We start from the raw sequence: 144,179 nt of genomic DNA on the forward strand, positions 1-144,179 counted from the left end.
AAATAATAAATAGAAACATTATTTTCACTAAAGAAATGCACAGGAAGAAACATTGGAATGTTTGAAAAGCTCAGTGGTGGTTGCCTTTGTAAACCAAAGTTAACAGTAGGAGATGTGACCACAGACATATTCTCTCTGGTTTCATTGGAATTAATACATTTCTAAAATTTCAGAAACACAGGGGTTCCCAATTAACTGACAAAAGAAGGAGGATGTAATTACCTTAATGGGCGACAAGGCTAAAGTGGCAGTCGGGGTGTCTTGACCTGCAGGGATCACTAGCAATGCTGAAAGACCACAGTCTTCCTAGGGGCAACATACTTCTGCTGGTTCTTGACTTATTTATGGAGAAATAAAAAATTGAGAGCTGAGAGCAGAAGGCTGACATCAAGTGCTACATTCACATTCTGTTATTAATTTCCAAATCTAAGCCAGTCTTAGACACAGAGCTAAGGAGAGGATATATTCTTTGAGCAAAAACCCTGAAATGCTGCAGTAAACATATAAGACAAGAATTTTTCCAATCTTTCCCTAAAGGGTTTTATTGCCATTAATCAAAAGGAAAAAATAAATAACTTCATCTTTCAGGACTATTAGTACTAGGTAGGTTCTGAGGTCTCAATGGTACCAGGGGACCCACAATACACTGTAATGGTCCTCCACGTAAAACTGAAGTTTAAGGAGTTTAAGTGATAAGTAGAATCATGGTTCATGTCTATCTCTAATGGTTTCAACTGCAATGTGAACCCACCCTCTGTTTATTTTCTTGTCCCATAATGCATAATTAGAATTAATATAGTTAGCTGCCAACACTAAAAGGCATAAGGTAAGAAGAACCAAGTGTAACCCCCTGTCACACACAAACACACACACACACACATACACACACACAAAGATAGAAAGCAGTACGAAAACTGTACCCAAATGAACCTGTGGAGATTAGCAATAGCATCAAATACCTAAACATTAAGAGATGATGATCTCTATGATTCTCACAATCATGGCTCCTAAAATAAGCCTTGGGGGATGACAAAAATCTATTATAAATTTAACCGTGTATTTCAATGCCAGCCATTATGCAAGACGTGGTATCTTCACGGATCAAAAGAATCAAATGCATTTTATTTTATGTGTGGAAGACAGAAGTACATATGTCTTTTCTCAGAGCTTTTAATTGCACACTTTTTTATATTATAGTCCTAAAGGGCCTTGACATTCTTGATGTTTCTACATTCTGCCTCATTGTATTGAACACATTATAATAAATGAACCTTGTGAAGAAATAGCAGGTACCCTGGATACCCTAGTTAGACAAGTGCATGCTAAAAGTGTGAAATAAACCCCACAGAAATTCTGGTTATTCTATATAGATAAACTGTTTAGGAGTCCATTTACTTACAGTGTATTAGACATGTACTCTAAGATTAAGGACCGATTGATGGCAGTTCTCAACCCTCCAAATAAAAGAATAGTCACAGCATTCAGTGGACCTCTTTGTATTCTGAAGATGGAATATACTACCACACTTGAAGACTGTGCTTTTCTATTAATCAGATGATTCAGATGATGGCCAGTTTTCAGTGGGGCTCAGAGCAAAGGAGAGCTCTAAAACAGATCCTGGGTGTGATTTCTGGCTAAAATTCCAGAAATTTCTAAGTAATTAGATATAACCATAATGGATAAAATTAACATGAGGTATCTATGACAGGACCACAAAAACTGATTCTATTTGTTGACAGGGGGTCTTTCATCAATACAAAACAATAAATCCATTTTGCAGTGGACGGTGCTTAAAAATAACTTATGACCTGGGAATATAGCAGAGATTTGCCTAATACATTCTCAGGCAAAGTGCTAGCTGAGAGAAAAGATGATGCGTGACCGAGATTCTGTCGACCAAGATGTGGCAACTGCAATGAACTAACTGCTGATTTGTGGTGAGGAGTAATTAGAATAGGTGTGTCTGAAAATCAAAGGCAGAAAATAACATTGTACATTTTCACCATCACTCCCAGCAACTAATTTGTGGACGATGTATTTCCCATTCCCTCAATCTTAAATGTTCAAGACTGGAAGCCCTGAATCTCAAGGAAGAAAGAAATGGTGGTGCACCTATTAAGGGACACAGTAAATATTTTACTTGATCTGAGGCTTTGACTACCCCTCATCTTTTGGATCTTATGTTAGTGGATTGAAAATTAAAAATATTTATATTTACTATATGGGTGGGGGTCACTGATCTTCATAATAAAGAGGAGATTTGTCTGCTGTTACAAAATGAAAAGAGGAACACATAGTGGAAGATAAGAGATTGCATGAGGTCTCTCTTGGTGATTCCATGTTCATTAGCAGTCATGAATGGGCAATTCCTGTAACTCTAACCTTACAAGAATAAAATGACTCAAACTTCTAATCTTTTGAGACAAAAATTTAGTCACTGAGCCAAAAGGAAAGGGAATCTAAAATGAATAGAGGAGAAGGGAGAAGATAAATGATCAGTTACAGCCTTGGGACAAATTTCTTTAATTGGAAATGTAGCCAGAACTTTTACCCTTTCTGTTGAATTTTTTTTATAAAACAACACAATGGAGGCTCCGTGATTTACTATATTCACTGAAAATCACAAGCTTATTTTAGTGTGCAAGGGGTGTTTCAAACACCACTTATCTATCCCACATCCTCTAGACCTAACGTTTTACTTTAGCCATTGCTGTGACAACTGGCTGAATGCAGTTTTTAACTGAGAGCGCTTCACCTCAATTTACAATATATCGTACTCATCTCTTGTCTTCTACTTTGAGTCTTAGCTGTACCCACTGCATGATTTGCCTGCAGGAAGCATTTTAGCGATACCGAAGCATCCCCAAATATAGAAGTTATGGTTATTTGTTGTACTATGTTAACTAAATACTATACAAATTCAACATCAATGGGGCAGGTGAAAATACTGCATACATAGTGGAAATTACATGACACAGCTTGTGGATGTATTTCTCTATTAAACAATATTGAATAATTGAGAAAATAACCCATCCTACCAACAGTAGAAATCAATATTCTCTTTATTTATCTATCTATCTATCTATCTATCTATCTATCTATCTATCTATCTATCTATCTATCTATCTATCTATCTATCTATCTATCTATCTATTTAATCAACATACAATGTAGTTGCTTTTCATGGCCCTTTATCAATGTCTCACTCCCCCCCCACTTCCATCAACATCATATCTGTTCACTTATCTTAACAAGTTCAAGGAATTATTGTGATTGTTGTGTCTTTTTTTTCCCCCCATTGATTTGTTTATTTATTTTTATTAGCTCCCACATATAAGCAAGAACATGTGGTATATCTCTTTCTGTGCCTGGCTTATTTCACTTAATATAATTTTTTTCTACGTTTGTCTATTGGCTGTGAATGGTAGTATATTACTCTTTTTTACAGCAGAGTAGTATTCCATTGTGTAGATATACCATATTTTCCTTATCCACTCATCCGATGATGGGCATTTAGCCTGGTTCCTACACTTGGCTATTGTAAATAGTGCTGCAATAAACATGAGAGTACAAGTATCCCTTCGATATGATGATTTCCATTTTTTGAGGTACATACCCAGCAGTGGAATACCTGGATCATATGGTAGATCTCTCTGTAGTTGTTTGAGGAAACTCCATACCATTTTCCATAATGGCTGCACCATTTTGCAGTTCCATCATCAGTGTAGGAGGGTTCCCTATAAGACAACCAACAGAGTGGGAGAAAATATTTGCAAAATATGCATCTGGTGAAGGATTAATTTTGAGAATATACAAGGAACTCCAACAGCTTAACAGCAAAACAAAAACAAACAAAAAAAAAACCAAAAAAAACAAGTAACTCAATTAAAAAATGGGCAAAGGAGCTGAATAAGCATTTCTTAAAGAAAGATAAATGAATGGCCAATAGACACATGAAAAAAATGCTCAACATCACTCAGCATTCAGGAAATGCAAATCAAAACAACATTGAGATATCCTCCCACTCCAGTTAAGATGCCTAATATCCAAAAGACAGACAATAATAAATGCTGTTGAGGATGCAGAGAAATCAGTATTCTTTAAAACACTTATTTGCCATTTTATCAGGAATTATGATGAAAAGTGAACACATTTTATTAACATTTTGTCCTGAGCATTGAGTACCAAGCTAAAAATATTTTTGTAAGATGAAATTTCTAAATTTAAGTCTGATGAATAAAATTCTTCATTTGTAAGGTTTCTCTGTTTTTTGCATCAGATCTCCTAATATTATTCAATTTATAGTCACAAAATATATTATTTTCTAAAAATGTAAATGTTTACAAAGATATACATTAAAATAGTATTTATTAATGTGTTTTACTTCAGAACATATAAATGACATGGATGCATGTAAATATATATAAATTATATATATTTATAAAATGTATTATATATAAATTATAATTTATTACATAAATCATAGTAAAGTAATAAATGATTTCAGAATGCAAGAATAGAATGCATGGAAGCAAGAAGCTTTTTTGTGCTATAGTGCACATATTAAAAGTAGTGTAATAAAATATTATGAGATCCTTTTAGCTGTCTGAGTGGACAGAGTTGAGCTCCTGAGAGGTGCCCTTGGGTGGAGTTATAGATTTTTAGGCTTCATTATGAGCTCTAGATTTTGACCTATTGTGGACTGTATCAATCGTCTGTATAGGGTCCTTTAAACAAATGATATAATAGTGTTTGAGGCCATTACTCTAACTTACCCTGCCACTTTAAAGAGAGTAGATGAGGCAATTACCCATAAACAGAGAGCAGAGTGTTATCAGCCATGGGTGGGTCAATAAGTGTTAGTCTAAGCACACATTAGCCAATGACACATTAAAAACAATTTAGAAGGCAAAGCAGAGTGAATTCATATTGCCAAAATATGAATTAAGTTCTACTTTAAAACTTCACTTGGTATTTAAGCTTTTTTAAAAATTTATTCAAACCTAGGATGAAAGTTGCAAATTATATTTATGATTTTAAAATTCTTAAACAATTCTTAAATTCTTATCCTATGTTAGGACAGAAAAAAAAAGAAGACTCCATTTTAAAGTTAGTCAAAGTAAAACTAAAGTGGTTAAGTTACTCTTGCAAGTACTTACCTTGTTTTAAGTTGTATCCCCAATGTCTTTCACAATGAGATAAAATTCAATAATTGTTGTAAACTGATTCTTGATATTACATGCCTAAATACGTATATTCTTGAGTCATTCAACTCAGGTTCCTTGGTTTTAAATCCAGTATTTTATACACTAAGTTGTGCTGTCTCTCATGGGGCATAGAAAACTGAAAAATGTCACAAAGGAAATAGTCTACATATGGGTAAGAGTGTCTTTTTTGAGTAAATAATGTGCTCTTTTTTTCTTCTTCTTCTTTTTTCCTATATTGTAATGTTTGGCTTATCAGTGGAATGTTGGTGGGCCAAAGGAGTGAAGAAATATGCAAAGAAATGAAGAATAAACCTGAAATAAAGACAAAGAATTTTTATGTCAGATATTACCAAGTAATATTGACAAATGTATCTTATATGAGCCTGTATACACAACCTATAAAAGCGTAGTATTAATAATTTTTCCCATAATTTAAGTAAGTTGGGGAAACAGCCTATGTAACTCTGTACATTGCCACACTTCCATTAGTACTATGTGTATTTAAAACACATACACAAACACATTCGCTTATAGTAGATTCTTTTTTTTTTTTTTTTTTGTCTTTTTCGTGACCGGCACTCAGCCAGTGAGTGCACCGGCCATTCCTATATAGGATCCGAACCCGCGGCGGGAGCGTCGCCGCGCTGCTAGCGCAGCACGCTACCAAGTGCGCCACGGGCTCGGCCCATAGTAGATTCTTAATATAGAGATTCTATAATGAAAATTTCATTATGAAATTTCTGCCCTTGACCAGTGATCATATTTCTAACTAAACACTTTACACAATTAGAGCATGATAAATCTGAGAGCAAGTGCCATGTGGTTGTGGAGGCAGCAGTGATTGTACAGATGTGTGTCTACATATAGAAATGTTTTATCATATTAGATAAGAAAAAGATTATATTAAGAACTTAACTCTCCAAACTATTAAATGATAAATAAAACAAAACAGAAAATTAAAGTAGCTTACTTGACATACTCCAATACTTAATTTACTGTACTGATATCTATATGTACCACTGTGGAAGGTCGAGTTCCCTAAATATTACTTTGTCAAAATAACTACATTAATTTTATTTAGGTTTGGTGACTATCTCATTGATGGCTTTCATCCCATTTGGTTGTGCAACAGCCACAATGCTGAGTTCTCTTCCTGCGACTATTTCATGTCTTATAAATTTTTCTCAGCAATATTTCAGATTGCTTTTTGCTGCCTTAACCTCCATTCTGTTTCTCATACCTGAACACTGACAGCATGAAGACTTACCCCAGATCTGATAAGGCTGACTTGACTAATAGTTAAAAGACAAGATGGAGGAAACAGTAGTCCTTTCTTCTGGTAACAAATATCTAAATTAAATCTTTGCTGGCACAGTGAATATTTTACTAACTCAATGCTCCAGGAAACCAGTTAAGTGATTGTTTTATTTTGGGATGATAGGAGTGAATGGAGTGTTAAGATATGTACTTAAACTTGATGCTTGATTAGACCTGATTTACTCTGCTATCTTTTTTACACCAGAGATGTATGTATATGGCAAGGGTGTTTGAAGGTAATTACTGAACTTCATTTTTTCATTCAAAGCAGATTTTCTCTGCTTCTGTCTTCCATCCTAATTGATTCTGATTTCAAGGCTGTTTAAATTTTGTCATAGACTTCAACATTTGAAATAAACTTTTAAGCTTCTTCACTATAAGTTTTCCAGCTCCTTACATGTGACCTTTATAGGATATGCATTATTGGGTATGAATTTTTGGCTTTCAAAGATCTATCTGTAAGTTTCAACTAAATAAAAGTATGTTTGTTGTGGCCCAAAAAGAGAAACAGGGCTGATAGTGCTTGTCCTATACATCAGCTAGAAAACTAACTGAAAAATAAATTGCACTTACCCAATTGAGAAGTCATAGGAATATATACCTTTCACAAGTACTTTTACTTTTAATTGTTACTTGAAACAGTATTTTCATAAATTCTAAACAGGACAATTATATACAGTTTATTTTAATCAGGTTATTCTCTAACCATTTAGTATAGTTCTGTTGACAAAAAAAAAAAAAATTATTAACCTTGTCATTTTACTGAATTGTATTGCCAAAACTAAATAGTACTTGCTGGAATGTTCTAAAGTTGTAGTCATTATGAGACTACCCAGAGGAAGAACTAAATATAGCAGAAAGGAGTAGAAGAATTTTGATATACTTAATTTTACATATATTAAATATTGTTTTTTTCAAAAAGTTTAAATTTGTACATATGCATTTTCTTACCTGAATTTGACATTAAACTTCTATCATACTTATAAAGTATCATGACAAGTCTATTGATGACATAAGCAAAATCTCTGCATCTAAGAACTTTTTATATATTTATTAACCACTTCAAATTTCGGAAGGATGGGGGTTAACCTAAGTTTAGATAAATAAATGCTTTTTAGTATTATATCATTTTTATAAATGAAGAATGTATATTAGGCATTTTACCTTAGTAAAAAAAAGGATTTATGCAAAAATATTTAAAATATATTAAACAGACCAATGGTCTGAATATACAAAAAAAAAAAAAAATCTTTCAAAATAAATGTTAGGTGGAAACAGTGGCATTTTCTTTTGTACAGAAGATTAGATCATAGATATTACATTGACATGACATTTTACATTCTGACCTGCCATGCTTTATTATTTACATAAGTTAAATTCAATAGAAGTGATTCCTTTTTGTAGCTTCTTCATGAATCATAATGCAGTTGAATATGTCCTCAGAAGCAATATTAGATTGATTGTCTGAAACTGGTTAGAGTCACTCATGTATGAGAGACCTATTGCCTTCTGGTTCCCTAGGAATTTCTAACCAAGAATTGTGGTTCTTTCATCTGAAAAGCACTTCAAAATTGTTGGCTGAGAATGGAGGTGCAAAAACCTTTAAATTACCAATGTTTACTTACTTTAATCATCAGAAATTCTGAAATCTCACAGTTTGGATGCTTTCCATTGTTTACATTGTATATAAGAAAAAATAATAAGTAATTAGAAAATTACTAGTTTGCAACCCTCAATGCAATAAATGATTCATGCAGGGAATGTGTGCTAAAATCATTGAATGACAGATTGATGGGAATTAGGATATTAATGGTGTCTAAAAGCATCTCTCCACAGACTGTTTATGTAACCACAAAAAGCAAAATATACTTGCATACTGGAAAGATCTGGCAGTTACCACCTTGATTAACTGTATAAAATTATTTTCCTTAATACCAGGACAGCAATCATTATGTGCTTCTTAATGAGAATTATTCATAATTAACTAAGATTAGTCTGAATATATTTGTCTTCTAACACTTTTATATTAAATACAGGTAATTTTTTAACAAATTAAATGACAACATGAGGAAACAATGAGATTCATCCTGTAGGTTATCTTTTTAAAAGTTGATATGACGAAGAGAGAAAAAAAAAAAAAAAAAAGAAAGAAAAGAAAATACCAGGGGTTATTGTCTCTGATTCAAAATAACCAAATTATCTAACAAAGACAATTCATAAGACTATTTAAATCTTACTAAAGACATGTTGGTAAAGAGAGAGAAATTTGAATTTAGACTGGAGACTAGATGAAAAGATGTGTTAATTGTTAAATTTTCTTAACATGATAATATTGTGTTTCTGTAAGACAATGCTTTAAACCTTACACATTTCATGATAAAGTATTGAAATGTGAAGTGTCCGTGATGCCTACAAATGCTTTTCAAGTCTTTCAGTTTAATGTGTACATGGACATATATTAAAGACAGAGACATGCAAAGTTCTAAAACTTAGTGAATATAATAAGGGATATTCAGGTGTTCCTTATATTGTCATTTTACTCCTTTTGCAAATATTTATATTTTAATTAAAATTTGGGAAAAAGAGGGAAGTTGGAATTATTTTTCAAGCAGGTGAAATTATACTTTAAATAAGCATATGATACTCCTGTATTGGACTTTGAAAATTATATTTCATTTATGATCAGCATCATGTCTTTGGTCAAAAGAGGGACTCCATTCATTGCAATAGCATCTTCCTCTGCGTATACCAGAATGAGTTTTATGTTCTCTATCCCTATCAATTTTGTGACATTGCTTAAGTCTTTCTTCAAGAAAACAGTTTTTCTCCCCTCTTGCTTGCTATCCCATTAAAATTATTTTCATCTTTGCCCAATAGCTACCTTGGCAGTGATACCATTTATTCAGACATGCTGTGCCTCCATATTGTTATGTTGTATCACATAGAAAATATGTGTCTTAATCAGTCCTCTCATTATTATTTTTCCCTTGTCTGTTATCTATTTGTGTGTATGTATGTGTAGTCCAGAGATCTTCAAAAAGTTCATGGAAAGATTAATATTATCTTTTATTCCATTTTTTTATGAACGTTTTAAAGAATCCTCATAAGTGTGTGTTTGTAGATGAGTTAGCTTAGTGTTTTTCATACAACCAGTGACAACAGATTATGAAAGAAATAAAAAGTGAGTAATTCAGAATAAATGTGTTTCAGAAAGCTATGATAAATATTTTGACTTGGTTAGTTTGTACCTGCTGATATCTATGGTAAAACACAAATCAACATTGATTTTTAAGTGAATTGGAATAAGATGGTAAATTTTAAGGGTATAAGCAGGAATGGAGCAATTCGAAGTATCATGTTCAACAGCATTTTCAGTAAAACATGAGTAACCTTACAAAAAATAAACCACACATGGTTTCATGAATTTAAAAACAGTGAATCACTGAATACTTCTCAGAAGCCTCAAGATACATAAAAATCATGGAACAAATACAGTGGTTTTTTTCAAACTTTTAAGAATGTATAGCCCTTTGTCATCTGTAAAGGATGTGTAATAGTAACTATGGGTAAAATTTATTAAGCAAGGTAAAGGCAGGGTTCTGTATACATATTTTCATTTAAGCATGACATACTTCTGATAAAATTTGCTACTGTATTGCTAGTTGAGGAAGCTGAGACTTGGGATTGGTGACAGTTCAAAGCCATGTAAGTAATAAGCTCAAGGGTCAGAATTTGAAGCCGTGTCTTTCTGACTTCAAAGTTCCTGCTATATTTTTAAGGATTTATTACCTTTAGATTTTCCCACCTAACAAGCAGACAATGGTCCTGACCCAATTCATTTATTCTGCAAATAGTCACTGAGCATTCGCTTAGGGCCAGATGCTGTTCTACTTGTGTGGGATGCAGCAGCAAACAAAACGAGGATCCAGTGAATAAACTACATGCATGAAAGTATTTTTTTTAAATGATAAAGTGTAATATATCATTATTTCCCAAATTTTCTTTTAAAAACTTACATTTTTAATTTTTAATTTTGTTATAGCATTCTTCCCTAGTGATGTCCTTTCATTAGCTGTTTTTTTCCTATTGCTGCTATAGCAATTTAACCACACACTTATTGTCTTAAAACAACACAAATTTATTGTCTTCTAGTTCTGCAGGTCAGAAGTCTGACAGGAGTCTCACTAGGCTACGATCAAGGTATCAGCAGGGCTGTGTTGCTTTCTGAAGATTCTAGGGGAGAAACTATTTTCTTGAATTTTCCAGCTTCTAGAAGCCAGCTACATTTATTCAAAACCAGCAATGGTGCATCTCAGACCATTCTTCCACAGACGCGTCTCTCTCTGACTACTACCAAATTTTAAATCCCCTTTTGATTAGATTGGGTCCACCTAGATAACCCACGATAATTTCTTCATTTCAAAGTCCTTAATTTAAATCACATCTGCAAAATCCCTCTTTCCATGTGAGGCAACATAGTCACAGTTTCTAGGCGTTAGACATTGACAGCTTGGGGAGGCATTAATTGCCCATCACAATTTGATATTTCAGCTCTATATTATCTAAATATTTCTATCCATTACCAGTCAGATATTAGACATGATTCCAGTTCGAGGATTCTAATATTTTCATTGCATTTTTAAAGGACCATCTGGTATTTATTCTTATATCACATATGAAATTAAAAATCAAATCAATTCTTGTCCCATAATTATTCATTTCACTCTAATTTATGCTTTTATGAAGGCTGATATACTTTGAAAGGATAATTTATTTTCATTTCATTGATCTTTGTGAGAATTACACTGTTTCATTGTTGTAGCATAAGAAAAAATCTTAAATTGCATAAAAATACCATATTTATCTATTTCTCTTAATTTGCATATGTCTCCCTATGCTTCAACTTTTATGTTACTGAAGTATATTACAAACACTTCTTTCAACCCTGAAAGAGGGAATATTATATGTTATAATTATTATTACATATAATATTATATATTATATATAGTCATCCCTCAGTATCTGTGGGGGATTCATTCCAGAATTCCCTACAAATACCGAAGTCCGCAAAAGCTCAAGTCCCTTATATGAAATGTCACAGTATTTGCATATAACCCATGCACATCCTCTGTATACTCTAAATCATTTCTAGATCACTTATGATACCAAACATAATATAAAAGCTTTGTAAATAGTTATTATACTGTATTGTTTTCTATATGTATTATTTTTTATTGTTGTGCTGTTATTTTAAAAATGTACTCACTTATTTTTTATTGATACATGATAATTGTACATCTTTATGGGATACGCTGTGATGTTTCAATACTTGTATACAATGTGTGATAATCAAGTTAGGAAAATTGGCATATCCATCACCTCAGACGTTTACCATTTTTGGTTGTGAGAATGTTCAAAATCCTTTATTCTTGCTTTTTGGAAAATACATTATATTGTTGCTAACTGTAGTTAGTCCACTGTGTAATGAAACACTAGAACTTATTTCTCCTAACTGTAACTTGGTGTTCGATCTGAGATTGATTGAATTGGCAGGTTCAGAACCTGCATATACAAAGGTTAACTATTTATTTACCATACATATGAATTACAATTGGAAATGTATTATGTTATGAATTAATTTGCTTAGTTCTGTGATTGTGGCATATTCAAAATGAGATACCTAATATGTAGTTGGTTCCAGATTGACTGTCTCAAATCTACTTGAATCCCATACTTCGTAATTAAGTAACTTTGGACATGTGCCTAACATATGTTAGACTCTATTATTTGAGTTATTATTAATACCAATACAGGCAATCTAAGTAAAATATATGCAAGAATGCCTGGCACATATATGTACTTAATAAATAAATATTATTTATTAGGATATAAGAATAACCACTGTAATTATTATTGCCATATCCTGGGGCTCATGTTAAGTGCTATAGTCTAAATTTAACATTTGGTAGACACAAATATCTGAAGTAGTTAAAATACATAGTATTTTCAAGAGAGAAATGATAGAATAAAAAGAGGAGATGAATAAAGTTAAATATCTGAATCACGAAAATTGTTTAAGGTGGCAGGACAATGAATTCATGAAGCTTGTAGGGTAAAACAAAATAAATTAAAATGGAAGAAATCAGGATTTAAGATTCAAAAGTCAATTAATCTAATCCATCTCATCAACAGGCTGAAGAAAAAAAATCACATGATTATACCAACAGATGCAGAAAATATAATAAAAACTCTTAGTGAACCAGGAATAGAGGGGAACTTCTTCAAAGTTCTTTATAAAGAACAAATACAAAAAAACCTACATACAGTTAACATTGTACTTAATGGTTAGAAACTAGAAGCTTAACTGTTATGATCAGGAACAAGGCAAGGAATTCCCCTCTCACTCCTCCTTTTCAACATTATACTGGAAAGTGTAGCTAATAAAATAAGACAAGTCAAGAAATTAAAAGATATACATATTGGAAAGGATGAAATTCACCTGCCTTTATTTGCAGATGGCGTAATTGTCTATGTGGAAAATTCAAAAGAATTGACAAAAAAATGACAAAAAAAAAAAGCCTTGGAACTAATAAGCAATTACAGGAAAATTTCAGGATACAAGGTTTAAGTACTAAAATCAATCACTTTTCTTATATAATAGCAATGAACAAATGGAATTTGAAATTAAAAACACAATACCATTTAAATTAGCACCCCTCAAAATGAAATGTTTAGGTACAAATCCAACAAAATATGTACAAGATCTTTTTGAGGGAAACTACAAAATTCTGGTAGAGGAAATCAAAGATGAACTAAGTCAATGGAGAGTTACTCCATGTTCATAGATAGAAAGACTAAACATTGTAAAGATATCAGTTCTTTTCAATATGATCTATAAATTCAACATAATTAAAATCAAAGTATTTTATATATATATATATATATATAAAATCAACAAATTGATTCTAAAGTTTATATTGAGAAGCAAAAGACCCAGAATAGCCAACACAATATTGCAGAACAAAGTCAAAAACTGACACTATCTGATTTCAAGACTTACTATGCAGCTGTATTATTCAAGACACGTGGTATTGGTGAAAGAATAAATAGATTAGTGAAACAGAATAGAATACCACCAAATAGACTCACATAGATACAGGGAACTGATCTTCAACAAAGAAGCAAAGACAATACGATGGAACAAAGGTAGTCTTAATAAATGATACTGAAACAACTGAGCGTGCAGAAAAATAAATCTACATGCAGATCTTGCCCGTCACAAAAACTAACTCGAAATGGATCATAGATCTAAATGTATAGAGAAAAAGTGTAAAACTCCTAGAAGATAACATGAGAGAAATTCTGGGTGAACTTAGGTATAGTAATGACTTCAGATACAACACCAAAAGCATAATTCATCAAAGATATAATTCATAAGGTGGATTTTATTAGAATTGGAAAAATAAAATTCTGTACAAAAATACTTTCAAGTGAATAAGAAGACAAGCCAACTACTAGGAGAAAATATTTGCAAAGACATATCTAAAAAAGGACTGTTATCTAAAATACACAAATAAATATTAAAACTCAGCAATAAGAAAATAAATAACCCAGTTAAAAAATGGGCAAAAGACCTGAACAAATGCCTTACCAACAGAATATAGAGAAAGCAAATAAGCATACCAAAAGATGCTCAACATCATATGTCATTAGCGAATTACATATGAAAACGACAATGAAACTCCTTTCACACCTATTAGAATGCCCCAAATCCGAAACCCTGAAAACATGTGTTGGTGAGAATGTGGAGCAACAGGAATTCTAATTAATTGCTAGTGCGAATTCAAAATTATATAGCTACTTTGAAAGACAGTTTGGTGATTTCTTACAAACTAAATATACTTCTACCATACAACCCAGAAATTATACTACTTGGTATCTCCCTAAAAGTATTGAAAACTTATGTTCACACAAAACCTGCATGGTGATGTTTACAGTAGTTGTATTTATAATTGTCAAACCCTGGAAGCAACCGAGATGTCCTTCAGTACATGACTGGATAAACTGGATAAAGTACATCCAGACAATGGAGTATTATTAAGCACTAAAAAGAAATGAGCTATTAAACCATGTTTTTCATAGAGGAAACTTATATCCATATTACCAAATGAAAAAAGTACACCTGAAAAGGCTACATACTATGTGACTCCAACTATGTGACACTCTTGAAAAGCCAAAACTCTGGAGACAGTAAAAATGGTTACAGGTTGCCAGGGGCTAGGATGGGGGAGGGATGAATAGGCAGACCACAGGATGTTTTAGGGCCATGAAACTATTCTGTATGAAACTGTATTGATTAATATATGCCATTATGAGTTTGTTAAAACACATAGAATGTACATCACCAAGAATGCACCCTAATATAAACTATGGTCTTTGGACAATAATAACATGTAAATATAGGTCTTTAATTGTAGCACATGTACCAGTGCGGGTGTTGACGGTAGGAGAGGTTGTGCATGGGTGAAGGCAGTGGGGGAAAGGGAAGTCCCTGTATTTTCTGCTCAATTTTTCTGTGAACCTAAAATTGCTCTAAAAAAACAAAGTCTATCTTTAAAACTTTTACAGAGAAATCAGAGTGATGTGAAAATTATGTAAGAGACAAGCTATAAAACTGTTTAGTTTATTTTTTAGATGGCTACATCATGGCAGATTCTATTTATGTGTATTTTCTCATTTTTCTTCTTCAAATGGTCAAGTGACTCAAATGATGCTCCAAAAGGATTGTAGTAGTTACTGTGTTAACTGTGATACTTTCCCTCACACAGTAATTTAGGATCTCAGTTTTAACTGACAGAATTTTCACTTCAACATACATAGGACCTTGTTTATTTTTGTATGTAAGAGAAATACAACATGAAACAGGTTTCCTTACATTTTCTACTTTTTAAATGTCTTAGTTGGAAAGCGACACTCTGTACTGATGATTATATTTCTTGGCAAGAACTAGTCACATGGCAACACCTGGAAGCAAGAGCAACTGGGAAATACAGTACCTACCTTTTCTATATTTTCCTAGTGACAACTATATATGAAGTAAGAGGACCTGCATTTTTGTAAATGATTATCTGTTTCTACTTCAGAGATTCTCTATCCAAATTTTGGAAGGACAGAAGCCACGGTGAGTGCTCCACAGAATCACTGTCTTTCAAGAAAGTGAGGATGTGGAGACAAAAAATTGGGATAAGTCTTCAATAACCAGGAGCACTTTCTGAAGCCTATGCAATTCAGAAGTTTCCTGTCTAATTAAAAGAACAAACAAAATAGTTTTTAAAAAGTTAACATTTATTTACAAGGAGAAAAATTCTAGACAAATTTTCAATCTTAAAAAGCTGATGAATACCAGATACTATTTTAAAAAATTAATTAATAACATGACACAACTCCATAATGCCTTTCCTCTATGCTTGTTGCTTTAATTCTTGTGGCACATAGGTGGAAGTGGAGTGCAAAATACCCCAAACTCAGATGTCTTTGGAAGTACTATCACCATTGTGATAGATTAATTGGAGTTGAGAGTCATTGCAAGAGAGGATTCAAGGACAGTAGACAACAAGGTGAGTCACAATGCCATTTATGGCCACAGGGAACCCTGGAGAAAGACCACAATGGGTAGTTCTAGTGGAGTTAGGATTAAATAAAAAATTCTAGTTTGGGAAATTTTGATTTTCAGATGCCTGAAAGATTGCCAGTAATCTCTTACATATAAGAATCAAGAGCTCTGAAAGGAGACCAGGGCTGGTAAGATATAATCACAATTTATTTAAACTTCCGTAGTCTACCCAATATCCATTTCTACAAGAAATAAATAGACTCAATGTTTTTTCCTTAGTTTTGAACCACAGTATGTGAACTGTCACAGCACCTTTGTCTTGTCAAGGAAGGTTAGAGCACAATGATGGCATATCACATTCTTCACCTTTTAGATTCACTGTCACTTATTTACCCTAAGTTCTGGCACCCAGCACCTACTTTTATTATGGAGCATAATGGAAAGTATAGAAAAATAATCTCATCTTCTTTGATTCTATTTTTGTGATAGGAAAAAAAAATAATATACTGCAGCCGCTTTGAACATCCATATTGGAGATAGATGACAATTATCCTGTCCTGCTGATATGTCAGAGAGAGATTGACAACATCTGCACGATTTCCTAAGGGTATGTATTACAATGGGTGATACATTGTATAGGGATAATCTCAATTATCCAAAAGCCCTTGCCTTCTATTAACAAATATGAACCAAGTCACACTGTCAACCCTCAATTTCCTCCTTTTATCAATCCATTCGTATGAAGAATCTTTTTTATCACAATGATTATAACTATAATTATTTATCTGAGTTAAATTTAGCTGTTCTCTGAAATACTGAATCATATATTATTTAACATATAAATCATTGTTTCTGGAGACATAATCCCTATTTCCCCAAAGTCAATAGATTATATAAAAATTGGCACTTTTTAAATCAAGTAGTTAAACCTCTTTTCTGTTCTTTCATAGACCAATATAACCTGTCCAAATTTGAAATATCTAAGATATTAAAAAAATCAGATATATTATTTGCATAGCTCCTGAATTTCATTCCAAGATATTAAAGAAAATGAATATAAGACACTCTGATAGCATCAAATATTATTAAAACCCTTTTCAAAGTCACCTAAAAATCTCACTATGTTAAAGGTGTTGTGTAGTGAAAATCCCCAGAGCTAAGGTATATGCTCATTGCCTTGTAATATGTCCATGCATTTTACAGAATTCCATTTTTATGTTTCTGATTAGAGTGAGCCATAAAAACCTTTCTTGTGGGAGATTTGGAGGATGGAAGACAAAGCTGCAGACATTTAGTGGCTCATACACATTGTCATTGGGCTGGGAACTCACCTCATGGGCATCAGGCAGCAACTGTGTCTCCACTGCTCCACCTTCCACTGGATCCTCCTTTGATTTCTCCAACTACTAAGACAGGTCTGTGTGTTTAGCTCCAGGATGAACAATCCTAATTTCCACAGGACACCCATACCACCAAGGCCAGAGGCAACAAACACTTACATGGATTTCACTCTATCTCGTGGCTCCAGCTTATATTTGTGGATTACAGCTTGTTCTTGCTTTCCTCTACATTGTTGCATACCTTCCCTAAGGATCTTAAGCTTCAGCATCAGATGTGAAGACGACAGCCTCACAGAGACTGCTCAGTCACCTCTCGTAAGGCCAAATTGCTGTAATAAATCACTTTATCATCCACAGAAAAGAATATAATTATTGGCCTTCATTTTAATAGAAACTAGACACTATCCTTGAAATTTTGCAAATACCTTTTTTAGTAATTAATAAGATTATGTAAATATTTAATCTATAAAATTAATTAGCATGAGGACATCCCTTTTATAATGAAATAATAATCTATAAATCTTGATCTAAGGAGAACCTCTATTACCAATTTACAAATGCAGGAAGAGGAATAAACTCATTACTCAATCCCTGTTTTATAACTGCAGGAAGATGGAAAAAAAGCCATACAATGAGGGAGTGAGTGCTGAATGATAATTGGAGCAAAAATGTTCTAAGCAAATATAGATGTGTACCCAGAGCACAGAGAGGTTGGTAACTTCACATAAACCATTCTTTCCACCAGCAAGAAATGAGAAAATAGAGTGAATAAAAATGTAATAATACCCTGGAATTCAAAGTCCAAGTAGTTTCAATAAAAGCCAGGACGTGGGTAGAGATGCCAATCAGGAAATTGATCAATTTTACATGTCTCATCACTGAGGTGACAGGAAGATATAACAGTAACTTATTAATGGAAAAAGATTTATACATGGTTTTTACACAACGAAATTATGCATCAGTAAAATAATATTATGTCTTTTCAACCACAAGAATGTAAAACACAATAGAAAGCAAACTCGTTTCTTTAGCATTTGGAGAATAAGAAATTATAGTGAAATAATAATACAGAAACTAAGATAATAGGAATAAGGGAAAACATACATGCTTGAAATTGAAGCAGGTTTATTGAATTTTTCTAAGAGAAACAAAAGACAATCCAATTCAAATTGATGAACAAATAAAAAAATCTACTCAGGTTCATACTGTACAGAAAATTTACTCCTAAAATGCAATATCTATGGAAGGATAAAAGTAATGGTATTTGTAAAAATTTACGACAAATCAAATTTGTGATAATATTAGTATTGTTTAAAGAAGACTTTAAGGTACAGAACATTAAATTAAACATGACTATAAAATGATAATCATTAGAAATAATGAACATTTAGGCACATCCTGCAGTATTTCACTAGTGAGATAGTTAACTCAGAAATTATTTTCTATTCCATAAATTTGTCTAAAATCTTTCCATCCAGTCATCAAATTATTATTCATATAGTTCTTCTAGGAAGACCATTGTTACAATATATAACATTGAGATCTACAATAAAAAAGAATTCAGATATATATGCATACAAAAATAGAAAGGACTCATTGTAGAAAGGCAGGGAACGAAAGAGGTCAAAAATGAAAGGAAGACAAAAGGAAAGCACATTTTGAAATATTTTCAAATTCTTATTCTAATACAATTGCTATACTTTAAAATTCATCTTGTTTAAATAATCCAGTGCTGCTTATTTGGGGTACCAACCCTCTATTTACAGGTCTATGAGAATTAGAACATTTCATAGGAACATCGTAAGGCAGAGCTTGTCTGATTAAGGTTCAACCTCTTATTATAACTGGTAAGAATCGTGCCATAAGAATATGAGTAAATGATAATAGTGACAGTCATATTTAAAGTTAGGATTTTGTTTTAATTGATCAGATATGAGCTTTTATGTGCCTTATTGTATTACACAAAAATATTTTAGTGCTTTTATGTTCATATTTTATTTTTAAACAAATTTTAGTTTTGTATCTAAATCTACTATGTGAACATTGAATTAAGTTATGTAAGACTAATACTTTTAATATGGTAAGCATCTTTATACTGAAATCAATTGCTATGAAGTCTAGAGATGGTGATTAAAATATAAAGGTTGTTCTGAATATAATGAATGCATTTTTTTAAATGATGATAATATTGAATAATTTAATAAATGGGCCTAATACACGTTTTCCCCAAAATACTTGAAATTATTGATTTTGATATTTTATCTGTGTGTATATTTCATAAATGCCACAGTTGGTTGAGAAGCTTAATTTTAAAAAAAGATGAAACCTAAAGAGTAGAGGGAGGAAGCTATAAACAGCAACATGGTGTCTTAGTTTATTCTGGTTGCTTTAACAGAATACCATAGACTAGATGGTTTATAAACAGCAGAAATTTATCATGTTATGGAGGCTGGGAAGTCCAAGATCAAGGCAGATTCATCATCTGGTGAGATCCTGCTTCTTGATTCATAGACAGCTGTGGTCTCGCTCTGTCCCTCACTAAGCAGAAGGGGTGAGGGAGATCTCCTAAGTCTCTTCTATAAGAGCTCTAATCCCATTCTTGAGGGCTGTGTTATGACTTTATCACCTACCAAAGGCCCTTCCTTATAACACAATCACATTGGGGGCTAGTAAGTTAAAATGTGAATTATGGGAGTACACAGATGTTTGGTCTCCATGATCAATAGCAGAAACAAGGACTATAAAAACAAGTCGTATTTGCTTTACTTTCATGTACACATTTGTATACATCAACCTGTTTTCCCCTTTCCTCTTTCTGGATATGTTAAACCTATAATTCAAAATTTGTGTTATAGTATATCATATTGTGGTAGGAACTGAGTTAGAGAGATATTGATCACCCAGAAACGGGTGCAGTGACTTAGGAGATTTGAGGAGAGAGCGTTAAGTGTGTTTTCTATTGTACAAGAGTTAGCTGTTCAATGGAAGCACTGTGTGGTTTATGTTGTTGTTGCTCAGAGACTGAAACACAGATTAAAGTGTGTGTAGGAACTCCGCCTTGATTGGAGTGGCACCGCACCACCACAATGCAGTGGCATGCATTACAGATTGGAAGCCGGAAACTCGCTCAGAATCCATTTCTACATGTCGCTTGTGTTAGAACTTTTCCAGGAAGTTCTCAAAAAAGAAGGGAAGGAGAAACCTTTTTCTGTAGAGGAAGTTGCAGGCAAAATATGAACAGAAGCAAGTTTTTTTAAATCAACAGCACTGGTACAACAGACAGCTAAAATTAGTAACGATGCACAATTAATTGCTGAGATTAACTGAAGCTTCCAAGAAAGTTGCCGAAAGATCTCTCTGGTGGCAGCTTCTAAGATTGCTGAGATTCACTGTGGCTTTAAGGTGTTCTCCTGTGAATCACCAATTTCTGACATCCTTTTATGATTTAAGCTCCCCAGGACTTACCAACTCTTTTATTACCTCTAATTTCCTAAGATAAATCTTCTAGGATAGGCTTAGAACATTTTCTGCTTTTCAGGCCATATCTCACTGATTAAATAACTCATCCATATTATATTTTAAAGTATTAATTTTTAGATGAATTTAACTTATTAGTTTTGAAATATATCTCAGGAAACATAAGTTAAATCACAATGAGGTGCCACTAACTACTTAAGTCTGACATTACCAAGTGTCAGGGACTATCCTGAGGAAAGCAACTTATATATTAATAGTTGGAACTAAAGAAAATAAAGAGGAAAACCTATAGGCATTATCTAGGAAATATGAAAGGGCACATAATTCTGACCCACCACTTTTACTCCTGCTTAAAAGCACTACAAAAATGCTTGCATCTGTTCACATCATATATGTACAAACTACTTGTAGCAACATTTGTCATTGTATTTAAAAACTATATGCAACCCAAGCACCTATCAGCAAACGCATAGATGGGCACATAATTGTGGTACTTAACATTTAAACCACACAATAATTAAAATGATGAATTATAGATACAGATAGCAAAAAGGGTGTAACTAAAACCTAGTAATAAGCAAAAGCTGCAAGACACAAAGAAACACTCATGATGAGTTTATTTGTATACATTTTAAAAATAGAAAACAAGATGCTCTGCTTTTTAGAGGTGCCTATATAAGAGACAAGACCACAATGAAAAGAAAATAATAACCACAAAATTTAGAGAAACAATGGTTGCATCAAGGACAGAGAGAAGAATCTGATTAGTGAAAGTCAAGATGGGGACGGGCAAAGAATATGTTATCCCTTGGCATGTGTGTGATTACATTGGTGTGTGATTTATAATTTTTTTCTTAAGTGTGTGTGTGTGTGTGTGTGTGTGTGTGTGTGAGAATGTATGTTTCTGGCAGCCTCTGTTCATATAAAATACAATAGTTTTTTTAAAAAGTTTCCCATAAAAAATAGAACTAATGAAAAGAAACAAAGAAACAGACAAAGCAAATACAATAAACAAAAAAGCAAGGTTAGCAAAATTGCTCAACTAGCTGGAGATTACTTTATAAAACCTCAAAGCCATAATGAGTTTCACAGATTGTAACTGCTTTGGTCGTGCAACACTATATGTGTTCTCAGAATGTGATAATAAAAAAATAATAATGATAACAACAGAATGACTAAATTATATATTCCCAGAAAAATATCAGTTACTCATTTTGGAAATTACAATTTTTAAAAGCAATGCATAAACTTGTGATTTTTCCTGGATTAATATATTTACATATGGAGGGTATAAAACTAGCTATGTTGGATCTCAATTAGTTGTGAAATTCTGCATTCCCGACATTCATTCTTACGTACCAGGTTTGCCAGGTTATGTGTAAGCAGGTTGATCATAGGTTTGGGTTGTGGTCAAAAACATATTTCCTCAATCATTATAGCTACCATCCTCATATTAGGCAAACTTGACCTTACTCTGTAGTCATCACAAATGTATTTATTTTGTGAGTTGCTTTGTTATAAAAATTTTCTGGTCTTTAGCGAGAATGAGATTTTAATTATAGTTACTATCTTTTCCTCTCACCGTTAATCTTTCTCATTCTCTTCATAATTATAGTTGGAATATTGTTTAATAAAAGCCTTTATTAGATCTCTTCAAACAGGAAAAAAAAAAACAAAGGAATATACCAGTGTCCTATCTAAACTGTTCTGTCATGGAGCTTGAATTGTTGAAACTGTTGTGCTTAATAATCACTCCTTTAACATTCGTTAAAAAAGTTTACATTTATTCATTTTTATTTTAGAAGAATTATCCACAAAAACAATCTTTAATGCTTTTCAGGCTTAAAAAAAATAGCCTAAACATTTTTAATTAAATCTTGTTCTAAGTAAAATCAGAAGCTATTCAAGATTTTTTAGCATAGTAGTGATAAAATTTATCCTCTGTGTTGTGATGCAAAGAACTGGAACACATAAAATCCATATATACTGGTTCTGTCTATTATTAATTCAACCAAAACTTCAATTTCAATATGAGCAAATCTCTTCTATTTTTTATTACCTTTCTGAATTTTGTTAAGGGAGCTGGAATTCATTCATTTTTAATTCTTTCTCAGCACAAAAGATTACACAGATTTTCTCCTAATTAAGTAAATTGTAATTTTTCCAGTGTTTTCCAAAGGGCAAGAAGCTGTTTTCCCAAAATCACTTGCAAATTGAGAAACACATTCTTGAACTTTGAGTATATTGATTCATTGTGACATGTTTACACTAGATAAACACTGTCTTTAGATGATTAAAGACAACAGAATCAGATGTTCTTCAAAAATATATTTGGCAACTAAGGCTACACATCAAGAACATTATGTTATCTAAAAAGTTCTTTTTTCTTTGTTTAAGTCTTGAAAACCTAAGACGTATCTACTTTAAAAGGTTATACAATGTACATATTTATGTATAAAATATATGTTTGATAATAAATTATCAGAGTCAAGCTATTGGAACGCAACTGAACAAATGTTCTTACATTCTATCGATTTATTCAAGAATGTGAAATTTGAGCATCTGCATCAAAATTGAGAAATGAGAAGGACACCACTAAGCAACCATGTTTTTCTGTTTTTTTGTTTTTAAATAATATTTCATGACTTGCAGTACAGGTGAGCCCACACTAATAAAGAAACCATCACACTTTTATTTGTTAGGTAATTTATTTTTCATCAGTTTTCTTCCAAATCTTTATATATTAAGTAACCATTATGCTGTGTGAACCATTACACAGCATAGAAAATTAAAATGCTTCCTGATTCATTTTAACAAGGTATCATAATTGGTCATTGAAAGACATTGCAAATAAATACTAAAGATCATCACATTTTCCAATACAAACGCAAAATTACTGGCTAAAATATTAGAAAATCAAGGAAGCAATTTCGAGTATTTGCAACAGATAAAAGTTTGCCAACCTTTCATCTAGACAATCAACAAAATAATAAATCAAAAGCTGAAAGGCAATATTTGTCACTTTCCATTGTGTAAATATTCTCATCATGTTCCATGTCAAGCTAACAATGAGATATCACTGAACAGAGTTAGGAAGAAATGTGCCCATGACTAAATAGCATTTTCAGTCAAGAATATTAATGACAGTAAAATTTAGTAAAATAATTAGAAGGTGATAAATTTTGAGTATTTGTTACTTTTGTTTTAATATAATTTATTTAATTGTAACTTTATATACTTACACATGTAGAAATATCTATATTTAATAATCAGCACAAAAGATTCCTGAATATTTAATAGTAGACTATGATGAGCCTACACAAGCTGGCTCCAGCACGCCACTGCATTCATTCATTTATTTACCCATACATCTTCCTATTCATCCATGCACATCATTATCCAACCAAGCATACAACATTCTGGGGATGCCCTGCTTTATATCCAGCCTTGTAGGGCTGTGTCATCAGAAGAGAATTCAAACTTCAGATTGGATCAGGTTCAGAAGCAAAAAGTCTTTCCATGTTACAGTATTTGGTTTTCTAAATAGAATCAGAAAAAAATTCATAAATCACTGTCTCCAAGGAGGTATTATTTTATCACATATTAGAACTAAGAATTACAATGCAGCAAAGTTTTTAGTGTCCTTTCTTACATCCAATCATCATACACAAAACAAAAATAAAATAAATATGCCTCTAGAGAAGAAAAAATCTTCTGATTATAAATGCAAAGATAAAAATAAGGCTTTTATAAAACATTGTAAAGATGATGTACAATGCAAATATTTCTAACTTGGCATGAAAGATTAATTGTTTTAGATTCTAAAATTGGGTTTTCTTTTATATTGCTTTAGAAATTGTTTAAAAATAACCATTAGTAAAGGGTTTATTGCTAGGAAAGTTGCAAATTTTGCTTGCAAATGGAAAAACAAAAGAAGTGTGTTTTCCCATTGACCTCAGCAAATGAAGTATGATATTTCTCACTGCCAGTTACATGAAGATATTTTTAAGTAAGTATGAATGATTAAGTCTTCTACTCAATAAAGACTTTTTCCCAGTATGAGTATTAACAGCTTCCTCTCTGTTTTGATGTTGTCAGTTTTAGACAGCTAAAGAGCAACAGACAAGGGCTCGCTTATATTTACTTCATGGAATGTGCCCCTTGGATTAAATGTTGCGTATCACTTTAGTGTATCTTGGTAGAAGAATATGACTTCAGGGAAGAATCTGTATTATTGGTGTGACAATGGAAGTTATTCATTTATTTATTTATTTAATTGCATTAGAATAAGTGTGTTTTCAGGAAAGGACATACAAAACACCATGTGACTTACCATAGGGGATATTTGGGGGGATTTAGAAATTGTATATCTTGATGCCAAGTGTGTTACTTTATTTGTGCTGCTATAACAGAATACCTGAGACTGGGTAATTTATAAAGAACAGAGGCTTATTTGGTTTACACTTCTGAGACAGCTGTGTCTGGTGCAAGCCTCAGGCTGCTTCTACTCATGGCTGTAGGTACAAGCAGATCACATGGTGAGAGGAGGCAAGAGAGAGAGGGGGAAGGTGCCAGGGTCTTTTAAACAACCAGCTCTCAAGGGAACTAATAGAGTGAGATCTCACTCAGGCCTCCCTCTCCCAAGGAGATCATTAACTCATTCACGAGGGATCCACCCCCAGGACTCAAACAGCTCCCAACACTGCCACATTAGCAATCAAATTTCCACATGAGTTTTGGAGGGGACAACACATCCAAACTCCATCATTCCACCCCTGGCCCCCCAAAACTCATGTCCCTCACACATACAAAATACAATCATTCCATCCCAACAGTCCCAAAAGTCTTAGCTTTTTCCAGCACCAACTTAAAGTCCAAAGTCCAAAGTCTCATCTTACACCAAAGGCAAAACTCCTTCTGCTGTTAACCTGTAAAAATCAAAAACAAATTTATCTACTTCCAAGATACAGTGGTGGAACAGACACTGGGTATGCATTCCCATTCCAAAAGGGTGGAATAGGTTAAAAGAAGGGAGAAGCAGGGCGCAAACAATTCTGAAACCTATCAGGGCAGACATTAAGTCTAAAAGTTCCAAAAGAATCTTCTTTGACCAATTCCTGCATACTGGGCACATGGGGCATCTGGGCCCCCAAAGCCTTGGGCAGCCTCGCTCCCACAGCTCTGCCAGGCACAGCCCACTGTGCCACCCTGGTGCCTGCAGCTTTTCCAGGCCTGAGTTGCAGATTGCCATTAGTCCTACAGTTCTGTTGTTCTGGTGGCAGCCCCACTGCCTTCGTTCTGCTAGGCATTTCCCTGGTGGGGGCTCTGTGTGGGGGTTCTGACCTCACATTCCTGCTCAGCATTGCTCTAGTAGATGGCCTCTGTGGTGGCTCCGCCCCTGTGACAGGTCTCTGCCTGGACCCCCAGGATGTTCCATAAATCCTCTGAATCTGGGTGGAGGCTACCACACTTCCACTGCTCTTGTGTTCTGCTGGCCTGCAGACTTAACACCATGTGGACTCCTCTGAAGTTTCCAATTTGTACTCTCCAGAGCTGCTGCATGAACCGCACTTGGGGCAGCTTGATGCAGGGCTGCTTGAGCCAGAGCAGCTGGAATGGAGGGAGCAGATTCCCCAGGGCAGCTGTCTCCTAGGTCTGTCCTCCAGGACACCTGTCCTTCTAGGCCTCAGGGTCTGTGATGGGAGGGGCACTCTTTCAGACTTCTGAAATGCCTTCAGGGCCTTTCTCCCATTGTCTTGGCTATTAGCACCTTGCTGCCTCCTCACCAAGCTAATATCTTTAGTAAGGGGTTTATCTGCTTCACCCTTGCATTTTTTCTCCTGCTCTCTGCTTCTCTACCACATGGCCAGGCTGCAAATTTTCCAAACCTTTATGTTCTCCTTTCCTTTTAAACTCTGGCTTTATGCCATTCCTTTTCTGCCATAACTCAGCATAAACTGTTGCAGTTAGGCATACAGCATCCTTAATGCTTTGCTGCTTGGAAATTTCTTCTGCCAAACATTCTGGTTCACAACTCTTAACTCCCACCTTCCACAAAGTCCAAGGGCATGGACACAATGCAGCCAAATTCCTTGCTATGGTGTAGCAAGTGTGATCTTTTGTTCAATTCTCAATAAATTCTTCATTTCTACCTGAGACCTCACCATCAGCATGGCCTTTACTGTCTGCATTTCTATCAGCATTCTGTTCACAACCATTTAAGCATTTAACACTAAAATGTTCCAAACTTTCTCTCATCTTTTTGTCTTCTTCTAAATCCTCTAAACTCCTCCAACCACAGCTGGGTCTGGTGCAGGCCTCAGGCTGCTTCTACTAATGGCAGAAAGCAGCTGACAGCCGACAGATTCAAACAGGTCATATGGTGAGAGGAAGCAGGAGAGAGAGAGGGGAGGTTCCAGGGTCTTTTAATCCATCAGGTCTTGCTCAGGCCCCCCTTCCCCAGGTAGAGCATTAATCCATTCATGAGGGATCCACCCTCATGACTCAAACAGCTCCCAACACTGCCACACTGGGGATCAGATTTCCATATGAGTTTTGGTGGGGGACAACACATCCAAACTTTATCATTTATAAACCATAGAAATTTATTTTTCACAATTCTGGAAGTTGGGAAGTACAAGATAAAAATGCCAATAGGGTCAGTGTCTAGCAAAGGCAGCTCTCTGCTGCCAACATGACACCTTTAAAGCATAGCAACAAAGTGATCTTTATTTTATCTGTAGAAGTGAACTAATTTAATTAATTAAAAGTAAGCTAAGCGGGCTCAGAACCTGATGGTAGATTAACATAAAGTGTTTCTTCCATGTCTGGTTTGTCAAATTGTCACTATAGTCAGAACTAAGTTTATTGTAATTAAGTTGTTCTTTTGTGATAAACTGGGGGTCTGAAACTAGCAAAATCATTCTTATAATTCTAAGAATTCTTATAAGGTACAATATTTATTAATATGATATTTATGAAATTTTAAAAATAATTATTTGTAGGAAATATTGCATGTTCTATGCAACGGCAGGTGTGTGCCCTGAAAAGAGCATCCATAGTCTTTAAAATAATGATCAAAGTTCTTAGAGTTACAAATAAAATGAGTCTATGATCTAACTACATCAGGGGCCACATACACACAAACACACACACACACTCACATGCACACACAAAAGCACATGTGCACATGTGCGTACACATGTGTGCAGACACACGTGCATGCACACACACATACACACAGGCTTTACTTCTGTCATGTTGAACCACTGACAGAATGCTTTATTCTATCTAAATCATCACTTCATCAGTAAGCATCATTTGCCACTCTGAAAAGCTCTTAGCCTCTGAAATTTAGCTTCCTAACTCCCAATCATACTCCAGGAGAGCTTAAAATTCTACTTATCCAGGAGAATTCTTTATCCTAGAATGAAATCTGTAACAACTTCTGTGTTCCCGTAGATCTCTCCGTGTAGTGCTAAGTGAATTACTGACCTATTTTGTTGTTGCTTTTATTCCATCTGAATCTCACTACACTGCTTTTTGGCAGGGACAGTTTATTTCCTGCAATCCATCAATGATAGTATTTAGTAAATTTTCTACATTTATTTGAAGAATGAGTAGATTATCTTCAAAGATAGCCATTTAAATAGAAGGAAGACAGCTGTATTTCTAATTACTTTTTATCAATGAAAAATTTTCTCATATTTACCTTCTTTGATTCAGCTACCAGTGATACCTTTAATATTTTAATTTGTAACAGATATTGCAGATTATACTGTAAACAATCTCAGCCATGCTACTCAATCAATAACCTAATTTTTGATTCACCCTTCCAAAGAAATTTCCTAGTTATATTTTAAAAGTTTCAACTTCATTGCTTAAGATCATTTAAATACAATGAAATTAATAATTTAAAAAAAATCAACATGGAGCTAAATAAAATGTCATTGATTTTGTTTCCATCACTTATGACAGGGTGATTTTCTTCTTCACATTAGAAAATTTTTAAAAGTTGTAATTATGTAATTTATCAGGACATCACGCTTACCATATTATTTGGCACAACCAGTCAAATACTGTGAATGAATAAACAAAAATAAATAAATAAATGCCTGACTGATTAAATTTTAATGTATCTATAGTAGTTGTGAAACCAGATTAGCACATATATTAGAAATGTTTTGAAGAGTAATGGGGCACTGAACGAGAATCTAAGGGATTCTCCAATAAGTAAAATGAATGTGTTAATGCATGAATTTTGTGACACATAATTTGGCTGCATCTAATTTGCTTCCTTTCTGACAATTGTCTATATGAAGTTGAGTGTGGATGAGTGAATACCATGTTTGTTTTTTAAAAAAAATTCTCATTTTTAAATAACTATAGACTCACAGGAAGTTACAAAATTAATATATAGAGTCCCATAAACGCTTCACCTAGTTTCCCCAAATGGTGACATCTTATATAGCTGTCGTACAATATCAAAACCAGGAAACTGACATTGGTACAAAACTGTTTAATAGGCTGCAGACTTTGTTCAGTATTTGCCCATTTTCACATGCACTCACTTGTGTGTGTGCATATTATTCTATGCAATTTTATCCCATGTATAGGTTTTTGTAACTACTACCACAATCAAGATACAGACTGTTCCAGCAACACAAAGGAACTCCCTCATGCTACCCCTTTATTAGTCACACATAAAAGTTGTGTACACTCATTTAAATTATCATTATTATTATTATTTTAATTATTATCATTGCTATTTGAGACTATGTAGTGATAAGAATTAGATATGTACCTAAAGATCAAGTCATTTCCTGGGGATGTAATTGTCTTGCTTCTTTTACTCTGTGAGAGAACACATTCATATATACATGCCGAGCTCTTTGGAAGCATATGTATTCATTTTGTTTGGGAGTTAATTTATAATCTCTTGCTTCTCCAACCCTTTAATTTTGTGGAATTAATCAATAATTAGGAGAAATATATAGAATTATAATATATAGAAATATATTTTGCCCTAATTAAGTATATGTCTGTATACTACACACACACAATGGAATTTCAGAATCTCTTATTCTCCCATTAGTCCAGCTTTGTTGATTCTTCTTTTGAGATTTGCTGGCATCTGCTCTTCTTCGTGTATATGACCTTTCTACACGTCTCATTTTGCTTTTTATGACATGAAGGAAGGAAAAACCTATTTACCTGCCCCGCACAGGCCACATTTTTAACAAAGTACTTTATTTATGGTAGGAAATTGGGATTCATTTGATAAAAGAATGAATACATTTATGTATGCATGATTAGTTTTTGCTATTTAGTATCACTGAGTTACTCTATTTTTTTAAATTGGTAAATAGAACATTACATATTTAAAAAGTGCACACATATAATTCTACAAAGCTATACAATTGCAGCTGAATATGTATTTCTTATTTAGCAGCTTTCTAAATAAGGTGCAATTCAATTTTGAAGTCAAAATGTTTGAAGGATACATCTAGGGTATACATACATATTTAAGTTGTATAATATTAGATATTCACTTTTTAAAAAACTATTAATAATGGCACCAAAGTGCTAATTCATTTTTAAAATCTTTAGAAAATGAAAAATTGTCTCAAGTGACAAGCTTAGATCAGGAAGTAAAGTAAGTTTTTCCCTCTAAATTTCACAAAAGTAGAAAAAAAAAATAAAAAACAACTCTGAAGATTTCAAAAGTCCATGAAGAATAACAAGTATTTTAGAAATAAAGTTTGATTAAGATGTAGAAAGCTCAAAGTCTTTGTAAAAAGAAACAAAGCATCAGTTTGAAAGTACTAGATAAAGTAAAGAGATTTTAAAAGGCAGTGCAAAAATGCAATTCCCAATTTGCCTCTAGATCTCTTTGGTACATTTCTTTTTTCTTTTCTTTTTTAATGTTTCATTATTTTTTTTATTGGTTATGAATATTCATGGCATACAAAGCAAATTGTCACCACTCATGCCTATGATGTGATGGCCAGATCCATACTGGCAGCATGCCCATTACCACAAATTGTGATTACCAAATCTCCCACTCAATTATTCCCCCAATTTTCCCTGACCTCTCTCCCCATCCTCCTTTCCCCACTCCACTTTGTAGCCCTAGGAATGTTCTCTCCCTCTGCCAGTCCACCACACCACTGTGGTCCTTCTTTCCTTCCTTCTTTATCTCTTAGCTCCCACATGCAGTATTTTTCCCTCTGTGTTTTGCTTATTTCACTCAACATAAGGTTCTCCACATTCATCCATGTTGTGGCAAATGGGAGAATTTCATTCTTTTTTTATGGCAGACTAGTATTCCATGATGCATATATACAACAGTTTCCTTATCCAATCATACATCGATGGACATTTAGGTTGGATCCATATCCTGCCTATTGTGAACAGAGCTGCAATGAACATGGGAGTGCAGGTATCCCTTCAACATGATGATTTCTATTTCTCTGGGTATATACCCAGAAGTGGGATTGCTGGATCATATGGAAAATCTATCTGTAGTTGTTTGAGAAACCTCCATACTGTTTTCCATAGTGGTTGTACTAATTTACAGTCCCACCAGCAGTGTAGGAGCATTCCCCTCTGTTGGGCTGGATCACAGACCTTTCTACCCTGTCCAGTGCAGGTCCTGAGTCAGATAAGTGAAAGAAAAACCAGGAAGCCACTGGCAATGGGGACACGCTTTATTCTTCAGAGGCAAGCTCCACTGACCAGTGGTTCAGAGCCCCTGCCTTCCATACCAAAAATAAAAGCAGCAACAAGCCAAAGGGTACACGGTGTGCATGTGCACTAATTGCTCCTACATAACTTGTTTACAATGGATGTGATGAAGCATACCCAGCCGGATATGAGGCAAGAGGGCCTGACCTAAACAACCTCACTTTCCTCACACCTTTCTACATCCTCGTCAGCATTGGTTATTCTCTGTCTTTTTGATTATAGCCAGTCTAACTGCGGTGAGGTGGTATCTCAATGTAGTTTTAATTTGCATTTCCCTGATGACTAGTGATGTTGAGCATTTTTTCATGTACCTGTTGGCCATTTGTATGTCTTCCTTTGAAAAATGTCTATTCAACTCTTTTACTCACTTTTTAATTGGGTTATTTGTTTTTTTTACTGTGTAATTGCTTGAGTTCCTGGTGTATTATGGATATTAATTCTTTGCTGGAGGCATAGTTAGCAAAAATCTTCCCCCACTCTGTATGTTGTCGTTTCACTCTGCTGATTGTTTCCTTCGCTGAGCAGGAGCTTTTGAGTTTGATATAGTCCCGTTTGTTTATTTTTTCTTTTGTTGCTTGAGTTTTCAGGCTCATTCATAAAGTCTGTGCTCAGACCTAGTTACTGAATTTCACCTATGTTTTTCCCTTAGTAATCTCACAGTTTCAGGTCTTATACTTAAGTCTTTAATCCATGTTGAGTTGATTTTAGTATATGATGAGAGGTACATATCTATTTTCACTCTTATGCATATGGATATCCAATTTTCCCAGCACCACTTATTGAAGAGGCAGTCTTGTCCCTAGTGCATATCTTTGTTGCCTTTGTCAAATATTAGATGGCTGTAGGCCTGTGGGGGTGATTTTTGGGTTCTCTATTCTGCTCCCTGGGTCCAAGTGTCTGTTTTTATGCCAGTACTGTTTTGGTTACTATAGCTTTGTAGTTGAAGAATTATTTGAAGTCAGGTAGTGTTATGCCTCCAGCTTTATTTTTTTTGCTCAGGACTGCTTTGGCTATTTGGGGTCTTTTGTTGTTCCATATGAATGCTGAGATTGTTTTTTCCATTTCTGTGAAAAATGTCAGTGGTATTTTGATGGGGATTACATCGAATCTGTAGATTGCTTTGGGTAGTATATACATTTTCACAGTGTTAATTCTTCTAATCCAAGAGCATGGAATGTCTTTCCATCATTTTGTGTCTTCTTTATTTTCTTTCAATAGTGGTTTGTAGTTCTCATTTTAGAGATCTTTCACCTCCTCAGTTAGATTGATTCCTAGGTATTTCACTTTTTTTTTTTTTTTGATTGCTGTAAATGGGCTTACTTTCTTGATTTCTCTTTCTGTTAGCTCATTATTGGAGAATATGAATGCTACTGATTTGGGGGCATTTATTTTGTATCCTGCAACATTACTGAAATTATTAACCAGCTTTAGGAGTTTTTTGATACAGTCTTTAGGTTTTTCTATGTATAGTATCATGCAATCTGCAAATAGGGACAGTTTGAATTCGTTATTTCTAATCTGGATTCTAGTCATTTCTTTCTCTTGCCTGATTGCTCTGGCTAGTTCCTCCAGTACTATGTTAAATAGAAGAGGTGCATTTCTTACCCAGCAATAAATAAATAAGTGAAAAATAAATAAAAATCAATAAATAAAATAAAAGTAGAATGTTTTTTCATGTGAGTGCAAAATTATAGTATCCATACATTAAGATAAAAGAGATAAAATGCTATAAACTTCAAGACTAACAGACATGTCAGTTGGTAATTACAATTATTTTTATTATTAATACTTCATACATCCCATCTGTGAAATAAAATACTTTATATGATTATTTTATTCATGTCTTATTCCAATAAAGATCCAAAATTAATTTACCTTTCCCAAAGCGAGTTTTAAAAATAGTATTTTACTTGATACATATCAAGCTTTGAACAGCTTAAAAAACATGCATACTACCTATGAGCCAGGTCTTCTGCTAATACAGGCATTATCTGTAGGTTGCTATTGAAACATAGAAATTGACTTAGCTTGAAAATTATTTCTGCTGTCTCATATCACAAGACATAACTTTTTTTCTTTTGATTTTTCTATATTGAATATGTTGATCTTTGAGACAGCACAGTATAGTAAATGAAGCAGTGTTTGATATTATATCCTATTAGAGCTTTAATTAAAATATCACTTGGGTGCTAAAAATTTAATAATCCATTATACTTAAAATATTTTTGTATAGTCCATTTTATCACTTTTCATGAACAAACCAATGTAAATAATGGGAGGCTATTTATAATATAATTTCAGGCTTGGGTTTTTAATGACAATTCAAGGTGAAAAGCAGGTAACGTGTGAGAAATAACAAGTTCACATTACTAGATGGTAAAATGTGAGCCAAAGTGAAGATGAGAACATAGGCAGGGACCAGTTACTAGTGTCAAAGTCAAATAAAAATATAGTGACAAATCTTTAAGAAAACATTTTCTCTGGGAAAAAACAGGACTGCAATCCAGGGCATAGACACAGGCAGGGTGGTGTCCAGTATATCCAAAGAACAAAAAATGGTTTAGGAGCATTATGAGAGAGAGAAATGATACATATTGTTTTGAAAGAAAGTTTATTGGTACTAATGAAGTTTTGAGGAGCGGTAGGCTTAGATTGATGAGTGACAGGAATAGATAAAATTGGTACTATAATTGTGGCAGGCCATTTCTGCAGCTACTAGGTAAAACTTGTCCTAGGGTTACAACAGGCTGTTTCAGCAGCTGGGCTTGTGAGAAATATTTCTTGGCGCATGTGCTATTTGCCCGGAGTGGAGTGCTTTTTCCCCTGGCCCTTTAACTCTGATTTAGCTTGGGTGTGACAAAAATGATTCAATTTGCACAACCAATTTTAATACTAGAGACCCCTTATAAACCATGCTTAAAACATAAGATTTATTCTGTAGGTGATAGAGATTGCTGAATGCTGGTAAGTTAATGTGTTTAATTTGAATATTAGAAAGATCACTCTGTTGGAAGAAAGAAGAATAAATTCAAGCGTGAAAATCACTTGGGGATTCTTTTAATAATATATGCAAGATATAGTAAGGGTCTATCTATTGTTGATCAAAATGTGGATGCAGAGAAGGGGAATATGTTAAGTTGTGACTGAGGTGGTTATATTTCCAACAAAAATTTTTGCTTCCCACTTTGATAATGTAGACTCGCTCTTTGGTTATGATGGTTAGTCATAGCTACATTCCTTGGATTCCTTAGGATCCAAGTAAGACTTTGGCATAGTGCAATGTAAGTGGAAGTTATTTTAGCACTTTTTCTGACTGCTCGGTGAATACAGAGGACTTATGAAGCCAACATTCCGTGAAGAAACAAATTGGAAGGAGCCTGAAGCTCTGAATCAGCCCATGTAGAAAAGTCATTGGTCAAGAAGGTGGTTTTGTGTGTGTGTGTGTGTGTGTGTGTGTGTGTGTGTATAGGTGGGTGTTGTTTTTTTTTTCTTCTTGTTTTACATAAAATATTCTGTTCTAAACAATACAGTGTTTAAAAGCAGCAAGCTTGGGGACTAATTAGATGTGAATGTGTGTGTGGCGGGGGTCAGTGCTTTACTAGGGAATATTCCCAGATTGAGTTGCAAAAAAAAAATATTTCTGTGGAATGAGCAAGGTACATAAAAATTACTACTGCAATTAATAAAGGTTTTCTTACACCTCCTATTATTAAAAAGACTTCTTTGAAGTATAATTTCAAATTTACTTTTTTAGTTGATTATACTGCTTCAAGCAGGTTGAGGTTAAGTCCAAGAATAGGAAGGGTCTGTCTGAGACTTTACCTGACTTAAAAGCTAATAAGTTAGACTGCCTCAGTTTTATACACATATACTGACAGAAGACACAAGAACTTGTCTCAGAAACAAAGATGGTTTATGATTCCCAATAAAAGCAGCAGCAAGATCCTGTTACTGCAAGTTCCCCAAGTGCCAATTTCTGTGCGTTAACTGTACATGTAGTAGGTTTGCATCACAGGAGAGGAACCCCAAACTTAAATGATCTCTGATTTTTATGAGCTTCTGTATTATCTATCCATTATCTCCTCTAGAGAAAGAGATTGCTCATTATTCTGGAATGTAATCAGCTGTCCCTAAGATAGGATGGAGAAGGTTCTTTATTAACTTTGGGATGTTTCTGGGGTCTCTATGTTTGGGAGGACACTTTCTCTAACTTCCAAGGAATATATACTGTTTAAGCATGGCAGATTTCTAAAAAAGCCTGAATTATGCAGGAAAATTAAAAAATCTAGGAGAATATGTTTCCCAACACATTGAATATACAACATAGAAATGCATATAGATACAGACCTAGATCCAGATTTAGGTATATACATAAACATAGACATAGACATAGACATATAGATACACACACATACACAAACATATAGTTGATGCTCATTATTTGAGGACTTCACATTTGCAAACTCACCTACTCTAAAAGTTATTTGTAATTCCAAATTCAATACATATCACACTTTGACCAGAGAATGTAGACAGCAGGTCCAATGAAATTTAGTGCAAGAAGTTCTGGCTCTGAGGCCAAAGCTGGGGCATTGACCTGGTTGAGTGTCAGAGCCTGTGTGGAGTGGCAAAAACATCCATGGATCCTGTGGGGTGTCAGAGCCCAGGCTTGATGAAGATGCTCATGTGGAGAGTGAGCAGTGACAGCAGCCTGTGTTGAGCTTTCTGGTCAAGGAAGTCACAGCATGAATAATAAAAAGGGTATTTTTGTAAAGAGGGTACTATGGTCTGAATGTTTGTGTCCCCCTAAAACTCATATGTTCAAGCCTAATCCCATCCCCAATGTGATGATATTAGGAAGTGGGGTCTTTAGGAGGTGATTGGATTAACATAGCCTCAAAGTATGATCCCAGAAAATATTGACAAAAGGATAGTAAAAAAAAAAAAAAAAAAAAAAAAAAACCTCTGCAGTGGAAAAATAACACCTTAATCAAGTGATCAAAATCAATATCACAAATGGACAAATGGTAGGACAAATCTACCCTGGGTACCACTTCATGAAATGAAGTGAGTAGAGCATAAGATTCTTCTGTGATGTTCTTGCAAAGAATATATAACCTGATTTAATCATATGAAATTATCAGATGTATCCAACTGGATGGAAAAATTACAGAGTAAGAGGCCATAATCATTTAAAGTATCAAGGACACAGAACTCAAGGAAAAGCTAAGAGAATATTACAAGTTGAAAGAAACTACATAGATGAATACCAAATGAAATGAGTAATCCTGGATTACATTACCTTTCTATAAAGGTCATTAGTGAGATAATTGTCAAAACTTGAGTGAGTACTGAAAATGACATGCTGTTGTTATGTCATTGTTAATTTTCTGATTGTTATGTTTATTTTGTTGTCATATGGGACCTTGCTTGTAGGCAATACATGCTATGTAGTATTTAGGGATGATGAGACATTATGTCAACAGGAATCTCTCAAAAAAAGTATTTGCTTCTTGCAAAATTTCTGTATGTTTAATTCTTTCAACTTGTTAAAAATAATGCTTAGTAGTATCTGCAGCATAGAATAGCATTAAGCATATTTACACCTTTTAATGCATATTCTATTTTGTAAAGATACCTATATATAAAACATTTTTTTTTTCTTATGATTACAGGACATATTTTCAGAGTTTCATTGGCTTTAGGTAATCTTCCTATGCCAACTTTACACATCATACTGATTTTATTAAAATATAATTCAGCATGTTAAATCTGACTGAAATCCAAATATCATAATAAACTGATTTATATTATATTGTCCTGATCAGTGGATATAATATTCGATATATTGGGGAAAAGACTAATCATTTTTTTTTTATTTTGAAGCTATCAAATATTTTGAAAGAGTCAAATATATTTATAATTTATTGAAAATGGTCCCCGGGCTTTGTTGATTTGCTTATTTAGAATATTTTGTTAATTGAGACAACATATTGTAAGCTAATAAGGCAAATTGTAAAGATATACCTTATTAAAAGGATAATCCATATCAGATCATCAGATGTTTACTGAATGATGTAATCTAAAATATTTTCAAAATATATTAAGTTTCAGTGGACATTTTGTAAGTTAAAACTTCTCATCATTTTCATTATTCTGAAATTTTGTATTGAAGGCTGAGCCTTGCTTTACCAGGCTATTTTTAACACTTTTTTTTTTCTTTAAGATGATGATATTAGGCACCAATGTATAATTTAGTCACCTAGAGGAAAATTGCTTTTAAGCAATTCTGAAAAGAGTATAATTTGTCTTGTATGACTGCATTTTCAAAAACAACTACTGAATAAAGCAAAGAGACTTTTTCATATATCATTACTCGTGGGTCTCTATTGAGCCAAGGAAGATTCATGAAAAGCAAGCACCTGAAGCTGATCATGCTGATTGAACAACTTTGGTTCATTTTCTGGAATTTCTAAAAGTCTGTTTCATCTGTGGGTTTGCATTTGAGGCCACTTAAAAACAACAGATGTGTTTCTTCTTATATTTGGAATCAATTCTGTTAAGCTTCAGTGTTTTATCTATATCCACCTCCTGCATTCCATTTCCTAAATTACCTCCCTGTTCATTAGCAATGGTTTGTAAATGCTGAAGCCAATGAAGTGCACTCATATAATTTGTGTTCAAATGGTAAAAATGACCTCAAAGGTACAGAGTTATTTTGTGGTTCTTCCACCTTTGAAGTCATTATTGCTTAATTTTCCCGTGCTGCCTAAGTGCCACAAAAACAGTAGTGGATTTATGATTCCTAATGTGATACTTAAAGTCCAAATGTAAAGACTTCATCAAACTCTGGTTATCTGCATATACATTGCAGATAATTAAGTGGCTGTTAGGCAAAGCTTCCTCTTCCCACCACCGGAGTATTCAAAGATAACAAGATATTAAATATAGAATGTTTCTAAGCATTAGCCCCACTTTGAGTGTCCAGGTTCACATATTTCAGGGTGCGTGGAACACCCTTTACAATACTGCTGCTTTACACTTTACATTAAGGCTATTATAAAATAAAGTTACATTTTATATAAGACACATGAGCTATAGGCATAAATGTAATTCTTTGTTTTCTCTTTTCTTTAGTAAACTTAACAAGTCTCTTTTGATCAGTATGCGTTGATAACATTTGCTGAAGAACTAGCTAAACTCACACTGATTATATTTATTTTATAAAATAATTAAAAATCTGTGAAAATAAAATGCAACAAGTAGACTTATTTTCTAAAGCTGGCATGCGTCTTTTCTTAATTACATATAGTTTGCTTTCTCTAGGTCATTTACTTTAGTCTTTGAAATCAGTAACACCAAATATTTATTTTAATGTTTTAAAGTTTACAATGTATTTGCGAAGGCTTTATCTTATTTGATACTCACAACAACTCTGTAAGCTTAGTAACTGATGCCTAGATTTTCAGCTACAAAACATTGTTATTTAAAATCAAATGAGAAGAGCAGAATCTATCGTTGTATTTCATTTATGTATATTAAACATGTTTTATACAATTTCAAGTCAAACAGAAATTAAATCATGTATCGAATCTGAAAAAGCATATAATAGTTATTTTCCTATTCTCGATACTACTTTATGAATTGTATGACTGTAGATAGCAAAAACAGTTTCTTCTATCCTAAATAATAGTATGGTAACGAAGGCTTACTGTATAGTTTTATCTTTCATAACAATTCCAACTTTTAAGTCTCCTCAGAAATGTCAAATTTTATTCAACAGAAGTTTATTGAGCTCGTATTTTGAAACAGCTGAAGGGAATAAAAACACAGCGCAAGAGTATATTCTTGTTCATATTTATTATAGGGTACTTTTTGGAAACACAGTGACTTAAAAATAAATGGATAACACTGCTCTAGGACCTTATGGTCCATTTTTAAAGACAGTGGAAGCAATAATTACATGTACTTTTCACACTCTTTGGAGGGATTGACTCTACAACATGCTATGAAACTAATAATCTCATTGAAAATATTGGGAGGGATTTGGGGGAAAATACTATATTTATAAATTAATAATAAGAGTTTGAAAAAAGCTTCATGTTGAGTAAGATATGAGATATAACCTGGATATAGATATATATAATACATATGAATTATGTTTCAAATGACAACATTTCTGGAAAAAGCAGATGGAAGCTATTGCTTATTTATAACTTGATATTTCCTTAATAGTAAATCTGAACTCCTTATATTGCAACTTTAACCTGTATCCTGCCTCAGTTGATTAAAAATAAAATATATAAAATAAAGCCAATCAAATATATAAACACTACCATCACCATTGCCACCGCAATTACTAAGACTAAAAATAACAAAATCACACAAAGATATACTTTAATTTTTTAATATATATTGATTTCTTCTTCAACTATCGGAGCCCTTAAATTTTTGAGGGATTTTCTCCATTGGTGAGCAAAAATTTTGCATCTCTCTGACATACTTATTTCCCTATCTTCTTCATAACTAGGGAAAAAGTGTATGGCAAAGGATATGTCAATCAGAAGAATCCTGGCTAGAGCTTGACTGAGGTTTGGACTGGCAATAGTAGCTGTGAAGGAAATGTAAATAAGTAATATCTGGCAGAGAAATGGCAATAGTGCAGGAGGCATTAGGGCTTGTAGCAAATTCAACTTCCTGCCACAGAAAAGCCAATAGTACAAATTGTGGGATGTGTTGCACAGTGGGTGAGATTATTGCTCAGTGGTTGTGGGAAAGATTTTCTTTTTCTTGGCAAGATTTTGGACCTTAAATGTAGCAGCATAATTTCAAGCTTAATTCTTCAGCCCTTCCTGTGCAACTTTGAGATGTCCAACATTCATATATCAATACAAAACCAAAAGCATATCCATATAATCCTTTAACACAGAATCAAGTTATAAATCTTATTGTTGATTTTTTTTCTGGTGAATTTGGTTAAGGTTTTCTATATTTTACTTCATACATAAGGTTCAAATTATTTGTACCAGTATCTATAAAGGAAATAAAAGTTTTTTGTGTTAATTTGCATGGCTTCTATATGATCACAGTACAGTATCATATAAACTCTAAATCAGTAGAAGTGGATATAAGAAAAAGTAGAATTAAAAAAGTATATGCTGACTATAAATAATCATGTGACATTTTCTCAGGCTATCCTTTGGTTACTGCAATTTTCCAAACTTGAAAATTTATTTTATGATAACTGAAGAATTTAATTATGCTTGAAGTAAAATTTTTGTACATTTTTGCATGTAAACATGAATTTTTTTTTCTATTTCTTTTTTTAACCAAAAAAGAAGAGAATTCTTTTGAGTGCTTCTTTTCTTTCTCACTTTAAATCTTTCCACCTAGTCAAAAAATCATGATTCCCTTTTCATGTTGTGATTGTCATGTATTTTCAAAGTTGCCAAAACCAACAACAACAAAAAAAATACTGATCATTTCACATTGCCAGCAACCTTGGAGGACATGTATTCAATAGCCATTAAATATCAATTTAGAAAGAAATTGCTATGACAAAGATATTTTTGAAAGTCAGTCCTTAACAATCCCTGAGCACTGCCTTTAAAGTATGAAGCATATGGATTTTAGGTGCCTTTCCTCCTGCTGCAAAACCTACCAAGAGATATACAAGCAGAAAGAAGTTGTATTCTTACAAGGATACAAAGGGTTATAATATAAGTAGAAGGTCTGTCAATAATGAGTTGAATGAAGCCTAACGCCATGTAACTAGGCGATTACACATTAAATATATTGTTCTATATATAGGAAAACAATATATTAATTTTTACCTGACATGTATCCACTCACCTTCCTAACTTCCTTTATCAGTGCTTTGCCATTTTTATTTGTAAGATCACTGTTGGATGCACTGATTTCATTTAATGATATTCTCTAAAACCCATTTAGACTAATTCATATTAGTATTCTATTATAGGTGTCATCGTGTCTTAAAATGGGAAATTCTCTTATTTCCTCATGTGAGAAGAATTACTTTGTCAAGAAACCTTCAATTTGGAAAGACAAGTTCTATGAATAGTAAGGAACTAACAAAGACCTTCTAGTATGTAAGGTGAAATCTGTTTATCTCAGTCTACCCCATTCCTGTTCAGTTGCAACAGATCACTACTTTGTGTAACTCTCATTTAGTTACCTGGAACAGATCGTTCAGAAGACATTGAAATTTTTACACCAGCCTCACCACCACCTAAGAAAAGACTCTTCAGTATATCCTAGAAAACTCATTTTTTCTGTTGTACCTACCATTCTAAGAACCATAGATCAACTCAGGTTAACAACATCTTTTATATGTTCAGCAGCTATGTCACAAAATTTTAAGGGTAAATGTGTGATTCAAAATTGGACTAGATATCATTTTGCTTTATTGTCTAACTGCATTATCCACATTACTCGCTGCATCAATGGACTGAATCAATAGGTTCCCTTACTTTTCAATCTTCTAGCTGTTGCAACAATGGGAGGAACTAGTAGGAAATTAGGGGATCACAGAATAATGAAGCCTGTTTATTATCCTAGGTCTCCTTTGCCACATTGATAAATTTGGTTATCTTATTATACCAAATGTATTTGCTACTGTTGGGCAGTCCTGTCTTAGAGCTATACTTTATATATTCTATTTAAATTTCCTTCCCCATCCCACTTCAGGGAGCTATATTGTATTGCTTTGGGTATTTTATCATCAACATTGCCAGCCTTCCTAAGCCCTACACTCAGCACTATGAATGGCTACTATGGTATGTTTTCTGCAGTTACTAACGTTGATATAAATATTTTTTTTTTCTCAAAAAGATTCTGTCACACAAAGCTCAAATGTTTTTGCCTCACAACTCAACAAAAATGTAACGTGTTTCAGTAAACTCAATCTTAGTTCTTCTTGTCAATACAACTATACCACCATCACTCCACGTTTCATTATCCCACGCCCTCCCTGGCAAATTATGTTCCCTCTTTATGTATAAAGAAAATGTCATTCAGGGCCGACCCCATGGCTTACTCAAGAGAGTGTGGTGCTGGGAGCGCAGCAGCGCTCCCGCTGTGGGTTCGGATCCTATATAGGGATGGCCGGTGCGTTCACTGGCTGAGTGCTGTGCGGATGACACCAAGCCAAGGGTTGCAATCCCCTTACCAGTCACAAAAAAGAAAAAAGAAAAAAAAAGAAAGAAAGAAAATGTCATTCAATGTCCTAATGTTAGATATAAGATCTGGAGATAGCTCTCCGTTTTTTTACACAACTTATACTCAGAAATAAAACTCCACCTGTAATCTGGGAACATTTGTTAATTCTTCCTCTCCAAAATAGGTCACTTTCCAGCAGTTACTCTTTTTCTATTCTAAATTCTTATGCAAATGTGTAGATTTTAAATATTTATGGAACAAAAATACATCAAATTAATAATTTGAATGGGGAATACTATATGTTCTAAGATACAAGTAAAACTGAGAAATAAATCAAGACACTAACAAATGTTATAGTGTGAAAGTGATATACATTTGTTAAAATCTTAGAGTAGTCACAGATAAGAGTAGAAAAAGAATGCATAACTATTGGATAAATGTGTTGAGAAATAAATGGAACAGTATAAACATTTGATTAACTCAACAGAAAGCAATCAAGAAAGAGGAATATATAGCTAGTAGGGCAACTAGCAAATAATTATTGATAATTATGAGTTATTAATAATTATATAAATGCTCTATTTAAGAGACCACAATTATTAACTGAATAAAGACCAAATATACATATATATATATTTCTTACAAATATGCACTTAAAGTCAAAGAAATTTTGAAAATAAACTGATTAAAATATCTCATGCATACAAAAACCAAAAAGAAGCATGTGAGCTATATAAATACTAGACGAAGGAAAATTGATGGCAAGAATCATTACAAAAAATAATGTGACATTTGAATATAAAATAATTGGTTTATTTCTTAGGAAGATATAACAATTTTAAATTTTATTTACCTAATAACATAGCCTTAAATATATCAGCAAACTTGACAGAATTTCATAGAAATATAGATAGCATTTCTAAATCGTAGTGGAGAACATTAACCCACTTATTTAAAATATCATAGGAAAGGCAAGCAAAATATAAATAAGGATATAGATGACCTAACTATATCATTAACCAGTTTTACCTAACGGATATGTATTGAACAATGTATGCAGTAATGAGAAACTGTACATTATTTTAAGTGCAACAGAAAAATTTAACAAAACTGATCACATAATGTACTACAGAGCATATCTTAACAAACTTTAAAGTGTTGAAATAGGTCAACTCTTTACTCAGATGGAATTGTTATAGCACAAAATATATAGAAAAATTGTCCAAATTGTTAGAATTAAAAAAAAGGATTAAAAAATTGGAATTAAGATAGGTTAATTAAAAATCACACTAGGAAAACAATGCAATTTGAACTGAAGTATTAGGAAGCTATAAAATATACAATCTAGTTGAATGTACCTATAGCAATGATTAGAGGGAAATTAAGTATCTTTAGTGCATATATTACAAAAAAAAAAGTTTGACAATCAGTAGTTTAAGTATTCATCGCAAGAATGTAGAAATAAAAAAGAAAATTATGCCTAAAAAAAATAGAAAAATGGAAGAGAAATTCATGATATAGTAAATAATTCATAACAAATTCAAAAAGCTTAACCGTGGTTCTTTAGAAACAAATACACACACCTACATAAATGTCCGGATATATGTATATGTATGTGTATGTGTGTGTGTGTGTATATGTATGTATATAACAAAATTACATTACCCCAAGGAAAATCAAGAAAACAAAGAGAAATGGAAAAATTAACCAACATCTCTGAAAAGATTATTGTAACTAAAACTCCCAGGCATACTGAAAAATAATGAGGACATAATGAATATTTTGCCATGTAAATTAAAAATTTAGATAGAAATCCAACTTAGCTAAACTAGTAAAAATACAGTGTGAGTAACCTTCTATTTATTAAAGAAATAAAATTTAGAAAATACTCGGAGAAGTTGGAATTAACAATATTATTTTACCAAATTTTCAAGAATAAATAAAACCAAACTTACCTTTTCCTGGTTTTATGAAATTCAGATGTCCTTGATATTAAAAAAATAATAATAATAAAGCAAGAAGTTATAAGAACAGAAAATTACAGTTTAGTCAATATGATGAGCACATTGCACAGATACTAAACTAAGTATTAGGAAATATAATCCAGGGATTTTATAAAAGGATAATACATTATAAAAAAGAGTGTTTTTTAAAATTTAATTTTTATTTATTAAGAATATTCATGAGGGCCGAGCCCGTGGCGCACTCGGGAGAGTGCGGCGCTGGGAGCGCGGTGACGCTCCCGCCGCGGGTTCGGATCCTATATAGGACTGGCCGGTGCACTCACTGGCTGAGTACCGGTCATGAAAAAAAAAAAAGAATATTCATGAGATACAAAGCTAATTGTCACCCCTCCTGCCCATGATGTGAGGTTGATATTCACACTGGGGGCACACCCACCAGTAGAAATTATCCTTGCACCCCCTGTCCCCACCCAATTATTCCCCAACCTCCTTCCCCCTCTGCCTCTCCTTCCACTCCACTTTGTAGCCCCAGGAATGTTCCTTCCCTCTGTTAGACCATGGCATCACTGTGGTCTTTCTTTCCTTCCTTCCTTCCTTTCTCTCTTAGCTCCCACATATGAGTGAGCACATGGGGTATTTATTCCTCTGTGCCTTGCTTATTTTGCTCAACATAATTTTTTCCAGGTTTGTCCCTGTTGTTGAAAATGGGAGTATTTCATTCTTTTTTATGGCAGAGTAGTATTCCATAGTGTTTATGCACCATAGTTTCCTTATCCAATCATCCGTTGATGGACATTTAGGTTGGTTCCATATCTTGGCTATTGTAAACAGAGCTGTGATGAACATGCGGGAGCGGGTATCTATTCGACAAGATGATTCCCATTCCTCTGGATATATACCAAAGTGGGATTGCTGGATCAAATGGAAGGTCTATCTGTAGTTGTTTGAGAAACCTCCATATTGTTTTCCATAGTGGTTGTACTAATTTACAGTCCCACCAGCACTGCAGTAGTGTTCCCTTCTCTCCACACCCTCACCAGCATTTGTTATTCACTGTCTTTTTGATTATAGCCAGTCTAACTGGAGTGAGGTGGTATCTCAATGTGGTTTTAATTTGCATTTCCCTGATGACTAGTGATGTTGAGCATTTTTCATGTATCTGTTGGCCATTTGTATGTCTTCCTTTGAGAAATGTCTATTCAGCTCCTTTGCCCATTTTTTAATTGGGTCATTTTTTTTTGTTGTTGTTGTTGTTTGTTTGTTTTTACTGCATAGTTGCATGAGTTCTATGTATATTCTGGACATTAATCCCTTGTTGGATGGATAGTTGGCAAAAATTTTCTCCCACTCTGTAGGTTGCCTTTTCAATCTGTTGATTGTTTCCTTTGCTGTGCAGAAACTTTTTAGTTTGATATAGTACCATTTGTTTATTTTTTCTTTTGCTGCTTGTGCTTTTGGGCTCATATTCATAAAGCCTGTACCCTGACCTAATTGCTGAAGTGTTTCACCTATATTTTTCCTTAGGAATTTTAGTTTCAGGTCTTATATCTAGGTCTTTAATCCATTTTGAGTTGATTTTAATGTATGGTGAGAGATGCATATCTAGTTTAATTCTTCTGCATATGGATATCCAGTTTTCCCAGTACCACTTGTTGAAAAGGCAATCTTTTCCCCAATGTAGATTTTTGTTGCCTTTGTCTAATATCAGATGGCTATATGCCTGAGGAGTGATTTCTGGGTTCTCTATTCTACTCTACTGGTTTGAATGCCTATTTTTATACCAGTACCATGCTGTTTTGGTTACAACAGCTTTGTAGTATAATTTGAAATCAGACAGAGTTATGCCTCTGACTTTTTTTTTTTTTTTTTTTTTTTCTCAGGATTGCTTTGGCTATCTGGGGTCTTTTTTTTTCCATATGAAAGATAAGATTTTTTATTTTTTTTCCATTTCTGTAAAGAATGTGATTGGTATTTTGATGGGGATCGCATCAAATCTGTAGATCACTTTGGGTAGTATAGACATTTTCAAAATGTTAATTCTTCCAATCCAAGAACATTTCCATCTTTAGTGTCTTCTTTAATTTCTTTCAGAAGTGATTTGTAGTTCTCATTGTCTTCACCTCGAACACTGTCTGTTCTAGAGAGGTCTTCACCTCCTCAGTTAAATCAATCCCTAGGTATCAAATTTTTTTATGACAACTGTAAATGGGCTTACTTTCTTTATTTCTCTTTCTGTTAATTCATTACTTGAGTATATAAATGCTACTGATTTGGGGGCATTTATTTTGTATCCTGCAACATTATTGAAGTTATTAACCAGCTCTAGGAGTTTTTTGGTAGAGTCTTCAGGTTTTTCAGTATCATGTCATCTGCAAATAGAGAAAGTTTGACTTCATCTTTTCCAATCTTGATTCCCTTTATTTCTTTCTTTTGTCTGATGCTCTAGCTAGTACCTCTAGTACTATGTTAAATAGAAGGGGTGAGAGTGGACATCCTTGTCTTGTTCCTGTCCTTAAGGGGAAGGCCTTCAATTTTTCACCATTCAGAATGATACTGGTGGTGGGCTTGTCATAAACAGCTTTTATGCTTAGACATTTTCCTTCTATACCTAATTTGTTGAGAGTCTTTATCATGAAGGGATGTTGAATTTTGTAAAATGCTTTTTCAGTATCTATTGAGATAATAATATGATCCTTGTCCTTGAGTTTGTTGATGTGATGTATCACATTTATTGACTTTCATATGTTAATCCATCCTTGCATCCCTAGGATGAATACCACGTGATCACAGTGTATAATGTTTAAAAATATGTTGCTGTATTCTAATTGCTAATATTTTATTGAGGATTTTAGCATCTAGGTTCATCAAGGATATTGGCCTGCAGTTTTCTTTTTTTGTTGTCTTTATCTGGTTTTGGTATCAGAGTTATGTTGGCCTCATAGAATGAGTTTCAATTGTTTGGAATAGTTTGAGGAGATTAACTCCTCTTTAAAAGTTTGATAGAATTCAGCTATAAAGCCATCCAGACCCGGACTTCTTTTGTTGGAAGCTTGCTAATTACCACTTCAATCTCCTTGCTTGTTATTGGTCTGTTCATGTTTTCTATTTGTTCTTGGTTCAGTCATGGTAATTTATATGTGTCTAGAAACTTATCCATATCTTCCAAATTTGCATATTTGTTGTCATACAGTTGTTTATGACAGTCTCTAATGATTCTTTGTATTTCTCTGGTATCAGTTTTAATGTCTCCCTTTTCATTTCTAATTTTTGTTATTTGGGTCTTCTCTCTCCTTCTTCTTTTTTTTTTTTTTTTTTTTTTTTTTTGTTAATCTACCTAATGGTGTGTCTATTTTATTTATCTTCTCAAAAAACCAAATTTTAGTTTTGTTGATCTATTGATTTTTGGGTCTCTATTTCATTTAGCTCTGCTCTGATCTTAATTATTTCTTTCCGTCTAGTGCCTTTAGGTTTGGATTGTTGTTGTTTTTCAAGTTCTTTGACGCATAGTGTTAGGTCGTTTATTTGAAGTCTTTCCATTCTTTTGATATAAGCAATTACTGCAATAAATTTGCCTTTTAGTACTGCTTTTGCAGTTTCCCACAGGATTTGGTGTGATGTTTCTTTATTTTCATTAGTTTTTGGAAATTTTTTATTTTCTGTTTAATTTCTTCTTGGGCCCATGGGTCATTCAGGAGCCTGTTATTTATTTTCCATGTATTTGTATAGCTTCCAGCATTTTGCTTATTATTTATTTCCAGTTTTAATCCATTGTGGTCTGAAAAGATACTTGGAATGATTTAACTTTTTAAAAATTTGCTGAGACTTGATTTGTGACCTAATATGTGTTCCATCATGCAGAATGTACCATGAACTGATGAGAAGAAAGTATATTCTTTAGCTGTTGGGTGAAATGCTCTTTATATATCTGCCAAGTCCAGTTGGTCTAGGGTGTAAATTAAATCCTGTGTCTCTTTGTTGAATTGTTGCCTGGACAACCTGTCCCATACTGAGAGAGAGGTGTTCAGGTTACCCACTATTAATATATTAGGGCCTATCTCTTTCTGTAGGTCTAAGAGTGTTTGCTTAATATATCTGGGTGCTCCAGTATTGGGTGCATACACATTTATGATTGCTATGTCTTCTAGCTGGATAGTTCCCTTTATCATTATATAGTGGCCTTCTTTGTCTTTTTTTATGTTTTTAGGTTTAAAGTCTATGTTGTCTGATATAAGAATAGCTACTCCTGCTCGATTTTGGTTTCCATTTCCATGATATATCTTTTTCCATTCTTTCACTTTTAGTCTATGTGTGTCTCTACAGGTGAGGTGGGTCTCTTGAAGACGGCATATACTTGGGTCTAGCTTTTTAATCCAGTCAATGTCTTTTGAATGGGGAGTTTAGTCCATTCACATTTAGAGTAGTTATCGACAAGTGTTGCTTAATTCCTGTCATTTAATTGCTTCTTGTTTAGATGGCTTAAATATCTTTTGATCATTATTTCCTCTTTTCTTTCTCTTCTTCAATGTTAATTCGGAATCTAACGTGGTGGAATGATTTAGCTTCTTTCTCTTCCTTGCTGGCATTTTTGTTTTAATGGTGGGTTTTGCTCTTTGTTGTGTATTTGTGATAGGGGTCACCGTTATTCAGATTCCAGATGAACGAATCCCTTGAGAATGTCTTGCAGGACTGGTTGTGTGGTGGTGAACTCCCACAACTTTTGTTTATCTGGTAAATACACTACTTCTTCCTCATTTCTGAAGGAGAGCCTTGCTGGGTACAGAATTCCTGGCTGGAAATTTTTTTCCTTTAGTATTTTGAATATTTCATTCCACTTTCTTCTGGCCTGTAGGGTTTTTGATGAGAAGTCTGCTGTTAGTTTGATTGGGGTTCCCCTATAAGTGACCTGATGCTTTTCTCTTGCTTCTTGTAGAATTATTCTTTGTCTTTGAGCTTTGCAAATTTAATGATAATATGTCTTGGGGAGGATCTTTTGGGTTTGAATTGGTTGGGGGACCTTTGAGCTTCCTGGATGTAAAGGACTGTATCCTGTCCTACACCTGGGAAGTTTTCTGTTACTATTTCCTTGAGTACGTTTTCAATACCTTTTCCTTTCTCCTCCCCTTCAGGAATACCCACAATTCGGATGTTAAAGTTATTATGGTTGTCTGGTACCTCTCTTAGATTTTCATCATTATTTTAAATTCTTTTTTTCTTTTTTCTTTTTTTCTTTTTTTTTTGGTCTGCCTGAGTTATTTCAAAAAGACCATATTCAAGCTCTGAAATTCTTTCTTCTGCTTGCTCGACCCTGCTGCTCAGGCTCTCAGTTGTGTTTTTTTATTTCATTGAGTGAGTCTTTCATTTCTAGAAGTTCTGCTACACTATTTTTTAAGGTATTAATCTCTTTCTGGATTTCCTCCTTCATATTCTGGATATTTGTTCTTGTTTCATTGTGTTCTCTAATTAAGTCATCCTTTATTTCTTCAAGTTTTCTTAAGATCATTGCTCAAAATCCTTTTTCAGACATTTCAAGGATTCCCTGTTCCATGGAGTCTTTGGAGCATTACTGTGTTCTTTTGGTGATGTCATTTCTTCTTGATTGCTTGTACTTCTAGTATTTTTTTTTGCTGATGCTTGGTCATTTGATAGGGGCTTTGCTTCTTCGGTTATACTGAGGTTGGGTGTGAAGAAGCTCTGGTCTCTACCATGGAGGTGAATTGTCTTTGCTTGACAGTAGATGTGATAGTGGTTATGTTAAGCCACTTTGGTTCCTATTCCAGATTCGGTGGTTGTAGAATGAGCCCCTAGCGCTGTGCTGGTTCTGTGCCAGTTTGGGAAGTGGGGGCGGGGCCTGGCACTGACACTGGACCTGGGTTTGAGGACAGGTGAGGAGCCCTGTCCAGCCACGTGGTTCGGCTGGCTGCTGCTGCTGCCGCTGCCATGGGGGGTGAGGAGGGCACTCACCTGGGCGGCACCAGCTTGGGGTGTGGGGGCGTGGTCTGGCACTCACCCCTGGCTTTTGTCCGAGGTGGGGTGAGTGGCCAAGCAAGAGATATTTATTCTACAAATTCAAGACTAATCTAGTTTTTGAAGCTCCATTAAAATAATTCACAGTATAAATAGAATAAATGAGAAATGCGCTATGACCATCTCGATAGATATCATAAAACCGTTTGATTAAACTCAACCCTCACTTATGTCTCAAACACTTAGCAATAAAAGGAAATTGATTTAACCTGATAAAAATCTTCGAAAAAGATATAGCAAACATGATACATATGAAGAATTATTAAAATCGGTACCAAGACAAAGATGCTCTCTATTGATATTGCTATTTAACATTATAAAGAAGTTAACAATAAGGCAAGAAATAAGAAATAATAAATATATTATGTGAAATGGAAGAAATTATGTCACAGTATTTTTAGACTATATAATTAATGTATAGAAAATCCAAAAACCACACAGATAAGTTAGTGTGTTAATAAATGGGTATAGCAAGGTCCCTGTATAAAGTCATAATACAAAATTATTTGTTTTTCAATGTATCAGCAATCAAAGATTAGAAACAAAATATATACAAGATACCATTTACAACGCATAAAATAACATCAAATTCCTGAGAATTAATTTAGCAAAAATATGTGTGTGTGTGTTGTAGCTTTGTACTACTGTTTCAGCATAACAAAGTGGGGACTCCCTTACCCTGAATAACCTCTACGGTTCTGGTTTACAGTTAGCCACAAGATGAATTTGTGGGCGATAGATGTGAAGCTGTGGTCATTGTGCTCTGAAGACTGATGTAGTCATTAATCTGTGTTGTAGCTTAGGTACAATATTGCTCTACTACTGGCTTACCTTGTTGTGGGACATCACTAGATCTGTGTGCAGCTACAAGTATAAAAGATGCCAGCTTCCCCTTCAAATAACCCTCATTGTGGATTTTGGAGTGACTTCTAATGCAGCAGCTTTTCTTCCCAGCTGTTGGTTCTGCCAACTTACAGAGAGACTTCATGCCCAGTAATTAATACAGATGCAACGGGCTAACACAGGCTTCTTCACCAATTCTCAAAATTGAGTTATATTTAATCCTAATATATCTCTAATTCTATATCACTGGAAGAGTGCTTCCTCTCCCAAGAAGTTTCATTAAAATATAAAAGGCACTAAAAGTAATTCCAAGAAAAAGAAACAATAATTGGCTGACTTAGTCCTGGGTTAGACTTAAATACTAAAGGTCCTATGGCAAGTACTTTCCTTGGTCTCAGTATTTCAGCCAGATTTGCAGTCTGTAATCTTGTAAAATTTCCTACTCATTATGATGAGATTTCATATAGCATTGCATCTGAACAAATAACTCATTTTGCACCAAATAAAGTGCAGCTATTGACTTCTGCCCACATAATTAGCAGTTGTAACAAGTTCTCCACTATCTTGAAGCAAAGTGCCTGATTGAATCATAGAATGGTCTTTTAAATATTTAATTGCAGTAACAGCTAAATTACTTTAAATTATCAAAAAGATTACCATCAAAATGTCATCATTGATATGAGAATTAAAATATTTATATGAAAATATAAATGACCACACCAGCCAAGATGATTATGATAAGAAAAACCTAAGAAGAAGGACTAATATTACATCTAAATTCTTATTTTAAAACTTCATTAGTTAAGACAATAGGATATTGGTTAAGCAATTGGAACAGAAGCAGAAAACACACTCACACATATACAGTAAGTCTGATTTATAGCAAAAGGAATCCTGTATTATAATAAAAAATTACAAAGCGAATTGAGGATGTATTTTAAACACTTTAATTTGGTTATCCTTGTGTCATAAATAATAAGCAAATCCCCACTTTGGATTTAAATAGGAAAATTAAAACAATAAAAGTTCCAGAGTTCGAGTTTCACCTCTGTCATATAAAATGTTGAAGTTGTTACTTTCGACCTTACAACGGGAAAAAGCTGAACAAACTGAAAATCAACCCCTTTTTGGACTGATTGGAGAACTGAGTTTACAGGGCAAACCTCCATGTCCAAATCTAGAGAAGCAGGAGAATCAAGAGAATAACATCTAAGATCCTTAACTGGAGCAGAAGCTACTGAAGCCATATTCTAGGAGAAATACTCAAATGGTAATTTTGACAAATTATTGGAGGCTGAGTGTAGACTAGAATGGACATGAGAAACTTCTCAGATATTCAGGCTTAATGGGTCTCAAAACTTTGGTTTTGATTTTCGGATTTATTTCCAGGATCCTTACCAGGTTCTCATTTTGAAGAGCAAGAAAGATCTCATTGTGGCTCTGTGAAGTGGAGGGGAAGAGTATCTATTGTGAAATACATTCAGAGCATTATCCATAAGAAGGCCTACTCTATTAGTAGAAGAGACTTAACCAAAGCTATCCTCCAATTAGTGGAACGGCAATTCTTTCACTCTAACCCCTTCTGGCTTTCCTCTCTCACCTAAAGGAGCTGGAAAGTAAAAAACACTTGTGAAGGTCATAACCTAGAGACACGGGCTCACTTAAAGACAGATTTAATTGTAAGATTATAGAACACTTCTCTCCCACACCTTATCTTCATGCTGAGAGTTCCAGTACATGTCCTCTGAGAAGGAGTATTTAGAGAATCCCAAAGTCAGTAAGGGAGCTAAAGATAGATATTATGGGAATTTGAAGCCTGTGGCATGTACAACAGTAAGCATTAAACACAGCCCATCTCCTAGCTAGCTTAACCAAAAATACTAAAGAACTATGGAATTCAGTGTCTTTTTACCCAATATATAATGCCTGGACTCAAAGAGTTACAAGTCATGCTAAAAGGCAGAAAACAGTCTAAAAATACAAAGTAAGCATTAAACCCAGATACAGATGTAATATAGATGGTAGAATTTGTAGACAAGGAATTGAAAATGCCTTTAATAAATATGTTAAGGAATTCAATAAAATAATAGAAAACTTTAAAGAACAGATGGGCAGTATGAACAAACAAGTGAAAACTCTAAGAGATAATCAAAAGGAATTGTTAAAAGTAAAATCACAATGCAACATAGAGAGAATGTTTGATAGGCTAATCAATAGATCGGACACAGCTGAGGAGAAAAAGATGCGCTTGATGATTGGTCAATAGTAACTTCCCAAACTGAAATGCAGAGAGAGACAGAGAAAGAGCATGAGGGAGAGAGAGAAAGATAAAACCAGAATGCCAATACTCCAAGACCTGAGGGACAATTTTAAAAAAGTGAAGTATATGCATATGTGGAATACCAGTAGGAGAACATGAAAATGGAGCATTTGAAATAATAATAACCTGGATATTTCCTAAATGAATGACAAACACAAAAACCACTGAAATGAGTAGGTCAGGAAACACCATGCAGGATTAGTACCAGAAAATCTGCACTTAGTTGTATCACATCAAAACTGCAGAAAACTAATAAGAAGGTGAAAAACTTGAAAGAAACTGGGGTGGGGTAGGGGAACCTTAAGTGTAGAGGAACAGTGTTAGACATTACAGCAGACTTATTGTCAGAACCCACGCAAGTAAGAAGAAAGAAAAGTTAAATATATAAAGTATAAAAGGAATAAAATCACCAACTTAACATTCTATGTATGGAGAAATTATCCTTAAAAAGTAAAAGAGGGAGGATAGAGGCAAGAAGGCTGACTAGAGAGGTGTGGTGCTACTTCCCCCCCAACCAACACACAAAAAGAGACCAAAACAGAACAAAAAGCAAACAAGTATATTTCAACTGGAATTACTAAAGACACACTGTAGAGCACAATCAGATTGGTGAAATCCTTGTGAAATATGGAAGATGGGAATAACCCCACAGAGAGCTAAGCAAGTACCCAGCCTCTGCCCTACTGCAGCAACCAGCTAGGAATCAGGCAGAGAGAAGGTAGGCTGGAAGAAACCTCAGCTGTTTCCACTGCTGCCAGGAACACCAGCAATCCCTGCCACAAGAGAGTACCTCAGGAGTTTGTGCAGCTACCCAGCTTTACATTAGAAGTCCAGGGAGAGGAACCCTCCCTCTTGCTCAAAGTAGCTATGGCATGGCACCATCTTGAAATTGAATCCATGGCTGGAGTGTGCAGTTTTTTAGACCCAGTGTAATAGATCCCCTTTATCTGAAGGCCCCACCTACATTCTTCCATGTTCACATGAATGCTGGTGAGACCATGACCTTGGCCATCTGAATCCTAGGCCACACAGAAAAACCAAGACCCCAGTGTCTGAACTCATGTGGCAGCCCCCCCCCCCAACAGTTGAGTACGCATACTGGCTGAGTGGGGAAGCTGGCAATTAATTGTGATTTCCCATTTAACATGCATCCATCTTGCACAATCCACAGAACTGCTGAACCCACAGGTGCTCATGCTGCCCAATATCCAGCCCAGATGTAGCCTTCTCCACCCCCAAAGCCCTCCAGGGAGCCATCAGGACATGCTGCTTCCTTGCAGGCCTGCTATGGGCACAAGAGCTGATCTAGTGACCCTACCTATATAGAGCTTCCAAGACTTGTTGCACCAGTGTCCATCTGCTCCTAAACCAGCAGCAGATGGGGCAGGGGCTTTGAGTCTCCAAGGAAGACCTCTGCAGAGCTGCTGGACTTGGCTACACACTTGCAGGCTTGCGCCAGTATCAACAGCTGATTTAGTGGTCATATACTGAGTTGTCAGGCCCTGTGGCACCTATGTACACTTGCTCACTGACCAACAGTGGATTGGATAGCAACTTTTCTTCACCACAGCATGCCTCTAGAGAGCCACTGGGTCGTGCAACATCCATGCGGGCTTGCTCCAGGCTTAACAGCTGACCCAGCAACCCTCTACATACCTACCAGGACCTACAGCTCCTGTTTACACCTGCTCACTGACCAACAGAGAATCATGCAGGGGCTTTGACCCACTGAAGCAGGCCTTTACAGAACTGGTAGGCTCGTAGCCACAGCAACCCTACCCAATATCACCCACCCCAAACTGCTGAGAGCTCCATTACCTAAGCCACAAAGATACTCACAGACAACTCCAAGATTGAATACAGTCAAAAAAATCACATGAAAGCTAAACACTCACCCAGAACCAAACCTAAAACATCTACCCCAACTGTCAAAGTAGAACTGTTATACAGGAAAGAATTTTTCACTTCAGGAACTACTCCAAAAATTTTTTTAAAGTGACTAGTCCACCAGATGCCCAGACATCAACAGAGAGACACACACAAAAATGACAAATTAGGGAAATATGACACCTTTGAAAAAGGAAAATAATTTTGCAATATCAGACTCAAAACAACAGGAAACCGGTGAAATGCCTGAATAGAAATTCCAAATGGTAATCTTAAGAAAACTCAATATAATGAAAATAATAATAATAAAAAAGAGATAGAAAACAAAATGAAGTCAGAAAAGCCATTCAGGACATGAAGGAGAAATTCAACAAATGGATAGAAATCATAAAAAAGAACCAAGCAGAAATCCTGAAACTGAAGAATTAATTCAATGAAATAAAAAGTACAACAGAGAGCTTAAGTGAAAAGCTAGAACAAGCTGAAGATATAATTTCTGAACTTGAAAACAGGCTTTTTGAATTAACCCAGTTGGACCAAAAGAAAAAGGAATTTTTAAAAATGAAGAAAGCCTGCAAGATGTATCAGAAAACCATAAACATGCAGACATCTGTATTATGGGTACAGTAGAATGGGAAGAGAAAGAAAGGCACTGAATGTCTATTTAACAAAGTAATGGATGAAAAGCTTCCAAATATTGGGAGAGTTACGGTATCCCAGATCCAAAACGCTCAAAGATCCTAAGGGACTCAATCCAGAAACGTCCTCCCTGAAGCACATTGTAGTCAAACTGACAAATGTCAAAGACAAAGAAGGAATTCTAATAAGAGTAAGAGAAAAGTGTCAAGTCACCTGTAAAGGAATTCCTGTTATATTAACAGCAGACTTCTCAACAGAAAACTAACAGGCCAGGAGAGAATGAGATAATATATACAAAAAATATGGAAGATAGATGAAACAAAAAGCTGTTTTTTTAAGAAGATAAACAAAACTATCGATTTTTTTGCTAGACAAAGAGAGAGAAGACCCAAATATCAAAAATCGGAAATGAGAAAGGAGACATTACAACTGATTACACAGGAATACAAAGAATCATCAGAAACAATTATGAACAACTGTATGTCAATGAATTTGAAAATCTAGAGGACATGAATAAATTTTTGGATATGTTCAAACTACCAAGAATGAATAAAGAAGAAATAGAAAACCTGAATAGACCAATAACTAGCAGCAAGATTTAATTAATAATCAACAGTCTCTCAACAGAGAAAAATCCAGGACTGGATGGTTTCATGGCTGATTTCTACCAAACATTTAAAGAAGATTTAATACCAATTCTTTCTAATCCATTTCAAAAAATCAAAGCAGAGAGTATTCTTCCGAATTCATTCTATGAGACTAGCATCACCCCAATACCAAAGCCAGACAAAGACACAACAGAAAAAAGAAAACTACAGGCCAATATCCTTGATAAACATACAGGCAAAAATTCTCAACAAAAATCAGCAAACAGAAATCAACAACACGCACAACAACACATCAAAGAGATTATATACCATGATGAAGTGTGATTCATCCCAGGGATGCAAGAATGGTTTAAGTATGCAAATTGATAGATATGATATACCACATCCACAAATTGAACGACAAAAATCGTATGGTCATCTTAACAGATGCAGGAAAAGCATTTGATAAAATTCAACATTTCTTTTTGTAGAAACTCTCAGCAAATTAGCTTTAGATGGAAAGGATCTCAACACAGTAAAAGTCATATATAACAAACCCTCAGCTAACATCATTCTGAATGGGGAAAAGTTGAAAGTTTTCCTCTAAGAACAGAAAGACAAGGATGCCCACTCTTCTCTCTCTTATTTGACACAGTAGTGGAAGTTCTAGCCAGATCAATTAGGCAGGAGAAAGGAATAAAGGGCACCCAAATTGGAAAACAGGAAGAGAAATTGTCCCTCTTTGTGCATGACAAGATCTTATATATATATATAAAAACTAAATAGTCCACAAAAAAAAAAAAAAAAAAAAAAACCTCTTAGAGCTGATAAATTCAGTAAAATTGCAAGATATAAAATCAATATACAAATGTTAGGCACATTTCTATACACCAACAGCAATTAAGCAGCAGAAAAATCAAGAAAGCAATCTCATTTACAACAGCTACCAAAAATAAACAAATAAAATACCTAGGTACAAATCTATCCAAGGAGGTGAAAGATCTTTACGATAACAACTATGAAACACCAAAGAAAGAAATTAAAGAGGACACAAAAAAATGGGAAGGTATTCCAAACACATGCCTTGTTAGAATTAATGTTGTGAAAATGTCCACGCTTGAACAGGATTATTTGTCAACTTGATTTCGTTGATATTCATTTAATATTGCATTCAACAAAGAATATATGTATTTTCGAGGTCAAATGGAACATTCATCAACACACAATACTCTGTTTATTAAACTATAATTTAAAATAACAAAAACATTACGAAGTGTATTTTCAGAGCACATTGAAATTAAACTAGATATCAATAGAAGAAAGGTAACTGTAAATTCCAAATATTTGGAGTTTAAAGAATTTACTTTTGAATAACACAATTCAAAGAAGTCTCAATAGAAATTTAAAACACCCAATATTTTGAAGTAAATGAAAATGGAAATAAAACATTAAAATTTGTGTGTTATAGTGAAAGTACCAAGTAGAGGGGAATTAATAGCATTAAATGCATTAATTCAAGCCCGAAAGCTGATTCTCTGAAGATATGTGTATTTAAAAATCAATGACAAACCTCAAGACATATTAAACAAAGAAAAAAGAGAGAAGTCACAATTTACTAAGATTTTAAGCAGTAATAATGTGACATTCTTCCTGTTTTCAAAATATCACTCTTGCTATTGTGGAAAGAATAGATTGCAGGTTGCAAAGAGAGGAAGTAGGGAGATAGATAGGAAGCTGTAACAACAGTTCTTGTGAGAAATAAAAACGTTTTGCACCAAGATTGTAGAAACAATGGAAGAACTAGATAGATTTGGTACATAATTTGGGTATTATGCAATAGACAACCACTTAATGATTTCTTGGACATTGTATTAGTCATAGTTCTCCAGATAAACAGAATTAATAGGATATATATGTAGAGAGAGGAATCTGAACTCTCACCATCCGCTGTATGCAAGCTGGAGACCCAAGAAAGTCATTTGTGGCATGGCAATCAGGGGATCCAATGGCATGTGAACACTGGGTGAGATGTTTCAGCTCAAACAGTATGGTACAAAAATAGAAAGAAACTCCTTCTTCCTCTGCCTTTTGTTTTATTAAGATCCTCAAGGGATTGAAAGATGCACACCCACATTGAGAGGGCAATCGACTTTACCGAGCCCACCTACTCAAATACTCATCCATCCCAGAAACACCCTCACGTACAATCTCAGAAATAATGTTTAATCTGAACTCCCCATAGCCCAGTCAAGTTGACATAAAAAGTGAATCATTAGAAACATGGATGGTGAAAGAAAAAAAAAAAAATGAAGAATGACTCATAGGCTTTGGTTTAGCAACTAGATAAATAGATGTGCTGTTAATGAGTCATGGAAACCTGGGAAAAAAACAGAAATTGTATTTTGGGTAAATTCTGTTTGAGATTCTTTTTAGATATCCAAGTGAAATTATCAATTGATCAGGTAACCATGAATTATGAGTTTATTGGTGAAGTGAAACTGTAGGTATGAACTTAATATAGAGATTAATTTAAATCCATGATACAAGATACACTGGGAGAGATACAAAGAGGAAACGATTAACAAGGAAAAAGGGATTCTATGACCAAACCTTCATTATTCCAAAATATAGAGCATGAGAAAAACAGCACAAGTCAGAAAAGGACCCTAAAATTCAGCAACCATGAATTCTTTAGGATGCTCAGAATACACCTCATAGTTTCAAAATTTTATAAATTTTTATGCTTATAGATCTCTGTACCCCAAATAATCTCTCCTACTCCTTGGTCCAGTAAAAAAGTACTCATCATTCAATGTAAAGGTCAATTACTTTATAACCAACATTTTTTTTTTTTTTTCTGAATTCTCCCTCTCCTCATCAAAGACTATTTGGTGTTACATTTTCTTCAGTTTAGTTTCAAAGTTTTATCAAATTTATTTTCATTTGTTACTGGTAACCATTGAAAACTTTGTCATATTCTTCTTCTAGCACAGTCATTGCTGTATAATACACACTTTATAAAAATTACTGATTGAATTAATGATCATCCCCTTATTCCCCTTCAGGGAATAAGGGCATACACTGATAAAAAGGCTTATCTCTACCTAAGACAAAATTAAATAGATATAGAATATTTAAAATTTGCTTCCATAAAATGCTATCATTCTTAAACACAAAGCATACGAGTTTGGTTTTTATATAGCCTGTGCAAATTAAATTAGACATTCCTTGAAATTATCTGTTTGTTCTTATGATTTGTATTATTGAATAAACGATCAGTGTTCTCAAAAGAGAAAGCACATTCTTTGATCAACACATTAATTTGACATTATTCTTTATAGTTATTTGAACTTTTTTATTATGACATGTATCTATAGTTCAGTTTTTTCCTTGGAAGGAATTGTTGTATTTTTGTTATCCTATGTATGAGAGGAGGAAAATTACTGGAGAAGAGGTGCAGGGAAAAATTGAAATGTATCAATCTATTTGCAAAATATATTAAGCCTGGGCTTGCTATCAAGAATGAGGTTTATTCTTTATTTTGATCAAGTCAATTAACTCTTTTCAGAAATAAAAGTATTTTTATCAGAGGATGAAGTTTCTACCGAAGCTCATTCCATGGTATGGAAAAGCTTATTGATCCAAAACTGTGTAACATAGTCCTTTCTAACCCACAGGTGTAAGCTCTTTGGCCTAAATAACTTCACAACTGACCTCTTTTTTATTTGGGGGGTTGATTTACTGAGTTCAGATTTCTCATTCAATCTATGTGTGTATACATCACAGAGAAAACAAAATGATCTAAACACAGTGTGATTTTTTGCCATGTACCTTTTAATCTTGCTATCCTGCCAATGTCAAATCTCTTAAACCTCTTTAACTTACAAAGAGAATTAAGCTCTCTGTAGAATTCCTGCAAAACCATTGAGACACTCAACATAGCACAAAATCAAAGTTTTCTTTAGAAAAAGAAGAAAAGTTTAATAAAAGAACAAGTACAAAAATGCCATCTAGTAGGATGGTGAATGGTGATGAACATGAGAGAACCAAGCTAAAAATTAAATAAAACTTTGGGATTTATATCTAAGACATATTTAAACACCATTTTAGGACACTGCATATACAAGAGAACTTGAAAAAGCTTGTGGAAAATGAATTAAAAGATAATATGAATCAGTTCCTTTTATTTTAAACCTGGGAGTAGGGAGGAGGGTATATGAGAATTCTGTGCTTTCCACTAATACCTTGTTAAACCTAAAACTGCTCCAATAAAATAAAATCAATACAAATCTACTAGTAAACTTAAAAAGTAATAGCTGCAAATGTTCATATCCTCTTACGATGAATGCTATTTTTATAACTGACCCTTTGGTTACTGCTGTTCATTTTCCTTAATCTGTAGCCTGTATTATTATTGGTTTATTGCAATTATGTATTATTTAAACTCATTTTATTTTTAAATGATATTAAATCTTGCTATCAACTTATTACTTATTAAATTATTGAAACAAATATAACAAAACTGTATTTTTTTCCCTCCTTGAGCATCCACTCTGTATTCCATCTTTAAGTCAGACTCAATTTTTAAAGCATCCTCAGATATACATGCATATACGTGTATATATATATATACACACACACATATATATATATGTGTGTGTGTATATATATATATACATATTCACAAATAGCCAAAAAAATATATTCTTGAATGAAGTTTACAGAAGAGATGGCGAATAAGAACCATATTATGGACAGCACAGAAATTTAACATAATCTTGTGTTCAAAGACTCAGATTATTTCCAGCAATGTGTTTTCTTCTTTTCCTCCTCTTTCTTAAAAAAAAGAACTTCTTTTAATTAACCAGAGCATTTAAGTTCAATTCAACCTTTCTTCAAAGCAAAAAACCCTATAATTACCTAAGAATAACATTTGAATGCCAGTTCTATTGGTATTTAGGAATTCCCCATACATTGAATTTTTTCTTTCCCTTCTCCCCCACCCCAAAATTATCTAATAGGTTAGGATCTAGGTAAATAAAATCACATGCTGTATAAATTTATATAAATTTCTATGTAAATTTTTATATAAATTTTATATTACTATATAAAGTTCTACATACTATGTAAATTCAACAAGTATTTATTGAGCACATACTAAGTGACATGCACAGTTATAATTATCAAATATTCAGTGGTAAAATTTTCAAAACATTAAAGTCTAAAAGGATAAAATACAAGCGAAGTGGAAAAATATGTCACAATATTTCATTATTGATTTATTTATTAATTAACAAAATATTATTTTCTGAGAACTCCCCTGAAAATGAATCATAGTATGTAATATTCCACATTAGCTTGTACAAGGAAATATTTAACATCCTATTTTATAGTAGATTTATCGTTATGTTTAAGAGAAAAAGGTTATCTTTGCAAAAAAGACATCTTAATGTATTAGGTGAATGAAATACCTTTCATGAGATGTGAAAGTAAAATTTTTCCCTTATTTTTAAATATACTATGATAGACATAAAGATAATCTTACAAGGGCAGAAATAAAGATATCATGAAAAATAGTATCTGGGAACAGTAAAGTTTGTATTCTGTTATAATGGAAGCAAATTCTAATTATCAGTAAAGCATTTTGATGAAGCTTTTCTTCCTTTCCTTTCTGAAAACAATTCAGTGTAGAAAGTTGTCACAGTAAGAGGTTAAGAAAAACCTGTGTGAAACAGAAAACTTGACATTTAGATACCATTTAAAATTTTATAATAGACTTCTATTTCTTAAGGAGCTCAATTAAAGTAATTTGTTGGTTACTGAATAAATGAACCCAGAGCAAGATAACTTATTAATCCTTCTAAATTTTCTCTGTTACTAGAGTATTTTTAATGATCATTTAAATAATGTATGCCACTCAGTACCTTACTGATATTTTCCTTTCTACTTAGTTTCTTATTTAGTCTATTAATATTTAAATGTAGAAGCAGCTCCGTTCGAGAACATCTATTAATTTAAATTCTATAAATTGCAAATATTTTCTTTAAAAAAGGTAAAAACACAGTATTAGCTGCAGAAAACTACTAATGTGAGAACACTTCTGAGATAATTAAATATTTTGTACATATAAATGCCATTGGTCATGAAATATAGTTCTGTATTATTATTTTATTTTAATCATTTCAACTTGTATAACAAAACTACCATTGAAAGAACAGATACCCTGTAAAAATGCACCATTAGACTTTTTGGAAATAGTTTCTATTAGACTCTTTGGAGAAAAAAAAGAAAACCCCTTAAGTTTGCACATTTCAGCCTACTAAACAAAGTACACAAATTTTTGGTAGCTTCACAGGAATTATAATAAACATGGAGACCTTAATTTTAAAATAAATATTTATTTTATTTGACACAGTTTAATTGAATGTATTTATGGGTATGATTTGATATTTTAATACACATATATGTTATATAATGATAAGGTCAGGGTGGTTAGTGTATCCAATACTTCACACATTTATCATTTCTTTGTGGCAAGAGCATTTAAAAGCCTTTCTTCTAGCTATTATGTAATATACAAAATGTAACTGTTAACCATGGTCACCCTACTGTGCTATAGAATACCAGAACTTATTTCTCCTATCTAATTGTAATTTTGTACCCACTGGCCAACCTCTCCTCATTTTCCCTTCCCCCTCCCTTGGGAGATCTTTTCTACATTAGACATTTATAGATTAGATTAGAAGGATTTATCAAAAAGCTTTCTGTTTCCAAAAATACTTAATTTATTTAAAAAATACATTGCAAGATAATCAAGGTCATTAGTTCATTTTTGTGTAGTATTTCTCTTTAAAAGATCACACAGATTTTCTTTTTCTTTCCTCTCTCGTTTTTTTATTTCTTTTTGGTCAACTTTTTAATTTTAGAGTAGTTTTAGATTTGCACAGAAAAATTGAAAATATTATACAGTGTCCCATACAATGAACACCCAATTTCCCCTAATGTTAACATATTAAATTTGTATGAGAACTTGTCACAATTAATGAACAAATACTGATATACTATTACATTATTATTAGCTAACTAAAATCCATACATTATTATTTTTTTTAAAAAAATCCCTACTGTCCCTTTATTTGTTACAAAATCCTATCCAGAATTTAGTTATGATGTCTCTTTAGGTTCCTCCTAGCTTTGACAACCTCCTAAATTATTATAGTAATTGACTGTAATGGAGATTTCCATGGTCACCGCAGAAATCAAGCATTAGAGATAGCAGCACCTCTATCAGCCTTGGTCTCCCTTCATATGTCAGAGAGCCACCATGCAATTATTTCACATGCCAAGAACAGTTGGGTTGAGGCTGGATACATTGTTACTCTATGTTATGTAGCCTAGCCCCGTTTAACTAATAGTATGATTTTAATTATTTTATAAGCTTTTATTAAAGCACTTGGATATTATAACTTCTAACTACTGTAAAGGTAAATTCTTCTGAGCAGAACTGAAAATAAAATAGGTTTAAAATTGAATTTAAATATACACATTAACTTGAAGTTTTGAAAGGGATACAAAGAACTCATAGTGAAGATGAAGAAGTGATGATTAAACAGATGTTTGATGTGGAAGGGTTTTCAAGTCACATGAGCACCTAGGAATTGATGTACTATAACAATCATAAAAATAAATTTGATTATTAAAGTAAAAAGATGAAAATTATTGAAAGGTATTATACATATTCAAATCATGAAGATTCACACTTATTTTACCTCAGAGAGGATTTAGGTACCTAAGATAGATACATAGATACATACTTAGGTATTTGGTAACAATTATAATTTCCTCCATAAGAATTATAATGCATTTATCAGTACAGATATTTTTAATTAACTATTGTTGTGAACAAACCATCTCACAACTTAGATGGTTAAAGCAACCCTCATTTATTGTATTTAATGATTATGGGTTTTTTGCTTTTGTTTCTTGGTGATTCTTTGGCAGTCATTTGACAACTTAACTGTAAATGCAGTGCCTGGCAGTGGTACTGGTTTTCAAGTGGGACACTTTGGTTCTCCTTTTGCTGGTTATACCAGGTCTCTCTCTAATTACATCAGGGTAGCCTCAGAGTACTAGGATTGCACAAGCTGCTGCTGCAAGGCCTCCTAGCTTCTAGGTTCTCAAACCTTATTTTTATCATCTTCTCTTAGTCAAAGAGAGTCCAAAGGCCAGCCTGGATTCCAAAGGATAGGGGAGAATAACCCTTCTCTTCACAGGAGGAGCACAACACATTTAAAGATGTGTAGACAGAGACTTTCATGATTCACTGGGAGTCATTATTATTATTATAACAGTCGACTGACAAAAATATGGAACCCAGAAGTCACATATATTTGCTGATGACATCTGTAACCTCACACTTTATTTCTGTGTGATTTTTTTGATTATCAAATTCCTCATATTAAAAAGAGTAGGGGTTTTCAAGATGGCGGTGGCTGCGGCGGTTGGCGCGGAGTAGCTGAGGTGGAAAAGGTGGCCACTGGGCCTCAGGCAGCCGGGAAACTTGTGGACCTTCCTCTTGCCATCTCTTAAGGGAGGACCGCTGCTGGTGGCTGGTCGTGGGGGGTGACCGCCACTTTGCCCTCAGCAGGAGAGGCTGCCTCATTTACAGGCAACAGCTTTGAAGTATGGAGCAGGAAAAGAACTGTTTCTTAGCTGCAAAAGCGAGTCTCTAAACAGGGAACACGGCGCCAGGGCTGCTATGGATGCAGACAGGATCCTGGAGGCGAGGGCTGCGCTGAAGGCGGCCAGCTGCCCTATTCAGGATTCGAGGTTTCAGGCCGGCATTAAAGAAGATTCCTGGGAGCGCCCGAGCCGCGCCGCGGGACCAAGCAAGCAGCCCAAGGCGGCGGGAACCGAGAACGGCGAAGGCGACAAATCAGAGGCAGAGAGTGAGTGCCTGACCTGGCACAGCCCTGTGAGTGACCCCTGGCCCAACCCTGCTCGGGGGGCTGACGCCCACCTGGCTTCCGCCTGCATCACTGGTTCACTCACCGCCCCAGGGCTGCCTTCATTTTCCCAGGTGCTGGCAGCTCCGGCCCGGCTCCGCTCGGTTCCTCACTGAGCCTTCCCACTTGCTTGCCCTGGTGCGGGGCTTCCCGGGGCCTGCGGGCCGGCCCCCCCTCCTACTCCCTCTGCGGTTCTCTGGTGGGGCTGGTGGCGTGGGGTGACCCGGCCAGTGTTGGGAGGGCAAGGAAGTATGGGTGGGGCTGACTGTCACTCCACCACACCCTGGACTCCAGCCCTGGTAAACTTCCTATTACGGGGAGGCAGATACCATCTCTGCGGCCACCAGTTTGGAAAAACGCCTAACCAATTTCTGGTTGGGAACAGTGTGGTAGGAGAGTTCCCAAGTCCGCTTGAACCTGCCCGAGAGCTGGCTGCAGGCGGGAGCTAGTCTCGGTCCATACTGGGGGGATACAAAGGTGAACAAGTCCCGAGAAAGATCTACACAGTGCTACAAAGGCACCCAGAGAGACTGGTCATCTGTGCCTACCAGAAACCTGGTAGACTTCCTGGGCGAGGCGGTGCCGAGCAGGGTCTTGAAGGCACAGGTGATAGACGAGGGTTGCAGAAGACACAGCCCAGCCCAGCACAGTGCGCACAGAGTGGGGAGACGCACGGCCAGGGAGGCGGAGACTCAACAGATACCACACACCCTGTGGGGTTGCCACTGCACGATCCAACAGCCTGGGTCATAGCACACGGAACAGGGAGAAGTCCTGCACAGGAAATCAAAAAATTTATTGAAACTAATGAAAACAATGATACATCATACCAAAACCTGTGGGATACTGCAAAAGCAGTATTAAGGGGGAAATTTATTGCATTAAATGCTCACTTTAGAAGAATGGAAAGATGGCAAGTGAACAAACTTACATTTCACCTTAAAGAACTAGAAAAACAAGAACAATCCAAACCTAAAGTTAGCAGACGGAAAGAAATCATTAAGATCAGAGCTGAACTGAATGAAATTGAAAACCAAAAAACAATTCAAAAGATCAATGAATCAAAAAGTTGGTTTTTTGAAAAGATAAATAAAATTGACAAACCATTAGCATGGCTAAGAAAAAAAAGAAGAGAGAAGACTCAAATAACAAAAGTTAGAAATGAAAAACCGATATTACAACTGATTCATCTGAAATACAATGAATCATTCAAGACTACTATAAACAACTATACGCCAACAAATTTGAAAATCTGGAGGAAATGGATAAATTTCTGGACACACACAAGCTCCCAAAACTGAACCATGAAGACGTAGAAAATTTGAACAGACCAATAACAATAAAGGAGATTGAAGCTGTTATCAGAAGGCTCCCAACAAAGAAAAGCCCAGGACCAGATGGATTCACAGCAGAATTTTACCAAACATTCAAAGAGGAATTGACACCGATTCTTTACAAACTATTCCAAAAGATTGAAACGGACGCAAATCTCCCAAACTCATTCTATGAAGCAAACATCATCCTGATACCAAAACCAGGTAAAGATATAACCAAAAAAGAAAACTACAGGCCGATATCCTTGATGAATATAGATGCAAAAATCCTCACTAAAATACTAGCAAACAGAATACAGCAACACATACGAAAAATTATTCATCACGATCAAGTGGGATTCATCCCAGGGATGCAAGGTTGGTTCAACATACGCAAATCAATAAATGTGATACACCATATTAATAAACTCAAACACAAGGACCATATGATCATCTCTATAGATGCTGAAAAAGCATTTGATAAAGTTCAGCACTCATTCATGACAAAGACCCTCTATAAGTTAGGTATAGAGGGAAAGTATCTCAACATAATTAAAGCCATATATGCCAAACCCACTGCCAATATCATCCTGAATGGGGAAAAGCTGAAAGCTTTTCCTTTAAGAACAGGAACTAGACAAGGATGCCCACTCTCACCATTCCTATTCAACATAGTGTTGGAAGTACTAGCCAGAGCAATCAGAGAAGAGAAGGAAATAAAGGGCATCCAGATTGGAAAAGATGAAGTCAAAGTGTCCCTGTTTGCAGAAGACATGATCCTGTATATCGAACAGCCTAAAACCTCTACAAAAAAACTGTTGGAATTGATAAATGATTTCAGCACAGTAGCAGGATACAAAATCAACACACAAAAATCAGTAGCATTTCTTTTCTCCAATAGTGAACATGCAGAACGAGAAATCAAGAAAGCCTGCCCATTTACAATAGCCACCAAAAAAATAAAATACTTAGGAATTGAGTTAACTAAGGAGGTCAAAAATCTCTATAATGAGAACTACAAACCACTGCTGAGAGAAATTAGAGAGGATACAAGAAGATGGAAAGATATCACATGCTCTTGGATTGGAAGAATCAACATAGTGAAAATGTCCATACTACCCAAAGTGATATACATATTCAATGCAATGCCCATCAAAATTCCAAAGACATTTTTCTCAGAAATGGAAAAAACTATCCAGACATTTATATGGAACAATAAAAGACCACTCATAGCCAAAGCAATGCTGAGCAAAAAAAATAAAGCTGGAGGCATAACACTACCTGACTTTAAGCTATACTACAAAGCTATAATAACCCAAACAGTATGGTACTGGCATAAAAACAGACACACCGATCAATGGAATAGAATAGAGAATCCAGAAATCAACCCACACACCTACAGCCATTTGATCTTTGACAAAGGCACCAAGCCTATTCACTGGGGAAGGGACTGCCTCTTCAGCAAATGGTGCTGGGATAACTGGATATCCATATGCAGGAGAATGAAACTAGATCCATACCTCTCACCATATACTAATATCAACTCAAAATGGATTAAGGATTTAAATATACACCCTGAAACAATAAAACTTCTTAAAGAAAACATAGGAGAAACACTTCAGGAAATAGGACTGGACACAGACTTCATGAATACGACCCCAAAAGCACGGGCAACCAAAGGAAAAATAAACAAATGGGATTATATCAAACTAAAAAGCTTCTGCACAGCAAAAGAAACAATTAACAGAGTTAAAAGACAACCAACAGAGTGGGAGAAAATATTTGCAAAATATACATCTGACAAAGGATTAATATCCAGAATATATAAGGAACTCAAACAACTTTACAAGAAGAAAACAAGCAACCCAATTAAAAAATGGGCAAAAGAGCCAAGTAGGCATTTCTCTAAGGAAGATATACAAATGGCCAACAGACATATGAAAAAATGCTCAACATCACTCAGCATCCGGGAAATGCAAATCAAAACCACACTGAGATACCATCTAACCCCAGTTAGGATGGCTAAAATCCAAAAGACCCTGAACGATAAATGCTGGCGAGATTGTGGAGAAAAAGGAACTCTCTTACATTGTTGGTGGGACTGCAAAATGGTGCAGCCTCTATGGAAAATGGTATGGAGGTTCCTCAAACAATTGCAGATAGATCTACCATACGACCCAGCTATCCCACTATTGGGAATATACCCAGAGGAATGGAAATCATCAAGTCGAAGGTATACCTGTTCCCCAATGTTCATCGCAGCACTCTTTACAATAGCCAAGAGTTGGAACCAGCCCAAATGTCCATCATCAGATGAGTGGATACGGAAAATGTGGTACATCTACACAATGGAATACTACTCAGCTATAAAAACGAATGAAATACTGCCATTTGCAACAACATGGATGGACCTTGAGAGAATTATATTAAGTGAAACAAGTCAGGCACAGAAAGAGAAATACTACATGTTCTCACTTATTGGTGGGAGCTCAAAATTAATATAAAAATTCACACACACACACACACACACAAACACACAAACCGGGGGGGGGGGGAGAAGATATAACAACCACAACTACTTGAAGTTGATACGACAAGCAAACAGAAAGGACATTGTTGGGGGGGAGGGGGGAGGGAGAAGAGAAGGAGGTTTTGGTGATGGGGAGCAATAATCAGCCACAATGTATATCGGCAAAATAAAAATTAAAAAAAATAAAATAAAATAAAATAAAATACTAATTAACCTTTAAAAAATAAAAAAATAAGAAAAATAAAAAATAAATGAATAAAAAGATGAATTATAAGGTATGTAACTTATATATCAATGAAGCTGCTTTTAGAAAAGAAAAAAAAAGAGTAGGAATAATAATTGTTTGTTTCTTATTAGGTTGTTTTGCAGAAGTAAAGCACTATACAAATATGATTACACTAAAGAAAGTAATTACTTATTGTATTTTTATGATCTTAACCATAATTATTATTATAATTTAACTAAAGATACCATTTCAGATTAATTATTACCATATAATTAATTCCCATCACTTTAATCTAATTTGGCATTCTGCTTCTAGCCAACTTTTGCATATATAATGCCCTAGAAAAAGGCATAATTATTTACGTTACCTAATCCAAATTTTCAGAGTAGAACATCTATTTTTTTCCTTGCCTCTGTCAATTTTTCTGTGCATCTCCGGCATGAGGACTTTAGATAAATTCCTCGAATGCAATTTTTTTAAGTGCTTCTCTTTGATTTTGAATATTTGAATCTAAAAAAGTTCTGTATTGCTTTCAAATTTGCCCAAAACTTAATTTTCACAAGTCCTGTATTTCAACATACATAACTTTATCTCCTAAAGCCCTGGCTGTGAATTATTTTATATTCGTTTCTAGCCAAATACATTTTTTTTTCTAATTGTCATAGAACACTTGAGCAATTTTAATTCTAACATTTAATTCTTAAATTTTAATTAAAAATGGATACCTAGTAAGTCATTTAAAAAGATTTGGAAAAAATATTCATTGTATGAGATCATTAATGGAAAAATATCTTCATTTTTTCATATTATACTGTAAAGTCAGAATAGTTATAGATACTGGGGTAATAACATAATACAAATCTTGATGCATCATATTACTTTCAAATGGCTAAAAAAAAAAGAATTATTTAGCTGCAAGTCCTCCTAGATAACAGGGTCTCAAACATCAACTTAAATGTATAAGATGATATGATCCATCTATTAAATCATGATGCACCTACTACAGACTTAGTAGGACTGTAGCTCTCAAGTTACTAGGGTTACATCAATGAAAAATAAAACAAAACAAGGAATCAATTTCATGATGATAATATACCAGAGGCGGAAATATACAAGGAACAGGTAAATAAATAAGCAGTAGGCTTTGAAGAACGAGAAAAATAGGGTTTGACTTTTTTTTTTTTTTTTTTTTGGTCAAGCAAGGGGTAGCGCTTTCATAGAGGGGTGGTCAAGAATATCTCACTTATTATGTGACTTTAATTTGAAGTCTAGGAAACTGAAGGAGTAAGTCTTATGGATATCTGGAGAAACATTTTCCAGGGAGAGGAAAAAAACAAGTTGTATAAGATATTAGTGAATTACAGAGGTTTCAGATGATTTATAACATTATGGATACTAGTAAGAGCTATGGCTTTTTTAATGTACTGATGGAGCCCATTATATAGTTGTAAACAGAAATGTGACATAATCTGTCTAAATTTTATGAGCTTTTGTGGCTGTGTGACAGAATAACCATTTGGTAAGTCATAGCAATAATTTAAGCACAAATGTGGTGGTGATGTGGAACAGACTAAAAAAAAAGAGAGGGAGGGAGGGAGGGGGGGAGGGAGAGGGGGAGAGAGAGAGAGAGAGAGAGAGAAAGTGGTGAGTGGAGTTCAGAATAAGAATATACCTGAAAGCATCACATGAAGGACCTTTGGAAAAAAATGAATGTGAAGTGATGGGGAGAGAGAGAAAAAAATGACTGCAAGATATTTGTAATAAGTGGTTGGAATGACAGAGTTGTCACTTACTGAGATATAAAGGAGTTGGATTTGTTGGATTTGCTAGTAGAAAAATGAGTGTATAAGTGGTACACACACACACACACACACACAGAAGAAATATATTAAGTGGAGGGAAAAAATCAACTGAACTCAACTCCCAGGTATGCGGTGGTCGGAGAGAGAAGTAGAAAAGAAATAAGGACAACGTGATACAGCCAATGAGATAGTTCAGAAACCATGGAAGAGTGTTGGCCCTTAAGAAAAGGAAAAAATTGTTTGATTATATGTAATCAATTGCTTCTTTGTATTTTAGACACTTCAAACATTTTCTTCCTTTTGTTTCAGGCCATACACACACGCGCAGACACACACACACACATATACACACATACATATATACAAATGTATATGTGAGGATACTCCAAAATTTTATAGAAGAATTTGTATTATCTTTAAATTCTTTTTCGTCTAAATTAAGTTATAATTCTGACTTCTGATTCACATGTAATAAACATAAAATTTTAAAAAATACCGAGACACTTTTCCACCCAACTAGAACATTCAACATCTCTGCAAAGCCGCTTTTGACCCAACCACACGGAAAATTGACAAAAGATTAGGGGATGTTTTACAGTGACATTATTTCTTTGGTTTTATTTCTCTTTCATGCAGTTTACCCAACCCACACAAGAGCAGAATGATGGAAATAATTCTGAGATTGCAAATGCGCAAGGTGTGGTTGATGTCTGAGGCTTAAGATCAACTAGCTTACAATTTATTTATTTGTTTGTTTGTTTTAATACACTTTTTTAGTGTAGCTTTAGGTTCACAGCCAAACTGAGTGGAAAGTGCAGAGTTCCCTTACACCCCCTGTCCCCACACATGCACAACTTTCTCCGCTATGGACATTGACATCCCAACACCACAGCAGTGAATTTGTTACAACTGACGAAACTATCTTGACACATCATCATCACCTGAACTGCTTAGTGTACATTAGGCTTCACTCTTGGTTTTGAACAGCCTATGGGCTTTGGCAAATGTATAATTCAATATCATACAAAATAGTTTCAATACTTGATTTGATCCCTTTCATCTATGTTAGTATCCCCTCCCTGCCATTGACCCCCACTGGGTGATGTTTCAATCAAATGAGATTTTGAGTCTAACTTACATAAAGAACTTCAGGAGGCTTTTTTTCTCTTTTTCTGGTAATTTCAATGTTAACCTGTTGATTCCAAACCTGCATAAGTTCTCTTTCCTCTACATTATCTGATCATATCTTTTTGAAAGAGGATAGATTCAATAATTAGAGATAAGCCATAGCTACAACATTCAAAATTATGCTGTTGTATGCTATAGTCTATGAGGTCATTTTTTATTTTGAGTGAGGAATACTAAAGCATGTTCAACTCTTTCATGTATAAAAGAAAGGATTTATGATAACCATAAAGCCCTAATGTGGTGGACAGCATGGGAAAACGTAAGGACACAGAAGAAGGAAGGACACATTGTGAGTGGAGTTCTGGAGTTCCAGCACCTCAATTTTGGAAAGGCTAATTCAGAGAAATGAATGCCAACTGATAATTATATCCTATCATTCCCCAAACTTCCTAATTTCTTTTTTGGTGGTTGGTTGAGGAAAGTTCTCAGTTGACAGCTGCTTCCTTTGAAGATATCATGAAGCAGATGATTGACTGGAGATTAGCAAACTTGCAATTTATCTTTGCAGACACAGTGACTTTTTCATCAAGTTTTTTTTAAGAAGATAAAGAGATTCTTCTACTACTTCTTCCTTAGAGGATGAACGACGTATTTAATCATCCACATTTTGAAAAAAGGATAATACCTCCTCCAAATGAAAGATAGTTCAAATCTTTATAAGCACACTGAAAGAAGCATAAAGGTGCTTTAGGATACCCTGTGAAATGACTGTTCCATGATTTTTCAACTGAGAGCTAACAGAAAATAAATAGTGACTTTTAAAAAGGTACAGCTGTAGTAAAGAAAGATAAACAGTGTTCTCTCACAGTAAAATAAGTAGCATCTGGCATAACATAGGTAAGAATAATATTTAGACTGGGACCAACCAGAATATTAGGAATGCTAATCATGGTCAAGATCCTAACAAAACCATAACCTTGCTCATGAGGTTTCTTAACTAGAAGTGTAGGGCCTATAAAAGTTTTAATCAAGCATCTCTGTACTGAGTTCCTTCTCATATTGTTTTAGAGCATATTAAGAGAATTTAGATAGAGGTTTTCTAGGGTCATTTTTAATTATTCAAAGTTTAGCATGGAAAATGGAAAAGTGTGCTTATTCCTGAATTCCATACACTACCAAATTATTCTAAAACTTCACTCAAAATTATTTGAAGCATTCTAAAGCCTGGATGATCAAATCTAAAAAGGATTCAGTGCTAAATTAAATCCACATCCTTAAGAAAGGGAGAAGCAAGGAACCTCTGTCTTGCTCTAAATTCGCTGAGAAGCCTGATCCAGGCATGAAGGTCATCTAATTCTCAGTTCAATTCATGGCACCGCGTTCTGTAAAGGAATGTTTATCATGAGATTATAACACGTGTCCAGACTTTACTTACAAGGTGCTTTAGCTCACAAGGCAACTTGGGGAGGGAATTGCTCTACTGCCTGCTGAGGTGAAGGTTTAATAGAGAATCATAAGGGATTTGGAGTCAGGGAAGGGCAGAGCCTAAATGCAGTCTCATATGTCCAAGGTCAGACGGCATGTGCAGTTTCACATGTCCAGGTGAGGGAGAATTCTCATATTGAATAGAAGCAGAATGCAGTTTCTGGGCCCAAGGATCAGTCATACTCAGGTTTAATTGAGTTACTGGCTGTGGGAAATTCTCCAGAGGCTTGGACAGCGGACATCAAAATTAAAAATCTTAATTAAAAACAAACAAAAAAAAACTTATGCAGACAAAGACTCACTCATGAGGAATACCTAAGAATCTTAGGGCTGCAGTTTTTTTTTTTTTTCTTTAGTTATCTAAAACGTGTGATATCTCTATTTGGATGATAAATTTAAAGATTCAATGAAATTTATAAAGTGAAAAGGATTGAGGCATAAAGTTTTACCTTTCAAATGTCATAAATTTAACTTACACTCAAAGAATCAGTATAATTGCTTTAAGCAGTTTTTTAGCAATTCTGAAAGTAATCTACCACCTGTTGTGTTGTATGTTAGAGTAAAATATTTTTCTTAAATTTGATGCCGCATACTCTCAATATTATAAATAATGTGCTGTAACTTAGAACAGTTCTAATCCCATGCATTAATGAGCAATAGTGCACATAATATAACAATGTGACTTTTCGCAGCAGATCATAGCCTCAGAACAATTTATTATCTAATAAAGTAAATTGTCTCTAAGTTTCTACACTAATCTTATTGTAACGATAAGACTTATTCAGTATTCTAAATAACTGTAATTTACATTTATAGTTTGCATTGTTTATATGCTAAATACCAAATCTATCTCAAGACCAAATCTCCCCTTACAGTGTCATTTCAAATTGTATGTTGAATGATTGAATGGTGTTTGCTTCTCAGTAGGCAAAGTCAATCATTTCAAAAATTAAGTGTCATAAAAAAAAAAAAAATCTTGGACTTTTGAATGCTTCCTAGTCATCCTATACATATGAGAAATAAGAAAACACCTCCCACATTGCCTTCCAAATATCAACCTCTTTATGTTATTGGGTACTCCATAATTCATCTCATCTAAATTTGGATTGCCTATGAACCCTATGTTGTATATTAATTTATGGTTTGATTTATTATCCACAAAAATCAGTTACAATATTTAACTGAATATTTTTTACTGACAGTTCATTCTGAACAATAAAGGAAATAACATAGACAGACAAAGGCATGAATGTGCTAAGACAAAGACAGTAGAAAAAGAAAGACTTCAGAAAGAAAGACCTCTGAGTGATGGGTAGCAGTACAAATAGCAGAGAGTAATAAGTGAAAAGGTTGAAGTCTGCCCATCTAGAAACTAAGAAACAAGTCAATCTTTACCAGAGAGAGACAGGAATTAAAATGTTAGGTCTCCCTGAACATGGGATTTTTGGTGGGGATTTGTTAAAAGTCATTATTAAAAAAGCAGATTAAACCTAGATCTACTTCCATACCCTGTACAGAGAGTTGACTTCCTTTTTCTCCTCTTTGGAGAAAACAACAAATATGTTGTCAGGAAAGTGTGCATAATTCCGTGCTCGGGTTTAGGCACTTTCAGCCTAGCTGAAGGTTGAGATGCAATATGGAAGACTGAGGAATTAAGTAAAAGCATATACTCCCAACACTGAGTCCTCCAACTTCACTTAGCATTAAGAATGCTGCCTGAGATGCTGATGGGTGTTCTTTTCCATTCTCCTTAGGATGAGATTGGAAGCTTCTTTTAAGAAGTAACTCACCAGCTCAAAATAAAGACCTATCAATACTAATGTTAAGGAGTTCTCCAATGCAATGACTGGATGTAGCTAAATCACAGTAAAGCCTAACATGCAACCAAGCGTGTACTATAAGCACAGAATTTGTAATCATCTTTTAAATGCTTTATTCTTAAGTATAAATGGGCAAACAAGGACTACCAGGTATTTGAGGAAAGAGTTTATAATGATGATCTATGGTAAAAGATTGATTAGCTCATTTAGGGCAAGAAAGGTATAAAGAGAGTGGATGAGAAATTAAACAATTCCTTGTTTACCATAAGAGTGAGTTTACTAGATGAGTTTAGTGATATTTCAAACCTTGTTAATAGTCATTTTAGATTGCTGATCAAAAATTTTAAGTAATATCCAATTTGACTGATTTTTCTCTAGCCAAACCCAGCTAAGGAGCAACAAGTTTTATTAGTCTGCATATGGTTGGCATTGAGATATTTTAAATATGATTAATGAATAAGCCTTCCATCTCATTACACTTTCATTAAACTGTACTCTCTGTCTCACATTCTCTATAGCTATTGGTCTTGTACATATTCAGTACTTTCAGTTATATATGTTCATTTACTTCTAATTCATACAAAACCCATTTTTCCCCATGTATGTACTGTGCATTGTATAGAAGTGGTAGGTGTGGTGGGTTGAATTCTTTCTTCCAAAAGGGTGTGCTGAAATCCTCATTTCTGGTACCTGTAAATTGTTTGCAAATATGGTCTTAAAATGAATTCATTACAAATTAAGGTGGGCATCTAAATCCAATAACACGTGTCTTTGTTAGAATGAAATACAGAGAAACAAATGCAGACTCACAGGGAGAATGCCATGTGTCCATGAAGGCAGAGATTGTAGAGATGTGTCTAGAAGCTGTTAAAATGTACCCCAACAGACAGGCAAAATGAGCTCCCTATGGCTAGAATGAGATGCTCTAAAACTATCAAGCAGAACCAAATGGCCATAAGAGAAAGAGTGGTTAGAGACACTGCTTACAAAATGTATTTATGCTACTGTCAAGAAGCTTTTCTTTCTTGTAACTAAGCAGAATCCAGCTACTGGAAGATAATGTCAAAGCAGTTACAGCCATAAAATTTCCCAATTGACCTTTAACAGACCACCTGGCTGCCAGCCAAGAGACACCTCCATTCCTGTAGCCTCACTACAACTTCAATTGGAAAGATAATTGTCTTGACGAACATTTTTTCTCTGTTGCAACCTCCAAACTAGCTTTAGCCGTTCATAGAGGCTTCACATTCATTGTCTTTTGTGTCCTATAATTATCTTTTGATATCATGAGCCAAATTTTACCTAATTTTAGTAATAAATCTCCATCTCAAAGTGAATGTGGGACATGTGTTACATAAACGTTTGCCTACTGCACATGCTCACGATTTTCCTCATGTGTATTCATAGAATTACCCTGAACCTACTAAATGTGTACGTAAAGTTGACCCTGCAATACGTAAATTCCATTTTCTCCCTCCCTCCTGCAGAACACAGGCTTTCGGATTTCCCTAGAGGCTGCATTCACCAATCTACAAATTGTCTTTTCTTTGGAAATAGTTTCTCCTGTTCTTCCTTTGGGTATCTCATGGTCTCCTTTTAGCAATGCCAAGGAGTGCTAAAGATTGTTGGCAACCAACAGAAGCTTGGAAAAGGCAAAGAGAAAAACTGTTTTAGAGTCTTCAGAAAGAGTATGCCCCTGCTGTCACCTTGATTTTTAACTCAACCTCCAAAACTATGATAGAATAAATTTCTGTCATTTTAAGCTACCCAGTTTTTGGTATTTTGTTATGGCAGGCCTAGGAAACTAATACAGTATGCTCTAGTGAATCTGATTTGCATCAGTTGGATTATTATGAATTGCATCTCACTGTCAGTAACTGTGAATGCACACCTTGCCAGAGTCTTGAGTTTGAGTTTGAGATACACTTTTTCAGCCCACTATTACCTTAGCAGGTTTCCTTTTACTGATGTCTTGCCCTACAATCCCATGCTTTTAAATTTTCCTTCTTTTCTTTATTTTGTCATCAGTTTTGATGGATGATGATTTTGCTTGGGGTTGTGATTTATTGCATCATTTCTCTCAATTGTTAAGAATGTTTGTTTGCAATAATTTAAAGGGATTTTGAAAGGCAGTGCAACACAGATTCTGGAATGTCACTATTTTGGTGTGCACTACAGCTCTGACAATTACTAGGGGGGCAATTTACCTAGTGCTCCCAGTCTCAGTTCATCATCTGTAAAATGAGGACTTAATAGTAACTATTCCACAGAGTTGTAAGAATTAAATGAGTTAATAATCCAAGTGAAGAGCTTCAAACCGCTCTTGATTCTAATCGGTCAAATAATTTAGCAATTATTTTTTAAAGGGAAGACTTCGTTTCCTAAGATATCTGTCTTTTACATTTAGTGACATACAAACATCTTGGCCTTTGTTTCATGATGTAATAAATTAATTACAGACAACTATTTAATGGCAAAAATCTTTTAAGGTTTTGCTATAATGAGGGTTCTAGAGTCACTTTTTTTTAAACTAATTTTATTTGTAAGTAGTGGTCATGATATGTCCGCTATAGTGAATCAAGGAATCATTGATAATTTAGAAAATATTTAATGGCCTGTGGTGGATTAAACTGTCATGTTGAACAGATTCACTACTTCAGTAGTAAGCCTAACCCATCTCTGTATCTCACAAAACGTTTTTCTAGGTGTTATCAGAAGAAAAAAGAATGTGAAATACTTGAAAAAATTTACTTCTCTTGATCATCATGTGCTAAAACCAAAAATAAAGATGCAAATCTTCTCTTACATTTCCCCATTTGTGTACTTTTTTTTTCACTGAACCATGTTTCTCATACATTAATGGTTGTAAATTGTATATTAAATTTCTCAAATGGACTGGCTCAAATATGACTAAGTACCTTGATGTCAATTTCAAATTTAAATTCACAAGATTAAATCTGTAATTTCTCCACATAGAAAAAATCTGACTACAATATAGTAATATACATTTTTAGAGGCAAGGATATTTAAGTGAATTAAATTTAATTTAGGTAAATGGGCTTAGTCTGGCCTAAGTACTCCCAAGAAGAAAAGCAACCTAATGGTTTTAAATAGCAAAGAGGAAAGGATTAATAGCATGAATTACATTTCCTAAAATTATGAAAAATTATCATTGTAATTTGAGCATGATAGACATATTACATGTACAATTAATAGAAAAAAATAAAGTTGAAAGTGTTCAATTCTTTTTAACTGGAAAGACAATTGACTAAACAATATAAGTTTGTGTTTATCAAGTCTATTACACAGTACATTTGTGAGGATATTTGGATACAATTTTATTTAAATAATTTTTAGCATAAAATACCGTTTTTAAAATTATTATTTCCATCATTCAATATATATTTTATTAGCTATTATGTGCATTATACAAATAATGAGGTATAATATGTTAACAATGATGTCTATTCACAAATATTTAAAAGTTTTAGAACTCTTAAGGATATTTTTCTTTATTAATGTAGTAATACAAGAAGATCAATAATGCAAACTGTAGATTTGACTGTAATAAATCTGATTTTATTACAAATAAGCCATGAGAAAAAAAATTAGTGACTTCATATACATTTGTGTATTTTTTCTATGGGAAAATAAATTGTCTAAAATAGCAGCTGTATAGTATCTACTCTTTGAATAAGAGAAAACTCCCTTCGTCTAGAACAGAATAATGCAAGAAATATAGCAATACATAATCTTCATCTCTCTTTAATGGCAAGAAAAAATTATAAATCAAAAGTAGTCAAATAAAGTCTTTCATGAATAAAGTTTTATAAAGTAGTAATACAATTTTATATTTAAATTGTAATTTAGACTTTAGAGAGGTCTTTGACATTCAAATAATAACAACTTTAATAAAAAGAAAAGAAAAAAGCAATGAAGATAAACTGAGATTCAGAAGTACTTGTTCAAATTTTCAAAGCAATTAAATCTCAATGTAAACCTTAGATTTTACTAGTTTGATATTCTCTCCAAAATACTGGTTTTGGGAGAAATAAGCAAGAGCAGACAGAGAATATTGTTTGATTACCACAATATCTAGTATTATCAGTCTCAAACATAGAATTTTGTACTTTTGATTTTCAAATTTTTCTTTAATTGGCACATAATAACTGTGTATATTTATAGGGTACAGAGTTACCTTTTAATACATGTAAACAATGTGTGATGATCAAGTCGGTAATTAGCATATTCATCATTGCAAAAATGTATCATTTATTTGTAATGAGAGCATTTGAGCTCCTCTTTTCTAGCCACTTAAGAATACATAATTAACTATTGTAAATTATAGACATCTAGCACTACTTGTATACCACTAGAATTATTCCTTCTGTCTAGATGTAAGTTCAAATCCAGTAACCAACCTCTCTCTATTTCCCCTTTCCCAGCCTCTAGTGACCACAATTCTACTGTCTACTTCCATGAGCTCATTTATTTTATCTCCCACATATGAATGGTAATATGCAGTATTAGTCTTTCTGTGCCTGACTTATTTCACTTAACATATTTTTTTAATATTTAAAATCATAGGAATTACAAAGTATGTTGAGTTCTATACATTATATTACTAACTAAATTGTCAGTGAAATACCTGTTTTCTTTTTTTCTTTTGTGTTTATAAATAATCATAAAACACTAAAGTGCTTTTCAATATTTAATAATCATTTACCTACTCATTTATTAAATAAACATTTGTTCAAAATGTGGATATTAAAAGAAATTTTAGCTCCTTTCTAAATAAGGAATATTAGCAGATAATTTAAAAAGGATTTGGTAAATTTTTTTCATTCATACGCATGTTTAAGAGATATCATGAGAAGAGAGCAACACCTGAGGTCCTAGGCAGGAGCTGAGGGCAGCCTCCTCTGCCCATAGGAGGGTATGCTGAAAACCCCACTTCCATGCAGGTGACCCACTATGGCCATTGCCACAGACATGGATGACACAAAAGTGGCTTGACACCACAATAGCCATAGCCACCATGCAGGCAGCCTACCAGACACTCAATTGCATTGACACAAGGAGAGTTATCAGTGGAGACAGGAAAAGGAAGAGGGCATCTCTCTCTACAAAACCCACTCCAGAGTAATATAAGAAGCAGCTGCTGTACCAGGTGACCAGACATCAACATAGAGATACTAGAAATACAAAAACCCAAGAAAACATGACACCATCAAAAGAATACAGTAATTCTCAAATTCCAAGCAACAATCTTAAGGAAACTCACTGAGATATGAGAAGACACAGTTAGACAACATAATGAAATGAGAAAAAAAAAAACAAAAAAACAGGATATGAAGGAGAAAATTTATAAAGATTAATACCTTAAAAAATAATGTAGCTGAACTCATGGAACTGAAAAATTCACTAAAAATAAGTAAGTAAGTAAGTAAGTAAATAAATAAATAAATAAATAAAATAACACAAAAGTGTAAGCAGCAGGCTAGAACAAGCAGAACAAAGAATTTCTGACCTTGGAGATATTCTTTCAGAAATAATGTAGGCAGAAAAATAAAGAAAAAGAAAAAAAAAAAAAAAAAAAGAAGAAGAAGAAAATCTAAGAGAACTAGCAGACAACCTGAAGCCACAAACATTTGAAAATGGGTGTTCCAGAGTGGAGGAGAAAGGAAAACGCATAGGAAACCTCTTCAACAAAGTAATGATGGTAAATTTCCCAAGTATAGGGAGAGACGTGGACCTTCAGATCTAGGAGGCTCAAAGATCCCCAAACAGATACAATCCAAAAAGAACCTCTCCAAGGCACATTATAGTCAAACTGGAAAAGCTCAAAAGCAAACAAGAGACTATTAAGAGAAGTGAGAGAAAAGTGTCAAGTCACCTACAATGGAGCCCCTATCAAACTAACAGCAGACTTCTCAAAAGAATCCCTCCGTGCTAGAAGAAAATGGGATGACATACTCAAAATACTAAAAGAAAAAAATCTGCCAGCCAAAAGTACTATACCCAGAAAAGCTATCCTTCAGAAATGAGTGGAAAATTTTCCCGACAAACAAAACTGCAGGAGTTCACCACCACACAACCAGACCTACAAGAAATACTCGTGAATCCTGCATCTGGAATTTGAAAAGCAATAATCACTATCATAAATACACAAGAAAGAACAAAACTCACTGGTGGAACAAAAATGCAAATGAGGAAGAGAAGGAAACTAAATCTTACCAGAAAAACACCCATAATGACAGTGTAATAATGCCCCTGCTTTATTTCTGATTTTGGTAGTTTCAGTCTTCTCTCTTTTTTCTCTTGGTCAGTTTAGAGAAAGGTTTGCAAATTTTGTTGATCTTTTTACAGAATCAACTTTTGGTTCTGTTAATTTTATTGTTTTTTTTTTTTTTTTAAATTCCCTATTTCATATATTTCTGTTGCTAATTTTTATTTCCTATTTATATATGCTTTTGGTTTAGTTTGCTCGTCTTTTACTACTTCCTAAAAGTAGAAGTTCACCTTATTGATTTGAGATTTTTCTTATTTTTAATATAGGTGTTTACAAGGATAAACTTTCCTCTAAGCACTACATGAGCCCTGCATCCTATAAATTTTGATATGTTGTGCTTTAACTTCTTTCTCTTAGTAGTCACTAATTTTCCTGTGATTTTTCTTTTTGCCCATTGTTTATTTAGGAGAGTGTTGTTTAATTCCCACCTGTTTGTGAATTTTCTAAATTTTCTTCTGTTATTGTGGTCAGAGAACACAGTTTCTATGATCTTAGTCTTTTTCTTTTTTTGTTTTTTTAAATGTATTAAGACTTGTTTTGTGGCCAGAAAAATAAAAAAGAGAGATATGATAAAATTAGCTGTTGACAATTGTAATAACAACATTTTCAGTAAACATGTTTAAATAATTATACTTTAACACATTAACTTCCAGAATACCACCTTATTTTATGTAGTTTGACAATGTCACACACACACAAAACATCCACACAATTAAATCATTTATCGATATACAACATAAAGAATTTCAATCCTAAAATTTTTAAGTATACTAATTCCAGTTCTTATTTCTATCTATTTCAAAATGTATTTTATTTTTTAAATAAAGTGATTTGCAATAGGTAGCAGAATAGAGAGATTGTATTCAGGAGCTTTGGAGCTACAGAGTGCTAAACCAACTCTGCTGCTGTCTACCTTAGAAACCTGTGGTGAAAGTTAATTCCAGGTGTCAATTTGGTTAGATGAAGGAATGCTGAGAAACCTGGTAAAGCCATCTTTTTAGGTGTGTCCATGAGGGTGTTTCTAGCAGAGATTAGTGGGAGAGTCTGAGTGAAAAGGGTGGGAAAGACCCACACTCAGCGTGGGTGGGAACTATTCAATCTGCTGGGGGTCTGAAGAGAACAAAAGAAAGAGGAAAAAGGTGAAGCTCTCTCTCTATCCGCTGGAGCTGGGATACACTCTTCTCTCCTGTCCATGGACATCAGAGCTCAAGACTCTTCAGCTTTTGGGTTCCAGGGTTTACACTAAGGACACCATCAGTTTCCCTGGTTTTGAGGCCTTCAGACTTGGACTGAGCCACACTACCAGCATCCAGTTTATAGACGGCCTATGTTGGGAATTTTCTTCACAATCATGTGAGCTAATTCCCCTAATAAATCCCTCTCATGTAATTATAACATATCCTATTGATTCTGTCTCTCTGGAGAAACCTGACTAATACACCTGTGGACTTGTGACTACTTAACATCCATGTATCTTTTTCTTCTCATGTGGAAAATGGAGAAAATAATATAATCAATCACATAGAATTTTCTAGAGTTAATTAACTAGAACACACAGGAAAGTGCCTGACACGTGGTTATCAATATTAGCTATTATGGTCATTAATGTATTGTTTAGTAACCAGCTTTTTACTTAAGAGTTACAGAGAACAGTGAGTGACTTGAGAATGATTATCCACTTCATTTTAATGGTTGAATGTATTATTACTTAATCAAAATATGTTTATGTCACTGAATGTTTAAACAGTCACCAACTCTGGACCCCTAGACTCTACTCCCCTAGCCCCATTTTTGCCTATACTTGTCAATATTTTTATTTGCATATAACAAAAACTCTGTTCAAATTAAATTAATCTAAATTGGAGCTTTATTGTCCCAAATCACCAAGCCCCAGGAAAAGCAAGACTGTAACCTTGAGATAACTGTAAGTACAAAGGGCCTTGCATTATATCTTACATCTCTCCCTCTCTCTGTTATCCTTCTGTCTCTGTTTTTGTTTCTTTTTTGTTTCTTCTTTAATTCATTTTTTTTTTCTTTCAGTCTCTCTATCCTAAAGTGTTTAACATCATTACCACGGAGGAAACAAGATTAGAATTATCTGTCTTTCAAAGCTGTACACCACACCCTGGAATACGGAAATAATGCCAAATTGCTGCCAAATTGGGTTATCTCGCTTTGTATTTAAATTTAAGGATCATAAACTTAATCCAATGTCTCTCTGTTGTCTCAGTCAGGGAAGTATGCATAACCTGCCATCTGGTGGAAGTGAGGCAAATAATTTCTGGAAGAAGCAATGAATGTTTACATGACAGTCAATAACTCTCAAATGCACACTAAGAACATGCAGGGAAATAAGTAAATTGCACAACTGGATGCTGGAATTACAGACCACTTATATTCTCAGAGGGCATGCCTTACTTGTTGCCTTGCATATTAGTTTGTCAAAAGAAACTTGAAGTCTGAAATCTAATAAGACATTCTGATTCAAATGTGGGTAATTAATTAAAAGTATTGAAAAAAACGTATGAATATTAAATTCAGTTCAGGGACTATAGATGTTGCTTTCCAATTTTAAAAAGAGAAAGCCTGCAAATGTATTTTATTTCACTAAAAAAATTATAAATGTTCTAAAATGCATTTGGACCTTATATTCCTTGTACAGACTAGGAACTGAATATCTACCTTACTTATTTAAGGGCATATTGAAATGATGCATATACAGTAGCTGAACAATAGGAAGATTTCAACACTTACCTATTTATTTTCCTGACGCATATAATTTCTCTTAAAATTCTGTCACAGAAATGATGAGTTTAAGAGAAAACAAACAGAAGGATCAAAACTGAGAAAATTATTTGCTCTTAAATATATATATTTAAAATGTTGAAGGCAATAGTATAATAGTATCGCAGAATAAAGCCTACTAGTTGATAATTATGAAAAAATAGGTTAACATTATGTATAAAGTATCTAAGAGAAAATACATTCTAACTATAATTAAGTAATGGAGTAATCAGCGTGCATACTGCCATATAGATCTTAAGTAAAAAAGCTAAAAACAAAACAAAAAATGAATGAGTTTATGCTGTTTGATTTTGCCAATTTGTGATAGTCTTTCTTGAGTTATCATCTGAGAATCAAAGTTGTGATATCAATTTATTTCAAACACTTGAGTCCATATTTCTAGTTTAATAAAACCAACTGTGTTTGATTCCAAATACCCTGCAAATTATAAGAAAAGCTTTGCAGAGCAAAGCAGCATCATGAGCAGAATGGCAACTGCAATATTTGTTAAACTGGGTTCAGGGGGCACATTTACTCCGTCTGTTATTTCAACTAAACTGCATTTCTGCCTTGAAAGTGTTTCATGAGGCTCCAGAGGATAAGGAGGATGTGTGATTCATTTTAGTATCAGAATATTCCAGAATAATTTGCTTTTAGTGAAGAGGTGCCATCATGAGCCAAGTTTTAAAATATACTATTTTTCTGAATTTTGCAGCCATGGAGGGATACTTTGAAAGTACATTATATTGACATGTACTGCTACTAAAATGTGATTTTATAGTTATTAGCCGGGAAAAGATTCTTTTATAATATAATACAGATAACAGCACAGCTCTAGACAGAGAGATGTTTCCTACATCCTTGTCCACCACAGAACTATCCAACTATGCATTATTAGTGACACTTCCAAAAATGGGTAATTAAGCTTTTCAAATGACTTATCTAAAAATTTTTAATAATATTTTATTACGGCTGTGAATTCATAATAAAGCAATTACATGGCCAAAGTCATGGTAATCACAAAAATAATTAAATATACTATATATGGGAACAGAAACAAACATGCAAGGAAAGACAGAGCTCTTAGTTAATTTAAAACTAATTACCAAGTACATCCCCAATGTTGGGGTGTACCATGGTAGAAGGACTAGGTACATGAGTGTAGTGAACTCATTTACTTCTAAAAATGTAGAGATAAAATTTAAAAAGCATGTATATTAATGATATAAGATTAATCAAAAACCACTTTAAAAAACACTGCATTTACATTTCTTTATTTGCTTTTCACTGATGCTGTTTGATTGTCTGAGATGATATCTCAAGATCTATTTTATTTAACAAGATCAAGAGTTAGACCTGTATGGTAAAATAGATTTAATGGTAATAATTTATTCAACCTAAAAAAGAAAAAAAAAAAACCTGCAAAAATTACAATACACTATGATGAGTATTATGTTAAAAAATATTCCCAAGATGTGTGGGGGTTCAGAGAAACAAGACAAACCAACAAGCTGGTGTGTAGAAGTAGCGGAAGGAATTATTTTTCTGGAGCAATTAATAGCTAAGCTAAAGTTGGACAGATAAAAAGCAATTTTATTGGGATGGAAAGGAATTAGATTTCTTATTGCCTGACAGAATATATGACACCTAATAGTTTCCTAGTAACTTGTGGAAGAATGAGTGAAGAATGAATTGCTGGGTATAGTCACCACATGTACAAAGGCCATGCACAATGCAGCAGAGCTCACTTAAATTACAAGTAGCTCAGCAAGACTGTTAAAATTGAGGGTAAAACACCAGGACAAAAAATGAACCTGAGAGATAATCAGAGCTATATTTAAGGAAGGAGCTTGTATGTTCCACCAAGAGAAGTGGTTTACCTAGTAATGGTAGTACAGACTATTAAAATAATTAAATGTTTAATTTTTTATAAATATTATACATTAAAGTACTGAGGATGGTAAGAGGAAGACAAGTCAGGAGATTGATACCAATTAAAAGTCCCTCTAGTCGTAGTAGTACAGAAGGGACTTAAAAAATTTTTAATTGAATGACAGTTGGAATAAAGAGATAAATTCCACAATATTAAAAAAAAACTCAGTAAAATTTGATGATTAGCTGAATATGAAAATGAGAGAAAAAGAGACTAGAATGCCTTTTGAGTTTAAATCTGTATTAACTGAAAGGATAGAGCTTCAAGCATTGAATAAAAAAATAAATTCATATCTGGAGGATGTTTACAGGTAAGGAGATTCACTTCCAAAAATGTCAAATTTAAAATATCTGTCTGAAATTCAGAAGATGGTTTGAATTATGTATTTAAAAATTACTCAGTGAAAGAAGCTGTGCTAGGCATTGAGAATCTTTAAGCCTTTTTAATGGCATAGATATGCTAACCAAAGCAAACATTTAGATACATTTAACTTGTTTAATATATAATACGAAGGAGAATTCAAATTTTAGGCTTCCATTATCTCATGGATGCACACTTTTCTTCACATAGATGAAATGGCACATGGAAGAGCAATGTATCTGGTTTCCTGAGAGGTCACCTGGAGATCAGATGATGCAACCAGGAAGTGAGAGGCAAGTAGCCTTCTACGGAGAAACTTTGACCTATGGGAAATAGAAGACTGAAATTAACAAGGATGATAAATTACATTATATGTCATCTTTCTTGTATGGTTCTACAGGTTGCTACTTTTTCCTAACCCGCTCATGTCGCATGTCCCAAAAGAAGAAAGAATACATTAACACTGACTAAAAAGATAAACTAGAGTACCCAAGAAGGCTCCTTGGGTGACTATTACAAAGCGACTATTTGATTGGTTGAAAGGGCCAAGACTGCAGCCCTAGCTCAGTACAGGTCTCACATTAATTTTACCTGTATGAATAAAAAATTATTTATAATATTAAATTTTAGTCATATAAAGACATTATTGGAGTATATTGTGTATTTTCAACTTTGTAAATTTATATAACATATCATTTTCCTGTTATATATTCTTTTTAAAAGATGAAAAACATCTCATAATATAAATGTATCATATCTTACTTAAATACTGATCATAGTGATTATTTGCCCATTCCTATTTTAGTAAAGTCATAATTACCAAATTTTTTACATCAACGTTTTGTATATTTCAAATAATTACCTTAATATTAATTACTAAAATTAAAAATAGAAATGTTTAACACATCTTTATAAACATTTTTAAATTGCTCTCTAAAAGACTGTACCAACTCTTTCAGCCAGAAATATGAATAAATGAGAGTAATCTAATTGTTTAAGCTGATTCAAATTTTTAACTGTATTTTGACTTTTTTTTTTTTTTTTTTTTTTTTTAAGATGACCAGTAAGGGGATCTTAACCCTTGACTTGGTGTTGTCAGCACCACACTCTCCCAACTGAGTCAAGGGCTGACCCTCGTATTTTGACTTTTTAATTACTCTGTTTCTAAATTTTTATGTTGCTTGATTTAAAACTAATTTTTGTTGTCTTACACTAAAGCTGTTATTTAAAAATATGAAATTAAAATATCATATTGGTAAGATAATTTTCATATCCTAATTAAAAAAGAAAAAAAAACAATTTTGCCAACATGTAACACAATTTTTATATGCACAAAATACAGTCGTAAGCAATCAATTCCTAAAATGTCTTTTTATTTACATATGATGGAGGAAGCTAACACCTGCTTAGTGCTAGATTTTTCTGCTTTACTAGAGTCAATGTCTACATAAAAGTTTATCATGAAAGTTGTGTTACACTGAAGCAAGTTGTTTTTATTTATTTATGACTACAGAAGTTAATGATTAAAGAGCTAATTTGTTAGTGTGTTTTTTACACTGAAGTAGTAAGTTAAACAGTGGTCTACTTCATTATTTAAAAATAAATTCATAATTATATGATCATAAGTTTGTATACTTTATATCACTATATTAGTTGATATATATATCCGAATGCTGCTATAGTAAATTACCTCACATTTAATGGCTAAAGCAACACAAATTTATTATTCTCTTTCAGTTCTGAAGGTCAAACAAAAGTTCTAAAGTCAAGTTGCTGGCTGTGCTGCGTTCTTTCTGGAGGTCCTAGGTACCAGAGAGAATCCATTTTCTTGTATTTTCCAGCTCTTAGAGGCAACCTCCATTCTTTGAATTGTGACCCCTTCCTTCATTTCCTTTCTATTATTTTTTTTAATTGTAGCATAGTGGATTGTACATATCTGTGGGGCACAAAGTTGAATATTATTATGTGCGTGCAATATGTGATGCTGAAATCGGGATTAATATATTCAACATTTTACAGTGTAATTGTTTTTAGTTCCTTTACCAATGCCTTCCTTATCCCTCTCCTCCTCCCCGTTTCCCACTCTAGTAACCTCAGTTCCATTCTCCCCTTTTGAAAGTTCAACGTATTATTGTGATTGTTGTATCTCTACTTTTATTAATTTTTTAGCTCATGCTTAAGAGTGAGGACATCAGTACTTCTCTTTCTGTGCCTGGCTTATTTCACTTGAAATGATTTTTCTCTAATTTCATCCATGTTACTGTGAATGGCAGTATTTCATTCTTTTTTATGGCAAAATAGTATTCCATTTTGCATGTATACCACATTTTCATCATCCCATCATCCGACAATGGATATTTAGGTTGATTCCAACTTTAGCTGTTGTAAATAAAGCTGCAATAAACATGGGATTGCAGGCATCCCTTCAACATAATGATTTCCATTCCTTTAGGTGTATATTCAGCAGTGGAATTGCTGGATTGTTTAGCAGTTCTATCTGTAGTTGTTTGAGGAAACTCCATACCATTTTCCATAATGGATGTACCAATTTACAGTCCCAGCAACACTGTGGGTGGTTCCCCTTTCTCCTCATCCTCACTAGCATTTGCTACTATGTCTTTTTGATAGTAGCCACTGTAACTGGGGTGAGGTGATATCTCAGTGTGTGCTTTTGTTTTGCATTTTCCTAATGCTGAGTGATGTTGAACATTTTTTCATGTGTCTATTGGCCATTTGTATATCTTCCTTTGAGAAATGCCTATTCAACTCCTTTGTTCATTTTTTTAGTCTTTTTTTTTTTCTGTAAAGTTGTATGTATTCCTTGTATATTACGGATATTAATTCTTTGTTGGATGCATACTATGCAAATATTTTCTCCCACTCTGTCGGTTGTCTTTTCCCTCTGTTAAGTATTTATTTTGCTGTGCACAAGCTTTGTAGTTTGACATAATCCCATCTCTTTATTTTTCTTTTTGTTGCCTGTGCCTTGGAGTCTTATTCATAAAGTCTTTGCCCGGTCCTACTTCCTGAAGTGTTTCCTCTATGTTTTCTTTTTAGGAGCTTTATAGGTTTAGGTCTTATATTTAAGCCTTTAATCCTTTTTGAGTTGGTTTTAGTATATGGTGATAGGTACAGGTCTTATTTCTTTCTCTTACATATGGATGCCCAGTTTTCCTCATGCTATTTATTAAAGATACACTTTTTTCCTCAATGTACGTTCTTGGTGCCTTTCTCAAAGATCAGTTGGCTATAAGTTTGTGGGTTGATTTCTGTATTCTCTCTTTTGTAGCATTGGTCTGTGTGTCTGTTTTTATGCCAGTACTGTGCTGTTACCCATGAGTTAACCCCTCTGCTGCCAAGCACACTGCAGATGCAAGGGAGATGGCTAGAACCACCGCCACTCTTCCTTCATTTTCACAAAACCAGCATAACAGCTTCAAATTTCAAGCTTTCTCTGATCTCTGTTACTATCATCACATCTTCTTCTCTGGATGCTGATGCACATGTCATTGGTAAAAAGTATTAATTTGTCAATGTATGGCTTCTTTAAATTATCATTTGTAACAATGTCTCTATTTATTTCTTTTTTCATTTTCCTTTTTTTTTTTCTTTTTTTTACTCTAACATCGTAATTAGAATATAATTTAGTTTGGAATTGAACTGAAGGTGACAGGGACGATAATACTGAATGAGCACATACTCATCAGAGTCCAATTTTTATTACTGTTGGCACTATTGTTAATTAACATGTAATGATGATCATTACAATCTTAGTAAGATTTGATTTAGCTTATTCCATTTTTAAGGGAGATACATGTGAATAATTGTTGTGCAGAGTCATGAGTTATAATAAGGGCAATGGTTTTTAATTCATTAAGCGATTCTGGAAACAAAACTGTTCCAAAGAGCTTTGAAAAATTTATCTTCATCCTCTCCAACCCTTTATATGTCTCTTATAGAACATATTTTTGTCACAGAATATATATATTTTCTATACTTATATGTTCTTTCTCAAGGAAACAATCTTAAGTAATAAAAAAAAAAAGTCCTTAAATTTTCACATAGGTTACACCTGCTAATATTTGACAAGGCTCTATTTTCATATGTTTGTCAACCAGATAATTTATCCATTATGCTGGACTTTCACTATTACCTTGACATAAATCATATCAAATTTTTTGACTAATTTCTAATATGCTGAATATCATTGACAAAAAGCTCCTTGGCAATTTTATTTTACATATTTGAAAATGTGTTTGAAGAATAAAAGTTTTAAAAATAAGAGTATTCAGAATATTCCTGATGTAGTCATCTTTTACACTTTTTGTTCAGTTAAATTTTAAGTTGAATTTTTTTTTTTTGCAAATTGTATTTAATAATTTATTCATTTTCATTTCTGTGTAATTACAACTTTTTAAACTTGATGAATTAAAAACTACAAAAAAACTGTCAAATTAAAATTCTTTATTCAGCAATAACATGTTTCAAAAATGCAGGCAACATAAAGAAATTTTCAGACACACATAAGTTTTTTTTTTTTTTTTTTACAATATATATTTTAATTTATTTATTTTTATTTATTTATTTTTTAATTTTATTTTGTCAATATACATTGTGGCTGATTATTGCTCCCCATCACCAAAACCTCCCTCCCTTCTCCCTCCCCCTTCCCCCGCAACAATGTCTTTTCTGTTTGCTTGTCGTATCAACTTCAAGTAATTGTGGTTGTTATATCTTCTTCCCCCCCCCCGTTTTTTTTTTTTGTGTGTGTGTGTGTGTGTGTGTGTGTGTGACACACATAAGTTTTGATATTAGATGGGAATTTGCATTTACACAAGGGATTAAAAAGCACTGAAAATAGTAAATATGAATATAATGTTTCCCCATTAAACAAATTATAAAGATTATTTACTATTAACACAAAAATAAATAAAATGTTATTGGAGTTTATGAAATAAGTAAATATGTATAAACAAAATAGCACAAAGGAAAGGAGGAATGGAAACATACTGTTCTAAAATTCTCTACATGTGAAATCATTTATTATTTAAATGTTATTCAACTGTAATATGTTAAATGAATGAATACTCTATAACTAGTCATCCAATCAGGAAATACTTTTAGGTAAATTAGTTTAAAGTTATACACACACACACACACACACACACACACACAATTTACAAAAGTTTTGAAATAAATTTAGAAAACAATATTTAATAATCAGACAAAGAAATCTATAGTATATTGAAGGTAATTTAGGAAGCTTAAAAAACTATTCAGTTATGAGAGCTCTGGTATATATGACAAGATGCGATTTGTGTATTAGAGAATGAAATAGTGGGATTCTGAATGTTAGCATTATGTTTGATGTATTAATTAATTCAACATAAAAAACCCAAATATACTCATACATAACCTAACTTTGCATGTGCAATCTGTATTCTCAATTGCAGTTGCTAAATTATTTTTTATTTATTACTGCCTTTTATATAAATTTCTAATAGATTGCTTCACATTGATTCCAATCTATTTAGTTTAATATGAAAAATTAGTGCACAAATTGTTAGTCTTCAAGTCGAGAAGTAAATAAAATTTTCAATAATTCAAAATGATTTTAATACGTTATTTTTCTGGAAGGACCAGTAGTGTGAGGCAGGGTAAACTATTAAAATTTCTGACTGAAAATATAGAAAACTAAGCAATGATGAATCATTCCAATTTCACAATACATCTTGTAAAGAGATGAGACATAACACATGCAGTTGGAGTTTTCTAAAGAGAAATTATAGCACCTTTATCAACTCTGGATAAGCCTACAAATTTGATCACAATCAGAACTAATACTTATATGAATATATGTTTTTTAAGAGGGGTCTAATAAATAAGCAACAATTTAGTGTAAATCACTTTGTTGACTTTAGGACAACTAGAATAGTTTTTCACCAAAAGTATTTATTCAATCATTGCAGACAGTGACTTCATGGACACAGGAGGGCAATCAAAATAAGAGTTTTCTTCTCTCTAGGCAAAATAACTTTTTCTAAGATGTAGAAAAATGCTTTTAAAATTAAACACTAAGGGAGAAATTTTTGCCAAAAGGCTTTTGGCAAAAATCTTCTTTGAATATTAATTAAAATGTAAAACATTTATGTGAGTTAAAATATTGTTAAATATTGAGTTGTTGTTCATGTTAGGTAATTGGTAACTTGTATGAGGTATTTCTAAAGGTAAGTTTTTCTGGATGAATTTATCACTTGTTTAAGATATCTCTCTCATAGAGACGTCACAAGTAGACCTTTCATTTAAGAAAATGTTCAAGAGAATGTGGAGAAATCAGGAGTAAAGAGAAATGATACAGAGATTATAGATCCTGTGTATTCTCTATGGGGAGTAAAAGGACAGTTTAGTGAAGCAGGGAGTAGATAAAAAGTCAGTGGTAATCTGTGACTGTATTCAGTTTTGGGGTAAAGATGGGATTTCCTGGAGGAATTTCTCCTGGGAAGGCAGAAAGTGGCATATTTTGGCTTATGGAAAGATAAAATGGGAAATATTAAATTAGATGAATTATCCAAGAGAGTTGAAAGGTGGTTCTTGAAAATGAACAGTTTAAGAAATGAAACTGTATACATGAATTTTAAGTTATGATGGATTTATAGAGGCAAGGATATTTGATCATATGATATATTAAGTATGATTTTTTTTTAGTCATTGAAATATTGAAATCATTTAAAATAAATATTAGTTTCAGATCTTTATGATTTTGATGAGAATAACATTCCACATGAGACCTTAGGATTTATTCACATTACTTTAACTCTACCAGAGAAAGAGTATCTACTTTCTAAAATGTAAAGGAACAAAGAAAAAAGCCTTTGAACATTAAACTTAGATTGCCACTGGAATAAAATCTACATCTTCCTGGTAATTCCAGAGTTTTTAATAACTACCAGTTTTGAAAAAGAAATATGTAAACCTGTGAATGGGTGATGTAATCAAATCAAATATTATATTAGGTAAATTTAATTACCCACTCTGGATTAATTTGAAATATGAAAAGCTCATGCTCTTGAAATTATTGATGGCTTATGTTTAATGAAACTTATGTTTATCTTTGGGATTATGTTAAACTTCGATATTAAAAACTCATTTTAAACCTAAGCATCATATATGAATAAAAGCAAGTATGCATTCCATGATGAATTTTAATTAATTTTAGTTATGTAGCTCGTTAAAGGGACTTATACACCTCATTATTTTCTTACAGGGGTTGCCTTTCTTTTTGTTTTGATGATACACATTTTATATTCTATATCTAATATCGTTACAAACTTTTGATAAGCAAAATATTGATATGCCATCTTTTATTTTATGATGATTCCCAGAAAAGTGATCACAGACAGAAATATTTATGTTTTCAAGTTGATATCTTATGTTTGCCTTTCCAGCACTGGGAAACTGACCTCTATGGATTAAATCAACACGTCTTCATGTTCTGGCTCAAACATCAGTTTGTCTTGTGTAATGATAAATATGGTAATTATCCTGATTTGAGGATCATTTATTGTACACAGTGCTGTACCCCACAGATATGTGCAATCAATTATGTTTCAATTAAAAATAAATAAATAAAAATTTGTCAGTATGTAGTTTATGTAATGATTTGAAGGAGAGTGAGGTCATACTTGTTTCTTCCCTTTGAAGACCTGATGTTGTCTCTGTCCCTTGACAGGTGGATCACCTTTCCTTCAAAGCATCCTCTCCTACATGACTCTTTCTCCCTACATCTAGATTATGGGACCTACTCCTTCCTTTTTTAATCAGGCTTAAGAATGGAGACAGCTTAGTTCCTACTTGGTTGAAGTTACTAGACTATTTATTATTTGTGCTCCTCTTACTCCATCTTATAAATTGTTTTTTTGCAAGTAAACTCTCCTTTAATTAATTCATTTTGAAATCACCTTCTGTTTCCCAATTGATATATATTTTAGCTGATTTGAGAAGCATTTCTGAAGAGTTGTGATAAGTCACTCATTTTTCCCTTTATAAATGTTATGCAATAGAAAATATTTGACTGTTCTTTCATAAATGTGAAATATCTTTAATCTCAGTCATTCACATATGTCTGGATGCCATTCATTTTTCTACCTGAACTTTACATATTCTATGTATATACTGTAAGCTAGTGTAAAGGCTGTAGATTTTTCACATTTATTGTATATGAAGAAGAAAATGTATTTGAAATTTATACTAGTAAGCTAAATTTTGGCATTGATATCAAATTCTTTCTTGCTATTGTTATTATACTTTGGATTAGTCCAGAGATTTTCTAGAAATAGTCTGGTAAAAATTATCTAAATTAACTGACTTTATTTAGTCATTCAATATGTATTTATTGAATTAGAGTCTCAATTAACATTTGTTGTATAACAAAACATCTGAAACCTCAGGAGTTTAAAACAATAAACTGTTATAATTTCCCATGCGCCAATGTAAGGCTAAGAAAGCATCTGGAAATGGCAAGTAACTTAGTACTAGAGAAAACAAGGATATTCTCCTTAAGGATGTTATTTGAGATGAGAGCGGTAATGCCAGCCAGAAAAAGTGAAATAAAAATGCATTAATTCTTCTTAGATCATATAACAGTCATTTTGCAAAGTACAGGTCAATTAAATTATATAGCATGGAGCATAATATACCTTCTTCATCTCCTTGAAACTCACCATGAAGATGTACGAAAACATGTCCAACACATGAAAACATAATAATAATATGAGATCTTCTCAGATGAACTCTATCAAACTAACTACTGGATGTTACCTGATGGTATCATTTGATTTCTAAAGAAGGTGAAATAGCTTACAGCACACATCTGTCATTGTGAAAATTAAATAATAGAAAAGTGGGATGTAAGTAGAAATCATTTGAGCAACAGTCATCAGAGAGCCATTGAAGCAACAAAGCCTAGAGGGGCTAAGACTACTGATGACAGAAGAATTCTGGAGAGGAAAATTGATCTTTGCCAAATTCTGAGGAGGCATGGAACAGGAGGCTGAAAATCTAAGCCAAGACCTTCCGAGGAGCAGTATAAAGTTTTTCTGCTAAAGAGAGAAAAATTTGATTCAGGGTCTGCCAGGTAGATATTAGTATCTTCCAGAGAACATATCCAGCTTCCAATAGCATTGCCATAAAAACGTGATCTAGGAATGGAACTGAAGATAAAGATTAAGCATTATCAAATGTGTCACAGAGCTTCAACTCATCCTGCTTCATCATTGGTAATCATTTTCCCATTTTATTTAATTAAGGAAAGAATAAACCTTCTCTAAAGGAAGATAATATTTTTCTGGAGACTTAAATTTTTATATTGTAATATCCAGTGTTAAATAAAAATGTCAATTCATGCAAACGAGCATTGCTATATGGCACAATCTAGAGTAAAAGAAGCAATTGAAACATACATGGAGACAATCAAGATTGGAATTATCAGACATGTACTTTAAGTAACAAGGGTAAATTAATAGAAGAAAATGTAGACAAAAATAAGTAAAACTGAGATTAAAAGAAGGAGAAATTTACCAAAGAAATATAATTAAATATTTTTTAAAGTTCATAATGAAAAATAAAAGATCAGAAATTTAAAACACATTAGACATGTTTAACAAAGGATTAAATATAACGATAGATAAGATTAGTGAACTGAAAGACTTTTCAATAAAATAATTCTAAACTGAAATACTGAGAGAAAAAATAGATAAAATGTTTAAAAATTGTGGAATAAAGTGAAAAGAACAAAAACACATTTAACTGGATTTCCTGAAATGAAGAAGAATGAAAATGAGACATTAGAATGATAAAAGATACTATGGTTAAGAAAATTACTAGTCATATTTTAAAAAGAGAACAAAGGAAAGCTACACCTAGGCAAATCAGAGGTAAGCTACTAAAAAGAATAAGTAAAAATATTTAAAACATCGAGAGAAACTTTCAAGGGAACAGCAGGAAGAATGGCATCTGACTCGTCAACTGAAATAATTTAATGGAGAAAATAATATACTGTAATCTTTAAATCCCAAGAGAAGAAAATTACAACTTTTATTTATTCCAAGTTAAAATAAGTTCTAAACTAAAGACGAATAAAATGCATTTTAGGCAAAAAAAAAAAAAAAAAAAAAAAAAAAGCAATTGAGAAAGCTTTTCATTTTATATCTGCACTAAAAGTATTCTAAAAAAAGTTTGTAAACATGAGGGAAAACGATAAAAGACAGAAACAAGACAGTACAGAAATAAAAATGGAGCAACAAAAGGCAAAATTATACGAACTACATAAATGTGGATGCTTCAAAACAAGTCATAAAATCTTATAAGTATGAATAAATGTAGAAATAAAATAGATGACAAAATTGCATAAAGGATGGGAAATGGGAAGATAGAGTTAAACTGTTAATAGTTTTATCGTTATTAACTATGGCATATAATTTGGAAAGTAGCCATAGCAATTCCCCTCTCAATCCATGTCCCTGGCAATGTGATTTACGTCTTCTGTCAGGAGGTGGAATCTACTTCACTTCTTCAGTCTGGGATAGTCTTGTGACTTGGTTTGGCTAACTGAATGCACCACAAGTGACCGTGTCTCTTCTGAATCTAGTGATCAATAGTCTTTGCACACACCTACTCCTTTTCTTGGAATACTGAAACTGCCTTAAGAAGAAGCTTGGGCTAGTCTGTTGGAAGATGAGAAAATGTATATAAAACACAAGCCATTCCAGCTCAGACCATTCTAGAGCAAATAGTTCACAGCTGACTCAGCAGCTAATCCCAGATGGACGAGGACACCCAACCATGATCAGACCAGTCTGGCACATAAGAGCTAAATAAAACCACACCAGTATATTTTGGTGTGGTTTCTTACACAACTAAAGCTACAAATCATTATTAATTGAAATTGATAGAGACCAAAATATGTAGAAGGATATACTTTGCTCATGAATTAAAACACTCAGTATTTTACAGCTCATAGTTTGCTCCTAAATGACAATAGATTTGACACATTACAGTAAAAATCCCAGCATTACTATTAGCATTTTTTTTTTTGTAATTGACAAACTATTCCTAAAATTTGTGTGGAAATATAAATAGAAAGAATAGGCAAGACAATGTTGAAGAAGAACAAATTGGAGGACATAACTACTGGTTATTATGACCTTCTGAAAGCTATTACAATTAAGACAGTTTGTTATCTATGAAAATACAGAGTAATATTAATAGTGCACAATCTATGGAAAAAATGAGAGAAACGTTTGAAAAATGCCTCCATAAAGAGACTATATGAAGGTAAATATGGAAGTGAAAAGTTGCATATCACTAGTCAATAGAAAATTGCAATTACGGCCACAATGAGATATGTTAGAATGTACCCAAAGGTCAGACAAAATAGATTCTGTTTAGAGACATTCAAATGTTTCACAGAACCAAATGGGGACAGGGAGGAAAAGAGCAGACAGATATTTCTCAGCCTGCAAGCATGAATTTTGCTAACTGTCATGAAGTTTTCTTTTCTGGAAGCTGAGGCAGCTCTCAGAAGACAAGGCCAATTCTGCTATGGCTGGGCATTCTACACTGACCTTCGACAGGACCACCTGGCACCAGTCGTTGACTCCCTCCTTCTCATTCTTAGGGGCCCACAGTGTCCCCAATTAGATAGAAAACAGACTCAAAGGACATTCTTCTCCATCTTCTCTAAAAAGAGAGGCCACATCAAAACCAGCCACGTCTAGCCTATAGAGCCTGTGAAATAACACACCTTTACGTGTTGTCACTGTGCATGTGGAGCGCCTTCATCATGAATACTCATAGCATTCCACTAAGTTCACTGAGTATGCATATGACCGTGATATTGGAAGGCATAAATACTAAGCTTTATCATTTGTTCACTGGAGTGCATATCTTCCTTCAGTCCCACCCAGGTCTGTGCTCCCCAAACTGCAGATTGTCTTTTTCTGCAAAATAAAGTCCCCCTTTTCTCTTTCGCAGATCCTGTGGTCCTCTTTTGTTAGCAAATTTCACAACAAATACATCAAAGTTCAATGAAAAAGACTGTCATTTCAATGGATTGGCAAGGACATAACCTACTAAACACTCATTCATTGCTAGATAAATGCAAAAATATTAGAGACACAGTGGAAAACCATTTGGAAAATGTTCACAAAGTTAAATATACCTTACCATATGTTCCAGCAATTCCATTTCTAAGTATCCACCCAAGATAAATGAAACCTATGTCCTCATAAATACTTGTAGGCAAAGAATACCTCCAAACTGGAACAACCTAATGTTCATTAACTGATAAATGATAAAAAGTAGCATATCTTTGTTAACTGGAAACTTAGTACTAACAATGAAGAAAGTACTGTTAAACAAAAATATGGATGAATCTCAAAACTATTGTACTAGGAAAAAGAAGCAAGACACATGTCTATGTACAGTATGAGATCATATGAAATTCTGTCTTCACAGATCAGCTGTTGCCTAGGCTGAGGGTGAAAAGTGATGCAGAGGATATAAAGAAACATTTCAACATAATGAGATGGTCTGCAACGTTATTGTGGTGGTGGTTTCAAGACTGTGCATTTATAAAACTTTATCAAACTACACTTAAGATGGGACATTTTATGAAATGAAAATTTTACTTCACAAATGCTTTATGAAATTGTAAAATTTTCATTAAGTACATGTGCTCTAATGATGGCACAGTGCCATTGCACAAAATAAGTCTCACTATATATGATTGTTGCAGGTATTTTTCACTATTTCAAGATCCATAAAATTAACCTGATGGTGATGGTGATTGTAATGATGATGATGATTAATGATGATGATGATGATGATGATGATGATGATGATGGTGATGATGGTGATGATGATTGCAAATGGAAAATATAATACTCTGTGATGGGCAAATTTAATCCTCACAAGAGAAAAAGTGTCTTATGAAAATTGTATGATTATTACACTCTTTTTCAGATGTTGTAACAGCACAAAATGGTTAATTTATTTTTCCAAAATTGCACAGCAACAGGTCATAGAGTTGGCATGCAGACCCAGGGAGGCTTGATCTAGAGTCCATGCTCTGAATTCATTCTCTAAATCACTAAGCTATTTTACTCATTCTCTAACAATTGTCCATGAAACATGAGGTAGATGAGAAGTATGATGGTACAGTATCTAGAAAGATGTAAACATTACCAATAAATCAAAGTTAATTCAGAATCAAATAAGAAATTAAGAAAGATCAGCCATGTCATCATATCAAAATGCCCCCTTTCCTTGCATTTTTCTCTGCTATGCATTCCCTTAAGTCATTATTCTTCTTTTTATCTAGCAGGTATGAGTATAATAAATATATCAGAGAAGAATTAGGCAGACTTGTAAAAAACTTTTATCTTATTTTTAATATTAAGACTTAATGTCAGCTAGTTGGAGAGTGGCGTTGATAGCACCAAGGCTGATTGATCCTTGTACAGTCCAGCCACCAAAAATAAAAAAAAAAAGACCTAACAAACATAAAATCATCAACATTAAAGATCTACTTATCGTAAAATGATTGATAAAATAAAATAATTGTATTATTTATATTTAATAAAATATAACTGTTTTATAAGTTTTAACTTTTTAATACCTGTGTGTGCCAGTTGAAAACCCATGTTTTAAGTATATTTATGTAAATGTCACTTTGAAGGAACTACACAGCAGAGCTAAATCAAAATGCACCATTTCATACCTATTTTCTATTCAAAAGGCAACATGTCACAAACATAATAAATGTTTCCAATAGATGTACATTATATCATAGCAATTGCATGCCTCCATATATTGTGAAGAACAGCTATAAGTCATAGAAATTTTATTTTATTTATTTTTTAAACATTATTCATATATTTCTAATTTTTCTTCTTTTTTAATACCTCTTTTTTTTTTTTACATCTTCAAGCTTGGACATTTTAAAGTGTTTGGGAAAATGTATACAATTATGTAACTATTATCTGAGTCAAGATATAACATTTCCACCACCCCAGCAAGTTCTCTCATGCCCATTTTCAGTCAATACATCACCATAAAAGAAGCCATTTTAAAAAATTGGTTATGAATATTCATAAGATACAAAGCTGATTGTCACCACTGTGCCCAAGATGTGAAAGCCAGATCCATATTGGCAGCATGCCCATTACCACAAATTATGTTTGTACCCCACATCCCCCACTCATTTATCCCCAACCTACCACTCCCTCCCCTATTCCCCGCCTCCACTTTGTAGCCCATGTAATTTTCTCTCCCTCTGCAAGTCCAATGCATCTCTGTGGTCTTTCTTTTCCTACTTCTGTTTCTTTGCCCCCACAGATTTGTCACCCCACTTCTCCTGGCTGATGGAGCCACAAAGGATTACTCAAAGCACATCTCTTCCAAACAGTGACAAGCCCCAAAGTGGTTAACTTCACTGGAATCCTCAAGCAAGAGGCATCCCTTCCTTGGGAAATTAACCATGAATTGAGCTTCTCTTCCTGAATTTATTCTCCAGACCAGGAAGTTACAGGAAGAGAACAAAGGTGGGGTTATAGTTTAACAATATATGCTGGTGTATATATATATATATATATATATATATATATATATATATATTCATATGTATGTGTGTGTGTGTGTATATATATATATATACACACACATACACACCACGCTTTCCTTATGCAACAATCCATTGATGGACATTTAGGTTGGTTCCATGTCTTGGCTATTGTAAACAGAGCAATGAACATGGCAGTGCAGGTATTCCTTCAATACATGAATTCCATTCCTCTGGGCATATACCCAGAAGTGGGATTGCTAGATCATATGGAAGATCTATCTGTACTTGTTTGAGAAACCTCCATACTGTTTTCCATAGTGGTTGTACTAATTTACAGTCCCACTAACAGTGAAAGAGCATTCCCTTCTTTCTACACCCTTGCCAGCATTTGTTATTCACTGTTTTCTTGATTATAACCAGTCTAACTGGGGTGAGATGGTATCTAATGTAGTTTTAATTTGCATTTCCCTGATGACTAGTGATGTTGAGAATTTTTTCACGTAACTGTTGGCCATTTGTATGTCTTCCTTTGAAAATTGTCTGTTCAACTCCTCTGCCCATTTTTTAATTGGATTATTTGTTTTTTTACTGTGTAACTGCTTGAGTTGTTTGCATATTCTAGATATTAATTCTTTGTCAGATGCTTAGTTAGCAAAATTTTTCTCCCAATCTGCAGGTTATCATTTCACTCTGTTGATTGTTTCCTTTGCTGTACAGAAGATTTTTAGTTTGATATAATTCCATTTGTTTATTTGTTTATTTTTTTTCTTTTGTTGCTTGTGCTTTCAGGCTCATGTTCATAAAGTCTGTGCCCAGACCTAGTTCCTGAAGTGGTTCACCCATATATTCCCTTAGGAATTTTGCAGTTTCGGGTCTTATACTTAAGCCTTTAATCCATTTTGAGTTGATTTTGGTATATGGTGAGAGATGCATGTCTACTTTCATTCTTCTGCATATGGATATCCAGTTTTGCCAGCACCACTTGTTGACAAGGCAGTCTTTTCCCCAATGAAGATCATTGTTGCCTTTGTCCAATATCAGATGGCGGTAAGACTGGGGGGTGATTTATGGGTTCTCAATTCCACTCCACTGGTCTGAGAGTCTATTTCTATGCCTGACCCATGCTGTTTTGGTTACAATAGATTTATAGCATAATTTGAAGTCAGGTAGTGTTATACCTCTGGCTTTATTTATTTATTTTTTTTGCTCAAGATTGCTTTGGCTGTTTGGGGTCTTTTGTTGTTTCATATGAAAATTAACATTGTTTTTTTGTTTGTTTGTTTGTTTTGTTTTCCATTTCTGGGAAGAATGTTATTGGTATTTGATGGGGATTGCATTGAATTTGTAGATCACTTTGGGTAGTATAGACATTTTCACAATGTTAATTCTTCCAATCCAGGACCATGGAATGTCTTCCCATTTTTTTGTGTCTTCTTTAATTTCTTTCAGTAGTGCTTTGTAGTTCTCATTGTAGACATCTTTCACTTCCTTGGTTAAATTGATCCCTAGGTATTTTATATGTTTCAATTGTAAATGGGCTCACTTTCTTTATTCTCTTTCTGTTAGGTCATTATTCGAGTATATAAATGCAACTGATTTGGGGGCATTTATTTTGTATCCTGCAATGTTACTGATGTTATTAACAAACTCTAGGAGTTTTTTGATAGAGTCTTTATTTTTTTCTCTATATCATGTCATCTGCAAATAGAGAGAATTTGACTTTGCCTTTTCCAACCTGGATTCCCTTTATTTCTTTCTTTTGCCTGATTGCTCTGGATAGTACCTCCAGTACTATGTTAAACAGAAGTAGTGAAACTGAGCATCCTTCTCTTGTTCCTGTTCTTAAAATAAAGGTCCTCAGTTTTTCCTCATTCAGAATGATACTGATAGTGTACTTGTCATAGATGGCTTTTATTGTGTTGAGATACTTTCCTTCTATACCTAAGGTATTGAAAGTCTTTATCATGAAGAGATGTTGAATTTTGTCAAATGCTTTTTCAGCATCTACTGAGATAATCATATGGTCTTTGTCCTTTAGTTTGTTGATGTGATGTATCACATTTATTGACTTTGAATGTTGAACCATCCTTGCATCCCTGGGATGAATCTCACTTGATCATGGTGTATAATTTTTTTAATGTGCTGCTGTATTCTGATTGCTAATATTTTGCTGAGGATTTTTGCATCTATGCTCATTGTGCTTATTGGCCTGTAATTTTCTTTTTTTGATGTGTCTTTATCTGGTTTTGGTATCATAGACTGAGTTTGTGAAAGTAGCTTCTGTTTCAACTTTTTATAGTTTGAGGAGAACTGGCATTAACTTCTCTTTAAAAGTTTGATAGAATTCAGCTGTAAAGCCATCTGGATCTGGACTTTTTTTGTTGGAAGATTGCTGATTACTGCTTCAATATCATTACTTCTTATAGGTCTGTTCAGGTTTTCTGTCTCTTCTTGGTTCAGTCTGGGTAGTTTGTATGTGTCAAACTTATCCATATCTTCCATATTTTCATATTTGTTGTCATACAGTTGTTTACAATAGTCTCTAATGATTCTTTGTATTTCTGTGGTATCAGTTGTAATGTTTCCCTTTTCATTTCTGATTATTGTTATTTGGGTCTTCTCTCTTTTTTTCTTTTTCTTTATTATTATTTTTTTGTTAACCTAGCTAATAGTTTGTCTATCTAAATAATTTTCTCGAAAAACCAACTTTTTGTTCCATTGATCTTTTCTATTATTTTTTCAGCCTCTATTTCATTTATTTCTGCTCTGATCTTAATTATTTCTTTCCATCTACTACCTTTAGGTTTGGATTGTTCTTGTTTTTCAATTTCTTTGCGATATAGTGTGAGGTCATTTCTTTGAAGTCTTTCTGTTCTTTTGATGTAAGCATTTATTGCAATAAATTTGCCTGTTAGTACTGCTTTTGCAGTATTCCCCAGGTTTTGGTATGATATATCTTTATTTTTATTAGTTTCAAGAAATTTTTTGATTTCCTTTTAAATTTTTTCTTGGACCCATAGATTATTCAGGAACCTATTGTTTAGAGTCTATGTGTTTGTATAGTTTCCAGAGTTTTGCTTATTATTAATTTCCAGTTTTATTCCATTGTGGTCTGAAAAGATACTTGGAATGACTTCAATTTTTTAAAATTTTCTGAGACTAGATTTGTGATCTAATATTTGGTCTATCCTGGAGAATGTTCCATAAGCTGATGAGAAGAAAGTATATTCTTTTGTTGTTGGGTGTAATGTTCTGCATATATCTTCCAAGTCCAGTTGGTCTAAGGTGTAAATTAAATCCTGTGTCTCTTTGTTGATTCATTGCCTGAAAGACCTGTCCCATGTGGAGAGAGGGATGTTCACCCAGTGTTAATGTATCATGTCCCATTTCTTTCTTTAGGTCTAAGAGTGTTTGCTTTATATATCTGGGTGCTCCAGTACTGGGTGCATACATATTTATTATTTTTATGTCCTCTAGCTGGATAGGTCTTTCTGTCATTATATAGTGGCCTTCTTTGTCTCTTTTTATGTTTTTTGGTCTAAAATCTATTTTATCTGGTATAGCAATAGCTAGGTCTACTTGTTTTGGGTTTCCTTTTACATGGTATATCTTTTTCCATCCCTTCACTTTTAGTATGTGTGTGTCTCTACAAGTGAGGTGGGTCTCTTGAAGACAACATAAACTTGGGTCTAGCTTTTTAATCCAATCAGTCAGCCTGTGTCTTTTGAATGGGGAGTTTAATCCATTCACATTTAGGGTAGTTATTGACAAGCATTATTCAATTCCTGTAATTTAATTGCTTTTTGTTTAGATGATTTAAATATCTTTTTAAATCATTGCTTCCCCTTTTATTTCTCTTCTTCAATGTTAGTTGGAAATTTCAAGTAGCGTGATTTAGCTTCTTTTCTTTCTTGCTGGCATTTTTTTTTTTTTTTTTTTTTAATGGTGGATTTTGCTCTTTCTTGTGTGTTTCTGATAGTGGTCATCATTATTCAGATTCCAGATGATAGACTCCCTTGAGAATTTCTTGCAGGGCTGGTTGTGTGATTGTGAACTCCGACAACTTTTGTTTGCCTGGGAAATATACTATTTTTCCCTCATTTCTGAAGGAGAGCCTTGCTGGGTAAAGAATTCTTGGCTGGTAATTTTTTTCTTTTAGTATTTTGAATATATCTTTCCACTTTCTCCTGGCATGTAGGGTTTCAGCTGAGAAGTCTGCTGTTAGTCTGATGGGAGCTCCCCTATATGTGACTTGACACTTTTCTCTTGCTGCTTTTAGAATTCTCTCCTTGTCTTTGAGCTTTTGCAAATTTAACTATAATGTTTCTGGGGAGGATATTTTTGGATTGAATCTGTTTGGGGACCTTTCAGTTTCCTGGATCTGAAAGTCTATCTCTACCTACACCTGGGAAGTTTCTGTTACTATTTCCTTAAGTAGGTTTTCAATACCTTTTCCTTTCTCATCCCCTTCTGGAATACCCACAATTCAGATGTTAGAGTGCATGAGGTTGCCTTTTATCTCTCTTAGATTTTCATCATTATTTTTAATTATTTTTTTTTCTTTTTTGTCTGCCTTGGTTATTTTTAAAAGACCGTCTTTGAGATCTGAAATTCTTTCTTCTGCTTTCTCTACCCTGTTGCTCAAGCTCTCTGTTGTGTTGTGTTATTTCATTGAGTGAATCTTTCATTTCTAGGAGTTCTGCTGCACTCCTTTTTAAAGTATTAATCTCTTTGTAAATTTCCTCTTTTATATTCTGGATGTATTTTTCTTGTTTCATTGTGTTCTCTAACTGTCTCCTTTTATTTTTCAAGTTTTATTAAGATCATTGCTCAGAATTCTTTTTCAGACATTCCAAGGATTCCCTGTTCCATGGATTTTGTAATTTGAGCATTACAGTATTGCTTCAGTGGTATCATATCTTCTTGTTTATTTGTAGTTCTAGTATTTTTTTGTTGATGCTTGATCATTTGGTAGAGGGTTTGCTTCTTCTATTATGCTGAGGTTGGCTATGAGGGTAAAGATTTATTCCTCTATTTACAGGCTTTACTGGGGACTCTTCTTATATTAGTGTAGTTGAGACCAGTAGGTTACCTGTAGACTGGCTCTGGTTGCTACTCTGGTGGTGAATTGTCCTTGCTTGACAGTAGTTGTGGTAGTGTCTATCTTACACCACCTTGGGTCCTGTTCCAGAATCTGTGGCCATAGAATGAGTCCCCAATGCCACATGGGCCTCCTCAGCTCACCTTGGCAGATGAAGTGCTGGCACTTCTCCCAGGGTCCAAGAGGGGACGGGTCACCTGTGTGACGCAGGTCTCCTTGGTCTCCTCAGATCACCTTGGTGAGGTGTGCCATGGGAGCTTGAGCTTCCCTCCAGCCATAGAGTTCTTAGAATGTACATTGATTTTGGAAACTTAACTCCTGTTCTTAGAGGTTCTGCCAAAAAACACAAGCAAAATTGTGATAGTGTTTCACATAGAATGGGATAAAGTTTATATTATTAAGAAAAACATTTAAACTTGCATTCTGTTTTGCTAAATTCCATTCACATTACATTGTCCAATGCCAAGAAGGTCTGATGTTGAAATCAAGAAAATAATATTTAACTAATTAAAATTTCATTTTTAGTTTATAAATATTAAATAAAACCTTTATTTTAAAAAGTCTTCAACTCCTTTATTCACTCATAAAAACACATTGTAGTAGAACAATCTAAGTGTTTGATAACAAGTAATAAACTAGCGTTTGTAAGAATAGTTTTTAGAAAGACATAAAAAAAACTAAGATGAATATTTGAAGGCAATAAATATGTGAATTAAGATGATTTACACTTTTTAAGCAAAATAACAATATAAGCTTTGAAAAGCAAATAACTACATCCAGAATATAAATTTTCTTTTTAAAAGTGTTTGTTCAGAAAAGCATTACTTGACATTTTTAGCAATTTATGGGGCTTCAGTTGAGAGTTTTCAAAATAACATTTCATCCGAGGAGACATTAAATAGGATGATATATCAGAAATGCTGCACAGTTATAAATTTATTTCAGAATTGGTATTTTTTATCATACTCACCAGGCAGAAAAGAATACTTTAAAGTTTAATTTTGATACTATCACTATTAAAGGCTGGGCTATGCATTTTAAATAACTGTCTTTAAAGTTCCAAGCTCATAAGCATTTTCCAAGCTTCATATCTCAATATGTTTTGCGTATCAATGTTGTACTGTGCAGTATTGGCATTATCTTATTCTCCTTTCATAATTTTGCCTAGAGTCCTAGAATTTTTATTTACCTCTTCTTCTATTCTAGAGAATTTGTTTTTCTTTTTTTTTTTTCTTCTTTTTTTTTCTGTCTGTGTCTCATCTTTTTGGAACATTTACTTTGGTAATCTGGAACATTTTAACATCTCCACTGATCCCTTTTAAAATTTAATATTAAATATGTTCACTGGGATACGCCAGTATCTATTATTTTGAAAATATAATTTCTTCCATTCTTTAAGCAAGACATAGTAGAATTCTTGAAACAGATACCGATTTGATTTATATTAAACGGTGATGTGATAAGTTCAATACTGTGTGTTGTATACTACAGGAGGCCTCCCACTAAGAGTTTATATAAATCTGAGCCTCTGAACTGTGTAGTCCAGAGACATCTTGCCCTTCAGTTTGTTACATAATTTTCCTCTGTCTCCCACAATTCTTTCTAGGAAAAAAGATTAATCAAGGCATTAGGCAAACATACTTTTATTTAATCCTATTAATCCTCCATGTTAAGAAAAAAGGAGTCAGCACTTTAATTATAATCTCTAATTATATTAAGAACATAAACTGCAATTAATCTCTCATAGAAACATGAAGATGGTACTCTAGTTTACATATATAAACATTTATTAATTTGCTGTTTCAACAGCAATAAAATTGTTCAAGAAAGAAAAAAAATAAATATTCCCAACTATGTAGAAATATGCTCAGTACAAAATAAAATATTGCCATCTGCTCTCTGATTTTATACTTCTCTTCCTCATAGGGATTAAAGTATTCTTCACACAGCTGGGTTAATAAACTTTTGGTGATTAAGAGAAGTGTCTGAATTTTTCCATGGACTACAAAGACAAGTATGTATCTTAAAATAAGAGTCTATTAAGAGAACGGGAAAAAAAGCTAGACTGGGGGAAAATGTTAGGAAAAGATATCTGATAAAGGACTGTTATGTAAAACGTAGATCTCTTACAACTCATCAATAGGAAAATGAATAACCAGATGAAAAAAGAAAAAAAAAAAAATGGCCAAAGACTTTAACAGACACCTCACCAAATTAGATGTATGAATGCCAAATGGACATATGAAAAGATGTTCTACATAATGTCATCAGTGAAATGCAAATTAAAACAACAATGAAACACCAGTACACACCTAATAGAATTGCCAAAATCTGGAAAACTAACAAGAAAAAAATGCTGGTGAGGATATGGAGCAACAAGAACTTTCATTTCCTGCTGGTGAGAATGCAAAATGCTACAGCCACTTTGGAAGACAGTTTGGCAGATTATTACAAAACTAAATTTAATATGATCCAGAAATCATTCTCCTTGATATTTACCCCAAATAATTTAAAACTTTGTCCACAGATATGTGTATAGAAGCTTCATTTGTTACTGCCAGCATTTGGAAGATATCAAGAAGATTTCCTTCAGTAGGCGAATGGATAAGTAAAATGCAGTACACCCAGGTAATGGAATATTATTCAGCACTAAGAAGGAATGGGCTGTTAAACCATGAAAAGACATGGAAGAAACTAGCTTGAATGTTACTAAGTGAAATAGCCAATCTGAAAAGGCTACATACTATATAATTCCAAATATATGACATTTTGGAAAAGGCAAAAGTGTGAACGCAGTCAAAAGATAAGAAGTTGCTAGAGGTTGGGGGTGCAGGAAGGGATGAACAGAGAATTTTTAGGGCAATGAAAATACTCTGTATGAAATACACTATAAAGATAAATGTCATAGAATGTACAACCCAAGAGTGAAGCCTTATCTAAACTAGGGACTTTCAGTGATTATGAAGTGTCAATGTACGTTCATCCATTGTAACAAATGTACCACTCTGGTGGAAGATGTTGGTAGTGGAGGAAGTTATGCACATGTCTGGGCAAGGGTGTATAGGAAATATCTGTTTCTCAATACAATATTTCTGTGAATCTAAAACTGCTTTAAAAAAAGAGAGATTATAAAAGGTTAAGCCTCAATAGAGTCAATGAGATTATAGATCAGTAAATCTTTGACCCAGAGCTGAGTTCTAAACAATTTTGTAGCTGAGAAATTTATGTTGTACCCATATTTAGACTGCTCAAATATGATATATACATATATCTACCTACCTACATACATATATATGTTTATTTATATATTTCTGTGAATTTTGTTAATGAGTATGTTTCTGTGGTAGCAAAATCAAATTTCTAAGTTTATAAAGCTGGAACCAAACCATAGTCTATAATAATTACATTGAAATAAATAAAATTGATATGATATTGAGGGAGGGAGGAGGAAAAGGAGGACTGGATAAAGAGATGTGAAAAATCAACTATATTGTATATTTATGAATTAAAATAAAATAAGAAATAAAAAAGGGAGAACAGAATTATGGTTATTAGAGGTAGGAAAGGGGGAGGATGAGGGGAGTGGATGAGAAACTAGTTAAGGGTCAAAAAGATTGATTATGTTTTGTGAACATGAGTATACTAATTATCCTGATTTGATCACCACATATTGTACACATGTACTGATATTCATTTCTGCACCCTACAAATATATATAATCAATTATATTTCATTAAAAAAAACTGTCAAAAATAAATAAATAAATAAATAAAATGTTTAATGTTTTTGACACTCCTCCAAACAGTTCTTCTTAGTAATATCCAACATCCTATAATTTATTTTTTTTTAAATCTTTTAAATATTTCACAAATTTAATAATTTTTGACTAAATCTTATTGGTTCCATTATGTCCTTTATCTCCTTATTTAGATGTAAAAGAAATCTAACATTACTGACAAAAACCACAATGAGACCGTGAGCACTATTACTTGTCCACTCAACTATTGTTTATTTGGCACATATTCAGTAATTGGTACATTGAACACTCTTACAGAAGAAGTTTATTTTTGTTAATCCTGGTATATCAAACTAAAGCAAGAATACACACACACTCACACCCACACACATACACATGCATGACCACATGAGGGTGCTTCAAAAAGGTCATAGAAAGCTTCATATTATCTTTTAATTGTATTTTTCCACAAACTTTTTGAAGTACCCTCATGTATGTGTATCTTTATATCTGTGAATGCCTACTTCTGTGTGTGCATATTTGTTTTGTTTTGTTTTACTATATAGATGAAAAGTAGAGTTGAAATGACTTAAGAATGAAAGGAAACCCAGAAAATGTTAACAAATAGATTTAAAAGTAAGCATCTCTGGTCAGTATAAATGAAGTCAACAGAAATCAAGGCCCAGCCTCCTTCCCATCCTCCAGTGCTCATCTCATTCACAAAAGAGCAGCAGTCCTCTGAACAACATAAAAAAAAAAAAAAAAAAAAAACTTGAGAGGGAAAAAGTGTTTATTCTTAGATTCCTACAAAGATTCATGCTATCTGAGAGTAAATTATAATTACTTTTCATAAAGATTCAATTCATTGTCGGTCTTCAGTAACCAGAAACTTTTTTATGCCCTTTGTCTCAAATACATTCGCATCAAATCTGGGAAGCATTCAGTAGTTCGATCCCCAAACATAACTTGAGCTGTAGGCACCCAAAGTAAAATAATTTTTCCTGAAAGTCAGGAAATTTCTTAAGAATCAGGCTTTCACTTGATAATATCCTATATCATCCATGACTGCATCATCTAAGATTAGAAAAGATCCAAGCCCATGTTCTCAGGCATGTTGGAATCACTTATTTGAAAGAAGTGATTAAAAAAAATAAAAAATAAAAGCAGATCGGTTACTTTTAATAAGCAATCATTGTGTGCTTGAACTCCTTCAGTGACAGGAAATTCACTCTCTTGTTGATAGTTCCTCCATAATTAGGTATCATTGAGAATTTGATTTTTTTTTTTTTGCTTATTTTGAATAATGACTACTAATTGAAGTCATTCTGAAACTTCCCATCTATTAGTATGGTGCTTTGCTTTTAGTTGATAAGAGAGCAATTTGAATAGCTTAGCCAAGTTGTAAATATTGCATATTTGAAAACAACTCCAAAATCCCTTCTTTACTGAGGTATAGTGAGATCCTTAGACTTTATTATACGATCACATTCAGAATTTTCATGCAGATTGATCGACTTTAAACTTCGTTTTATGTCCCTTTTAAAGTATGATTCCCAGAACTCTTCATATCAGATAAAATTATACTGGAAAACCAAATTGAAGTTAGCAGTTCCAAAATTTTTGACTAATTAAATTGGATATTTTTCAACATTCTAATTATATTTTGCCTTTTAAGCATCATAAACTTTCCAAAATTCTATGTGAATTGGCATGGGTGTCAGAACTCTGATTTATGATCATAAGTGTGAACTTTCATTGAATTATATTTACTTTAATGGGAAGATTCTGTGGTTTTAGTTTTTTGTTTTTGTTTTTGTTTTAAGAGAAGGAAAATATTACAAATGTGCATGAGAATCTGTTTATCTTGAATTCCTCTTTTCATTAAATGTGACAGGCACAATACTTGACTGAATTTTCAATCATCACACAGAGAATTACTCAGTACATTCTGCATCTGTTAGTTTCAGACACTCCAAATCACTAGCCCTTATGACATGTCTTTACTAGTGTCTGTATCAATAAAAAGACAAGTGCTTGTTTATGCATGCTCCTGGGAAAAATAAGTGAACTTCATTTCATTCTTGTATTTTCTGCTAGATATTGCATCTTAGTATTAATTCCTTAAGTTATGTAATAAAAATGTGTTCCATACATATGCCTGAAGCATAAGTTTTGTAGCCTACTTGTTAAGTAAACATATATACTTTATTTTTTAGAGTAATCATGTACTAATCTTAAAATCTGGGTTTTGAAGTCTTATAAACTTAAAATCTTAAAAATTCACCTTAAAGTGTTATGAAAATGTAATCTTATAAAACCTTTGCATAACAGTAACTAAAACATGTTCTTTAGTGAGTCAATGAAGGAAATGTATTATTTTCACCTCTCAGTTGCAAGTAGGTAGAAATGGCAGCTTGATATTCATCATTATTTTAGCCTATCAACTCTTACCCAGACCAAGCAAGTAGCCTTCTAACTGGTTTCTCTGCTTTAAATTTTTTTTTTCTAATTCATTCATTTTTCTGAAACATCAAACTTAGCATACCATTTCCTCATTTAAAACGAATCATTAAATTCCTATTTCCTAGAAGACAATGTCCTGGCATTCTAGTAAGTACATAAAGTCCAGAATGACCTCTGTCTTGTTCACATTTCCAGTTCATCTAACATGATGGAACAAACTGCCTTTAATTTAACAATTCCTTATATTCCACATTGTTAATCTGAAATGAAAAAGGGCATTTCCATCACTATAATGCATCCTTTTGCCTATCTGTCCTTAAATATTTAATTCTAATATTCTCATAGGTATATATATGTGCATATCCACATCTATACACACACACACACACACACACACACACACACACACACACACACACATAAGGATACTTGAAAAAAGTTCACGGAAAAATGGAATTAAAAAGTAATGTAATTTTTTTATGAGTTTTTTGAAGTTCCTTTATATATACATGAAAGAGAGAGATAATTTTTGAATAGGCTTTTGACTGTTTCCTAGCATTTACTCTTGCTTTATTCCAGTCACTTCTCTTACTAGAAGTCAAAACCTATATATTAAAAAATTAACCTGATCATGTCATTGGAATCTTTCCATGGTTTCCCTTTTTTTTCATGATAATGACAAACACACTGCAAATTGTTTGCATGGTGTGTTCATTGCCTACTATGCTTCTATTCCTCTCTTCATCTCTTACTTCCTTTAACTTCTGTTGTAGCCATACTTGCTGTCTTTTACCTTCAATATGTCTGCATTAATCATTTGTTCACGTGCTAATGAAAATTGTATTTTACATCCGTTTTATCATGTTGTGTAGTATAACATTTGACCTGAATATATTAGCTTTTAATAAAGAAACTGATTACTAGTTACAGTAGTCTCGGATGGGTTTGGAAGGCCTCCACTTTATATCACCAGACTTTTCCATAACAAGTCTAGTATTGTGTGTGTGTGTTAAGAGAATAGTATTCATTATAACATGTTATATTGTAAACATCACTGTATGTGATGCATCTCTTTTTTTCTTAGTGAAAGATGTATTTGATGCAGCTGTCCCTGCTAGCCACTGGGAATTCTAATCAGCTGTATCTTGCCCTCACCTATATCACAAACTGTGACATGCTTGAATCTTTCTGGAAGCCAGTTTGTGATGCCAATGAGAAACTTGGAAAACCATGGGTTTGTGGAATGTGGAATTGTGCAGGACATACGTAATAATAACTGATGCTGAGAATTAAAAGAGGAAGTCAATCTTCTTGTCCCCTACATATGAATATGTATATAAAATAAATCTAAACTATTTTATTGTGAGTAATCTCTTATAAAATTTGCAATGAACCCTATTCTCAGCATTGAGCTAAATAGAACAAAGAGCATGTTTAATAAAAATTAATTTTTTGGTTAGCTCCTCAGTTGGTTAGAGTACAATGTTGATACCACCAAGGTCAAGGGTTAAGATATCCTAACAGGCCAGCTGCAAAAAAAAAAAAAAAAAAAAAAAAAAAAAGAAAGAAAGAAAAAAAAGAAAAGTAATTATTAAATTTATGTTTTTCTAGGAGTTAATAATAAACATGGAAATTGTATACATTATTTGTCCAAATTTGCCATCCACCTAGGCTCTGTAGTGATATCACTGATAACACAAAAATCAAAAGAATACGAAGTTGAACGAACATCAGCATCTGTATCAAGGATATTTCCTGGATGTTATGAAAACACACTCAGTTGTGTATAGTGTGCACCTATACAGAAATGTACAAATAATATATATCTATATCCATATTTATATATCTATATGTCTTTATCTATATGTTACTGTTAATGTAGCATTTCATTATGCCAAATGTCTACCATTTCAAATTAATTTTCCTCATTTTAATGACAAGTTTTTCTGATGCATTTATGAAGCACGAAAGATAATAGTGGTGTTTTAATTTTTAATTCTTCTTTCAGATTTACAATACTAAATTTTAACTAACCTATTCCCTGCCTGCCCCCCAAAAATCAGAGAATGAAAGAATGGAAACAGTAATAAATTCAAAATTTAACTAGTTAAGTACTTAACAGAGGTAATTGTTAAATAATTTAGCTCTTTACTAAAGCAGTTTGTCACCTTGGAAAATGTCACAGTGCCTATATCATTATTATTTGACATCTAAATATCACACAGCAATATTTTGCCCTTTCACAGATGTCATAAAATGAATGTACCACCTTAATATAATTTGAGTCAATTTAAAATGCCAAAAAAAAAAAAAAAAAGACTAAGAAAAGTGTGGGAAATGTGAAACCTTAAACACCACAGCAAATGACAGACAAACAAAATGTTCTTTATATAATTTAAACATGTACTGTTAAAAATATCTAAAATCCAAATGACATAAATGATCCTTCTTTGGAGAGCTTACAACTCAATCAAATATATAATAGCACCAACAAAATAAAGAATTATGAAAGAAGGCACTTTAACAGAAAGATCATCTTTCTGTGACTACAATTCTGAGACTGGTGTGATTGTCAGCACTCTGCCATGATCTCATAAGGGTGAAAAAAGCCTAATCAAAATGTTCTTATACAATTTTATAAGTAGATTATCCAATTACCTAGCTATGTCTCTATGATGTTAAGACAAAAAACAAAACAAAAACAAACAAACAAACAAACAAAAAGTTAATAATACAATAGTAGTTTATTTGTTATTCTTTATTGTGTTTATACAAAGATATTTGCCATGAATAATTATACATTTGAAAGAACACTTTATTACAATTAAATTAAGCAATCTCCATAGTCTTGTTTTGACACTCTTTAGTTTTGTGGCCTTTAGCAGAACTAATTGACTTCTCTTTATAAACTTGAGGCTTATTGGTTTATATTTAATTGCTTATATCTTTAAATTAATTTGAAACTTCAAATCATTCATAATTATTACATAAATTTCATAATTATTGAATTTATTACATAATATTTATTACATAATATTTCATAATTATGAATTTATTACATAAATTTCATAATTACAATAATTACATAATTATTACACACATAATGGTAGTGCTCATTCATTTTAACTACTATTGAATCCTCACATTTATATAGAAAATTATTTTATCATAATTGAATGCCATTTAGAGATGAATGTTTTTGGTGAAATCTCTAATTTACATTATAGAGATGATTTTTAGTGCCCTCTTATAAAGTACATTGTAAACAATAAAATTGTGCTTCATTATATGTAATATAATTAACAAATTTAAAAAGTTTTAGATAAAACAATTGCCAATTTAAATATCTTTACTAAATTTGAGATTATCATAAATATTATGTTCCTATACAAGATGTAGAAAACATTACTATTCCAAAATTGCAGATCTTACACAACAGGGAAACATTATAAATGTTAGACTATATTGGTTTTTTATATATGAGGTTTTAAAATACACAACATTTTAGCATGTGGCTGAAAATTGTGACAGCTATCATTTTAGTTTGAGCTTTGTGACAAAGTGGCAATGCAAATTTAGATAAATTTGAACAGCAGCAGCAGCAGCAGCAGCAGCAACAAAATGTGTAGTTATATTTCTATGAAACCACCACCATGACCTAAGTTACACGCGAGTCCCCCAAAAGTCAGTTTTTTTAACTTTTTGTATAAGAGGAGAAGGACTATAGAAAAATGACCCTGATACTAAAAGAGATGAAGACTTTCCCCTATTTAGTAACTAGAAATTATAAATAAAATGATACTATTTATGTTTACTATGTCATAAATAGTATTCATTAATGTTTTGTTTACATTTTATATTATTTTATGAATAAGTATGGTATATATTTTATAGAATATTTCATATTTACAGTTGTTTTAATTCCATAATATTATCAAATCACAAAATAACGTCATGAAATAGGTGAGATGAATATTATGTCCACATAAAATACAACAAAACTGAATCAAGAACTTTGAAGTATAGCGATTTTACCCTGCTTGCAAGCTAGCCTGCCACAGTTTTATAGCTACGGAAAGAAGACACAAGACTCCTGTGTCAAAGAACAAAGGCTCTGCTACTCATTACATGGGAGGTAGCATGAGTTAAAGGTTTGTGTTATTTTCACTTTTTCCTCAAGCTCTATGTTGAAGATGTAAATTGGTCCACGGGGATTTGTAAACAGTCTGTGTGACAGCTGAGGAACTCCAATCTCAGAAAATCCCCAATCTTTTTAAAGGACCTGCTGACTTACCTGTTGAAACTTTGTCCCTCAGGGACACATTATCTTTAGTATTCTGGTTAGGAAAATAATCTGTCTTCTGTCCTGGAGTGAGACACTGTGTTTATTTTCCAAGGCAGTTCTCTGTATAAACATTTTTGAAAAGATAGGCCCAGACAAAATTTGTTACTAAATGCATAGATATTCCGTTTAGAATTTCTCCATCACTGCATACTGAGATTTAAGAATGAAGGGCTCGTTAGAGGACAATAAATTGTATTTTTTTTCACCATTCTATAATGAAATCAAGAGTTATTTAAGAATTTACATGAGACAGGCATTGTGTCAAAGTAGCATTTACATTTAAAAAGTCATATATGAATATACTATGATTTTATTTTCATAGATATAATGAAACATTTTTGAAAATAATTTCAGAACATATAACATTTGAAAAAGTCTATCTATGAGGAATATTTTTAAAAATTTATAGTGAAATTATAATTTCAAAATCTAATTTTTCTTAAGCCTTTCAGTTTAGGTTATAAATTTAATTTTAAATCTAGTCAAATACAATAATTTTGATAGAGATTTAAGCAGAATATTGGTTATGATGTTGATTGTGGAATAGTCCTATATTCTTAATAGTTGGGGAGTTAAAAGATATAAACCACTTAAGGAAATGAAAATATCTCAATTAACTTAGTTCACTTATCTTATCACAAAGTATGTCGTACAAACTCAAAAGAATCATAAGTCTTACTCAAGACCAAAATTTACTAACATTTTCAAGAATAAAATAAGATACAAGCACAAATAGCATTTCTTTCTAAAGGGGCCTAATTCTTCATATAATGCTTTTTAATTGTCCCATTCTCCCATACTGAACTACTTTCTTTTCAAAGTTTATCCACTGACCATTTACCAGTCAGTAAGTAAATGCCAGATCTTTTTTAAAAAGGCTCCCCCGAGAATCAACCCACATACTTACAGCCAAATGATCTTTCACAAAGGTGGCAGGAACATACATTGGGGAAAAGACAGCCTCTTCAATAAATGGAAAATTTGGAAATTGGACAACCATATGCAGAAAAATGAAATTGGACCTGTACCTCTCACCAATTACCAAAATCACCTCAAAATGGATTGAATTAAAGACTTAAATATAAGAACTGAAACCATAAAATTACTAAAGGAAAATATAGGGGTAACGCTCCAGGTAATAGGACTGGGCAAAGATTTTATGAATAAGACCCCAAAAGCACAAGCAACAAAAGAAAAAATAAATAAATGATATTATATAAAACTAAAAAGCTTCTGCACAGCAAAGGAAACAATTAACAGAGTGGAAAGACAACCTATGGAATGGGAGAAAATATTTGCAAACGATACACTAGAATATTCAAAGAACTCAAACAACTATACAGTAAAAAAATCAAATAATCCAACTAAAAATGGGCAAAGGAGATGAACAGACACTTTTCAAAGGAAGACATACAAATGGCCAAATGGCCAACAAGTACATGAAAAAATGCTCAGCATCATTAACCATCAGGGAAATGCAAATCAAAATCACATTGCAATATCATTTCACCCCAGTTAGACTGGCCATTATTAAAAAGACCTTGAATAACAAATGCTGACAAGGATGCAGGAAAGGGGAAGTCTTCTAAACTGTTGGTGGGACTGCAAATTAGCACAGCCATTATGGAAAACAGTATGGAGGTTTCTCAAACAACTAATGAAAGAGCTACCATATGATACAGCAATCCCACTACTGGTTATATATCTAAAGGAATAGAAACATCATGTCGAAGTGATACCTGCACTTCCATGCTCATTTCATCTCTGTTTACATTAGCCAAAATATGGAACCAACCTAAGTGTCCATCAAGGGATGACAGGATAAAGAAAATGTGGTATGTATACACAATGGAATACTATTCAGCCATTAAAAAAAGAATGAAATTCTGCCACTTGCAGCAACATGGATGAGTCTGGAGAAAATTATGTTAAGTGAAATAAGCCAGACAAAGAAACAGAAATACCACATGTTTTCACTCATAACTGGCTGCTAGGAAGGGAGGGAGGGAGGTAAGGAAGGAGGGAGAAAGATAGGTATGAAGGGAAGAAAGAAAGAAAAGACCACAACACATTGAACTTTCAGGAGAAAACAAACCCATGAATACTAGAGATGGTGAGAGGGAAGGAGGGTGTTTGAGAAGTGGTAGGTTGGGCAGAAGGTGTAAAGAAATATCAGGATTTGGAAGAATGAATATGCTAAAAAAATAAAATTTAAAATAAAAATAAATAAATAAAAGGCTCACAGGTATCTTTCTGCCTTTACCTTACAGACTCTGAGATCTGATCGAGGTCTTTTGCAAGTTCACAGGCTATCTTATGGAGTACATTGTCTCTGGGTTGGCTGATAATTCATTCCTTTTTCTGACCACTGCCTATGAAGTTAAGTGAGTTTTCAGTGTGGACAGTTAAGATAACTTACTTCTGAATAAGAATGAGATAGAAAAGATTTGACCTGGTAATTAATTAGTATTTGTCATGTTTTAATGTTAAGAGTGAATCATTGTTGGGAGACTGTTGATTACTGCTTCAAACTCATTGCTTGTTATTGGTTTGTTCAGGTTTTCTATGTCTTCCTGGTTGAGTCCTGGTAATTTGTATGTATCAAGAAATTCATCCCTTTCCACCAGGTTTTCAAATTTGTTGGCATATATTTGTTTGCAATATTCTCTAATAATTCTTTGAATTTCTGTGGTATTAGTTGTAATGCCTCCTCATTAATTTCTGATTTTTGTTATTTGGATCTTCTCTTTTTTTAAAAAAAAATATATGTATATATATATATATATATGGATATATATGTGTGCATATATATATATAGCTAATGGTTTGCCTATTTTGTTTATCTTCTCAAAAAAAAAACTTTTCATTTCATTGACTTTTTAAATTATTTTGGGGATCTCTATTTCATTTAGTTCTGCTCTGATCTTAATGATCTCTTTCTGTCTACTAATTTTGGGGTTGAATTGCTCTTATTTTTCTAGTTCTTTGAGGTGTAGCAATAGGTTGTGTGTTTAAAAACATTTTATTCTTTTGATGTAAGTGTTTTTTTGCATTAAACTTACCTTTTAGTACTGCTTTTGCCGTATCCCGCAGATTTTGGTATGGTGACTTTATTTTCAACAGTGTTAAGAATTTTTTTGATTTCCTGCTTAATTTATTCTTGTACCCATAGGTCATTAAGGAGCATGTTGTTTAATTTCCATGTGTTTGCATAGCTTCCAGACTTTCATTTGTTATTGATTTCTAGTTTTAACCCATTGTAGAAAATGTATCTGAAAACATATTTGAAACGATTTCAACTTTTTAAAATTCTTTGAGACTTGATTTATGACCTAACATGTGGTCTATCTTGGAGAATGTTTCGTGTGATGAAAAGAATGTATATTCTTTAGTTGTTGGATGAAATGTTCTGTAAATATCTGGCAAGTCCAATTGGTCTGAAGTGTAGTTTAAATCTTGTGTTCTTCTGTTGATTTGTTACCTAGATGACTTTTCCGATACTGAGAGAAGTGTGTTGAAGTCTCCAACTATTATCATATTGGGGTCTATCTTTTTCTTTAGTTCTAATAGTGTTTGCTTTACATATCTGGGTGTTACAGTGTTGGGTAACTATATGTTTATAATTGTTATTTCTTCTTGCTGAATAGATCCATTTATCTTAGGATAGGATGGCTTTACTGCTGAATTTTCCCAAACCTTTAAAGATGAATTAATACCAATTCTCTTCAAATTATTCCAAAAAATTGAAACAGAAGAAGCCATTCTCCCAAACTCATTCTCTGAGGCCAGCATCACCCTGATAGCAAAACCAGACAAAGAAACAGTAAAAAAAGAAAATTACAGGTCAATATTTTTGAGGGACATAGATGCAGAAATCTTCAAAAAAATATGAGTAATCAGAATACAGTAATGCATCAAAAAAAGTATACACCATGATCAAATGGTATTCATCTCAGAGATGCAAGGATGGTTTAACATACACAAGTCAATAAATATGATATTCCACATCAACAAAACCAAGGAAAAAACTACATGATAATCTCAATAGAAGCAGATAAAAGCCTTTGAAAAACTTCAACATCCCTTCATGATAAAGACTCCTAGCAAATTAGGTATAGAAGGAAAGTATCTCAAAACAACAAAAGTCATATAGAGAAAATTCACTGCCAATAGCATCTTGAATGGGGAAAAGCTGATAGCATTTCCCTTAAGGACAGGAACAAGACAAGGATGTCTGCTGTCACCATTCCTATTTAACATAGTATTGGAAGTACTAGCAAGAGCAATCAGAGAAGAGAAAGAAATAAAGGACATACTGATTAGAACAGGCAAAGTCAAACTGTCCCTGTTTGCCAACGGCATAATCCTGTATAGAGAAAAACCTAAAGGCTACACCAAAAAACTCTTAGAGCTGATAATTTATATTAGTAAAGTTGGATATAAAATCAACATGCAAAAATCAATAGCATTTTAATATTCCAATAACAAACAAGCAGAAAAATAATCAAGAAAGCAAGCCCATTTAAAATAATCACAAAAAAGAAAATACCTAGAAATCAATATAACCAAGGAGATGAAAAATCTCTACAACGAGAACTACAAATCACAGTTGAAAGAAATTAAAGAGGGCACAAATAGATGGAAAGACATTTCATGGTCTTGGATTGGAAGAACTGACATTGTGAAAATGTCCATACTACCCAAAGTGATTTACAGGTTCAATGAAATCCACATCAGAATACTGATGATATTCTTCACAGAAATAGAACAACAACAACAACAATAAAACAATTTAAACATTCATAGGGAACAATAAAAGACCCTGAATAGCCAAAGCAATACAGAGCAAAAAAATAATAATAAGTAAATAAATCTGGAGGCATAACACTACCTGACTTCAAACTATACTACAAAGCTATAGTAACCAAACAGCATGATACTGGCATAAAAACAGACACTCAGACCAACAGAACAGAATAGAGAACTGAGAAATCAACCCACAAACTTACAGCCAGCAGGATTTTGACAAAGGCAACAATACTATACATTAGGAAAAAGACTGTTCAATAAATGATGATGGGAAAAGTAAAAATTCATATGTAAGAAAAAGAATCTAGATGCTTAAATCTCACCATATACCCAAATCAACTCAAAATGGATTAAAGACTTAAATTATAAGACCTTAATTTATAAAACTCCTAAAAAAATAGGGGAAACACTTCAGGATATAGGACTGGGAAAAGACTTTATGATTATAACCCCCAAAGCACAGGCAACAACAACAACAAATAAACAAATGGGATTGTATCACACAGAAAAGCTTCTACACAACAAAGGAAACAATTAACAGAGTGAAAAGACAAGCTACAGAATGGGAGAAAATATTTACAAACTATGCATCCAGCAAGGGATTAATACCTAGAATATATAAAGAACTCAAACAACTCAACAGTAAGAAAACAAGTAAACCAATTAAAAAAAAATGGGAAACAGAGCTGAATAGACATTTCTCACACAAAAATATACAAATGGCCAATGGACAAATGGAAAAATGCTCAACATCATTCAGTAAAACCCTACTGAGATATCATCTCACCCCAGTTAGACTGGCTATTATCAAAAAGACAGAATAACAAATGCTGGAGAGGATGTTTACAAAGGGGAATTATCCTACATTGTTAGTGGGACTGTAAATTAGTGCAACCATTATGGAAAACAGTACAGTTTCCTCAAACAACTACAGATAGAACTACCATACAATCCAGCAATACCATTGCTGGGTATATAACCAAAGAAATGGAAATCATCATGCTGAAGTACTATGCGCACTACCACGTTTATTGTAGCTCTGTTTACCGTAGCCAAGAGTTGGAATCAACCTTAATGTCCATTGACAGATGACTGGATAAGGAAAATGTGGTATATATACTCAATGGAATACTACTCTGCCATAAAAAAAGAATGAAATTCTGTCATTCACAGCAACATTTATTAACTTAGAGAAAATTATGTTAAGTAAAATAAGCCAGGCACAAAAAGAGAAATACTGCATGTTCTCATTCATAAGGGGGAGCTAAAAGAAAGAAAGAAAGAAGGGAATCTCAATAATATATTAAAATTTCAAAAAAAATACAAAAAAGAGAGAACAGAACTGTTGTTATTCGAGGTGGGAAAGGAGGAGAGGGGGGAGGTTATGTGAGAAACTATTTAACAGTCATAAAGCTCAATCGTGCTTTGTAAACATGAGTAAGCTAATTACCCTGATTTGATCACCACATGTTGTACACATGTATTGATATTCATTTCTGTACCTCACAAATCTATGTGGTCAAACATATTTCAATAAAAAAACTGTCAAAAAAAAAAAAAAGAAGAATGAATCCCTGACAATGGTAATATTGAAGGAAGTTTGACTTATGACATAGCTTTTCATTTTCAGCATAAAATACTAAATTGAGAAACCAATTTATTCCTATGAACGTATGTTGAACATTTATAAAGATTATGCAAACTTTTAATTGTTTTTAGAATTTGATTCATTATATTGATGAGTTTAATTGATCAGAGTAACAAGAAATATTTAGTTTTAGCAAAGGTTTTGATCATTTTTAGAGAAATCTAACATTGTAAAAGGAAGAAACATGCTACATTTATAAGTAAAGACTAAAACATTTGGTAATCAAAAATTAAATTTTGACTAAACTTTAAATATATAATCAATATTACTGTCACCAAGATCTATAAAATATCACATTACCCTACTCAATCACTAATCATTTTTTCTTCTTTGCAAAAATAACATTAACCTGGCTTTGAATATCACAGATTATTTTTGGCTAATTTTAAACATTATGTAAATAGAATCAGGTAATGTGTACTAATTTGTTTAGCATCTGTGCCCGATACTATGTGTGTAAGATTTGTCCACATTGCTGCATGAAACAATAATCTTAAGTTTATTGGCATTGTTGAGTATCATTTCTTCTCATGAATATACAAAATTTATTTATCCATCTACTATTAATAGTCCTTTAGTTTGCTTTAAGGTTTTGGCTATTGCAAACATTGGTTTCATAAACCTTTCCCTACATCTTTTAAAAAATACATGCAAACCCCCCCCCCAAAACATGCAAACATCACTCTTTTGTATATATGAAGATGTAAAATTACTGTGTCATACATAGTATGTTTTTATGTTCAGTGATAATTAGGGTAGTCAAGTTCTTTTGGTAAAATTCTGGATTAGGCCAGTTGTGTCAATATGATTTAGTTATAATTTGTATTTGAATTTAAAAGTTAAATTCTTTCATATATTTAGATATCATTTTTTTGTTGCTACCCTGTTTTTTAGCGAAGTTTCTTTCAATTTCTTATCGATATGTAGGGTAATTTTTTGAATACTTTATCAGTTAATATCATAAATATATCATAAATACTCTGTAGACTGATTTTTTTCTCTCTTAGTGGTGAATTTTGATCAACAGAATTTACAAATTTTAATAATTTTTCACTCATTTAATGCAACCTGTCGAACAAATCTTTGCCTATCCTAGTCATGAAAATATAATATTATGGTGTCCTCTAGAAATTACTTCTATATTGCTTTGTATCTCACATTTAGAGCATAACCTAACTGTACTGCATCCTCATCCATGCAATACATTGAGAACATAAAACACTAGGAATTTTATTAGAAAGGTAATGTTAAATAATAGGGATAAAAAGCCACCAACATTTTAAAATTCCATTTGCTGTGTTTGTCACTGTGGCATATTTGTCCTCAAAATTTTAAAAATATTCTCCAACCACATAATTTTTATCCACTTATGATTATGTTTTGGTTTGTAGTAATATCTAAAAATATTTAGAAATACACAATAATTGGTCCTAAAAATATGCCATTTATGGTAATGTGACATAGAATTTTCACAGCTATTTTTAACCCACAAAAATTATGACAAGGAAAATTAAAAGCTGAAAAACAAGAAGTGGAGGAAGAAAATGTGGCAGAGGAAATGGGAGAGACAGAGGAGGATGGAGAGAAAGAAATTAGAAGAGGAAGAAAAAGAGAAAGTGGAAATTAATAAAATGAAAAGGCCTAGGGAGAGGAACAGATGGTAGAAAAAGGAAGAGGAGGAAGAGCAGGGGAAGTAGAAAAAAGAAAAACAGGAGAAAGAAGAGGAGAGAGTCAAGGAAGAGAAAATGAAGGTGGAGAAAGATAAAAGCGAAAAAGAATAGGGAAGAGACAAAAAGAAGCAAGAGGAAAAAGAGGAGAAAAACGGTAGATGTCGAGAAATTAATAAACTTTCAAAAGGAGAAAACAGAACTGAAGCTACCATAGGTGGGAAAGGGAGAGGGAAAGAGGGGGTAAAGGAAGAAATGGTAAGGGGTCCACGAAAATTGCATTGTGCTATGTTGAGTATACCAGTTATCCCGATTTGAGCATCACACGTGGCACACAGGTGCTGGTGTTCAACTCTGTTCCCCGCATACATGTACAACCAACTATATTTCAATTTTTTGAAAAAGGAGATGGGACAAAAAAGTCCACTTCAGCCATATTTTAAGGAGATTTCTTGTGAAATGACACAAAATATATTACTTATAACTTATTTTCCAAGACTATCACATAAAAAAATAATAATTGTAAGCATATCTGGATTGTGTAGTATTTATTTCAGGTAGTCATGTACCTGGTTAGCCATCAAGAGGTGCTTTTTTTTTTTGTCAAGGAATAAATGTCCACAGAGAATGGATATTGAGAGAGACAACTGTTTCTAATTTAGAGTGTGAGTCAGTAAATCAGATAAACGTATTAATTCAGAGAGATATTAGTTTCTAATTGTATTCTTCTGAGGATAACTGAAAGAAGCTACCTATAAAACCCAAAGAAAGAGGACATGTTGGGTAAGTTATAAAAGGCAAAATAACATATTTGGCATATATATTTTATAGAATATTTTGCAAATATAGACTGATAAAATTATTTTAATTAGTGTTCCTACACTCTATAAGCATTTTACACATAGGATAGTAACAATATTTAGTAATAATTTTACCTCTTGAAATGATATTCTTCTTATTTTATATGTGTATATATATGTAGATATAGCTAGACATAAAGATAGAGATAGCTCTGAAGTTGTATGGTTATTAGTGGTGGTTACAGAAACGAATACATGAAAACTATGTTCCATTGAGTTTGTTTTTCCATTCTTACAATTCTCTAATGACTCATTAAAGCAACAGAGAAAAATGCATTATTTTTAAGTTAAGCAGTCAAAGTTTTACTAAAATATATACCTTATACATTGCCCGTAAGTTTATAATAAAATATTGGTTTTGAAGAGTATTAGAATATTTTAATGCATTGGCCAAAAAATTAATTATTGAGTAAGTGGTATATTTTGACAGAGAATTGTGCCGAGTTTTATTCTTCTCATGTGTGCATTTTATTTTCAACTCTGTAATTGGAATAGGATTGCTTTATTTTTTAATTCATTACATATACAATATCATAAATAAATGGGCTGCTTAATATTTCCTTTCTTAATAAAAAGATAAAATGCTTTTTAATCTTTTATAATTTATTTTTATATTATAATAGACAATGAACTCAGTTTTTAGTTTATTCTTTTAGGAATTGTGGTCATTTTTGCTAGAAAACGTTCTCCTAAAATTTTTACCTCTTGCTTATGTGCTTCTTAAAAACTTTTATGTTCACATGAAAAGTTTCTCCAAACAATAATACTCTATAATTCTGCCCATTTCTTATATAAGCATTAAATATACCTATAGCTTTTTAATGTTTTCCTACTTTATCAGGGATTATGTCAGTAAATCATTACACAGAATACTCAAAGTCCATTGCATTATGCTGTTTTATAAAATGCAATTATAAATTGTTTTATGTTAGAGAAGAAGAGAAATATTACACTGGCCTTGTTTTCACATCTATACTACTTTCCTTAATATTATTTAATAGTAAAACCATGTCAAGGTATCTGTATTAAGTTGCTGAGTAGGAGTGCTGAGCCTAAAAGTGTGTAGTAAATATCATTTTAATTATTGCAACATTATCAGAATCATTTTTACTTATAAAAAGCTATTTATGGAATGAAATATATTATCTCTGTGTCTTGTTATAAAAGATAGCTTCATATTATCATTTGATACATGACAAATATGTTTAACATCTTGATTATAAAATCTCATTTTGTTAAAAATTTTAACACACAATAAATAAAATTTATTTATTATTAAGAAAAAAGTAGAAGAAGTTACACAAAATTAAATAAAATTGCTAAATAAGTGACCACTGAAAATGTACTTTTTTTTTTTTTTTTTTAATTAGTAGCTTTCTCTTTCTGGTAAGAAAAGTGTGAGAGAGACACATTTTCAGGTTAAATATATTTTTAGTGCTAACTAAACAGGTAAATGTGTTTTTCTCTTATTGATTTATTCAAAATGTATTTCTCCCTGTAAATATTTGTTATTTAAAATGTGTACAGCATTTCTTATGTACATAGGTTTTTAAATCACACAGAACAGGCTTCTTCTGGTCAAAATGGCAGAATAGACAGTACCCAGCATCACTCTCTCCCCAAAATCGACCAATTTACATCTATTAAAAAGCAATGTCAGCCAAGTTGGGTCCAGTAGAGCTCAGGGGAAGAGGAGGAGAGATGTACAGAGTGCATGAATGAGGGAGGAGCCATGATGAGATAAAGGAAGGGTTGCTCCCACCATTTCGAATCCTGGTCACTTCAAGGCTGGAGCTGGTGAGCACATGGAGCAAGAGCTGGTTAAAGTCACAGCTGTGCCCTTTGTATGAAGCTGCTTGGATGTGGCAGGGGAGAAGAGGGTCGTGGTGGCCCTCAGGCCATCAAGGCCACCAACAGCGTTCTCATGGACCCACATAAGAGTTAGGAGCCAAAACAACTGGAAAAAAAGGAGCCACTCAGAGGCCGGTGAGTCATTGCAAGGGACCAGCGCACAGCCCTTCCCTTGGGAAGTGTTTGGAGTGCAGGTGGTGGGGGAGACAGGCGCCAACAGGGGAACAGTGGGGTGCAGCATGGACAGCTAATGTGTCCCACAATCACTGCAAGACCACTCAGTGGAGATTGGTCAGGAATACCGATCTTTAGGGGGTTCAGTTTGCTGAAAAGTCTTAGGCCAGGACCAGAGTTTCCATATAACCCAGATGTACTGGAACTCACAAGACCTGGAAGTACATACAAGGTCAACAATTAAAACCTGAGCTGCACAAAAAGCCTTCCTTATAGAATCAGCAGCAAAGCAGCAGTTTAGTTCAACTACGGGGCTCAAATGCTAGTTCCCACAGGAAGTTCCCCCATTTTAGAAGTAAGCAAAGGACAACAGATTAGTTCCAGTGCAGAGTTTAAGTGGTGGGAACAGCAAACAATCCAACGCAGAACTAAAAAAAAAAAAAAAAAAAAGTACCCACAGATCAGAGACAAATTTTGATATGAGCTAGTAAAGGTCTCACATTACCAAAGAACGCCTATAAAACCTGGAAGGACTGGAAGCCCCCTGGGCTCCCAAGCCAGGGAGCAGGGATGGCTGAGGGCCTCAGCCTTCCCCCTGACACCCACAACCAGCCCAGTAACAACCACTGAGCAACTGCAGGAAATATCCTGGGTTCCTGAGCCAGAGTATTGGGGAACCCTGGGCTCCTGAGCTAGGGTGTTGGGGGGACTGATGGCCTTGGCCATTGTAAAAAAGGTTAAAGTGGAGATGGCAATGAACTACTTGGAGACAATGGCCGTTGTAACCGAGGGACTAGGAGCAACCATTCACTGAGCAAGTGAAGGCCTAGAGTCAAAGTCCAATGGATATTTATTATGAAAGCTGTGAGAAAACTAAGTGAGCAGGGATAAAGGACGGGAAGCCCCTGGGGCAGAACCTCCTGAAATTTTATTTGAATAGACTATACTGCATACTCCCTTTAATTCAAGTGGGCCAAGTTTCCAACAACTGGTGTTATCATCTTGAGAAATACTGTGTGCGGCATGTCCCACATGGGTACTGGCATCATGTGTCTCTTCTGACTGTGGCCAGAGGTCGTGGCCGTCCTCTTAGTAGAACATATCACAAGATGTTAACCCTATACAGGCCATGCGCTGCCCCCCTTCGCCCCCCCCTCGCCAACACCCACAACCAGCCTAGTGATGACCACTGAGCTGCTTCAGGAAGTGTATGGGGCTCCCAAACTAGAGTGATGAGAGACCAAGGGCTTCAGCCACACCCCCCTGACATCTGCATCCAGCCCAGCAATGACCGAGCCACCACTAGAAGCCTCCCTCTCTCCCCTGCAGGAATGAAGGGGGTGCCATGGGCTTCAACCATGCCACCCTCCTTCCTCTTTCTCCCACCCATTTCCTTCCTCATTACTTTCTTCCCCTCCCCACCCAACTGCTCCAGAACAACATCTTAGAATGTAAAAAACTGATAATAAATAAATACACTTAAAAATAAATAAATAAATTGCACAGAACAGCTTTGCTGTCTGTATAACACAACATGAAAATATAATAATAATATTTAATAAATAAAACAAAAATATATCTCATGTATCACTTAATAGAAGTGTATCAGTTATGATATCCTTTTGTAAAGCAGGACTAAATTTATTCTACCATTGCTTCCATCTATTATATTACCAATTTGAAAACAGGATTGCAATTGGACCTGTATCATAATTGTGTGAAAGACAGCATGCTGACCTCTCAGGTGACACCCAAGAGGACGTCTAGTGTTGAAGTATCCCACAAAAGAAACACATGCAGTGTATCCTCTAACTGACTCTCCCAGTTGAAGTTGTCATAGTGCTGCTTCAAGGAATGGAACTTTATTAGTTAATTAATTTTCTTATTTTTGTATTTGTTAGCTGAACTGGTACGCAGTGAAACTTGCTGCACCACACATCAATGTTACATATGAACATTGTTATTTACTGTGTGTGGAGTATATATACAGAAGTATCAGGGGTATTTTTTATGACTAGTGAGGTTAAAAAAGACTGAGAATGTTCTTCTATTAACTATAAAACAAGGCCAATTTAGATTTAGGTTCATTTTTTTAACACATGAATGACCAATTTCTTTTTTGAAAAGCCTATTTTTTTTCTCCATTGAATTGCTTTTGATCCTTTGGCAGAAATGAATTTGGTATTTTTGTGTGGGACTATTTCTGGGTTGTCAGTTCTGTTCCCTAAATCAATGTTCTATCTCTCCATCATTACCACACAGTCTTGATTAGTGAAGTTATATAATAAATTCGATTATTGATTTCCCATATTTATTATTTTTAAAGATTGTTCTGCTATTCATGTTTCTTTGCCTTTTCATATGAATTTTAGAATAATCTTGTCTACATATACAAAAAAATCTTGCTGGGATTTTGTTAAGGAATGCATGAAACTCATATCAATTTGAGGAGCGTCAACATCTTCACTATTCAGTCTTTCAATCCTAAACATGTTATGTCTGTTCATTTAGCCAAATTTTATTTGATTTTTTAAATAAGCATCATGTACTTTTCAGCATACAAATTCTCTACCTGTCTTGTTATGTTCATACCTACAAGTATAAACAAGTACTTTTTCATCATTCTAAATGGCATTGTGTGTTTAATTTTATTTTTCATGTGTTCATTGCTAGTATATAGAAATATAATCAATTTTGGTATGTCCATCTTATATCCGGGAATATTGTTTAATTCATTTATTATTTCTGAGAGTTTTATTTGTTGTTGTTTGTTTTCGATTCCTTGAAATTTTAATGTAGACAATTATGCCATCTGCAAATAGGGACAGTCTTAACCTTCTCTCTTCCATCCAGAAGTTCTTTATTTACTTTCTTACTTTATTGCACCGGCTAGAATTTCCAGCACTATGTTGAATAATATTACAGAAGCAGACATCTTGCCTTATTACCAATCTTAGTAAAAAAAAAAAAAAAAAAAAAACCCATCATTTTACTATTATTTGTCATTTTTCATAGATTTTTAAAAATCAAGTTCAGGAAGTTCCTTTCCATTCCCATTTTTCTGAGAATTTTGACCAGAAATAAGTGAATTTTGTCGAATGGTTTTTCCACATCTGATTGGCATGGTAATGATATTTTTTTTTTCTCTTTAGTTAATATGGAGGATAACAGAATTATTTTACAAATTGTGCTAGTCTTGCATTTCTGGAATTATCATCACATGGTCATGGTATATAATTCTTTCTGTACATTTCTAAGTAACATTATACATTTATCTTCATAGATCCTTAATTTGGATTTTAGTCTTCTTTTTCTTTCTTCCTTCTTCTCCTTTTTTCTTTTCTTTTTTGTTTTTTTGTTGTTTGCTTTGTTTGTTTGGTTTAGCAACTTCTTTGCTAGTTTGGTATCAGTGTGAAACTGATACCATGAAATGAATTGAGAAATGTTCCTTCCTCTTCTATTTTCTGGATAAGATCATGTAGAAGATGTGTTAATTCTTATTTAAATATTTGCTAGAATTATGTATGGAAAACATCTGTACTTAGAGATTTACTGGGAAGGGGTTGTTAAATTATGTATACAATTTCCTTAAAAATTATACTATTTAATTATCTGTTTGGGTGAAGTGGGTGAATTTGGTAGTTTGTGTTTTTGAAGAACTGGTCCATTACACCTAAGGTGTCAAATTTACGTGTATAGAGTTGTTGGTATTATTCCATATTATCCTGTTTTGTTCTTGATATTGATAATTTTTATCCTCTCTCTCTTTGTCTCTTTCTTTCTGTTAGTCTTGCTAGAAGTTGTCAATATGATTGATCTTTTCATTTTACTGTTTCTGTTTCATTTATTTCTGCTCTTTAATATGTTTTCCTTTTGATTGTTTTGGGTTTATTTTGCTCTTTATTTCGTAGGTTTTTGAAGCTAGAAATTAGAAATTGATGTGAGATTTGAACCTTTTCTCATATATTCATTTCATGCTAATTTTTTTCAGTTAGCATTGCTTTTACACTTTTTTCACTAATTTGATATTCTGTATTTTAATTTTTATTTCTTCCAGTGTAGTTTTTAATTTCTTTTTATTTTTATTTATTCTTTTAATTTTTTTATTATGAATATTCATGAGATACAAAGCTGATTGTCAACACTTGTGCCCAAGATGTGCCCAGATTCATACTAGCAGCATACCCATTACCACAAATTGCATTTGTACCCCGTGTCTCCCACCCAATTATCACCAACTCCCTCTCCTCTCCTTTCCCCCTGCCACTAACTTTGTATCCAAAGGAATGCTCTTTCCCTCTGTAAGACAAATGCACTACAGTGGTCTTTCTTGCCTTCCTTCTTAGCTCCCACATATGAGTGAGCACATGTGGCATTTATCCTTCTGTGCTTTGCTTATTTCACAATGTAAGCTTCTCAAGCCTCATCCATGTTGTTGCAAATGGGAGAATTTCATTCTTTTTTATGACAGAGTAGTATTCCATGATGTATATATACCACAGTTTCCTTATTCAGTCATCCATCGATGGGCATTTAAGTTGGTTCCATGTTTTGGCTATTGTAAACAGAGCTGCAATGAACATGGGAGTGCAGGTATCCCTTTGACATGATGATTTTCATTCCTCTGGATATATACCCAAAAGTGGGATTGCTAGATAATATGGAAGAAAAATCTGTAGGTGTTTGAGAAACTTCCATACTGTTTTCCATAGTGGTTGTACTAATTTACAGTCCCACCAAAACTATAGGAGTGTTCCCTCCTCTCCATACCCTCACCAGCATTTGTTATTTACCACCTTTTTGATTATAACCAGTTTAACTAGGGTGAGGTTGTATCTCAATGTAGTTTTACTTTGCATTTCTCTGATGACTAGCGATGTTGAGAATTTTCATGTACCTGTTGGCCATTTGTATGTCTTCCTTTGAGTATTGTCTATTCAGCTCCTTTGCCCATTTTTTTAATATGGTTATTTGGTTTTTTACTGTATAATTGCTTGAGTTCCTTGTGTATTCAGGGTATTAATCCCTTTTGGATGCATAGTTAACAAAAACCTTCTCCCACTGTGTAGGTTGTTGTCTTACTCTGCTGATTGTTTCCTTTGCTGTGCAGAAGCTTTTTAATTTGATATAGTCCCATATGTTTATTTTTTTCTATAGTTCCTTGTGTTTCGGCCTCATGTTCATAAAGCCTGTGCCCACACATAGTTGCTGAAGTGTTTCACCTATATGTTCCCTTAGAACTTTTAAAGTTTCAGGTCTTATACTTAAGTCTTTAATCCATTTTGAGTTGATTTTAGTGTATGGCAAGAGATGCATATCTAGTTTAATTTTTCTGCATATGGATATCTAGTTTTCCCAGCACCACTGTGGAAGAGGCAATATTTCCCCAATGTAGATTTTTGTTGCCATTGTACAATATCAGGTGGCTGTAAGTCAGAGGGACAATTTCTGTGTTCTCAATTCTACTCCAATAGTCTGAATGTCTATTTTTATGCCAGATCCATGCTGTTTTAGTTACAGTAGCTTTGTAGTATAATTTGGAGTCAGGTAGTGTTATGCCTCCAGGTTTATTTTTTTTTGCTCAGGATTGCTTTGGCTGTTTGGGGTCTTTTGTTTTTCCACATGAAAGGTAAGACTGTGTGTTCCATTTCCATGAAGAATGTCATTGGCATTTTGATTGGGATTGCACTGAATCTGTAGATCACTTTGGGTAGTGTAGATATTTTCACAATGTTAATTCTTCCAATCCAAAAGCATGGAATATCTTTCAATCTTTTTTGTGTCTTCTTTAATTTCTTTTGGAAGTGGTTTGTAATTCTCATTGCAGAGGTCTTTCACCTCCTCAGTTAAATTGATCCCTAGGTATTTTATTTTTTGTGTGTGACAGTTGTAAATGGGCTTATATTTTTTTATTTCTCTTTCTGTCAATTCATTGTTTGAGTATATAAATGCAACTGATTTGAGGGTATTTATTTTGTAATCTGCATCATTACTGAAGTTATTAACCAGTTCTAGGAGTTTTTTGATAGAGTCTTTAGGTTTATCTATACATAGTATCATGTCATCTGCAAATAGAGAAAGTTTGACTTTGTCTTTTCCAATCTGGATTCCCTTTATTTATTTCTTTTGACTGATTGCTCTGACTAGTATCTCCAGTACTATGTTTAATCAAAGTGGTGAGATTGGGCATCCTTGGCTTGTTCTGTTCTTAAGAGAAAGGCCCTCAGTTTTTCCCCATTCAGAATGATACAGGTGGTGGACTTGTCATAATTGTCTTTTGTTGTGTTAACATATTTTCCTTCTATACCTAATTTTTTAGAGTCTTCATCATGAAGGGATGTTGAATTTTGTCAAATGCTTTTTCAACATCTATTGAGATGATCATATGGTCTTTGTCCTTGAGTATATTAATGTGATGCATCACATTTATTGACTTTTGTATTTTGAAACTATTCTTGCATCCCTGGGATGAATCCCACTAGATCATAGTGTGTAATTTTTTTAATGTGTTGCTGTATTCTGATTGCTGATATTTTATTGAGGATTTTTGCATTAATGTTCATCAAGGATATTGGTCTATAATTTTCTTTTTTTGTTATGTCTTTATCTGGTTTTGGTATCAGAGTTAGGTAGGCCTCATAGAATGAGTTTGGAAAGGAGCTTCAGTTTCAATTTTTCGGAATAGTTTGAGGATAATTGGTATTGACTCCTCTTTAAAAGTTTGATGGAATTCAGCTGTAAAACCGTTTGGACCCAGACTTGTGTTTGTTGGAATATTGCTATTTACTGCTTCAATCTCTTTGCTTGTTATTTGTCTGTTCAGGTTTTCTCTTTTCTTGGTTCAGTCTTGGTAGTTTGTATGTGTCTAGAAACTTATACATATCTTCCAGATTTGCATATTTTTTGTCATACAGTTGTTTGTAATAGTCCCAAATGGTTCTTTGTATTTGTGTGATATTGGATTTAATGTCTCCCTTTTCATTTCTGATTTTCATTATTTGGGTCTTCTCTCTTCTTCTTCTTCTTCTTCTTTTTTTTTTTGTTAACCTAGCTAATGGTGTATCTATTTTATTTATTTTCTCAAAAAAAAAAAAACAACTTTTGTTCCATTGAGTTTTTCTATTGTTTTTTTGGTCTCTGTTTCATTTAATTCCTGCTCTGATCTTTCTGTCTACTGCCTTTAGGTTTGGATTGTTGTTGTTTTTCATGTTCTTTGATGTGTTGTGTTAGGTCGTTTATTTGAAGTCTTTCTGTTCTTTTGATGTAAGCATTTATTGCAATAAATTTGCCTGTTAGTACTGCTTTTGCAGTATTCCCCAGGTTTTTAGGATGATGCATCTTTATTTTCATTAGCTTCAAGAATTTTTTTGATTTCTTGTTTAATTTCTTCTTGGACTCATAGATCATTCAGGAACCTATTGTTTAGTTTTCATGTATTTGTATAGTTTTCAGAGTTTTGCTTATTATTAATTTCCAATTTTATTCTGTTGTGGTCTGAAAAGATACTTGGAATGATTTCATTTTTTAAAAAAATTTATTGAGACTAGAATTGTTCTCTGACTCATGAATTACCTAAGTGAATTGTTTTTAAGTTTCCAGATATTTTGATATATGTCTGTTATCTTTCTGTTACTGATTTCTAGTTTTATTCCACTGAGGTCAGAGAACATACTGCATGATTTCAATTCTTCTAAGTTTTTTGAAATTTGTTTTATGGTCCAGGATATGATTTATCTCACCATATGTTGTGTGGGTCCTCCAAAAAGACATATGTATTGTTTTTCTGTTGCTGCATGTAATGTACTATACATGTTCATTAGATAGGACTGGGCCCACAGCTTTTTCTGTGTCTTTGCCTGAACTAGAGCAATTATTGTATAAACATGTTCTGCTTTGCTAAGCTTCTTTTTACCTAGGCTAGAGAAAATAAGCATTTCTTATGTATTTTTGGTTAAACTCTGTCTCTTACCTCTTGGTGTTTCTAGGTGGCTGACTTTTTTAGCCACAAGTTTGTGACATGAGTCTAATAAAATCCCATGAATTTCACAACCATGGTTATCTTTTGTTCTTGAGGTCTTGGGCCCATATACTATCTTCCTCCTTTACTCTACCTTTCAATGCCTTATGTTTGTTCTATACAAAAGTTCCAGAATCTTTAGTTTTCTTAGAGGAATAAGAAAAGGGTATGGCTATTCCATCTTTTAGTAATAAAAGTCACTTCCCTTTTAATTTTGGAGAAATCGGCACTTATTTTTATTTTTTTAAGAGACTATGTAACCTTTTTGAGAAATGAGCCTCTTAATGAAAGTATGAAATTATAAAGTTTTTTAAAACAAATATGTTCTTATCAAAATTGTAATAAAATTTAGGCTCATTTGACATTTATTAAAAGAGAAATAAAAAACTGCAGGTATATATCAGAAGCTTTTTAATTGATGGATTTCCGCTTGTTTATTTTTGCTTTTGCTGTCTGGGCTTTGGGTGTGATGTCCAAAAATTTATTGTCAAAGCCAGGGTTGAGATTTCCCCCTATATTCTCTTCTAGGAATTTTACAGTTTCACTTCACCTGCTTAGGTCTTTTTCCATCTTGAACTGATTTTTATGTATGATAAAAGGTAAGTATCCAACATTATTGTTCTGCATGTGGATATCCAGTTTCGATACTATCCTTTCACCATTGTGTCTTCTTTGTGACCTTCTCAAAAATAGGGGATCATATATGCCCAGGTTTATTTCTGGGCTCTCTATTTTGTTCCATTGGTCTGTGTTTCTGTCTTTATGCTATTACCATACTGTTTTGATTACTAAAACTTTGTCATATGACTCAATATCAGAATGTGTGATTCCTCCAGCCTTGTTCTTGTTCAAGATTGCTTTAATTATTGGGATATTTTGTGGTTCCACATGAATTTTAGAATCATTTTTTCTAATTCTATAAAACATGCAATTGTTTTGATAAAAATTGCATCGAATTTGTATATCACTTTGGGTAGTACAGACAGTTTAGCAGTATTAATTTTTTCAGTCCATGAACATGAGATATCTTTCTATTTATTTGTGACTTCTTCAGTTTCTTTTATTGATTACTGATAGTTTCCAGTGTACAGATTTTTTTCAGCTTCTTCATTAAATTTATTACAAAGTATTTTATTATTTTTGATGCTGTCAAAAATGGGATTGTTTTCTTGATTTTTTTTTTTTTTGTCGTAGGTTGTTTTTGCTGTCAAAAAATGAAAAAAAAAAAGGTCCAAAAAACAAAAAATAAATATTTCTCCAAAGAAGACAATTGGCCAACAGGTATGTGTGTGTGTGTGTGTGTGTGTGTGTGTGTGTGTGTGTATGTAATAAAATTTTTAAAAGGCAGGAATTGCCCAAATGAATTTAAAAAAAATACAAACAAGAAAAAATGAAATATTGTGCATAGAAAAAAAATATATACATACATACATATATATGTGTGTATATATATGTGCGTGTGTGCGTGTGTGTGTATATATATATATATGTATGTATGTATATATATATAGGATGCTGGCCAGTACAGTGAACCGAAGCAAACCCTTGACCTCCTTGACCTTGGTGTTACAAGGTTGTACCCTAACCAACTGAACTAACCAGCCTTCCTCTCGATAGCTATATGAAGTGGTGCTCAACATCACTCAATCAACAGGAAAAATAAAATCAAAACCACAATGTTAGAGTGGCTACTAACAAACAAAATGATAAATGACAGCAAATGTTGGCAAGAATGTGGAGAATAGTGAACCCTTGAACATTGCTGGTGGGAATATAAATTGGTACAACCATTATGAAAAGTAGTATGGAGTTTTCTCAAAAAATTGAAAATAGCATTGTCGTATGACCTACCAATTCCTCTTCTGGGGATATATCTAAAGGAAATGAAATCTGAATCTTGCAGAGATATCTGTGCTCTCATGTTCATTGTATCACTATTCCCAATAGCCAAGATATGGAATGAACTTAAGTGTCCCTCAATAGATGAATGGATAAAAAATCTTTATACACCACTCCTTGCCCTGCCACATGAAGAGTCTTCCAAAAGTTCATATAAATATTTGGATTATTTTTTAATTCTGTTTTTTCATGAACTGCTTGAAGTATTCTCAAACTCATACACAGATCCATACAATAGGATATTATACAGACTTAAAAAATTAGGAGATCCTGCCATTTTGACAACATGGGTGAATCTAAAGAACATTACGCTAAGTGAAATAATGCAAAAACAGAAAGAAAAATACTGCAAAATTGTGTTTAGAGGAAAAGGAGGAATTGATGAAGGGACACTAAAATCAGCTATATTGTATTTTGATAAGTTAAAATTTTAATAAAATTGTGTTTATGTGCGAAATATAAAAAAAAAATTGAACACACATAGAAACAGAGAGTAAAATGGTGATTACGTGGGGCAGGGATGGGAGAGAAATGAAGAAATATAGGTCAAAAGTTATAAAATTGCAGTTATGTAGAATGAAGAAATCTAAAGATCTAATGTAAGAATTAGGACTATAGATAATAATATTGCATTGTATACTGGAAATTTTCTAAAAGTATATATTTTAGGCCATCTTACCATACAATATATTTTGAAAGGTAACCACATAAGTTGACGGATATGTAATTCACTTGATTGTAATAATCATTTTGCTATGTATATGTATATCAAAACATCATATTGTACACTTTAAATCTATATATAAAAAGTCATTGAATGGTAAAAAAAATAATGACATTAACTTTTTAAATAAAAAAGGACAGAATAATTAAGGTAAATATAAGTTAATCAAAATCAGCAATCAAAATATTACATTATTGTTTATATGATATATGTTTATATGATGTTTATGATGTTAAATAATGCCTTCCCTAAATATATTATTAATTTTTATAACAAAAACATCAATTGACATTCCGCATTTTCAGAGCTATATTGTTAGCTATATTCTATTCAGTAAGCTTAGTTTCACAAATTAAAGCCTTATTTGTCACAGGCACTGGCTTTATTTACCTAATGGGTGTCCTGATAATAGTCTCTAGAGGTAAAACCAAAGATTCTAGGAAGAGAAAAAAAAGCCATTCTCTTTATTTAAAAGTTATGGTAATAACACAGTCTATGTTTTCAATAGGTTACATGCATGCTTACACACGTTAAATTTACTGTCCTGAAATTTATATAAAAATGTACTTGCTTGATTTTTTAAATGATAAAGATAAACTTGTATCCTAGACAGAATGCTGTAATAATTTTTGAATTTGTTCAATATAGAATCATTTTTTACCATAACCAAGAAAAATATGACACACTTAAGTTTAATTCTAAGACTTGTCAGTAGAGTCATCAATCAATCATTTCATCTTTAAGGTGGAATCCCAATGCAAAATGTCTTAGTTTTTTCCTGTCATTTGAAAAGAGAAATTAAGTGACTCATATATATTTAGAAATTTGGCTGGTTTTACCGAGATTGAGCAATTAGACAGAAAAATGTGGCATAAGCAGGGATAGGAGCTTGTAATTCTGTGCATTTCTATTTCCCAGGGAACTTGGTTGTGACTAAGCACGCTACCGTTCCCTTTGTTTTGCATTCTGTTCTCACACATTATGCCAACCTGTCTTATAGCACATCATCTCACTGTGCAGCCACATTATAAGACCATCTGGTGCACTTAGTAGTCCAGAAAACTGTGAGATTCTGAGAAGTGGCCTGAAAAAGACACTCTCACCTAAGCTAATGACTTGACAATTGTATGCTTATCCAAATGTAGATCATCACACTTAATTTCTTACCTCAATATCTTTGTATGTATATGTGTGTATTTGCGTGTCTATATCTGTGTGTGTTTCTTAGGGTTGAGACTCATAAGTATTCTGTAACTTGTAAAAAAATTAAAACTTGAGGTCTATTTCACAAATACATACATACATACACACACACACACACACACACACACACACACACACACACACACACACACACACACACACACACACACATATAATATAAATTTCGGGCAATTTATTCCATCTTAAGAATCTGCTCATAACTAAGAAAGTGACAAATTGAACTCTTGATTTTGTACCTCCAAGAGTATCCTTCATGAAGTCTATCAGCATTATCAATGCCATAAACATCCATCACCTAAAAAAGTTTCTTCTCATACTATTTATTTATTTGCTTGTTTGTTTATTTAATTTGGTAAAAACACTTAAGATCTGCCCTTTTAACAAAATTTTAATTATATAACACAATATCGTTTACCATAGGCACTATGCTCCACAGTAGATCTCTAGGATTTATTCATCTTACATAACTGAAACTTTGTACACTTTGACCAACACCTTCCTAATTTCTCCTCCTCCTAGTCCCTGGCAACTAGCCATCATTATACTCTCTGCTTCTATGACTTTCACAGGTATATACTTACCTTCAAACTCGTCATGTCATATATACTATGTACAAATTTTTGCATGTCAGACATACTTCAATAAGGTGGTTAAGAAAAAGAAATTTGAAAATGCAATACTTCTTCAAAGTGTTCTTCTATCCCTCTGATTTTCTCTACCCTAGGATGGTCCTTACTCTCGATTGGATTGGGCTGAGCCCCATACTCATGGAACACTTTGTGTTAGTCATCCATTGTTGCATGGAGAACAATCACATCTTAGTAGCATAAAACAATAAGATGCTCATAGAACTATGGTCCAGCTGAGCCAAGCTTTTTATAGGTATTACATTCTGTGACCCATTCTGGAGATATATCAGCTACCTGAACATTTTCTTCTTATGGTAAGTTTTGAAAACATCAGAGAGTATTAGTCAGGGTTCTCCAGAGAGCAGAACCAATAGAATATGTAATAAATACATGAGAAGGGATTTATTAGGGAAATTGGCTCACACAATTGTGAAGGCTGAAGAGACCCAAGATAGATTATCTGTAAACTGTGTGCTGGTAGCATGGCTCAGTCCAAGTCTGAAGGTCTCAGAACTAGGGAAGCCAATGGTGCCGTTTGTGTAGGTCCCAGAACCCAAAAGCTGAAGTCTCAAGTTCTGATGTCCATGAACAGGAGAGCAGAATGTATCCCTGTTCTAATAGATGAAGCGATTTGTCTTTTTTCTCCATTTTTGTTCTCTCTAGGCCCCCAGTGGGTTGGATGGTTCCTATTCATATTGAGGATGGATATTTCCACCTGTCCACTCAGTCCCACATGCTAATGTCTTCAGGAAATATCCTCATGGACACACCTAAAAAGATACCTTTACCGAGTTCCTCTGTATTCCTTAATCTAATCAAGTTGACACCTAGAATTAACCATCACAGTGGACAACAACATGCTATGTCTCTCTAGCCCTAGGATCAGAACTGCCATGCTCTCATTTCCACCAGCATTGCACCGGTCACTGGGGCCATTTGGCAATGTCCAGCATTAATGGGATGGAGAAGTGTTCTCCTCCCACAGAGTTCAAAAATGGTGAAAATAGTGTGAGGTGATAGCAATAAGGAGATAAATATTTGTTGAACTATTATTATGTCAACATATCATAATGTCGATATTTTAAGATCTTTCTCTTGAATTGGCTACATTCTCCATTAGAGAGCCAATTCATAAAAGATTTCTCCGGGCCGACCCCATGGCGCACTCGGGAGAGTGCGGTGCTGGGAGCGCAGCAATGCTCCTGCCGTGGATTCGGATCCTATATAGGAATGGCCGGTGCGCTCACTAGCTGAGCGCGGTGCGGAAGACACCACACCAAGGGTTGTGATCCCCTTACTGGTCACGAAAAAAGACAAAAAAATAAAAAATAAAAAAGATTTCTCCAAGTCTTAACATTCAATATGTCACTTTTCACTTGATAAGCATATTTTAGTATAGTGCTTTTATGACTGTACCTTGTGTCCCCTGACCCAAAGTTTGTTGCACCACTCTAGAGAATAACAAAGGAGACTTTTGTCCGGCTGTGTGAAATGGGTTAGATCTGTGGATCCAACCGCTTAAAACACACACTTTCATTCATAATGTTTTACCTATTTCTTCATTACTACGTACAGTGAAACCTGGCTGAATCACTTAGCTTTCTGTTCTGTCACAAACCATCCCTAAACTTAGTGACTACAAATCCCAAATATTTATGTGCTCGTGATTTGGAGGTCAGTGGTCGGGTCTGGGATCCAATGGACTGGGTTATTTCTGATTCATGTTTTATTGGTTTGACCCACTCTGTTTGCACCTCATGTGGACCAGCTCTTCACATGTTCTTTCATCTTTTAACCCAGGCGTGTTCACTTGTCAGCAGCATTTCAAGAAGACAAGAGTAAAATTTGCATAGTTCTTTGTGCATAGGCTCAGCTCTCAAAGAATCTACTCCTGTCATATTTAGCATCAAAACAAGTCACAGATTTATTCTCATTAAAGGAGTGGGAAAATAAGCCCCACTTCTAAATGAGAGTAGCTACAATGTATACATGACCATTAGCAATCATCACACTATGCAACACGTCACAAACATTAAATAATGAAATTAAAAAATTGAATCGTGGAAGCTGGTGTAAAAGAAATCAGGAATTTCTCAGACATCCATACCAAAGAATTCCATTTTACGGGCCTCCTAATACAGTTTTCACTCACCCATTAGAGTTTTCCAGCTTCCAGACAGTTTTTTAAAAGTTTCTGTTCTCTTTTCTGATATTATGTTGAGTTTCTGTGTTTCCATCACCGCTCCTGCCCGAAATTAACAAGGAACAAAAACCCTTGAGAATATAATTTATTTTCCTAGATTTGGGGGAGGAAGCAGAGTTAAAGCATTTGTTCAATTCAACATCATTAACATGAAGATATTGTAGGAGATATTTTTATTTGTAAAATTCCGGTTTAACCTTCAAAACTCTACCTTCTGGCCCCCATCTCAGTGAAACCTTCCTTGTCCGACACCTCACAGATGTAATTATTACTTCTATCTTTTTTATTGTTATATGATTTTTTTATATATGTCTATCATTTTATTTACTGTGCCGCATTAGAACGGCATTTACAAAATGTCAACCTCAACACCCCCTTGTGTTTAGACT

This window comes from Cynocephalus volans, chromosome 9, assembly GCF_027409185.1.
Source record: "Cynocephalus volans isolate mCynVol1 chromosome 9, mCynVol1.pri, whole genome shotgun sequence".
Classification (NCBI taxonomy): domain Eukaryota; kingdom Metazoa; phylum Chordata; class Mammalia; order Dermoptera; family Cynocephalidae; genus Cynocephalus; species Cynocephalus volans.